This window comes from Somniosus microcephalus, chromosome 5, assembly GCF_052327205.1.
Source record: "Somniosus microcephalus isolate GS21.2 chromosome 5, FLI_Smic_1.0, whole genome shotgun sequence".
In the NCBI taxonomy this organism is placed as follows: domain Eukaryota; kingdom Metazoa; phylum Chordata; class Chondrichthyes; order Squaliformes; family Somniosidae; genus Somniosus; species Somniosus microcephalus.
Window position 1 is genome coordinate 212449967 of NC_140991.1, and position 144179 is coordinate 212594145.

General features: G+C 44.8%; 2 protein-coding genes across 20 annotated transcripts; one reads left to right on the plus strand and one right to left on the minus strand.

The window, feature by feature from the left end:
- Positions 1 to 31043: 31043 nt before the first annotated feature.
- Positions 31044 to 57208, minus strand: LOC147117567 (chromobox protein homolog 3-like). 9 transcript variants are annotated; one of them, XM_085988665.1, is made up of 7 exons: positions 57036 to 57208; positions 55537 to 55617; positions 55142 to 55174; positions 46796 to 46937; positions 45136 to 45301; positions 38251 to 38348; positions 31044 to 32267 (listed from the first exon to the last, which is right to left on the minus strand). In XM_085988665.1, the coding sequence occupies exons 2-7, from the start codon at positions 55586 to 55588 to the stop codon at positions 32138 to 32140; spliced, it is 621 nt and encodes a 206-aa protein (XP_085844791.1). In that variant the 5' UTR covers positions 55589 to 55617; positions 57036 to 57208; the 3' UTR covers positions 31044 to 32137. The 9 variants fall into 9 exon arrangements, with proteins under 9 accessions (XP_085844791.1, XP_085844790.1, XP_085844796.1 ...); XM_085988664.1 differs by having other exon boundaries at positions 56993 to 57208; XM_085988670.1 differs by having other exon boundaries at positions 55573 to 55617; positions 57036 to 57207.
- Positions 57209 to 57678: 470 nt separating this feature from the next.
- LOC147117568 (heterogeneous nuclear ribonucleoproteins A2/B1-like) lies at positions 57679 to 88746 on the plus strand. 11 transcript variants are annotated; one of them, XM_085988654.1, is made up of 14 exons: positions 59499 to 59656; positions 62388 to 62501; positions 63144 to 63290; positions 65066 to 65276; positions 65417 to 65518; positions 65805 to 65882; positions 65968 to 66030; positions 68831 to 68896; positions 70028 to 70147; positions 81615 to 81690; positions 82090 to 82914; positions 83281 to 83459; positions 85321 to 85501; positions 86349 to 88746. In XM_085988654.1, the coding sequence occupies exons 1-10, from the start codon at positions 59648 to 59650 to the stop codon at positions 81665 to 81667; spliced, it is 963 nt and encodes a 320-aa protein (XP_085844780.1). In that variant the 5' UTR covers positions 59499 to 59647; the 3' UTR covers positions 81668 to 81690; positions 82090 to 82914; positions 83281 to 83459; positions 85321 to 85501; positions 86349 to 88746. The 11 variants fall into 11 exon arrangements, with proteins under 11 accessions (XP_085844782.1, XP_085844789.1, XP_085844787.1 ...); XM_085988656.1 differs by lacking the exon at positions 59499 to 59656 and adding an exon at positions 57679 to 57833 and having other exon boundaries at positions 85321 to 88746; XM_085988652.1 differs by having other exon boundaries at positions 85321 to 88746.
- The last annotated feature ends 55433 nt before the right edge of the window (positions 88747 to 144179 follow it).

Consider the following 144179-nt stretch of genomic DNA (forward strand, 5'->3'; position numbering starts at 1 on the left):
AGGACCTGACAAAGAGCTGCTCAGGATGCCAGAAGGTCCAAAATGCACCACCACATGCCCCTCTACACCCATGGGAGTGGCCCTCATCTCCATGGCAATGGGTGCATATTGATTTTGCTGGTCCATTCATGGACTCAATGTTTTTGATAGCCATGGATGCGCACTCGAAATGGCCTGAGGTGATCAAAATGTCCTCCACCACCACGGAGAAAACTATTGCAGTCCTACGGACCATTTTTGCCAGGAACGGCTTGCCAGAGCAGATTTGCTCTGATAATGGACCACAGTTTGTGTCCGAAGAGTTTCGAAGATTTATGAAAAGGAATGGGGTAAGGCATTACACATCCGCCCCATATAATCCAGCCACAAATGGATTGGCTGAGAGGTTCGTACAAACCTTTAAAAAAGCAGTAAAGGCCATGTGCGATGACGACATTCCACTGCAGCATAAGGTGGACAATTTCCTGTTAGCCTACAGAAATGCGACACATGCAGTCACCAACCAGGCCCCGGCCATGATGTTCTTTAACCGAAGGTTGAGATCTCATCTGGATTTGCTCAGACCAAATGTACGAAGAGATGTTGAGAATAAGCAATTCCAGCACATCAATGAGAAGTCGACAAGGAGCTTCAATGTAAGGCAACCAGTCTTGGCCCGCGACTACCGAACAGAGAAATGGCAGCCAGGAACGATATGCACACGGCAGGGGCCACTAATGTACACAGTGGATGTTGGGGAGAACATTGTGAGACGCCATGCTGACCAGATCCTAGAGTCACAGGAACGAGTCAACCCCATGTCTCGGCCATACATACCTGGTGAGGAACCCGACGTACAGGTCGCATCTACCTCAGAAACAATAGCATTGGAAGCTGATGAATCAACTGACGACAGGGTGTTAGAATCACCTCCGCAGCAAGAGCGAGACACTCGGGAAAGGCATTATCCAGAAAGAATCAGGAAGCCTCCCCAAAGACTGAATTTATAAATAGACTATTTTCAGCTAATGTTGCATGTTAAAAGTGTTCATTGTAATTAATTTGATATTTAATTGTTAAATGAGTGTTATGGTACTGTTAATCTAAAAGGGGAGGAATTGTAGTGTATGTACCTTTAAGGGGGAGAACTACTTTTTACAGCTCCTGTATCCTGTAGTACCGGCAGTGACCACACCTGTATATAAACCCTGAGCAGTGCTCTGTACAGTCAGTTGCAGTTTGAACCTCATTCAGTAAACACCTGTTGATCGTTCCCTGCAGTCTTTGTCTGATTATTGAAGGACACAACATTAAGATACCCGGATCTAACTGCAGCCATCTTGACTAATGCTTTGTGGGTAGCCTAGTGCATCGTGGGTAGTGTAGTCTTAAACACATACAACTAAATATACAGCTCTATACAGCTCTACGGCTCCATCTAGTGTACCACTCCAGAATGACATGTTATTGATCATTACATCCCCCTTTCTTTGAGGTTAACAAAATCAATATCAATCAACTTTCAAGAAAAACGATAAAGATGATATCAGTAACACTTTTGTTAGTGCTCTATAAACATAAACATTTTCACAACAGTCAATACATTTTCAATATAGTTTTTCTTTGTACTCAAAGATTAAGTCTATCAGGCTTTTTTACTACACGTGTGGGTCTTCTCAGCACGGGTAAGTCTGATGTGTTTTCATGAGATTGTTCTGGTGATGAATGACAAGATTCAGTTGCGGCATTGTCATCAATCTGCTCTTGGATAGTTTGTTGTGTTTTCAGGAGGGAACGGCGGTTCCTCCTGAGAATCTGTCCTTCCTCAGTTCTAACAGTGTATGACCTTGGTCCTACTTCCTCAAGAACTGTAGCTTTCCTGTTCCATGCATCTGGATCCTCAATCCTGACAACATCATCCCTTGTCAATGGTTTTAGAGTTTTGGATGACTTGTCACAGTATGATTTCTGTTTCAGCTTTAACAGTTGAAGTCTCTGTCTCAGTTCCTTACTTTGCTGTTCTTTTGCACAGCAGGGTAGCATGGTGCGCAACTTGCGACCCATTAGTAGTTCAGCAGGTGAAGAACCACAGTCTAAAGGTAAGGCTCGGTAGCTCAACAGGGCGAGATAAGGATCAGACTTGCTTTCTGTCGCTTTCTTCAGTAGCTGCTTGAGAACTTGAACACCTTTCTCTGCCTTACCATTTGACTGAGCTTACAAAGGACTGGATGTGATGTGCTGAAAGTCATACTGTGCTGCAAACTGTTGCCACTCCTTGCAGTTGAAGCGCGGACCATTGTCGCTAACGGCAATCCTGGGAATTCCATGTCTGTCGAAAATGGATTTCACATGCATTATGACACTGCTTGCTGATGTGCTTGAGAGCAGCGCCATCTCAGGATAGTTAGAATAGTAGTCAATCACTATTAGATATTCTTTACCATTTCAATGAAAGAGGTCCATACCAACCTTTTGCCATGGTGCTGTTGGTAAGTCAGCTACTATCATTGGTTCCTTTGTTTGTTTGTTTTGGTGTTTCTGACATATCTCACATTTGCCTATCATGTTCTCAATGTCCTTATTTATGCCAGGCCAATAAACAGTGGCCTAGAAATTGGGTTTTGGCTTAGCCAGGGCTTTAGCGCCGGAAGTTAGTGCCGGCGCTAAGTCCCCCTGCGCGCGCCAAAAATTCAGCAGGGCCGCGCCCAAACGGCTGCCGGCGCTACTGAAGGGTCTTTGCGGCGGTAAATCGGCGCTAACTGCCGTTTCGCGCCGCAATTCCGGCGCTGCGGCACCCGATGCGGTGCGGCAGGCTCGGGAAGTGCAGGCCTCCTCCTTCCGTTAAGGAGGAGCTGCCTGCACCCGGCCGCGGCCCGCGCAAATCTGTCTAAAAATGAGCCCGGCACCTCGGACAAGTGCCGGGCTTGCATCTGTTCCGGGGGGTGGGGGGGAGAAGTCCGGGGAGGGAGCTGCGGGCAGGCGGCCGGCGGGAAAGCGGCCGGCCGCCGCGGGGCCTTTAATGCGCCGGCGCAAACTCATGCAAGACTCTGTTGCCAGAGTCTTAGTTGCGGCTGCCACGGGCGAGGCGGCCGCAACTGAATTTCGGCGCTAGGGCCCGTCGGCATGGCAACCGGGACGCTGCGCACACCGATGACGTCATCGGTGCCGGCGCAGCGCTACCGGTGCAACGCCGATTTAGGGCCCCAGGGAATTTTTAAACTGGCCATAACTCTGGCGCTAGTCCCTCTAGCGCCTCAAAAGCGGCGCTAAGGCAACTGAATTTCTAGGCCAGTGTCTCTTGCTCTCCTTTTGCATTTTTCAATTCCGAGGTGTCCCTCATGAATCCTTTTGAGCATGTCTTGACGTAAAGCCTGTGGAATGACTATTCTGTTCTGTTTTAGTAATAGTCCACTTGCGACACTCAATTCTGGCCTTATGTGAAAGTATTTTGGACAGGAACCTTTTGGCCAACCATGATGAATGTTCTCTATTACTGTTTGTAACACTGTGGCCTAGAAATTCAGTTAAGGCCCGCCAGCAGGCTAACGCCCAAAAGTTAGCGCTGCGCGCGGAGCCAGGTGCGCCCGTCAGATATTCGGCTTTTGCGCCCCAAGTCGGAACCGGGCGCTATTCCAGGGTGTGCCCGCCCCCGCTTGGGGCGCTGAAACTGAATTTCTGCGCTGTAGGCCCCGCTGCGCCACCCGCTGCGGAGCGGCAGGCTGCGGTACTGCAGGCCTCCTCCTTCTCTTAAGGGGGAGGTGCCTGCAACAGCGAGATCGCCGCTGGATTGTGCCGGCAAATGAGCCCGGCACCACGGAGAAGTGCCGGGCTCGCGGAAAGCAGCCGGCAATGCCGCGGGGGGGGGGGTGGAGGAGGCTGGGGAAGGAGGCGCGGGCAGGCGGCCGCTGAAAAAGCGGCCGGCCGCACCTCCACCTTAAAGCGCCCCAGTAGCGCAGCAGTACGGCCCCGTTTTTCAATCGCTGTTTGCGGCCGCTGCAGAAGAGGCGGCCGCAACTAAATATGGGGTTTGGGCCGGAAGCGGGGCGGAACCGGGGCACTGCGCACACCGATGACATCATTGGTGTCGGCGCAGCGCCACCGGCTACCGCCGCCATTACCGCAGCGCTGAATATCAGCGCACCCTCTTACACTGGCGCAGAAACCCTATTTGGGCGGTAACTGGGCGCAAAGCCCACTGAATTTCTCGCCCTGTATCTTTTACTGTTTCTTCTGCTATTTGCTTGGATTTTGTGTCTGACACGGGCAGCGCAGCAGTGACCATACTCACATGAACATCCACGTCTTCTTCAGTAGAGCTCACTTGACTCATTGTGGGTGCTCGGGATAGTGCATCTGCTAACACTATGTATTTGCTTGGTGTGTGGATCAGTTCAAAGTCATATCTTTGCAGCTTCATCATGAGTCGTTGAATCCTTGGAGACATCTCATTCAGATTTTTTTTTATGATGGCAACCAGTGGTCTGTCTCAACTGTGAAGGTGGGAAGTCCATATATGTAGCCATGAAACTTTTCTAATCCAACTACCAAGCCGAGACATTCCTTTTCAATCTGGGCATATCGACACTCAGATCAGTCATAGACCTGGAGGCATAGGCAACAGACGTCCAATCTTCACCCTCTGCTTGTAGCAAGACCACGCCGAGGCCATCTTTTGAGGCATCCGTTGACACTTTGATTCTCTTTGTTGGGTCAAAGAAAGTGAGTACAGGTGTGGTTGTCAGCACTGTTTTGAGGTTCATCCACTCTTGTTCATGTCTTTCTGTCCATGCGAACTCATTTGTTTTATGTAGCAGGTCTCGCAGACAGGCTGTCTTGGCTGACAAGTTAGGAATTAACTTTCCAATGAAGTTTATCATCCCCATGATGCGTAGCACTCCTTTTTTTCAGTGGGTCGGGGCATATTGAGTATGGCATTTACTTTTTCCATATCTGGCTCTATTCCTTTACCAGATAGATTATCTCCTAGGAAAGTGACTTCCTGGATGCCAAACTGACACTTGGCTTTGTTGAGCTTCAGTCCATTCCGGCATATGCTCTGTAGCACTTTAGTCAGTCGCTCATTGTGTTCTTTCAGTGTGGAGCCCCAGATGATGATGTCATCAACACAGACCCGGACTCCTTCCAGACCTTCAATTATGTGTTCCATCGCTCTATGAAAGATTTCAGATGCAGATATTATCCCGAAAGGCATTCTGAGGGAACAATACCTGCCAAATGGTGTGTTGAAGGTACAGTATTTGGTGCTCTCTTCATCCAGTTTTAGTTGCCAAAATCCTTGTGAGGCATCGAGCTTTGTAAAGTATCTGGCACCTGACATTTCATTGGTGATTTCTTCTCGCTTGGGAATCTGGTAGTGTTCACGTTTTATGTTTGCATTTAAGTCCTTTGGATCCATGCATATTCTTAGATCATTGTTCTTTTTCTTTACACATACCATGGAGTTAACCCAGTCTGTTGGCTCTTTGGCTTTCCTGATGACTCCTAGTGTGGTCATTCTGTCCAGTTCATTCTTGAGCCGGTCACGCAGGGGTGCTGGAACTCTTCGTGGAGCATGTACCACTGGCTGAGCATCCTCCTTTAGCTGGATCTTGTAAGTGAATGGTAGAACTCCAAATCCTTTGAACACATCCTGGAAATTATTTACTACAGAATCCACTGAGTCACCTGGTCTGTTTATGGCACAGTTTATACGGTATACTCTCTTGACCAGTTCTAAGTACTCACAAGCTTTGTCACCCAGTAGTGAATCAAGTCCTTCAGCCACAACAGAAAACATGAGATGATGCATTTTGTCTTTGACTGTCACTTTAAGTCTGCATACACCTAAGCTATCTATTTTCTGTCCATTATAGTCCTTCAGTAGTACTGACTTTTTCTTTATTTTGGGCTTTTCTTTCATATTTTTAATGTCACTCATACTGATTAAGTTTGCTTTTGCCCCAGTGTCTAGTTTCAATGTAACTAATGCTCCATTTACCTGCAGTGGGATCATCCATTTGTCCTCTTTTACTGCATTGACGTTATGTTCAGCATTGTCCATATCTGAGGGCTGCACATTTTCTGTATCATTTTTGACATTGTCACATGACATCATTCGTACAAAAAATGTCTCACTTAAATCAGTGTCCTCAATCATATTGACTTGTTGCCCTTTCTTTGTTGTTACTTTTGACAAGCATTGTTTGGCAAAGTGATTCTTTCCATGACATTTTGTGCATATTTTTCCAAACGCTGGGCATTGTTTTAACTGGTGTTTGTAACCACAGCGTTTACAATTAAAAATTCCTTCCTCCGATTGCTTTTCATTTCTGTTCTGCCCATGTTTCTTCCCTTTGTAGGACACAGCACTGACAGCAGCACTTACTACAATCGCATCATTATTGATTTCACTGAAAGTCTTTGCATGCTTTTGAGCTAGCTCGCTGGCTTGGCATATTGTCACAGCATTTTCCAATTTTAGTTCGGTTTCTCTCAACAGACGTTCCCTGACCTTTTTATCATGAATACCAAACACAATTTGGTCACGAATCATGGATGCTTTCAGCTCAGAGAAATTACATGTCTGTGCTTTCAGTTTCAGATCAGTCACAAAGCTATCAAAAGTCTCATTTTGCCGCTGTGTCCTTGAACGGAACACGTATCTTTCATAGGTCTCATTCTTTTTGGGAGAACAATGTGTATCAAATTTCTTTAGCACATCGTCTAAATGTTCTCTGTTCTCCTCTGGATTAAATACAAATGTATTAAATACCTCTATCGCCTGTGGGCCTGCAACCGTGAGCAGCAATGCTATTTTCCTTGCGTCTGGCTTCTTACCGAACCCGATGGCAGCAATGTAGAGTTCGAATTGTTGTTTGAAAGTCCGCCAATTGTAGTTGACATTTCCCATGAGATTCAAACCTCCTGGTGGCTTCAAAGACTCCATGTCGCGTTTCACAATGTTTAGCAGATTTTCACAACTCCTGGTACCATGTTATGTTCATTAATAACTAGACATTTGCATTATGAACAGCTAGCTTTTGCTAGTCACTTTATTGAGTACATGTTCTTTACTATACAGCATCTGTAGAGATTCAGCATGTGTACTTCTGTGTGCAGGCAGCCATCTTGACTACTGCCTTGTGGGTAGCCTAGTGCATCGTGGGTAGTGTAGTCTTAAACACATACAACTAAATATACAGCTCTATACAGCTCTACGGCTCCATCTAGTGTACCACTCCAGAATGACATGTTATTGATCATTACAGGTTAATTCTTAGTTTATTAAATAGAGGCATGGCAGGGCAGCTCAGTCCCATGGAGTGCACATCCTGTGCCATGTGGGAAGTCCTGGACGCTTCACGTAGCCTGGAAGACCACATGTGCGGGAAGTGTCACCAGCTACGGCAACTCGAGCTCCGGGTTTTGGAGCTTGAGCGGCAGCTGGAGTTACTGCAGTGCATCCGCAAGGCTGAGAGTTACATGGATAGCACGTTTCTAGAGGTGGTCACGCCGCAGCTTAAGAGTATGCAGGCAGAGAGGGAATGGGTGACCGCCAGACAGAAGAGGAGGACCAGACAGGTAGTGCAGGAGTCCCCGGAGTGCATCGCGCTCTCCAACCAGTATTCTGTTCTGAGCACTGGTGAGGTCGATGGTTCTTCTGGGAAGTGCAGCCAGAGTCAAGTCCATGGCACCACGGGTGGCTCAACTGCACGGGGGGGGGGGGGAGGAAAAAGAGTGGAAGAGCAATAGTGGTAGGGGATTCGATAGTTAGGGGAGCAGACAGGCGTTTCTGCGGCTGTAGATGTGACTCCAGGATGGTATGTTGCCTCCCTGGTGCCAGGGTCAAGGATGTCACTGAGCGGCTGGGCCCCAGGTCGTGCTGCGCTAGGCCCCTCCCCTTTAAGAAGGGGAGGAAAGGCCTGCAGTACCGTGGCACACTGCGGCACAAAGCAGCGCGATATTCCCTCGCAGCGCCCCAAGGGGGAGGCAGGGCACTTCCAGTCGCGCCCCGATGAATTTCGGCCCCGGCAAAGTTAGCGCCGCAAAGGGGGCGCGACTCATTTTTCCCCGATAGAGTGGTGATATTGGGGGACTTTAATTACCCAAATATCGATTGGGATAATGCTTGGGTAAAGGGAAAGGAAGGGGAGGAATTTCTGAAATGTGTTCAGGAGAATTTCCTTGACCAGTATGTTCTTGGCCCAACTAGGAAGGAGGCATTGCTGGATCTGGTGCTGGGGAATGAGGTGGGCCAGGTTGACCAAGTGTCTGTGAGAGAACACTTGGGTACGAGTGATCATCGTATCTTAAGATTTAGATTAGCAATGGAGAGGAGCAAGGAACAATCTAGAGTGGAACTTCTAAACTGGAATAGGGCTTACTTCAATGGGATGATAAAGGATCTAGCCAGGGTAAAATGGAACCAAAGACTGACAGAAAAAACTGTAATGGAACAATGGGAGATCGTTAAGGAAGAGATGTTCCAAGTACAGGCTAGGTACATTCCAACAAGAGGGAAGGGTAAGGGTACCAAAGCAAGGGCTCCTTGGATGACAAGGGAGATAGAGTAGATGATGAAACAAAAAGAGAGGGTGTATGATGCATATCAGGTGATTTCTTCAAGGGAGAACCAGACCAAATACAATAAGTTGAGAGGGGATGTGGAGATGAAAATAAGATTGGCAAAGAGAGAATGTGAGAGTAGAATGGCGGTTAACATAAAAGGGAACCCAAAAATCTTCTACCGGCATGTAAACAGTAAGCAGGTAGTAAGAGTTGGGGTGGGGCCTATTCGGAACAAAGAAGGTGATATATGCTTAGAGGCGCAGTGCAAGGCTAGAATACTCAATGAGTACTTTGTATCGGTGATTACTAAGGAGGTGGATGCTAACAAACTATTGGTAGAAGTGGAAAAGGTAGAAGCAATGGAAGGGGTGAAAATTGATAAGCCGGATGTACTAGAAAGACTGGGTATGCTTAGAGTGGATCAGTCGCCTGGTCCAGATGGCTTGCATCCCAGGTTGCTAAGGGAATTGGGGGAGGAGATAGCAGAAGGGCTTGCCATAATTTTTCAATCTTCCCGAGATGCGGGGGAAGTGTCTGAGGATTGGAAAGTGCCAAATGTGACACCATTGTTCAAGCAAGGTTGTAAGGGCAATTCTAATAACTACAGGCCGGTCAGTTTAACATCAGTGGTGGGAAAAGTTTTAGAAACAATAATCAAGGAAAAATTAACAGGCATTTGGAGAGGTTTAAGCTAATTAGGAGAGCCAACAAGGGTTTGTAAAAGGAAGATTTTGTTTGACTCATTTAATTTAATTTTTTGATGAAGTAACAGAGAGGATTGATGAAGGGAATGCAATGGATGTTGTCTACATGGATTTTCGGAAGGCGTTTGACAAAGTACCACATAGAAGGCTGGTTAACAAAATTGAGGTTCATGGAATAGATGGGTCAGTGGCAGCTTGGATAAGGAATTGGCTTAAGGACAGAAAGCAGCGAGTTGTGGTCATTGGCTGTTTTTCAAACTGGAGGATGGTAGACAGTGGTGTTCCCCAAGAGTCAGTGCTGGGGCCACTGCTTTGTTTGAAATATATAAATCACCTGGATATTGGAATACAGAGTAGAATTTCTAAATTTGCCAATGACACCAAATGTGGGGGGGGGGGGGTGGCAAACAGTGGTGATGATATCAATCGACTGCAACAGGACATAGAAAGACTAGCAGAATGGGCAGACAAGTGGCAGATGGAATTTAATACAGGGAAGTGTGAGGTGATGCATTTTGGCAGAAGGGACAGGGAGAGGCAATATACACTTAATGGCACAGTTTTAAAGAGTGCAGGGACAGAGGGACCTGGGAGTTAATGTGCATAGGTCCCTGAAGGTGGCAGGACATATTGAGTGAGTGGTTAACAAAGCATATGGGATCTTGGGCTTCATAAATAGAGGTATTGAGTACAAAAGTAGAGAAGTTATGCTGAACCTTTATAAAGCGCTAGTTAGGCCGCAACTGGAGTATTGCGTCCAGTTCTGGTCACCACACTTTAGGAAGGATGTGAAGGCCCTTGAGAGGGTGCAGAGGAGATTTACCAGAATGGTTCCGGGGATGGGGGATCTTAGCTACAAGGACAGGTTGGAGAAGCTGGATTTGTTTTCATTAGAGCAAAGGAGGTTAAGGGGTGATTTGATAGTGGTGTACAAGATTATGACGGGTTTGGATAGGCTAGACGTGGAAAGGCTGTTCCCACTAGTTGATGGTACAAGAACTAGGGGACACAGATTTAAGGTTTTGGGCAAGAGATACAGGGGAGATGTGAGGAAAAACTTTTTTACACAGCGAGTGGTGATGACCTGGAATTCACTGCCAATGGAAGTGGTGGAAGCGGAGACACTCAATGTTTTCAAGGGGAGACTGGATAGGCACTTGAGGGAAATAAACTTGCAGGGCTATGGGGATAGAGCGGGGGAATGGGACTGACTGGATTGCTCTAGAGAGAGACGGCTCCTTCAGTGCCATTGTGACTGTATGACTCTAGTTTTGGATTTAGCTAAGTCACTTTCAAACTCAGTATAAAACTCGTATTATGGTCACTCTTCCCTAAAGGCCCCTTTACTACAAGATTATTAATTAGCCCTTTTTCGTTGCACAATACTAGATCTAAAATAGCCTGTTCCCTAGTTGGTTCCTCAACATGCTGATCTAGAAAACTATCTTGCATACATTCCATGAATCCATCCTCCACACCATTACTGCAAATTTGGTTTCCCCAGTCTATATGTAGATTAAAGTCCCCCATGATTACTGTTTTACACTTGTTACATGCGCCTCTAATTTCCTGATTTATACTCTGCCCTACATTAGAACTACTGTTTGGGGGCCTATAAACAACTCCCACCAATGTTTTCTGCCCCTTGCTGTTTCCAAACTCCACCTAAACTGATTCTACTTCTTGATTTTCAGAGCTAAGATCCTTTCTCTCTACTGTCTTTATCCCATCCTTTATTATCAGGGCTACCCCTCCTCCTTTCCCATTTTGCCTATTCCTTCTAAAAGTTATGTATATTTAGTTCCCAACCTTGGCCACTTTGCAATCACATCTCTGTTATGGCTATTAGATCAAACCTGTTAATTTCTATCTGAGCTATTAATTCATCTATTTTGTTGCGAATGCTTTGCGCATTCAGATATAGTGCCTTTAGCTTTGACTTATTTCTCTTTTTCCCCGACGTCACCTTAGTCACTGATGCCTTATTACCTTTGTTACTCTCTCTGTCCCTTCCTGACCCACTCTGTTTATTTTACCCAAAACCCTACTCTGCTCTAGAGCCTTGACATTTCTCTTGCTGCTTTTAAATTTACTCTTTCCTGAATCCTCCAGCCACCCCTTCATTAGTTTAAAGCCCTGACTGGTGCCCTAGCTATTTGGTTCGCCAGGACACTGGTCCCAGCCCGGTTTAAGTGGAGCCCGCCCCAACACAACAGCTCCCTCTTTCCCCAAGGCATTAAGTACTAACCAGGCAAATGGAGAGTATTCCATCACACTCCTGACTTGTGCCTTGTAGCTGGTGGAAAGGCTTTGGGGAGTCAGGAGGTGAGACACTCACCACAGAATACCCAGCCTCTGACCTGCTCTTGTTGCCACAGTATTTATGTGGCTGGTCCAGTTAAGTTTCTGGTCAATGGTGACCCCCAGGATGTTGATGGTGGGGATTCGGCGATGGTAATACCATTGAATGTCAAGGGGCGGTGGTTAGAAGCTCGCTTGTTGGAGATAGTCATATGTGCCTGGCACTTGTGTGGTATGAATATTACCTGCCACTTATCAGCCCAAGCCTGAATGTTATCCAGGTCTTGCTGCATGGACTGCTTCATTATCTGAAGAGTTGCACTGAACACTGTGCAGTTATCAGCGAACATCCCCACTTCTGACCTTATGATGGAGGGAAGGTCATTGATGAAGCAGCTGAAGATGGTTGGGCCTAGGACACTGCCCTGAGGAACTCCTGCAGCGATGTCCTGGGGCTGCGATGATTGACCTCCAACCACTACAGCATCTTCCATATACATAAAAAATACTGTTTTACCTTTAAACTTTTGGGCCTAGAAATTCAGTTGGTTGCGCCAGCCGGTAGCGCCTTAGGAGTAGATGTCGGGCGCTAGGCGGCTAGCGGCCGGGCGCAGCGCGATCTGCGCCTCTCCCCAACTTCACTCACGATTTAGCGGTGGCGCAAAGTCTTTGCGCGCACTCAGCTGCGCACGCAGATCCTGACGTCATTTCCTCGTGCAACGCCCTTTGTGCGCCCCAAACCGGAAATTCAGTCGCGACGCCCTCTTGTGCGCCTGGCGCCCCTAGCGACTGGTAGAGTGGAACGGTGCTCAGTCGATGCAGGACGCGGGGGGCGCAAATTAAAGGGCACTCCTCCTGCACTAGAAAAGGCTGCCATTTCGCAGGACTCCTTCTTGAGAGACGGATCTTTGCAGAGAGACCAAGGTAGAGAGCTTTCTGCTTTGGCTCAACACTCGGACAGGTACTTGTGGCTTCAGGCCACAGCTTTCCACTTGTCTTTGCCTTCATTGACATATCATTGTTAGCTAACATATAATGGGGGCTGCAATGGGTGCAAACGCTGGCCTTCTCCATTGCATCCAAAGGGCTCACAGACGCCGTGAGAGAGTGGCAGTCCTGGCTAGACGGAGAGGGGGCAACAGGCGTCGGGAACGGAGGCCTTACCCACCCAGGGTATACCGCCAGCAGTTCTCCTATCTGAACATGTCTGACGAGCAGTGTGTTCGGAGGCTGCGATTCCGAAGGGAGGTGGTCACAGAGATCTGCCACCTGCTTGGCGGTGATCTGCAGCCATATCTGAGGAGCAGGACGTCTCTGTCGGTGGCAGTGACGGTGACGGTGGCTCTCAACTTCTATGCCACCGGCTCCTTCCAATCCGCTACTGGGGACATTTCCAACATCTCCCAGTTCGCCGTGCATTGCTGCATCCGCCAGGTGACCAATGCCCTTTTCAAAAGGAGACGTCAGTTCATCTCCTTCTCCATGGCCCTTGCCAAGCAGCAACAGCGTGCAATGGGCTTTGCAGCATTCGCGGGCTTCCCCATGGTGCAGGGCGCCATTGACTGCACGCATGTGGCTTTGCGGGCACCTCTGGAGAATTCCGAGGATTACCGCAACCAGAAGGGCTACCATTCGCTCAACGTCCAGCTGGTGTGTGACCACAGGCAGCCCATCCTAGCTGTCAATGCCCGCTTTCCAGGCAGCAGCCACGATGCCTTCATCCTGCACCAGGCTTCTGTGGCAGACATGTTCCAGGCCCAGCCTCACCCACGAGGATGGCTTCTCGGGGACAAAGGCTATCCTTTGTGTACCTGGCTGATGACCCCGCTCCGTGCGCCCAGCACCCCTGCTGAAGAGGGATACAACGACAGCCATCAAGCGACCAGGAACATCATTGAGCAAACAATCGGCGTCCTGAAGCAACGGTTCCGCTGTCTGGATTGTTCCGGTGGAGCCCTACAATATTCGCCGGAGCGAGTCTCCCATTTCGTGGTCGTGTGCTGCATGCTGCACAACCTGGCTATCCGCAGGACTCAGCCACTGCCACCAGAGATTGGAGGACCACCTGAGGAGGAGGAGGAGGAGGAGGAGGAGGACCAGCACAGGAGGGAGGCAGAAAGTGCAAGGGCCGCCCGTCGCCGGCTTATTGAACGTCGGTTCTAGGCCCCCTCTCAGGGAATGGCTTGTGCCAATGTCAGCAGATGAATGTAGCCGCTCCACAAGCCCTCAGCCGAGCAGGGCAACCAGGACTTGCCAAAAAAACCATGCACAGTGCGATTTAAGAACATTAATTTATTGCAAACCTCTGCCCTTCCCACATTACAACCTCATGTTGAGAAGCCCCCTCCAAAAACACAAAACTAACAGTCTCGGCCTTACAAAAACAAAGAAAGACACCAGTCTCGGCCTTACAAAAACAAAGAAAGACACCAGTCTCGGCCTTACAAAAACACAACTACACCAGTCTCGGCCTTTCAACGACCACAAAGCATTTGTGCAGACCTTCTACTTTTTGCCCTGCGAGGGCGATGCCTTTCGCATCCTTGCCTGGCCCCTGCCCGCCCTGCAGCTCCTCCTCAATGGGAGCCCAGTGGCTGCAGCAAGGCTGGGGGAAGGCTGCTGAGGGTCAGATGGCGAGACGGCAGATGCCCTTGGGGGTCGGCCTGCACCAGCTCTGGCCCTGGAGGGGCCGGCTGCTGACTGCTCCAACTCTGCTTGGGCGGCAGCAGTCTGTCCAGCGGCTCGTGGCAGCTGCAATGGCGGAGTGGCAGTGTCGGCTGCAGGAATGGTGCCAACCTGACAGATCGCAGGTGCTCCCTGGTCGCCTGATACATTGGCACTCGCACGGGCCAGCACTGCAGCATGCGCAGCAAACAGCTGAAGAACAGACTGCTGGGCTGCTGCTGCGCGGCGAGTGCCCTGGCGATGCCTGGCTGATCCAGCGAGGGTGGCAGCAGTTAGTGCCCGTGTGGCCCTGGTCTGTGTCCGCATGACAACAGCCAGTGAATGGACGGCACGACTGAGCACTTGGCTCGAAGCCGCCTGTGCTGCCACGAAGTCCTGTAGACTCCTGGCCTGTGCTGCTCCAAATTGCTGCACACTCCTTGACAAAGACTCAATGGAGTCAGGCATCCTTGCCACTGCAGCCATGAGCTCATTGTGCCTGCGCTCAGCCTGGACGGCCATTTCCTCCAGGAGCCGCACCTCCTCTGCGCTCACCGTCGCAGGACTGGAGGCCGCACTCACCCTCTGGGGAGAAGTCCGCCGAGCTTCCCCACCCCTCCCGCGTTGCTGCAGCCCGCTGGGCCCCGGAGCTTCACTCTCCTCCGACCCTTCCCCCCGGCTCGCCTCCAGGGAAGACGTGTCCCCTTCATCGCCATGGGCTGGCGCGGCTGAGGGTGGCACTGATGGGCCGGCTTCCTCTTCCTCCTCCTCGAATTCGGAATCGCTGACAGTGGCAGCTTGAGGGCCCGCCTCCTCACCTGGCGATTCACCATCTGAAAGCAGGAAGGCACAAGAGTAGCTTTAGAGTGAGGACAGGGCGGCAGCGAGGGAGGCATGAGTGCTGCCATGCACTGCATTGGTCGGACAGTGGCAAAGGATGCTGATCTGAGGCGCAAGTGGAAAGAGAGAGGTCAAAAAGGTGATGCCCTTACCATTGGTGCCCAGAACAGGGTCGGCATCTCCACTGGCGACGGGGCCAATCAGCCGGCCTGCCATAATGCGCTCCACATGCTGGTCGAGGTCGGAGAGCTCTTTGACGTCAGGATGGCCTCCCACGGTCTCACTTAGTTTCCGCCGGTTGTGCGCCACCTTGGCCTGCAAGAGAAAGGACGGCCTCTAAGTACAGTGTGAAGCCCTGATCTTGTCTGCAATGCCTCCCATGGTGGAATAGCTCGTACAGTGTGTAAAGTGCTGAATGTGCAAGTGATTTTCATGACAGTCCCATAGCTGCTGGATGAGGGCTGGCCATTAGGGCTTTCAGGTCCCTTTGCCCATAAACTGAGGTGCACATGCAGAGATGAGGAGGACACTGGAAAGGGTACTCACCCTGACAACCCGAGTGAGGTCGTTGAACTTTTTCCGGCATTGCACAGGAGTCCTGGCAACCACGCTGTTGGAAGACACCCTGTTTGAGACCTCCCTCCAGGCTTTCCGGTAGGCGCTGGGCAGCGGCCTCCTGCCACCTTCTGGGAACAGAACATGGCGCCTGCGCTCCACTCCGCCAACCAGCACCCTCAGGTCACCGTCGCTGAAGCGCTGCACTCTCTCCCTGGCCTTCTCCATAGCCCTGGGCGTTGTGCAGATGAAGCAGAAGTGGTCAGGCCTAGGTTGAGGGCTGCAGTGTGCAGGGCGTGGCAGGCAAACAAATCCACCCTCCCCCTTTAAGAGCTGACCGGCGCCAGAGTGTCTGCCGTCAATCAACAACTCGCCGCACCTGTGCTGCGCCCGGCCTCGGGGGTATCGCTCAGCACTGCCGGCTTAGCGCCTAAAGATAGTCGTGCATCGCCTGTTTTAGCGCAACAGCAACCTCTTGGGGCGATGCGACTGAATATCAGCGAAGGTGGCGCGACTTTGCGCCGGGCGCAAACTTTAGTGGCCGCCCGACTTTAGCGCCCCAAATGTGGCTATACTGAATTTCTAGGCCTTGGTGTCTGTTCATGCCTGTAGTAACGATGCAGTGTGAGTATTCTTCAATCTTCACTTGTAACATCTTTATGTTGCACTGCTACTTCAAGGAGGGGGAGTGGCATCTGTAATATAGTCCATGGTCAAATGACAAATACCTGCATGTGCATAAATGTTGAAAGTCATAGCTTGTTTCTGACAGCTGGACCTTCCACAATGGGTGCTTACAGCCCAATGAGCAGAAAGGCACTGCTGGTCTGTGTGCCCAGGAAAGATGGCAGCCTCCCCCTCCAGCAGCATTACTTATTTTTGGCTATCAGGGTGCTGCTGCCACCACTGGCAGCGGCTCTAATGAAAGCAATCTGTTTAGGTGAAGGTTGATGCTCCTGGAGAAAGTAGCACAACCTCATTTATTTTACAGGATTACCATCAAAGTTGAGGCTGCCATCAGCATCAGTAACAACTTGCATTTATATGGTGCCTTCAGACGCGAAAGCAGACAAAAATGAACGCTGAGCCAAAGGAGGAGATACTAAGAGGAGTGATTAAAAGCTTAGCCGAAGAGGTAGGTTTTAAGCAGGGTCTTAAAGGAGGTGGAGAAGAAAGAAGGGGTTAGGAAGGGAGTTCCAGAGCTAAAGGTGTAGCTGCTAATGGTTCAGAAGATGGTGTTTAGCACAGACCCGGAATTGGGGCAAATCCTTGCCCATCTTTGGTACCACTAGATCCTTTGGCCCCAGGATTTGCAGGGCTTCCTGATGTAAGGGTAGTGCACAAAGAGAGGCAGTGCAGAGAAGGTTCACTAGGTTGATTCCTGGGATGAAGGGGTTTTCTTATGAAGAAACATTGAGCAGGTTGGGCCTATACTCATTGGAGTTTAGAAGAGTGAGAGGTGATCTTATTGAAACATAAGATTCTGAGGGGGCTTGACAGGGTGAATGCTGAGAGGATGTTTCCCCTAGTGGGGGTATCTAGAACGAGGGGGCATTGTTTCAGAATAACGGGTCGCCCATTTAAAACGGAGATGAGGAGGAATTTCTTTTCTCAGAGGGTCGTGAATCTTTGGAATTCTCTACCCCAGAGAGCTGTGGAGGCGGAGTCACTGAATATATTCAAGGCGGAGATTGACAGACATTTGAACTACAAGGAGAGAGTGGGAAAGTGGTGTTGAGGCCAAGATTGGATCAGCCATGATCTTATTGAATGGTGGAGCAGGCTCGAGGGGCCGATTGGCCTACTCCTGCTCCTGTTTCTTATGTTCTTAAAGGGTGAGGTGTTCTCTTGTGCAGGCTGGCTTTTCCTTCAAGCAGAGTGTAAGTGAGAGCTTGCAGGTATCTTGATGATATACAAAGGTACAACCCACTGAGTTTAAGAACACATACATGCGTCATGCAAGTACATTTGATGCAACGATTTCTTTGACTTCAATGCGTGCAAGGATGCAAAAACACTTCCAGGCAAAGGCTGGTGGTGCTAACTGTACTCTGTACATAATGGGCACGGTAAACATGGAATTTAAGGCAGTGTGTGGAGCTAATTGTATCATTGGTGCTTAGTCTACTGAATTAATAAAAGAGCAACAGTATGTTCTCTTATCTTGGTTGGCCTGGTAAGATCAAATGTCTTCCTACATTGCCTCCAAATACATTGGTAGGTTGTTTATGGCATTGACATTGGCTGTCACCTCCTGTCATTCTTGTTGTGCAGCTTGCTGGAGGGAATCTGTGACACTCCATCCTGAGGGGAGCTCCGTCTTGTGCATTGCTTCGTCCATTGGAGAAATAAAGCGCGCTGAACTGCATGTAGACATGTTTACAAACATAGTGGCACTGTCTTATTCAGTTGGTAGCACTTTTGCCTCGTGTCTCAAAGTCTGTGGATTCAAGCCCCACTCCACAACGTGAGCACATAATCTAGGAGTGCTACATTGTCAGATATGTTGGAATTTGCATGATATATTACACATATGTAACATTCATGCCACACAAGTGCCAGGCAATGACCATCTCCAACAAGAGTCTAACTACCACCCCTTGACATTCAATAGTATTACCATTGCCTAATCCCCCACCATCAACATCCTGCCAATCACCATTGACCAGATCCTTAGAGTCAGAAATTTAAGGCACAGGAGAGCATTGTGTCTGTGCTGGCCAAAAAAGAGCTATCTGGCCTAATCCCACCTTCCAGCTCTTGGTCCGTAGCCCTGCAGGCCACGGCACTTCAAGTGCACATCCAAGTACTTTTTAAATGCAATCAGGGTTTCTGCCTCCACCACACTTTCAGGCAGCGAGTTCTCGACCTCCTTCTATTAATTACTTTAAATCTATACCCCCTGGTTATTGACCTCTCTGCTAGGGGAAATAGGTCCTTATTCTTGACGGTATCTATCATAATTTTATACACCTCAATCAAGTCTCCCCTCAGCCCCCTTTGTTCCAAAGAAATCAACCCCAGCCTATCGAATCTTTCCTCATAGCTAAAATTCTCCAGTCCTGGCAACACCCTTATAAATCTCCTCTGTACCCTCCCTAGTGCAATCACATCTTTCCTGTACAAAAGCAAAATACTGCGGATGCTGGAAATCTGAAATAAAAACAGAAAATGCTGGAAATACTCAGCAGGTCAGGCAGCATCTGTAGAGAGAAACAGAGTTAACGTTTCAGGTCAATGACCCTTTGTCAGAACTGGAAAAAGTTGGAGATGGAACAGGTTTTTAAGCAAGTGTAGGGGCAGGGAGAGGGGGGAGGGGAGGAAAGAACAAAAGGGAAGGTCTGTGATAGGGTGGAAGACAGGAGAGATTAAGAGACAAAAGGGATGATGGTGCAAGGCAAAAGGAGATGGTAATGGGACAGGTTAAGAAACAAAAGATGGCTCTAGATGAAGTGTAAATGGCGATGACAGAATGAAAGACAGCTGCCATGTGTGAGGGAGAAAAAAAATGGGAAAAAAAGATAGGGGCCGAGGTTATGGTCTGAAATTGTTGAACTCGATGTTGAGTCCAGAAGGCTGTAACGTGCCTAATCGAAAGATGAGGTGCTGTTCCTCGAGCTTACATTGAGCTTCATTGGAACAGTGCAAGAGGCCGAGGACGGAGAGGTCAGAGTGGGAGTGGAGCGGAGAAGTAAAGTCACAGGCGACCGGAAGCTCGGGGTCACCCTTACGGACTGAACGGAAGTGTTCCGCAAAGCGGTCACCCAATCTGCGTTTGGTCTCCCCAATGTAGAGGAGACCACATCGTGAGCAGCGAATACAGTATACTAGATTGCAAGAAGTACAAGTAAATCGCTGTTTCACCTGGAAGGAGTGTTTGGGGCCCTGGACAGTGGGAAGGGTGGAGGTAAAGGGGCAGGTGTTACATCTCCTGCGCTTGCACAGGAAGGTGCCAGGCGAATGGGAAGGGGTGTTGGGAGTGATAGATGAGTGGACACCTTCTCCTACCTCCGTACCTCTGCCTGGACCATGACCCTACTACCGAACATCAAGCCACCGTTTCCAAGACCGTCACTGACCTCATCTCCTCTGGAGATCTTCCCTCCACGGCTGCCAACCTCATAGTTCCCCAACCCCACACAGCCTGCTTCTACCTCCTTCCCAAGATCCACAAATAGGACTGCTTTGGTAGACCCATCATCTCAACATCGAGTTCAACAATTTCAGACCATACCTTTGCCCCTATCTTGTTTTTTCTCACACATGGCAGCTGTCTTTCATTCTGCCATTGCCATTTACACTTCATCTAGAACCATCTTTTGTTTAACTTGTCCCATTACCATCTCCTTTTGCCTTGCACCATCATCCCTTTTGTCTCTTAATCTCTCCTGCCTTCTATCCTATCACAGACCTTCCCTTTTGTTCTTTCCTCCCCTCCCCCTTCTCCCTGCCCCTACACTTGCTTAAAAACCTGTTCCATCTCCAGCTTTTTCCAGTTCTGACGAAGGGTCATCGACCTGAAACGTTAACTCTGTTTCTCTCGCCATAGACGCTGCCTGACCTGCTGAGTATTTCCAGCATTTTCTGTTTTTATTTCACATCTTTCCTATAATGTGGTGACCAGAACTGCACGCAGTACTCTAGCTGTGGCCTAACTAGTGGTTTATACAATTCAAGCATAACCTCCCTGCTCTTATATTCTATGCCTTGGCTAATAAAGGAAAGTATCCTGTATGCCTTCTTAACCAGCTTATCTACCTGCTCTGCTACCTTCAGCTATCTGTGGACATGCACTCCAAGGTCTTGCTGTTCCTCTACACTTCTCAGTGTCCTACCATTTAATGTGTATTCCCTTTCCTTGTTGGCCCTCCCCAAATGCATTACCTCACACTTCTCCAGACTTAATTCCATTTACCACTTTTCTGCCCACCTGACCAGTCCATTGATATCTTCCTGCAGTCTATAGCTTTCTTCCTCAACATCAACCACACGGCCAATTTTTGTATCATCTGCAAACTTCTTAATCATGCCCCCTACATTGAAGTCTAAATCATTAATATATACCACAAAAAGGGACCTAGTACTGAGCCCCACGGTACCCCACTGGAAAGAGCCTTTCAGTCACAAAAACACCCATCGACCATTACCTATTGCTTCCTGTCAGAGCCAATTTTGGACCCAACTTGACACTTTCCTTTGGATCCCATGGACTTTTACTTTTCTGACCAGTCGGCCATGTGGGACCTTGCTAAAATTCATGTAAACGACATCAAATGCGCTACCCTCATTGACCCTCATTACGTTCTCAAAAAATTCAATCAAGTTAGTCAAATAGGACCTTCCCTTAACAAATCCATGCTGACTGCCCTTAATTAATCCGCGCCTTTCTAAATGACGATTAATGCTGACCCTTAGAATTTTTTCCAATAATTTGCCCATCACTGAGGTTAGGCTGACTAGCCTGTAATTACTCGGTCTGTCCCTTTCTCCCTTTTTAAACAATGGTACAATGTTAGCAGTCCTCCGCCACCACACCTGTAGCCAGAGAGGATTGTAAAATGATGGTCAGTCTCCATATTTCCTCCCTTGCTTCTCTTAACAGCCTGGGATACATTTCATGTATCTGGTGATTTATCTACTTTCAAAGATGCTAAACCCCTTAATACTTCCTCTCTCACTATGTTTATCTCATCTAATATTTCACACTCCTCAACAGCAATGTCTGCATCATCCCTTTTGTGAAGACAGACGCAAAATATTCATTAAGGACCATACCCACGCCTTCCGCCTCCACACACAGGTTACCTTATTGGTCTCTAATAGGCCCTACTCTTACCTTAGTTATCCTCTTGCTCTTTATGTATTTATAAAACATCTTTGGGTTTTCCATGATGTTACTTGCCAATATTTTTTCATGCCCTCTTATACTTTCCTAATTTCCTCTTTTAATTTCACCCCTGCACTTTCTATACTCTAGGCTTTCTGCAGTATTTAGCTCAGTATCTGACGTAAGCTTCCCTTTTTAGCCTTATCTTACCCTGTATGCCCATCAACGTCCAGAGGGTTTTAGATTTGGGAGTCCCACCCTTTTTCTTTGTGGGAACATATTTCCTTGGAACCCTCACAATTTCCCTCCTTGAATGCCCCCACCTGCTCTGACATTGATTTACCTTCAAGTAGCTGTTTCCAGTCCACTTTTGCTAAATCACATCTCAGCTGAGTGAAATTGGCCTTTCCCCAATTGACAACTCCTGGTCTATCATTGTCCTTTTCCATAACTGGGCCAGCCACATAAATACTGTGGCTACAAGAGCAGGTCAGAGGCTGGGTATTCTGGGGCAAGTAACTCACGTCCCACCTCCCCAAAAACTTTCCACCATCTAAAAAGCACAAGTCAGGAGTGTGATGGGATACTCTCCACTTGCCTGGAACGTGTGTTCAACACCATCCAGGACAAAGCAACCCGCTTGATTGGTACCCCATCTGCTATCTTAAGCATTCACTCCCTCCACTACTGGCACACCATGGATGCAGTGTGTACAATCTACAAGATGCACTGCAGCAACTCGCCAAGGCTTCTTCGACAGCGACTCTCAAAACTGCGATCTACCACCTAGAAGGACAAGGGCAGCAGGCTCATGGGAACACCATCACCACTAAGTGACACACGATCCCGACAATGTTCCTTCTAATTTTCTGTGGTGCGCTGTCCCTTTAACGGGCTGTGCGGCCCAATCAAATTCCCACGCATGCGTGGTTTATCCATTTAAAAGCCGGCTGCGCGGGACGTCTAGACCGCTGCATGGCTTGAGAACATTGCATCCTGACTTGGAAATATAGCGCCGTTCTTTCATATCGTCGCTGGGACAAAATCCTGGAACTCCCCACCTAACAGCACTGTGGGAGTACCTTCACCACACGGACTGCAGTGGCTCAAGGCGGTGGCTCACCACCACCTTCTCAAGGGCAATTAGGGATGGGCAATAAATGACATCCACATTCCATGAATGAATAAAAAAAATCTGCCTGTTTAGGTGGATTTGGTTAAATACTGCAGTGCCATGGGGAATGAGCAGGGGCGTGGGACGAATTAGATAGCTCTTTCAAAAAGCTGGCACAGGCACGATAGCCCGAATGACCTCCTTCTGTGCTGTATGAATCTATGTAAAAGATCCTATTTAAAGAACATGAAAGATACTATATAAATGCAAGCATTTTTTCTTTCCGATTCCTGCCCTTTTAACTTGCTGCACGCCTTTAAACCCGCAACAGCACAGAATTTCCCACCCAGCATCAGCAAACTCCTAAATACAGGCTTTTCTGGCACCAATTTAATTATGACCCTAAAAATACGCAAGGCCAGTGCACTAAGTGGGTGCTTTCTCACACCAGCTACCTCCAGTTGAGCTTATGCACGATTGGAAAGTAAAAAGCATCACATGTGGAATTTGAGGAAAGTTCAGGACCAGAAAAGCATGCAGTTCATCTATAGGTCCCAAAAACTAATAGTCCTTAATTGCCCACTTCCTCAAATAGCAAATGACATTCAATTTTTTCTTACTATTTCCATAAGCAGATGGTGTTATATATATTAACTATCTGCTTAGTTAAATCTAAACTCTGTGTACATCTTCCCCCTTTCTAAGTTTAATCCACCTAATCCACCTTCATAGGCAGAAAGAGGGATGAGGTCCTGCACGCAGACCATAGGGAGCTAGGAGAGAGATTTAAAAAGCAGGACCTCAAAGGTAGTAATCTCCGGATTACTCCCGGTGCCAAGTGCTAGTGAGTACAGGAATAGGAGGATAGAAGAGATGAATGTGAGGCTGGAGAGATGGTGCAGGAGGGAGGGCTATAGATTCCTGAGGCATTGGGACCATTTCTGGGGAAGGTGGAACCTGTAAAAGCCGGATGGGTTACACCTCAACAGAGCCGGGACCAATATTCTCAAGGGGAGGTTTGCTAGTGCTGTTGGGGAGGGTATAAACTAGTTTGGCAGGGGGATGGGAACCAGCATATCGGAGTAGAAAAGAGGAATAAGGTGCATAAAAGAGTGAGTGTGTTGGATAGTACTAGAGAAGAAAGTAGTACTAGAAGTGGAAGTAGTACCATATTAGATAGGAGCAGACTAAGAAAGACTATGAAAAATTCAAAAATGGGTTTAGAATGCATGTACGTAAATGCTCAAAGTGTGGTGAATAAGGTTGGTGAGCTACAAGCATAATTAGCCATGTGGCAATATGATGTTGTGGCAATAACGGAAACGTGGCTTAAAAACGGTAAGGACTAGGCACTTAATATTCAAGGGGTTCAGAAAAGATAGGGAAGGAAAAAAGGGAGATGGGGTGGTAGTGCTGATTAAGGAAGACATTGTAGTGTTGGAAAGGGAGGATGTTCTTGAGGGGACAAGGACAGAATCCATTTGGTTAGAGTTGAGGAGCAAAAAGGGTATCATCACGCTATTGGGGGTATTCTACAAGCCTCCAAATAGTGAGAGGGAGGTAGAGGAGCAAATCTGCAGGGAAATCGCAGAGATATGCAAGAGTTATAAAGTGGTGATATTGGGGGACTTTAATTACCCAAATATTGATTGGGATAACACAAGGGTAAAGGGAAAGGAGGGGGAGGAATTTCTGAAATGTGTTCAAAAGAATTTCCTTGGCCCAACTAGGAAGGAGGCATTGCTGGATCTGGTGCTGGGGAATGAGGTGGGCCAGGTCGACCAAGTGTCTGTGGGAGAACACTTGGGTACGAGTGATCATCGTATCATAAGATTTAGATTAGCAATGGAGAGGAGCAAGGAACAATCTAGAGTGGAACTTCTAAACTGGAATAAGACTAACTTCAATGGGATGCGAAAGGATCTAGTCAGGGTAAAATGGAACCAAAGACTGACAGAAAAAACTGTAATGAAACAATGGGAGATCTTTAAGGAGATGATGTTCCAAGTACAGGCTAGGTACATTCCAACAAGAGGGAAAGGTAAGGGAAACAAAGCAAGAGCTCCTTGGATGACGAGCGAGATAGAGAAGGTGACAAAACAAAAAGAGAGGGTGTATAATGAATGTCAGGTGAATTCTTCAAGGGAGAACCAGACCAAATACAATAAGTTGAGAGGGGAAGTGAAGATGAAAATAAGATTGGCATAGAGAATGTGAGAGTAGAATGGCGGTTAACATAAAAGGGAACCCAAAAATCTTCTAATGGCATGTAAACAGTAAGCGGGTAGTAAGAGGCGAGGTGGGGCCTATTCGGGACAAAGGTAGTGTAAGATTCGCGAAATTTTCATTAAATAATCACGCAGGAATTTAGGGTTAATAAAACAGCTTTATTGACCAAAAGAAGCTTGTACAGAGAAACCATTGATAAAAGGGCACACAAAATGGCCACCAGACCTCGTGACCAGCTTCTGGGACCATTTGAATTTCTGTTACTGCAAGCCAGACAGGCTTGTGGATTGAGGACATTAAAAGCCCGCGGAAACCAGTTTCGGGAAGCCGAAACTCATGGAACTGAGTATACATATTGATTAGATTATAAGTACAGGACAGATTTGGGTAGCAGGATGAGACCCATCAAGAAATGGGTGGACAATTGAACGAACACTTTAACCCATTTACTGTACAAAGAAAAGCCATTTAACAGCCATCAAGGGCAATCTCCAGACCGATCAATATACAAACCGAGTTACGGTGACAAAGCAAAGGCATTATCGGCCCAGGAAGGCCAGTTAAGCTATCACCGACTCCCGTTATGAAGACAAAACACCCCTGCAGAGAGTTCTGCCCGCCAAAATTATTACAAAGACAGGACTATGATTTGGCGGGAGATAAGAATGTTCCAAAAAGGTATAACTGTGGATTGAAAAAGTCCATCAGTAGCTTCCCTTCTTGAACGCTTCAGAAACGCTTCGGAGTAGCTTCGGAACTTCTACGGTACTTCTTCAACTTCTTCGGTGAAACGCTTCGGGACCATCAGAGACCTTCACACAGCACTTCGGTTTGGAACGTGTTCGGTGCTCGGGCAGGCAAGGCCCGACCACGACGAGAAGATTTCGGCTTGGAAGCCAGCTCGGCCAGGCAAGGCCCGGCCACGACGGGAAGACGAAGGACGAGGGTGGCCCGGGTACTTTTGTCGGGAGATCATCGACGACCCAGGCCGAAGAAGAAGACACCCTGTACCCCAGCTCTGCTTCAAATCAGAAGGACAATTATGACTGTATAAAGAAAGCTTTTTGGGACCAGCGTCCCGCCCCGGGGAAGACCATCGGGAGATCGACGACCCAGGCCGGAGAAGAAGACACTCAGGGCCCAGCACTCCAGCGTCTCAACATCACATCGGCGAGCGCTCATCGCAGGAGAACCAAGAGGAAAACAAGCTGCGCCAGAACCTTCCAAACCCACGTGACGACGGAAAGCTGTGTCGAAAGGCTGCAAACCCCTTTTCGCAATTCTTAAAAGTGGTGAGCATGATCCCGAGTTCCTAAAATCGAAACTTAGTTAGGTCTAGGGGAGGGGGTTAAGGGTAGTTGTAATGTGTTACCCCTTTTACGATGTGCCGTGTGTTCCCCATTTCCATAGAGTTAAGTTTATAAATGTGTGCATGCTTGTAGTTGCTTTAATCTGTGCATATGACATGTATTTTATAATGCTGCAAACTGTTCAATAAAGGCATCCATTTCGTGCTATTCGACCTGGTCTATTGAGTTTTTCTGCACTACAGCTCCCTGCACCTAAGTCCAAGGTCGAGAATCGTAGGGGCGAGTGGGTCGAACCACTCACGGGTAATTATTGCAAGAAGCCTGGCAGGAGACCAGAGCAAGCAAGAGAAACCCCCTACAGTAGTGATATATGCTTAGAGGCGCAGGGCAAGGCTAGAATACTCAATGAGTACTTTGTATCAGTGTTTACTAAGGAGGTGGATGCTGACAAAATATCAGAAGTGGAAAAGGTAGAAGCAATGGAAGGGGTGAAAATTGACAGGATGTACTAGAAAGGCTGGGTATGCTTATAGTAGTGGATAAGTCACCTGGTCCAGATGGCTTGCATCCCAGGTTGCTAGGGAATTGGGGAGGAGATAGCAGAAGGGCTTGCCATAATTTTCCAATCTTCCCTAGATGTGGGAGAGGTGCCTGAGAATTGGAAAGTGGCAAATGTGAGACCATTGTTCAAGAAAGGGTGTAAGAACAATCCTAGTAACTACAAACCGGTCAGTTTAACATCAGTGGTGGGTAAAGTTTTAGAAACAATAATCAAGGAAAAAATTAACGGGCACTTGGAGAGGTTTAAGCTAATTAAGGCGAGCTAACACAGATTTGTAAAAGGAAGATTGTTTGACTAATCTAATTGAATTTTTTGATGAAGTAACAGAGAGGATTGATGAAGGGAATGCAATGGATGTTGTCTACATGGATTTTCGGAAGGCGTTTGACAAAGTACCACAGAGGGCTGGTTAACAAAATTGAGGCTCATCGAATAGGTGGGTCAGTGGCAGTTTGGATAAGGACTTGGCTTAAGGACAGAAAACAGCAAGTTGTGGTAAATGGCTGTTTTTCAGACTGGAAGATGGTAAACAGTGGTGTTCCCCAAGGGTCAGTGCTGGGGCCACTGCTTTTTTTGATTATATATAAATGGCCTGGATATTGGAATTCAGAGTAGAATTTCTAAATTTACCAATGACACCAAACTTGGGGGTGTGACAGTGAGGATGATACCAATTGACTGCAACAAGATATAGAAAGGCTAGCAGAATGGACAGATGGAATTTAATAGAAAAGTGTGAGGTGATGCATTTTGGCAGAAGGAACAGGGAGAGGCAATATACACTTAATAGCAGTTTTAAAAGAGCGTGCAGGGACAGAGGGACCTGGGAGTTAAGGTGCATAGGTCCCTGAAGGTGGCAGGATGTATTGAGAGTGGTTAGCAAAGCATGTGGGATCTTGGGCTTCATAGAGGTATTGAGTACAAAAGTAGAGAAGTTATGTTAAACCTTTATAAAGCGCTGGTTAGTCCACACTTTAGGAAGGATGTGAAGGCACTTGAGAGGGTGCAGAGATTTACCAGAATGGTTGTGGAGATGGGGGATCTTAGCTACAAGGACAGGTTGGAGAAGCTGGATTTGTTTTCATTAGAGCAAAGGAGGTTGCAGGGTGATTTGATAGAGGTGTACAAGATTATGACGGGTTTGAATAGGCTAGTCAGGGAAAGGCTGTTCCCACTAGTTGTTGATACAAGGACTAGGGGACACAGATTTAAGGTTTTGGGCAAGAGATACAGGGGGGTTTTTGAGGAAAACATTTTTTTTTTTTTTTTACACCGAGTGGTGATGACCTGGAACTCGCTGCCGACGGAGATGGTGGAAGCAGACACTCAATGTTTTCAAGGGGAGACTGGATAGACACTTGAGGGAAATAAACTGGCAGGGCTACAGGGATAGAGCGGGGGAATAGGACTGACTGGATTGCTCGAGAGAGCCGGCACTGACTCGATGGGCTAAATGGCCTCCTTCTGTGCCCTTATGACTAAGTGTCACCTGGTTTGAACCTCTTATTGGGGTTCAATTTATCTAATCTCAAGGTTCTTGAATGATATTGCCTCCAAGCTTCTCGTCCAGGGTAGACAACTTCTGGAATGTCTTCCAGAAACAACTTCTCTCCACATACATTGTGAAGCATGACCACGTCTTCAATTTAGCATGGCACCAATCAAGCAAATTGATGCAAATCTTGAAGCACACTGGGAAATGTACAGAACTCAGCCAGCTGGCAATCTGACACACAATAAGCCCCAATTGCCTATTTTCACTGAGCTATGAATCAAACGTAAAATCCCCATGTATAAATGTCTCTATAGACTTGTCACACCACTACCTCTAACTCTCTGGCTTTCTATCTCCCTCCACTTCATTAGTGACAGAACCTTCAGCTTTTTGACCCGAAACCGAGAGCGGTCATCACTTCTCAGCTTTTAAAAATCTGCTTAAAGCCCATCTCTTCAACAAAGCTTTTGGTTACAATTCCCTTTCCCTGAAAGAAACTGAGGCCGAGCCTTTCTTTTTGCATTTGCTTTGGAACACCTATTAAAAAGGCGCAATATAAATGCAAGTAGTTGTTCATGTTCTACTGTAAACATTTACATTTCAGAGTCCTGAATTCTACTTTCTACCATTCAAATTCAGCTGACAGGGATCATTTATTCAAGAGGACTTTAAAAACTGGGTCTCCAATGTACAGTATAATCAATGGATGCCGATCACCTGTGAAATTAGCTGCAATCAGATTGCCAAAATGCACCATTACACATTGTAGGTGCACAATTTAATCAATCAACCATCTTGGTGCCAGTGCAGGTACAAATGCCCGTTTAGAATGCCCAACATAGAAGATAGGAGCAGGTGGTCATTCTGCCCCTCGAGCCTGTTCTGCCATTTAATGAGATCATGGCTCATCATCCAAATTCAGTACCCTGTCCCTGCTTTCTCCCCATATCCCTTTAGCCGTAAGAAATATATCTAACTCCTTCTTGAATATATTTAATGAATTGGCCTCAACTGCCTTTTGTGGTAGAGAATTCCACAGGTTCACCACTCTCTGGGTGAAGAAATTCCTCAACTCTGTCCCAAATGGCTTACCCCTTATCTTTAGACTGTGACCCCTGGTTCTGGACTCCCCCACCACTGGGAACATCCTTCCTGCATCTAGTCTGTCTAGTCCTGTCAGAATGTTATAAGTTTCAATGAGATCCCCTCTCATTCTTCTAAACTCTAGCGAATAGAAGCCCAATCTCTCCTCATACATCATTCCTGCCACCCCAGGTATCAGTCTGGTGAATCTTCACTGCACTCCCTCCATGGCAAGAACAGCCCTCAGATAAGGCGACCAAAACGGCACACAATACTCAAGGTGTGGGCTTACCAAGGCCCTATACAACTGCAGCAAGATATCCTTGCTCCTGTACTCGAATCCTCTCGCTATGAAGGCCAACATACCATTTGCCTTTTTAACCACCTGCATGCTTACCTTCAGTGACTGGTGCGACACCCAGGTCTCGTTGTACTTTCCCTTCTCCCAATCTATTGCCATTCAGATAATCTTCCTGTTTTTGCCACCATGCATAACCTTGCATTTATCCACATTATACTGCATCTGCCATATCACCCAACCTGTCCAAATCATAGTGGAGCTTCTCAGCATCCTCCTCACAGCACACACGCCCACAAAGCTTTGTGTCGTCTGCAAACTTGGAGATATTACATCTAGTTCCCTCCTCTAGATTAATATATATTGCGAATAGCTGGGGTCCTTGCAACGATCCCTGCGGTACCCCACTAGTCACTGCCTGCCATGCGATCTTTAAATGTTTGCCATTTACTATCCAGTCAACCCTTTAAGTAACGTTCCCCCAATGCATCCTAGCCAACTCGCGCCTCATACCATCGTAGTTTCCTTTATTTAAATTCAGGACCCTAGTCTCCAAGTCAACTACTTCACTGTCCATCTTAAATGAAGAATTTGATCATATGATCGCTCCTCCCAAAGGGGCCTCGCACAAGATTGCTAATCAATCCTTTCTCATTACATAATACCCAGTCTAAGATGCCTGATCTCTAGCTGGTTCCTCGACATATCAGTCCAGGAAACCATCCCGTATACACTCTAGGAATTCCTCCTCCACAGTATTGTTACTAATTTGGTTAGCCCAATCTATATGTAGATTAAAGTCACCCATGATAACTGCCATGCCCTTTGCTGCACACGTCTCTAATTTGCTGTTTAATGCCATCCCCAACCTCAGCATTACTGTTTGGGGGTCTGTATACAACTCCCACTAACGTTTTCTGCCCCATGGTATTTCTCAGCTCTACCCATACGGATTCCACATCATTAGCTAATATCCTTCCTTACTATTGTGTTAATCACCTCTTTAACCAACAATGCTACCCTACCTCCTTTTCCTTTTTGCCTATCCTTCCTGAATATTGAATACCCCTGGATGTTGAATTCCCAGCCTTGGTCACCCTATTCCATGTCTCCGTAATCCCAATTATATCATATCCGTTTACATCTATTTGTACAGCTAATTCAGCCACCTTTTTACGAATGCTCCTCCCATTAAGACAAAGCCTTCAGGCTTGTTTTTTTAACACTCTTAGTCCTTTTAGAATTATTTACTGTGGCCATGTTTGATTTACACACTTGATTTCTCTGCCTTCCACTTTTGCTTTTCTCCTTCCCATCTTTTGCTTCTATCCTTGCTTCCCTTTCCTGTCTCCCTGCACAGGTTCCCAACCCCCAGCCATTTTAGTTTAAACCCTCCCCAAGTTGAGTAGCTCCATTAATCTACCCGTCTACTTTTTCTACTCTGTTTAGTCATCTTCAGCTTGAGACACTTCTTGAATCTGTGCCATGAGATAGAGATTAAATTTGTATTCAAAAAAGACAAAAATAGTTTTATTAAACATTTTTCCTCAGCAGTTAACAAGAAACTGAAATCAACATCACTGAAGAAACTGGGCAATACTACATACAAGTACTCAACAAAAAACATTGTTCATTAAGTCTAACTTTATAAATAAAAATAGCTCAGCTTTCAAAACCAACTCATGTACTGCAAAACTGGTCACAATTCCTTAATTTGAGAACAAACTGCTGCACCAGCTCAACATCAGAGCAGAATTTTATTGGAGTTGATTAGTTACTTCATGATCATACATGTGTTATAGGGTTAAACTGAGGGCCAACTTAGAATAGTTACAGCCTGTAATATACAAGTATTGTCAAATGGCATCTAGCAACCTAATCAAGTACTCAAGTTTCAATTCAGTAGCTGCAATACAACAGCAGACTTCTTGAATTTGAAGTGCCTGATCAGTTTCTTGGTTGTTTCAACCATTCCAAAAGATCGAGTGAACTACAACTCTATAGAAATAGTATGTGGCAAATTATATTTTGAAACCACACATTTACAAACTAGCAATGAAACTTTACAACAGTGACTTTAGAAACTGGATATGGTTAAAATAATTAAAATAGCCAGTTGCTGAGCCAAACATACTGCAAGTTGGAACGCAATTAGTCTTAACGCATTATTTTTCCACTTGCAGTTTAGTTATAAGAAATTGACAATGAAAACAAACAGGTTCACACAAAAAAAGCCATTTAAAATCAGGGTGACTGCAGTCTAACCTCACAGATCCTCATGGCAGATCTAATACAACAAGCTCTGTTGACATGCACAAACAATTTTTTCTGGCAAACAGCCAAGATGACTGTATTACTGTCAATAAAAAGGACCAAAAGTACATTTGATATTTATGCATTTAATCAATGTATCCTAAGTAACATAAATGTTCCAGTCTCAATGCACAAATCATTCAGTTGAATTCACCTTGCAGTCAATGGGCATTAAACAAATGGTGAACTTTATATTTCAAGCGCAGGTTTTTAAACTTGACAATAACAGTACTTCTGAACATGAATACACTCAAAATTTCTCCACAACATCCTTTACTTTTACTGCATGCTGCAGTTAATTTTCCTCATCATCTGTGGAATAGGAATGCCATGTCAGTCTCTCTTCATAAAATGCAATCACAACCTGCGGACACTTAACATTGGCTTCCTTGGATGGAACCAGATCTGCATCATCGGAATCCTTCCTAAAAAGGGTGCAAATAAAAAGAAAAATGTTTACAAGATGTTTGACTACATAAAAAAAAACAGCACTCAAGTCCACATTCATTCAGTCAAATCTGATTTCAAAACCACTCATGCAGCAAAAGTAAATCTCAAAACTGTTGAATATCTGACACCTCCTCCAGAAGCCCTTCCTCCTCACGCAAGACTGAATTCACAACCTTAAATTCTATCCTGGGTACATGAATAACCCAGACTCTGACAGACCTCGTGTCCCAAGAGTTCTAGGCATAAATCAGGAGTAGTACTGGCACAATTTACCCAAGTTATATCAATACTGCATTTATGGTTAGTTCCATTCACAAAGCATTCAAAGATGCTCTTTACAGAACTCTATCAAAAGTCCGGATTACAGAGAGGTATAGTAAAAGGTACGAGAGCCCCGTACACAGCAACATATCCAGGCTTCCCTGTTGCTTAGCAACAGGTGCAGGAACCCCGGCCAGAAGATCCAGGCGTCCCTGTTGCTTAGCAACAGGTGCAGGAACCCCGGTTACACAGCCACAGATTCAGGAACAGCCACTAATATGAAGTAAAACGTTCCTGAACCTACTCCTGAATTTTGCCGGTTAACAGAGATTTCCAGTTATTTAGGTGCCAGTAAATCGAGAGTTTCCAACACGATAACCAGCCCTTCTACTTCACAATTTTTAATAGTTTAGCCTCAAAATCATGTCCCCATTAGAAGCTAGCTACTAGAGCACAATCAGTATTACAGTGGATTATATATATATATGGGACAAGTCTTTTTTCTCTAAGTTTACTTGAAATTTGGGCAGGCTCAATGCAGCTCCAAGCAGGCATAGGACCTGCAATGCAAAATTGCCTGTTTAGTAATAAATATCAATCAAACTCAAACACACATGGATGACTAGTGTGGGAATGCCATAATCAGTAAAGTCACACTTCTGGAGGTCCAAATTAAGGCACAGTACAGGTTGCTGCTGGTTATGGGAATGCTTAATGCAGACACAGAATACTTGAAATGGGAAAGTATTCTATGCTCCATAACTAAAATCCCACAACTCGAGTACAAGAAAGAAAATCTGCATTATAAAACTAGGTGCACATTAGAAAGTAGTTCTTGCTCCAGTTTTCAACAATTTGACCAGAAATGACTGCTAATTTAAAGAACCAAATTTAAAAATTGCTACAAGCTATGATTGCGTCAAGTTTATCATGAATATGGCTATTTAAGCTCTAGTTTTAGTTCATTCAATAGAAAGATTGCATTTGTCATTTATAGCTTTATAAATGTAATTTCCTTCCCACTGATACATATCTGGGTTTTTTCTTTAGTACTGACAAACCTCTTATCTACATACCTTATTAAAAAAATCTGACATCTACACAACTTCTCGACTAAGCTTCTCCCAAAAGTCTGGGCTTGGAGTTGATAATTTTTGCCCAGAGCTGTGATGCAGTGAGCCGAATTTAAATTGCAGATGCTCAGACTGCAGTGTACCCAATTTCCCCAGGATGCATCAGTAGTACGAGGTAGCTGTACTCCACCTCAACTCACATTGTTGTCTTCTCTAATTTCACAGTCCTCCCTTAGCTTATTCCTCTGTATAAACTCTCCAGCCCAAATTCAGAGCCACCCCCTCAACAAGCCATTTCACATACCTCTCTGCTCCCATCACAGAAGAGGCCATCTCCGACCACTTTTGTGTATTCCTCGTCACCTACATCATCCTATCCACTTCCTTCTGCTCAATCACTCCCTTGACACCCATGTCCCTATAAAACTCTTGCTCTCTTCCACCCTGATCTTCCCCCCTCAGTATCGTCCTCAGCTTTGCTCAAGTCTAAGGGGGTCAGATTTGAGCATATTTGACACACCCAGTTTAGCTATTCATTCCCATATCTTGCTGAACCAAAGCACCATCAGGCCTTGCTCTCCTTTGTCAAAACCCTTCACTACCCCAGAACACCCTGAAAGACAGCCCCCAACTTCTTTTCTCCACTACAAACTATCTCAAACTCTGCTCACCTGCCCCCTCTACTCTCACCAACAAATGCAAAGAGCTTATGGACCTCTGTCATGAAGACCAAGACCATTCGGTCAGTTCCCTCTGCCACATCCTTCCTTTTCCTTGCCCACCAAGCTAAAATGTCCCCAAGGGTCTCCTCCTCCACCCCACCCCCCCCCCCGCCCCCCCAATCCACATTTGTGTCCGATTTCATTTCCGTGAAGCACCTTGGGATATTTTCCAATGTTAAAGGCACTTTATAACTGCAAGTTGTTATAATCCCCCCAACTTCTCCCATGAAGGCTCCTATAACAATTGTGTTCGAACCACAACACTTCCTTTAAATATCAAGTTTTAGATCTAATGTATCAGGGCCCAGTGCCCTTAAACTCTAAATTAGTTTCTTCCACAATATAGTTTGTTAAAATTTGCAAATGATAAGGGTAGAAAACAGGTACTGAGTAAGGTGCCCGAGAGCTCAGTTGTGGGACCACTACAGTTAATTTACATTAATGATGCATTTTTTCTTTCATCTTTAGGATATGGGTGTCATTGGCCAGGTCAGCATTCATGGTCCATCCCTAGTTACCCTGACAAGGTGGTGGTGTGCCTTCTTAAGCCGCTTGTAGCTAGGCACTTCAGAGGGCAGTTAAGAGTTAACAATGTTGGTGTGATTGGAGTGACGTAGGCCAGACCGGGTAAAGGGGGCAAGTTTTCTCCCTAAAGAACATTCTGAACCAATTAGGTTTTTATAATAATCTGACAGCTTCGTGGTCCCTTTTACTGAAATTCAAATTCTCAAACTGGCATCTTGGGATTGGAACATGTGTTTGCTGGATTTTTAAGATTTTAACTTAAAAAAAAAACCCACTGGGCTTTATGTGCAACATGAAGAGTACCAGCCACTAATTATGCAAACAAAAGTTGGTACCGTTGTAGAGAGTTCAAAGTTATGTCCCAGACACAATCGTAGGCCTAAGTCTACAAAAAAAGCTAAAATTCAAATCTCACTAATTCAGCACAAACATGCCACAAAATACTAAACAATAGTCTAGCAATTACAGTGCTTCCGACAGAATTCAGATTGGCCCGGCTAGTTCCAGGAGAGTTTGGCGCACCGACCTCTACCTAGCGGAAGCTGAATGGCAACTCTCCGACACCTCCTCCTACCTCCACTTGGACCATGACCCCACTACGGAACATCAAACCACCGTTTCCAAGACTGTCGCTGACCTCATCGCGTCTGGAGATCTCCCCGTACCCCGTGGCTACCAACCCCATAGTTCCCAACCCCGCACAGCCCACTTTTACCTCCTTCCCAAGATCCACAAACAGGACTGCCCTGGTAGATCCATCGTTTCAGCCTGTTCTTGCCCCACGGAACTTCTCTCTTCCTATCTCGACTATTTTTTCTCCCCTTGTCCAGTCTCTTCCCACCTACATCCGCGACTCTTCTGACACCCTCCGCCACTTTAACAGTTTCCAGTTTCCTGGCCCCAACCGCCTCCTTTTCACCATGGATGTACAATCCCTCTACACCTCCATCCCCCACCAGGATGGCCTGAGGGCGCTCCGTTTCTTCCTTGAACAGAGGCCTGACCAGTCCCCATCCACCACCACCCTCCTCCGCCTGGCTGAGCTTGTTCCCACATTGAACAACTTCTCCTTTGACTCCACTCACTTCCTCCAAATCAAAGGTGCTGCTATGGGTCCCCGCATGGGTCCTAGCTATGCCTACCTTTTCGTGGGATATGTGGAACACTCTGTTCCAGTCCTACTTGGTCCCCTCCCTCACCTCTTTTTCCAGTACATTGATGATTGTATCGGTGCCATTTCCTGCTCTCGCCTTGAACTAGACAATTTCATTCACTTTGCCTCCAATTTCCACCCTTCCCTCACTTTCACATGGTCCATCTCCGACTCTTCCCTTCCCTTCCTCGACTTCTCCGTCTCCATCTCCATCTCTGGGGATAGGTTATTGACCAACATTCACTATAAGCCCAGACTCCCACAGCTACCTGGACTACACTTCCTCCCACCTCGCCTCCTGTAAGGACTCTATTCCATTCTCCCAGTTTCTCCGTCTCACCCGCATCTGCTCCGACGATGTCACCTTCCACACCAGTGCTTCTGACATGTCTTCCTTTTTCCTCAACCGAGGATTCCCCTTTACCGTGGTTGACACGGCCCTCGGCCGTGTCCGTTCTATCTCCCGCACTTCTGCCCTCACCCCTGCCCCTCCCAGAACCACGATAGGGTTCCCCTTGTCCTCACCTTTCACCCCACCAGCCTCCACATTCAACGGCTCATCCTCCGCCATCTCCAACGTGATCCCACCACCAAATGCATCTTCCCCTCCCCTCCCAGCATTCCGTAGGGACTGCTCCCTCCGAGACAGCCTATTCCACTCCTCTATCACCCCTTCCCCTTGCAAGCGCAGGAGATGCAACACCTGTCCTTATACCTCCCCCCTTCCCACTGTCCAGGGCCCCAAACACCCCTTCCAGGTGAAACAGCGATTTACTTGTACTTCTTGCAATCTAGTATACTGTATTCGCTGCTCACGACGTGGTCTCCTCTACATTGGGTGACCGCTTTGCGGAACACCTCCGTTCAGTCCGTAAGGATGACCCCGAGCTTCCGGTCGCCTGTCATTTTAATTCACCGCCCCATTCCCACTCAAACCTCACTGTACTCTGGCTCTTGCATTGTTCCACAGAAGCTCGAGGAATGGCACCTCATCTTCCAATTAGGCACTTTACAGCCTTCCAGACTCAATATATAGAGTTCAACAATTTCAGATCATAACCTCGGCCCCCATTACATTTTTACTTAATTTTTTATCCACACCTTTGTTTTGGCCTCCCCCCCCCTTTTTTCTCTCCCACATGGCAGCTGTCTCCCATTCTGCCAGCGCATTTCACACCTAATCTAGAACCGTCTTTTGTCTCCACTAGTCCTATCACCATCTCGTCTCGTTTTGAATACCTCTTAATGTCTCTTCTCTTTTGTTCTCTCCCAGCCTGGCCTTTTAATCTATTTCATTTCCTGTGCTTTTAGTCTTGACAAAGGGTTTGACCCGAAACGTTGACTATTTTCTCTCCACGGATGTTGCTTGGCCTGCTGAGTTTTTCCAACATTTTCTGTTATTTCCCATATATTTAAAATTAGTTTAGGTAAATTTTGGCCTGTTTTAAAACACTTATTTATTTTTTTAAATAAATTTTAATTTTAAATGCTTAATAAAAGGGTCTTTTAATTCATTTTGAACATGTGATCATTTATTCTTATTTATAAATGGTGTGAAATTTTAATTAGGTGATTTTTATTATGCTTATGGGGATTCCATACGTAAATGGAATCCCCATAAGCATCATAGGAATCCCCCCTTTTGATTGGTTGGCCCGGCCCACGTGATCGAAGGGACACTTACAAACTGCATGCGTACACCTGCAGGCCCAGGACTGGTAGAATCTGAAGCTCCGGAGACACCAGGCAAATTCGTATTTCCCCCCCCCACCGGTTCAGAGGCAAGCCTCCGATCACAATTTCAAGGCCATCAGATTAAAACTGCTAGTTCTGCAGTTTCAGATGCATGTAGCCCTTCTCTTGCTTAATAACCATGTAATGTGCAGTGTACCTAATTTCAACAATGACTACACCTAAAAAAAAAAAGTACTTAATTGGCTGTAAAGCACTTTGGGCCACGAAAGGTGCTATATAAATACAAGTCTTTATTTCCTTAACGCCCCGGCACTAAGCTTCTTTTGTAGGTTTAGTGTTCTAGCCAGGTAGATTCATCATCCAAGAGACTTCAGAAATACTAAATGCAGCATACTACTAATAAATCAAATTAGATAAAAAAAGGACCATGTTTTTAAAAAAAAAAAGAAATTTACTTCACAGTATAAAAATGGAGAACTGTATTAACCCACATCCTAGCTCTAGCATACTTTAGAATGGAAATCCTTACCATTTCATTAGAAACATCAATTCACCGCTTGAGTCAGTTGCGCCAATTATGCGTTCTGGTTCTAACCCCCTTGCAAAACCTCTTGGTTGGTTGTCGTTCTTTTAAAGAAAAGAAGTTATTTACACATTTGCATCCTAAGTCAATCTAAGTTATAGAAAACATGAATGCATACACAAGCAAACTATAGAAACAAAACATTCTACAAAAACATACACAATATATAAATGGGTCTGAAACCAAGTGAATTTTGCCAGTGTGAGAAACCAGTAGGACAGTTGCCATGGGCTTAGATAACTTCACACTAGTAGGGGATGCTCTGGAGACTGGATGTGAATGAGTGAGTGCAGCAAGAGAGATGGATTCACTGCCTTTAGGCCATGCTACACTGACCCCGGGGCTTTAGCAATCAACAATGGCTGGCTAAAGTAGATGCATTTCATTCCCTCTATTGACATCCCCAATTTTGAAAAGGGGAAAATTGCCAAAATGTTTACAGAATCGAAGTTTAAATTACTGGAGGCACGAACCATATACAGGAAAAGTTCTGATATCCGGCACCGACGGGACCGGCGTGATGCTGATCTATCAAAAGTTCCGGAGTGGTGAGTGGATTATCTACCCAGGCTGTTTTTAACTAAGAAAAATTTAAAAATCAAGAAATGTGCAATATACAGTAATTGGGTACTCACCTACAGAATGTTGTGTTAAATGGATGGTGAAAGATGCTTGATTAAGTACAGTACTGCCAGTTGATGGTAATCCATAACTCTTGAATAACTCTTTAATAACTTAACAGTAAAACAAAACTTATAAACGACTGTGCAGTGCACCAAAACTTAAACGACTGTACAGTACAGTATAAAGTTCTGTACGGTGGTTGACTGTACACTTATTCTAAGCCAACTGGTTCATCAGGATCATGCACTTCAACAGATTCTTCAGGCACTTCCAGTGCTCCAACTCTTTTGGAAGCTTTCTTAAACATGTCCCGATGTCTGCTTGCTTAGTGGACTCTTGCCTTATTTGCAGAAAGGTAGACTGCAGAATATGGAGCTGCATAACTTCTTGGGCAGAATAGCAAGAACGGCTTTCAGCAAATTTGATGAATGAAGCAAGATCTGCTGCAGCTTTAGCCCAAGAAATCTTGTTCACTTCAGAAATCTCAGTCTTCATTTTCCATCTCACTTTCCTTTTCTTTCCTTGGATTCAAAACATTCTCCATTATTTCATCATCACTTAGCAAATGCACAACAGCAACTTCTCTATCGGCATCAACCCACTGCTCAATATCACTTTCACTGAGGTGATGTAGAGGGTTTGCTGGGCCTACATCTTTCACCATGTCAGCCATTTCCATTACTGCAGTCTTCCGCGGATGAACATTGAACCCACGAAATTCCTCCTCTGAAGAACCTTCAGCAAACATTACAGAAGGCCACAATTTGCACCAGGCTTGTCTCAAAGTGTGACCTTTCACCAATTTCCAGGAACATGCAACATTAAAGATGGCATCTTTAAGATTGTATTCCTTCTGAAATGCCTGAATACCTGTATTGTCATCTTGGCTTATCAGTCTACGTAGGAAGTCTTTCTTGTAATGACACTTGAGATTTTGGATAACGCCCTGGTCCATGGGTTGTGAGAGAAGTTACATTTGGTGGCAAATAAATGGTGAAAATATTTCCAGAAACCAACTCGGATTCATGCGGATGGGCTCTACAATTATCCAGCAATAAAATGCATTTGCTATCTTCAGGTTTCCTTATTCTACGGAAATGTTCCCTCACAGATGGAGCAAAAGTATGATGGAACCAATTTGAAAAGATTTCCTTATCCATCCAAGCATTTGCTTGAGCTTTGTACTCAACAGGTAAGTGCCTCACATTTTTAAATGCACGGGGATTTTTATACTTCCCAATGACGAGAAGTTTAACCCGGTGTGATCCAGTAGCGTTTGCACATGTTAGCATGGTTACACGATCTTTATTTTTCTTGTAACCTGAAGCATTAGCCTCACTAGCCCCAGCAAGTGTTGATTCTGGCAAACACCTCCAAAATAAGCCCGTTTCATCGGCATTGTATAGCTGTGCTGGCGACAAATCATGTTGCTGCACAATCCGATTGAAATAATCGCAGTATTCCTCTGCGGCGTCGTGATCAGCTGATTTCTTCTCCCCGCAAACATCGAGTCGTCGTATCCCATGCCGTGCCTTGAAGCGCGATAGCCATCCATCAGAGAAAGCACAATTGTCAGTGAGCTCCATATTTGCATAAAAATCCTTCACTTTTGATATTAGCATGGGTCCGGAAATCGGAACACCCTCTGAACGCTTCAGAGTAAACCACTCAAAGCACGGTATCCAGCTCTTCAAGCTTAGGCTTACGAAGCGTGCGCCGTTTCTCTACACTCTTAGATGTCTCCGAGCTTGCATAAAACTTGAGCAGCTTATCCTTCTGCGCTTTGATGTCCTACATTGTTGACTAACCGATTTTGAATTCTTTCATAATGTGCATATGCTTCGCTCCCATTTCTAGTCGTTTGCATATATCAATTTTCTGCTTTAAAGTTAACACCACTCTCTTCCTTTTGGTTGGATCAACTTTTGGGATTTCCATAATGCAGTCCAATGAGTTGCAACAGCGTTGGAGACACACAGTACTGTACTGGAACCCCCAAAAATGGCGGATCAGAAGAGGCTACCGGCAGCGTGGGAGGGTGAGACTCCTGATGCAGGGTTTCTGAGGTGTTCCGAGTTCCGCTGGCGCCAAGAGGCCGAGTAGTGGCAGTTTGTAGAACTACCCCCACTGACGAACTCGGCAACCGTTGGAGACTCGGACCCGGCAACATTGCCGGTTACTCAGGCGCTGTTTTCGGGGGGTGAATTCTGCCGGTAGAGCGAGTTTTCCGGACATACAACCTCTGGTTAAACCAAAGTTTCCTGTACTGATTTTTTCCTTTTCAGTCATTTCCAGACCCTGCTCTGCACTCATCTCATCCAACCATGCACCCTTTTAACTTCCCCTTTTCCAGCACTATGCACCATCTCACCCTCCCGTCACTTGCTCCAGTACTTGAGCATCGCGCCCCTAGAGAATCCACAACCTCCCTTGCTATTTGTTGCCATGCCCTTCATAGCATCAGTCACTGGCTCTTGGGAGCTGCAACCCCATCAATCTCACCCTCCACTCCTGGCAATAGGTTTGCTCTCATTAACTTCAACACCCTCCCCATCCCTTTACACTATCCCCCATCTGGCCACACTAAGGACAAAACTATAGGAGGTTTTACAGAAGAGTTAGCTGCCATTTGGCACATTGCATCTGTGCCAGCTCTTTTGCAAATGCAATCCAAACTAATCAGACTGTCCTCCCTCTTAGCAGTCCTGTATCTTCCTCTGCTTCAAATATCAAATTTTCGTTGAAAAGATGCAACGATCTCCACTTCCACCACCCTCTGGCAAAGCATTCCATGCTCCAACAACCAACTGTGATAAAATCTCTCTCCTTAGGTGACAAATTTGAAATCAATGACCCCTTTGCAGACATCCTGGCACTAAACAGAAACTTGGGTTTACAAGCAGTGACTCCTTCCCCAATGAACTCCCCACCTGGCTACACATTCCATCACTTGTCCTGCTTAAATCCACCCCCTGCAGGCCTCTGCTACCTTCCATTCATGCGCCTCACTCTTTTCCATCTCTCCCCTCTCACTCAACATTCTTACACTGCATCAACTCCAAGGTCCATGCCAACTTCCTCACCAAAATCTCCATTAGCCTTCTTACCAAGTGACGACTCATTCTGATTTCAATCTACACATGCTCCGTTTAACCCCCTTCCGATTTCTCGGTCCTTCTATTCTCGCTTAATCTCGGCGATCACAAATTCTCCCAGACACCCAACCCTTGACCTTGCCATCTCATGGCTTTTCCACTTCCAAGGTCTCCGTCAGATCAAAGCCATCTCTGACCATTTCCCGGTCTCCCTGATCACCCACATCCCCATTGTCACCGTGAATTCTTTGGGGGGGGGGGGGGAAGAGAAAGAGAGAAATAGCTTTCCCAGCTCTCTCTCCAATTCACTCAAATTTCTAACTCCATCTCCTCTGTCCCATCCTGACACTTCAGCTGCTGTTCATCTGTTGTCTTATCTCTGCCTTTGAAGGTCATCTCCAAACCATTGCGCTCCCCAGTGTTCCATCTTTTCTCCCTTAAGTCTGAGGGCATCAAACGCAAACACACAACTGATCTAGTCTTTCATTACCAGATCTGCCTTCACCATGTTAAGCACTGGTGTCACTGTTGTCCTCAGTAAAATCCTCCTAGTACTTCAGGATCATCGTGAAGGGGCAAGCGTATTTTCTTAATTGACCTCCTCAAACCCTTTATTGTCCCCTCCAACCTCACCTTCAAGTACAAAGAGCTCATGAATTGTCTCATCTCTGGAGACCAACCCTGCAGCAATTTCCACCTCTCACCAAGTCTTTGCACCCACTTACTTCTAATCCCTTTACTGCAGTTTCTTTCCCATCACCAGGCTTTCGCTTCCACCAGACCCATCATCACCTTCCTTAATCCCTCACAACTCAGCAGCCCTTCCTGACCCCTGTAGTCACCAACACTGTGGATGTAAAAGATCCCACGGCATCTTTAAAGAGCACGGGAGTATTCCTGGTGCCATGGCAAACAGTAATCCCTCAACCAACATCAGCATAACATATTAGATTGTCCCCCCCCCCAAAGCATGACATTTCCCCATCTCATTTCCCTCACCTCTGTAGTGTTGGGTGCAGTCAGCCACGCTATTTGCTTCCACTGCGCAGTTCCGTGGGACTGTCCTCTTATGGTTCACTTCCTATCTAAATGAAGGTAGCACCTATGCAACAGTTTCTCTGATCTCCACAATCACTACTGGAGCCTCACAATAATCTATCCTTAAACCTCCCTCCTTTTCCTCAATTACAAATATCTATATAGCACTTTTAACAAAGATAAACATCGCAAGACACTTCACTGAAACATAAAGGGGGGTGGGGATTAGAAAGGAAGAATTGGCCATTAAGCCAAAAGGAGGATATATTAAGAGGGGTAACCAACAGCTTGATCAAAGAGGTAGGTATTAAAAAAGAGGGAGGCAGAGGGATTTAGAAAGGAAATTTGCCAGCTGAAGGCACAGCAATCATTGGTAGGGTGACAGTAGGTAGGGTGCACAAGAGACACGTCCTCTCGGCATCATCCACAGGCATGGCTTATAACTGTATTCGAATGATGCCCAGCTCTACCATCATCAATTCCATAATCACCCATGTCTGTCGACATCAAGTTGTGGAGGAGTCAAAATTTCTTCCTACTGAACATCAGAAAAACTGAAGTTGTAATTTTGCCTTTCACCATAAAACACCAAACTCTTTCCCTGACTATAACCCCATCTCGGGTACTTGATCAGACTCATGCAAAACCTTGGCGTCTATGACCCACAGCTTAGCTACAAACCACATATCGTATCAGTCACCAAGAATGCTTACTTCCACGTCTGCAACAATGGCCACCTCATTGCCACTGAAACTAGGGGGCATAATCTTAGAATAAGGGGCTGCTCTTTCAAAACTGAGATGAGGAGAAACTTCTTCACTCAGAGGGTAGTAAATCTATGGAATTTGCTACCTCAGAGTTGTGGAAGCTGCGACATTAAATAAATTTAAAACGGAGATAGACAGTTTCCTAGCTGATAAGGGAATAAGGGGTTACGGGGAGAGGGTAGGGAAGTGGACGTGAGTCTAAGTTTGGATCAGCCATGATCCTATTGAATGGCGGAGCAGGCCCGAGGGGCCGTATGGCCTACTCCTGCTTCTTAATGTTATGAAACCAATACCCACGCCAACACTTTTCTAACATCGTCTTTGCCAGCTTCTCATCAACTCATTCATAACTCATCTACCTCTATCACTTGATCATTCCTATCCTCACTGGCACCCTGCCCGGTCTCTCCCACCCTCTCCAAACACGGAATTGAAAATTGTTGCCCTTGTCTAAAAAACACAACTCCATAACCTCAGCACCCTCCACCCCACTTCACTAGTGGCATTGTATTCCTTTCCAGCCTAAACTCCTACACCTTTTAAAACCTTCTCAAAACCCATCTTCCTCAGCCAGGTTTAGAACACCCGTCCTAACTCTCTGCATCCATTTCTTGTATTTATTTTATCAACACAACAACTCTGTAGAGTGCTTTGGGATAAACCAACATGTTAAAAGTTGCTCTATAAATGCATCTTTTAACATTCTAATTGCTGTTAAATTCACCTTTGGCATAAATGAGAAGCTGAACAAAGCAATACAATTTTATAAAGCATCACGGGGATACACAACTCAAACACTTCACATTAAGTTCAGAATGTCAAATCACATTGAATCTCAAATGCCAAAGTGTTGGCAGTCCCTCAAAAAAAACCGCCACTTACCACTACAAGTCGATTTCCAAGTTTCAAATTGCAAATGGAATAAATCAAATTCATCTTTGGGTTAAGGTGTTATGCAGGTGGCAATCTTATATAAATTGGCAGCAGATGCCTAACCTAAATTTGTACCACCTGCTACATTCTTCCCAATTGACTCAATTTCTCATTGCTGGGGTGGAATGGGAATAACCAAACGCCTAGGGCTCCAAGTGCATCAATACAAGCTACTCTTACACACCCAGCAACTAGACACAGAAGATAATTAGTCGCAGCCAGGGAACACAGTACTTGTTTGCACTCTTGGGCGAGAAATAGTGCAGCATACAACAGAAATTATCTTTGGTTTCTGTCATCAGATTATTTTGCACAGCCTTGCTGCAAAATAAAGAATCAGTTCTGGAAATATCAATCTAAAGATGGTCACTTACTGGATCCTTTTTCTTTTTTGGCTTGTTTTCCTCACTCTCATTTTCAGAGACAGATTTTCTTTTGAATCCATCAGTACGCTCCTTGGTGGCCTTTTGGGAATCCAGAAACTCCTGGATCAACTCCGGGCAATCCAAATTGTCTTCTGGCTCCCATGTATTGTCAGCACTGAAACAGGTTCATATCAAAATCAAATTAACTAAGTGTTTACGCTGAATACTCCATTTAACTTATTTAGCAGGGATCCCATTAAATTGTTTTAATGAAAGCTTGTGAAAGAAAGCACAAAATGCAGATCCTACCCTTGTTCTCTTGGCATGAGACAACCTACACACGAGCAATTGTTCCATTGGTGCCCCACATCAGTTCTTCCCAAGAAACAGTAATACAAATGTAAAGAACAGTGGCTACAAAACAGACTAGAAGCAAATCCCATTTCACTGTACCAAGTCTCAGTGAATATCACAAGTTTATATTACATGCATTGTATACCTAACCACCAATACAGCCCTTACACTCAGTAACCTTGGCAGAAACAATTAAACTCCCTAGTGAATAACACTCCACAAGGAGCTGGCTAAATGTTTAGTACCTTTAAAAAAAAAGCATTTTGGAGTTGGCATCATAACTTGTGTCACTCTTCAAATGGAATAATTAACTTATTAGGCGATGACAGTACAAGAACAGTTCAATTATGATTCTATAATGGAAGCCCATGTAACAGTATATACATACCCATTTCTGGGATAAATTTGTAACCATCCATCTCTGCTCAGATTTAGAATGTATGCTCAGGTACAGCCCAAAGCAGGCATTATGCTACTAGGTAGCTGTGGATTACAGTACCCTCCAAGCTATGCTGCAATTAGCATAAGAGGTTTACCAAAAAGCATGAATCGTAATACACAGTGGAACACCAGGGCCCAATGTTCAGTGCTGCAGAGTTGAGGGACATAGGTTGGAGGAGTAGGCTTTTTAATAGAATAAAAGTGATAATATGGCCCCATGTTTGCAGATGCTGATGAGGAATGTTTTGACAGCAGTGCCGTTAACGTAAAACTGCTAACAATCACCTCAAGGGATGGCTTTACCCAACGCCTCCAATGGGAACAGTGCCAAATATGGCAAATAAATGTTGCAACTGGACCGAGTGCACAATATACATATAGACTCAATTATGCTATTTTGTCTCCATTGTATTTTTTTTAAGCAGCAGATGGGACTAAAAAATGTCATGACCTGCAACTTTTTCAATGTTATGAGCAGTTGCTTGTTTGTTGCCCTCAGTGCTGTGGAATCTGTCTCAATACAAAAAGCAGTGGATTTCACAGCACTGCTTCCACTGGATAGTCCTGCAACATGAAGGGAACACGAGGTGAACGTCAATGCACAGTGAATATTATGCTAATTGATTCAGATAGGCAAGACAGAAGCCATCAAGTGATTTAGAAGCAATTTCACATTTATTGGTGCCAGAGAGGTACCTTCAACATTATAGCAGTTACCAAACACCAAATTTGATTTTATTTCCAAGTCCAAGTAGATTCTGCAGACTGCTAAATTAACAGAAAAAGCATGCCCATTTCACCATCCAACATTCAAACAGAAATTTAGAGTAAAGAAAAGTTACTAAATAGGTTGCCTGCCAGTAAAACTCCTTACTCTGTAAAACCTTTCCATTTCAAAAGGTATTCAACCCTTCCTTGTACAACTCGTCTGTCTAACACTCGTTCGACAATATATTCTTCAGGCTGAACATCTTCAGACTTTTTCGTCTTGCTACCTTGTTTCTTTCCCATTTTGGCTGCAAAAAAAGGACAAGATGATAACGCACAAAGCATATGCCAATATCCAATCTATTTTTAGATATACTTAATTTACATTAAAGTTTAGAAATAAATGGTAAATCAAAACAGGCAATGTTTCTTTACTCCCAGTTTCCCATGCTCACCTTGTATCTTACAATCAAGTCCGAGCTAAGGCTGGCATTTGGGTTTCAAAAGCATTTCCCCATTATCAGCTGTTCCACTGAGTGGAGCCCGTCTCTATCATGATGGCTACCGACACCAAGCAGTGGGCCAACTGAAGCTTTCTCGAGGTTTTCCACTCAGTGGCCTGGCCATGGACTGCACAGCTTTGATGTAGGGTTGTACCAAACTGACCACCAGCAGCACCTGAATTCACGTACTTAGTTGGTTAGTCCTGTAGGAAAGTGCTTATACACAAGTGGATGCAAGTACAGGCTTGCCGGAGTATTGGAGTTTGTGTATCTCCAAGAATGTGGGCAGGTTGCACATCAATTAAAGATGCCATACCAGGTAGCTTAGCAACTAGCAAAAAAAACAAGCACAAAAGCTTATTTATCTGACATAACATTTGACTTTCATCCAAGTCATCTCTAAATGTTTTGACCTTTACTTTTGCGATGTTATTTCAGATTTTACATTCATCTTTTCCAAGATCAACTGTAGATTTTATTACGATAGCAAAATACTGCGGATGCTGGCAATCCAAAACAGAAAATGCTGGAAAAACTCAGCAGGCCAGGCAACATCCGTGGAGAGAAATGTTGACTATTTCTCTCTCCACGGATGTTGCCTGGCCTGCTGAGTTTTTCCAGCATTTTCTGTTATTGTAGATTTTATTATATGGTTTATATACTGCTACACAAATTAAAAACTGTATGCTCATAACATGTCTGCACATACAGGTTTCTTGAGGGACAACAATATCTTTACAAAAATGCTGTTCTGCTTTCTCTCTCCAAGTATTGAACACAATCTCATGAGGGTAGAGCAGGTGACCTACTTCTTATACTTTGTTACCCTTGAAAGTTACACTATTCGAAGATATGCACAGGCACATCCATCCCAGGGCTCAAGTACGACAAGCAGCAGCATGTCGGTACAAAGTAAGTCAGTGCTTCCCCCCCCACCCAACTGAGATTAAAGCAATCACAATGTACCTGAGCAACTATTTAAAAATGTTAGCAATGCCATATAGGCAGGTAAAACAATTAATTATATGGAGCATTTTAATTTGAGAGGCTGTCAATAAAAGTTAAAGCTACAGGAACTGATTAGAAAGACCAATTGCAAATCTTTAATCAGTGCAGAATTCCTCCCAGTTTTGGTTGGGCATTAAGAGAGTTTTATGGATATACACCATTTTTTTTGCTTGGGTTACTGGTGATATATTTTTTTTTTTTTTTTATATATAAATACCTTGGGGTGCAATGACACTGGCAGGGCATTATTTCCCTACTCAACCTGAGGGCATGAAGTGTCAACCATATGTACTTCAGACTAGGTGGGAATGGTGGGTCCATTCCCTGAAGGATATTAAATGAACCAGTTGGAGTTCAACAAATTGATTTCAGCCCACAACCAGATTTATTGAATTCAATTCCCCTACTTATTATGGTGGGATTTGAACTCCCGACTTCTGGGTCACTAGTCCAGTACCTTAACCACAAGGCCACACTACTGCCAAATCTTCTCCCTCCCTCCACTCATCAACAAATGATTTACAGATTGAAGCAGAAGGCAGAGAAAGGGATGAGCAACAATTTGCATCTACCTGTTGTAACTTGATTTTCTAAATAGTTGCTTCCCATGCCATCAGGGCAGCAAGGAGTACTGATACGAAGAGAGAATATCTGGGAGAATACTTGCACTCAAGACTCACTTTCAGCTCAGTCAATTCAAGATTAGTCAATTTTGAATCGACTTTGTAGAAGCATTTCAATTTTTAAATGTGACTCGTGGGAGGTCATAAACATGCATCCAAAGCTCCAGAAAATAGAATGCAGGGCTCAGTGAGGGAAAAGAAACAGAAACACCATAAAGCAGCAGAAATATGATTTATGGTCCGGTTGTGCTTAAAATTGAGCCAGTTCAGATTTGCCATAAATGCAGCAAACTCGCGCTCTGATTTTTTCTATGGGGTGGAGCTATGTTAATGAGCAACAGAGGGTTCCAGCAGAGGTTTGGTTGAATCGGCACAAGGGATTGAGGAAACTCAGTAAATTTCCTCGACCTTCTGCGCTGAAAATTGGCACTCCATTCTTAAGTCATTATTTCAGCACAACATAGCGATTTTGAATCCAAAGCACTGGATGAGATGTGGAATTGAAGGAAAAAGTTTGAAAACCGCCCAACAGCAGGGCAGAATGCAATCTGTAGCAGATATAACAGTTAACAGTGATTTGTATGAAGAGTGTGGAAAATGCTCACCCCTCACATGGACCATGTTTTGTTGGCTAGCCTGGATTATAAAACTAGAAGAATGGTCTGGATTATAAAACTAGAATGGTCCTCCCGAGGATTTTAGTGGTCTGTAAATGCATGCTGCGGCTCAGGAAAGAAGCTGAAGTTAATCTGAACAGATACTGTCAAGAGATTTTAAAGAACTGATTTATAAGATAAAGGAAAATTTGTGCGCTCCTGTTTATAGAGGAAAATTAGGAGTCAGTCCAGGTAAGGATAGTGGGGATGTGCTCTTTGGGAGATTGCGGATTTTAATAATTTAAAATGGAGTACTTTTGTTCTTTTACAGATTTTTGTTGGTTCTAGATTTATTTGTTAAAATAACTGTATAATAAATACAGCACTAAAAATAGCAAGGGAGGACAGGGGAGAAAATCATTGGTCTACAATTTTAGTGTGACATTGCCAATTAATGCCAAATTGGTTGAAGGCTTGTGCCAACTAGGAACTGCGCCTAGACTACCCACAATTACATAGAAACAGAGAAGATAGGAGCAGGAGTAGGTCATTCAGCCCCTCGAGCCTGCTCCGCCATTCAATGAGATCATGGCTGATCATCCAAATTCAGTACCCTGTCCCTGCCTTCTCCCCATATCCCTTGATCCCTTTAGCCGTAAGAAATATATCTAACTCCTTCTTGAATATATTTAATGAATTGGCCTCAACTGCCTTCTGTGGTAGAGAATGCCACAGGTTCACCACACTCTGGGTGAAGAAATTCCTCCTCATCTCTGTCCTAAATGGCTTACTCCTTATCCTTAGACTGTGACCCCTGGTTCTGGACACCCCCGCCATCGGGAACATCTTTCCTGCATCTAGTCTGTCTAGTCCTGTTAGAATTTTATAAGTTTCAATGAGATCCCCTCTCATTCTTCTAAACTCCAGCAAGTATAAGCCCAATCGACCCAATCTCTCCTCATACATCATTCCTGCCATCCCAGGTATCAGTCTGGTGAATCTTCGCTGCACTCCCTCCATGCCAAGAACATCCTTCCTCAGATAAGGCGACCAAAACTGCGCACAATACTCAAGGCGTGGTCTCACCAAGGCCCTGTACAGCTGCAGCAAGACATCCTTGTTCCTGTACTCGAATCCTCTCGCTATGAAGGCCAACATACCATTTGCCTTCCTAACCACCTGCTGCTCATCAGGACCCCTTTATCCCATCAGACTGGCCTAGATTTAACCTAAGTGCTGTTGGGGAGGGTTTAAACTAATTTGGCAGGAGGATGGGCACAGGATGCAACATTAGAAAGGGGAAATAAAGTGCTCAAAGGATTGGGAGAGGCAGAGAGCACTAAAGAAAGAAAAGGTATTAGGTGGGGTCAAACTAAGAATACAGGATGGTCTAAGATGGGTTTACAGTGTATGTATGTGAGCGCACGAAGCGCAGTAAACAAGTTAAGTGAACTGCAGGCACAAATAGCACATGGGAATATGATGTTGTGCCAATAACTGAGACCTGGCTCCAAAAAAAGGCAGGATTGGGTATTGAATATTCCTGGTTATAAAGTATTCACGAAAGCGAGGGAAGGAAAGATGGGAGGTGGTGTGGCAGTATTGGTTAAGCAGAATGTTACAGTGCTGGAGAGGGAGGATGTCCTGGAGGGGGTCAAGGACAGAATCTATATGGTTAGAGTTTAGAAATAATAGAGGTGCCATTACACTATTAGGTGTATTCTATAGACCACCAAATAGTGGGAAAGATATGGAGGAGCAAATTTACAGAGAAATTACAGCGAGGTGCAAGAACTATATAGTAATAATGGGAGACTTCAACTATCCTAATATAGACTGGGATCATAATAGTGTAAAGGACAGAGAAGGGGAAGAATTTCTGGTGTGTTCAGGAGAACTTTCGCGATCAGTATGTTTCCGGCCCAAAGAGGGAGGAGGCATTGATAGATCTGGTTCTGGGGAATGAGGTAGGTCAAGTGGAGCAAGTGTCAGTAGGGGAACATTTAGGGAACAGTGATCATAGTATCATAAGGTTTAGATTAGCTATGGAAAAGGACAGGGAGCAATCTAGAGTAAAAATGTTTAACTGGGGGAAGGCCAGTTTCAGTGGGATGAAACTGGAATCAAAGATTGGCAGGCAAAACTATAATGGAACAATGAGCTGCATTTAAAGAGGAAATAGTTCAGGTACATTCCCACTAGGGGGAAAGGCAGGGCAACTAAAGTCAGGGCTCCCTAGATGACAAAAGAGGTATAGAGAATATGAAGAAGCAGAAAAAGAGCATGTAGGACAGATGTCAGGTGCAAATACATCCGAGAGTCAGGCTACATATAGAAAGGTCAGAGGAGAAGTGAAAAACAAAATAAGAGGGGCAAAGAGAGGGTATGAGAATAGAATGGCAGCCAACATAAAAGGTAATCCAAAAGTCTTCTATAGGCATATAAATAGTAAAAGGGTAGTAAGAGGAGGGGTGGGGCTGACGAGGGACCAAAAAGCAGACCTTTACATGGAGGCAGACGGTATGGCAGAGGTACTAAACGAGTACTTTACATCTGTCTTCACCAAGGAAGAGGATGCTGCCAACGTCATAGTGAAGGAGGAGGTAGTGGAGACACTTGATAGGATAAAAATTGATAGAGGTATTAGAAAGACTAGTTGTACTTAAAGTAGATAAATCACCAGGAGCGGATGGGATGCATCCTAAATTGCTGAAGGAATTGAGGGCAGAACTCGCGGAGGTACTGGCCATAATATTCCAATCCTCCATAGATACGGGGGTGGTGCCAGAGGACTGGAGAATTGCAAAGGTTACACCATTGTTCAAAAAGGGTGTAAAGATAAACCCAGCAACTACAGGCCAGTTAGTTAAACCTCGGTAGTGGGTAAGCTTTTAGAAACAGTAATCAGGGACAAAGTTAACAGTCACTTGGGCAAGTGTGGATTAATTAAGGAAAAAGTCAGCACGGATTTGTTAAAGGCAAATTGTGTTTAACCAACTTGATTGTGTTTTTTGATGAGGTAACAGAGAGGGTTGATGAGGGTAATGCGGTTGACGTAGTGTACATGGATTTCCCAAAGGCGTTCGACAAAATGCCACACAATAGGCTTGCCAACAAAGTTGAAGCCCATGGAATAAAAGGGGCAGTGAATTTGACAGAAAACAGAGAGTGGTGAAAGGTTTTTTTCAGACTAGAGAAAGGTATACAGTGGTGTTCCCCAGGGGTCGGCTCTAGGACTACTGCCTTTCTTGATATATATTAATGACTTGGACGTGGGTGTATAAGGCACAATTTCAAAATTTGCAGATGACACAAAACTTGTAAGTATAGTGAACAGGCTTCAGGAAGACAGACAGGCTGGTGAAATGGGTGGGCACGTGGCAAATGAAATTTAACACAGAAAAGTGTGAAGTGATCCCATTCTTTCTACCAGAATGTGAGAAGACATATAAACTAAATGGTACAATCCTGAAGGGGGCATGTGTGCACAAATCGTTGAAGGTGGCAGGGCAGGTTGAGAAAGCATATAAAAAGGCTTAAGGGATCCTGTGCTTCATAAATAGAGGTATGGAGTACAAAAGTGTGGAAATTATGATGAACCTGTATAAAACACTGGTTTAGCCCCAAATAGAGTACTGTGCCCAATTCTGGGCACTACAAGCAGAACGTGACGGCCTTAAAAGGTGCAGAAAAGATTTACGAGAATGATTCCAAGAATGAGGGACTTCAATTACATTGATAGAAGACTGGAGAAGCTGGGGTTGTTCTCCTTGGAGCAGAAAAGATTGAGGAGATTTGATAGAAATGTTCAAAATCATGAGGGGTCTGGACAGAGTAGATAGAGAGAAACTGTTCTCATTGGCAGAAGGGTCGAGAACCAGAGGACACAGGTTTAAGGTGATTGGCAAAAGAACCAAAGGCGACGAAAGAAAAAACTTTTTTTTAACGCAGCAAGTGGTTAAGATCTGGAATACATTTCCTGAAAGGGTGGTGGAGGCAGGCTCAATCTTATCTTTCAAAATGGAGTTGGATAAGTATGTGAAGGAAAATAATTTGCAGGGCTATGGTGAATGGGACTAGCCGAGAGTCGGCACGGGCTCAACGGGCGGAATGGCCTTCTTCCGTGTTGTAACCATTCTATGAAATCTCAAAAGGCAAAGGAGACTGTCTAACTCACTACATTACCAAAGTTCCTGCTACATCGTATTTTTTTTAAATAATAAAACAACCACAATAGCACACTTGCTTGGCTAAGTGTTGCACAACCAGAACAAAAAATGCAAAGTCAATCTCTTGTTGGTGCTTAGCATCACAAGCAGTGCCCCTGGGCTAGGGAGGAAAAACTGGTCATGCTGCCAAATACTGATGGTAAATGCCTGCATGCACATACTTTCACAAAGGACTGAACGGAAATCAGTTTTGATGTTTCTTTTCTCTCTTTCTCTTCCACAAAGTCAATGGGCAAAACACTTGTATACACCATAACTCTGCTTAAGTACTACACATACATGCAATAGTGGAAGTGAGAAAACAACTTTAGGGAACTGTATAATTTTTTGAAAACAGTTAGCAGCTTTCCCTCACCGGCTCAGTAAGTTTATGCAGTGAATAGCTGAGCCATACAAACCAAGAAAGTCTTCTATTTGAATCCTGGGCACTCAGATGACTAAGCTTAACTGGGACAAGAAGATACACAACTGGCCTTGGTGCCTCTGGGTTAGAGAGGGGGAAACGAACACAAGGTTTCAGCTCCCAACAGCGTTCCAGCGATCCCGAAGTGCAATCAATGTTAGGCGAGGACAGGAATCGGTTTGGCTACGATGCCCTTTCCCTAGTCTGTGGACACTAAACGACAAGGACCATATACGAACGGTCACTTGTGCTCCAGCAAGGCAAACATCTTCAAGAGGGGAGTGGGGGGAAGGAAACTGATGTAAAAATTCCTCAGAATTTAAGCCCTGTAGAATATTCTGAAATCAAAATCTTACTACCCAATCATGAGAATAAACCTTCAACTGTGACTAAACCAGACAAAAAAACTTTCTGCAATTTGAACTATTCAGAGGATTGAGACAACAATGCTGGGCCCTTCATAACTAAGATGTTTTAAAATGAAGATAAATCTAATTTATCTTCCACCTTTTTAGTGGACAGGCAGTAAGAAAATGGAAAAACGCATTAAGTGATGGCGTGTCAGCAGTTGACTGTATGTACATATACAAGAGATCCCAAAGTCAGGGTGTGAGAACGCTACAGATATTCCCATTTTACATAATATAAAATATGCAAAATACTTGTTTTGACTGTTGGCCATTGTTGTTGGGGGTGGGGGACAACAACTTTCACTGTCTTGTAAAACAAAAAATAAGCACTCCATTGTATAGAATACACAGATTGAGATTTCAGGATCTTTATTTATAAACCATTGTGTACTGTACTAGATCCAATTAACAGTCTAGGAAAAGCAGGCAAATAAGGCAGGGCAAGACGGAAAGAGTTTCACATCTGGATTTATCAGAATTGGGTAAAAGCTAATCTGTTTAGAACAGGTTTAAACCAAGTACATTTCAGAATTTGGTTTGTCATGGAGATAGACGAGCGAGGAGAGCACATATGCAGAGTTTGCAGCTTCAGACAATTGTTCAACAAGATCGTTTTGTTAAAGACATATCGTTACAAGAAACCACACCAAACATATTTAAGCTCCAGTAACAAATCTAAAAATATATTAATGATGAGTATAGTTTCCTAGCTCTACTGAACATACATATTTCCCACTTACTAGCTCTGTGCAGGATCTTGAATGAACAGCTGACTATTAAAAAAAAAAATTAAATCTTCAAATTCTAAGCAGATCCTTAAGTCACAAATATATAAATCTGCCATTTTGCAAGTCTTTTACCAACTCCATCATCAATAGTGGCACAATAGCTGCATCTTCAGAATACAGTATCAACTGCATGTTGAAAAGTCATGGTGTCCCAAGACAAGTTGTCAACCTCATTCTGTACTCAAAATGGCAGACCTGGCAACACAACAGGAGCTCAGGTTTTCATTGCTTAGGGCCTGGGAGTTTATGAACAAATTTTACTCAATATTCTACATATGGTCACACTGTAAATGGGATATAACATGATGCATTAGCTTTTTATTATTTGTAAACATGAATTAACTTACTAGTAGAAACAAGGCTAATAGGAGAAAAAAAGGAACCTTCAACCGTGGTCATCTTCTACTTTGTATCCGCCTACTCAAGCCCTAGGAAAAAATAATCAACAATTGCTCACATAAATAAAAGTTAGCATTTCAAACATTTACATTTTGGTATGAACAAGGCAGTAACTATTTTAAAACTTGTTTAAATTAACTTAGATATATGTTTAATTAAAAAGGGATACATAGTGCAAGATGGCAAAGGTTATAACAACCCAATGTAGATCAGTTTAATCCAGGTAAACATATTCCTAAAGCACACAGAACAGATCAAAACACTGAATTCCAATTTATCACTCACTCAGCATTTGAGATTCAAGCATGGGTGTGTATCTAATCAATGAAGTTTTTGAAAAGCTCAAACTACTGCCAAATTTTAAACCAGACTAATGATCATCATAATGATAAATACACGAGAGAACATTAAACCCATTTTATTTATCCTTCCATTAAAACTTATCAACCTGATCACACCATTTAACTGCCCACTGAAAATTCTCTTTTTTTTGTCTCCACTCCCCAGTCAAGCATTTATCAAAGTGTTCCTGAATTTGCTTTTTATCAGTATGTACCTCTGCCCCTTATCCTACTGTTGTGGCTTATTGTTCTGAATCTTTGCATTCCACTTATCTTGCGTATCTCTTCAAGTCACCCTCATCACCATTTTCCGGTTTTTCTAGTTTTCCTCACACCTCAATAACCCGAGATCAGTTATTAGCCTATTACTTTCCTCCAGTACGATTTTAGTTAAATTACACTAAATAAAAATGTTGTAGGCAGCAACAACGAATCGACTTTTCAATAGAAAATAAAGAATGCACAATTCAAAGAATTCCAAGCCTTAACCTCCAAATTTCCATATATGCCTTTATCAGGATTCAGCTGCATCACAAAAGTGCCAGTTACCCATCAGCCTCTTAGTTTTACATATCAAATTAGTGTAGCGAGAAAAAGGGCACTAAACAGCAATGAGATAGCCAAAGTAAAATCCAATACTGTTTTGAGCGAACAAAAACTGACGTGATTTCCACAGGCTCGTTAATCAAGGCAAATGAAAAATTTCACGTCTCGGCGTTAAAAAACCGTCATCAGCACCACCCCTCCCCCACCCCAGCAGAACAAGAGGAAAATTAAAACAAAGTACTGAAACCGTCGCTCAGCCAAAGAATAAACCGCAGACTCGGCTAATTTTAATGGAGAAGCTTCCCACTTCCCTAAGCTCCCGCTGTACAGGCACTAATCTACTGTGAGTTCGGGGCCTACACAATATTGGCTCACTCGATTTAAATTGAAGTTTTGTCGGTTAGGCGACTAATCTCAAGCTGCTGAGCCGCTACTGCACGGTTTCAGGGCGTTACAGTAGAGTAGTAGTCAGTGAGGCCTTGATCCGGCTGGCTAGCAAGCTAGCTGCCTGCCCTACCTGTTCAGTTCAGTTCAATCCAGCTCCGCTCCGCACTACTTACAGCCGCTCGTCTCCGGGATTCACTCGCAGTCCCGCCAAAAACACGCGCTGAGACGGCGCGCATGCGTATGCATATGTTCCGGACACGTTTACAATTTAACTCAACATTAGCGATTTATTAACACAGAACTACAAGTCGAAGAGAAAAATCTGCCCCTTTTTAGTTGAAAAGAAAGACGCAACAGAAAAACGATTTATTTTTTAAGAGCACGTGACCGTCACATGATCCAGTTTATATTTTAGAGAATTATTTTTGCATATTGCATGAATGTATTCAACTGCTTTTTGATAGAAAAAATATAATTTCTTACAAAAATAATTTACTATAAGATATTAAAAAGGGTTACTTTAAATCACGTCATGCCGAAGCCGCTTCGGCTTTTTCCGCCAAAAACCGCCATGGCTTAATTATTGCAATGTTCATTGAATATATACAGTAAATGTAAAAAAAATCATTTTGTTAAATATTTATTTTTCAGAACTATGATATTAAATTATTCTGTAGTATTTTTTTGTATTTTCCAACATCTTTTTGAAATGCTGGCAGGCTTTGTTTTCCCATTTTCCGTTGGCGAATCGGCGTCACGTGATGGCCGGGCGGCCATTTTGTGGGGTTGAGAGAAGGTTCTGGAATAAGAGTTGAGTGGCGGCAGGGAGGAGGCTGCGGCCGAGAGTTCGGCTCTTTAATTGTGTTTTTTTTTAGCTAGAACGCGAACTTTTATCAAAATATAACTTTATTTTCGAAGCGCTTGAGTTGAAGTTTAGCTTTTTTTTGATTTTTTTTTCGAGCAGGATGGAGGTAAGGGATAGAAAGAAATGAGAGTTTGGGGTGGTGTATTTTTAATGTAAAATTTTGAACTCCGCTGATGAAAAAACGGGTATGTTGAGCTGATAACGGTAGTGAATTGAATACCGAGTCCGTTCGTGGGCTGAGCCGTTTCCCACTGGGCGAGCGAGTGTACGAAGAGATTTAAATAAAAGTCTCGAACGCCTACGCAAACACATTTGGTTAAATTAAATCCATCGACAACCTCCCGACCCCACAGCGTTTCTCAAGTTTTTCTAGTTATTTTAGCTCCCCTTTGTTGTGAGTTTGCCCGCGATGTCCAGAGATGGTCTTCCCCAGCTTTTTGAGAAGCTCGAGCGCTCACCATATTTCAGAATTGGTCCTAATCTTTTAGTAAACAGTCACAAATTTAATCCCAAACATTCCATATTTACGGTGAGTTTTATTATATGATTCAGAAGGTTTGAATCTCCTCACCACCAAAAGTTGCAACACAATCCTCTGAGCACAAAACTCAGTGGAAGGCAAGTACAGAGTGAACACTTGTGGTTCAATGTACTTTTGCAGAAATGTGTCAGTATATATTAAAGTTTCCCTCGAGACTTTCTCTTTTCAAGGCTGGGGGTGGGAAGAAAAAAAGTCAATAGCTCTGTTGCAGGTAGGGTGACTTCAAATTGGCTTAAGTGGCAACTTGGGATGGGTAGAAATGAAAAGAAAGACTTGCATTTATATAGCACCTTTCACAACCAGCGGACGTCTCAAAGCACTTTACAGCCAATGAAGTACTTTGAGTGTAGTCACTGTTGTAATGGAAACATGAAAAACTACCAAAACATGGAAAAACTACCAAAGCAGAACAGACTACAAGAGCCTGAGAGAAGAAGGGTTCCTACATCAAGCATTGTCCTACCATTGTTATCCCCTCCCCGATTCCTGGGAAATGCTGAAACATTCACCCCACATGACCAGCAATTCCTACTGAAGTTGTTAAAATCAATATTGTGGGCAGGACTGTGAAGTGCCTAATGGAAGTTACAATGCTGTTCATAGAGCTTGCGTTGTTAAGCTTCATTGGAACAGCGTAGAAGGCCAAAAAACAGAGGTGGGAGTATACATTTGTTCTGAGTTGCGCTTACAGACAGATGCAAAGTGCTTAATCTATTTTATTTCCTGTGCTTCTTTAGTCTTGACAAAGGGTTTTCACCCGAAACGTTGACTATTTTCTCTCCACGGATGTTGCCTGGCCTGCTGAGTTTTTCCAGCATTTTCTGCTGTTATTTCGGATTTCCAGCATCTGCAGTATTTTGCTATCGTGCAAAGTGCTTGTCTACTTTACATCTGGTCTCCATAATGTAGAACAAAAAAGGAGAAAGACTTGCGTTTATATAGCGCCTTTCATGACCCCCGAACGTCCCAAAGCACTTTACAGCCAATGAAGCAGACTGCATGATGAGCAGTAAATGGGGTATGCTGGGTTGGGGAAACAACAACAACTTATATATTTATATATATATATATATAGCACCTTTAACGTAGTAAAAGGTCTCAAGGCACTTCACAGAAGCGTTATAAAACAAAATTTGACACAGCCACATGAGATATTAGGACAGGTGACCAAAAGCTTGTTGAAAGAGTGCACATAAATTGCTGTCTCACCTGGAAGATGTGTCTGGGTCCCTTGCAGTGGCATAGGAGATGTGTTGCAGCTCCTGCATCTGTATGGGAAGTGACGGGTGATGGAAGAGTGAACCAGGATGTGATGGAGGGAACAGTCCCTTCAGAAAGTAGGAAGGAGGTGGTGGGACCATATTGGAAAGATCCGTCTCATGTGGAAGGTAAAGACTAGGATTGTATCAGGTGGGGTGTGTGCATAATCCTGGGAAGGGAGACATGGACCATGTAAAGGTATGCGGGAGTGTAATTTGTGAAATTTGCTACATCGAGGTGGTGCCCAACTTCCTCCCTGCTGCAGACTCTGTTCCAGCAGTGCTGCATCTTTGAACTGGGGCAGAAATGTGGCTCTTGTAGAGAGTGTGCTCAGATTTGTGGAGTCCATATGACCTGACCGGGAAGAGGGGGTGACGGCACAATATTCTTGGTGCCCGAGCCCCTAAGAATGCTTATTCCAGCTCTGACTTGCACTTTGTGGCGTAAAATTGACATACAACTTAAACACTACCACTTTAGCAGAAAAATGCATTGTACATTATATGGTTAAATGCTTGTTTTACAAAGAGCATTTTATCGGATTTACTGAGCATTGGCACAGGAGATCTGCTAATGTGTTAATATATTAAAAACATTGTCTTCAATGTACAAATACCACTGTTGTATCCACCAATAATCTGCAAATCCTGGTGCTTCTGATCTGAGTAATATGCTTACTTAACAGTTGGAAGTGGCATTAAAGGTACATAGCAGTCTGAAACTGCTGAGTGAATTCAAATCTGCAAATTTCCCTCACTAAACAATTACAATCTAATTGGCCTATGTTTTAATTACTTTAGGGCCTTGTGGGATACAGGTCTACTGTAGCATTGTTGCATGGTATAATGCCCCTCACTATTACATATCTCATCTGACTTACTGTGAGCAATGAGACAACCGATCTGATTTTACTTATTGTGTGCATTACCTTTACATACGTCTGTAACAAAGGAATCACGCTTTTCTGATTGTTTTTGAGCGTATGTGCCAAAATTCTTTCTAAATCCCAGGTTGTCTTTAATATATTAACTTATATTGAATTCACATCATGTCATGCAATTTACCTTAGCCAATGTTGCAGTACTCCATTTGATTTTAAAAACTAACACTTCATTTTTAAAAAAGTCTTGACAAAGATTTTATTAATCTTTCCTGCTGTGAGAATAGTATAAAAAATATAATACAAATTAATCTGTTTGGTTACTGTCTCAAATTCAAATCTCGCATTCCGCCTTGGTTTTAGTAATTTCCGTATAAAGGTCTGTGACTTTAGTAGGAGTTGCCTCACGCTATCCTATATCTACTTTGAACGATGATGTAACAGCAGCACCCCCTTGTGATCTGGACTCGCTTAATTTAATCCACACACCCTATATGTAATTATATAAAATAAAGAACATGCCATGCTAACAACAGCAACAGATTGGATTTATATAGCGCATTTAATGTAGTAAAATGTCTGAACACTTCACAGGAGCATAATCAGACTAAAACTGACACCTCGCCAAAGATATTCGGACAGGTAACCAAAAGCTTGATCAAAGAGAGAGGTTTTCAGGCGCATCTGAAAGGAGACGAGAAAGGTTTAGATGGGGATTCCAGAGCTTAGGGCTTGGATGGCTGAAGGCACGGCTGCCAACGGTGGGGCGAAGGGAGTGGGGGATGCACAAGAGGCCAGAGTTGGAGCAGCACAGATTTCTTGCAGGGTTGTAGGAGATTAGAAGTATGGAGCGGCGAGGCCTTGGGAAGATTTTAAACATGATGAGATTTGAGGCGTTGGTGGACTGGGCACCAATGTAGGTCAAGTGAGCACAGCGATGATGGATGACTGGGATTTGGTGCGGTATAAGACACGGGCAGCAGAGTTTTGGATGGGATCAAGTTTATGGTGGGTGGGAGATGAAGGCTGGCCAAGAGCATTGGAATAGTCTAGCCTGGAGATAAAAACATGGATGGGAGTTTCAGCAACAGATAAGCTGACGCAGGGTTGGAGATGGCGATGTTATGGAGGTGGAAGTAGGCGGTCTTGGTGATTGAGAGGATATAGGGATGGAAGTTCAGTTTGGCGAGGGAATGGAGTTTGTGGCAGGGGCTGAAAACAATGGCTTTGGTCTTCCCAATTTTTAATTGGAGGAAATTGCGGCTCATCCAGGACTGGATGTCGGACAAGCAGGATGATAACAGGCAGTGGAGTGGTCAAGAGAGGTAGGTGAGGTAGAGTTGGGTGTTGTCAGCGTAGATGTGGGTCCTGACTTAAACAAGATAGCTTCTAACTATCCTCCAGCAATTCTAACTTAGTTGCAGCAAAATCCCTCACATGGTTCATGCTTTAAAAAGCCTATCAGTCTATGTATCTTGCTTATTTTAAATAGTACAGGATTTTTACACTACTGTGGAAATCTTTTTAAGAAATGCAGACTTTGCCCCCAACTGTAAGGCCAGTTTGGGTTCCAGTTACTGCAGGAAGGAGGGGATTTGTTGAAAGGGTTTACCCTGCAAGAAAAGGTCTTCCCCACCTCCACCAGCTCGGGGTCAGATCAAGACCCTGATACAAGGTGGTTTGTTGAAAGGATTTCTCCGGCAACGTGCGTGTATTTTATAAAATAAATATTCAGCTACAGGTCTCACCAAGTTAGTGATTTAAGAAATCAACCCTGCCAAGTACCTGTGCCTTTGCCTTCACTGCCGAGAAAATAGTTGTGCTTTTTTTGGTAGTATCCTGTAACCCTTTTGCCCCAGAACTACTGTCCTCCTTCCAGTGCTGCAATACCCTCTCCATTTACGTACTGGATTTGCAGGTATACTAGCTATTAAAGGAAATATAAGTACCGCATCTAATTAAAAATCTCTTTCCTCCAGAACAGAGATAAGGAGCAGTATCGCAAGCTGTTCATAGGTGGTCTCAGCTTTAATACTACAGAAGAAAATTTGAGGCGCCACTTTGAGCAATGGGGAAAGCTTACAGACTGTGTGGTAAGTTTTGCAAATGTGTATATATAAAGATTGCACAGATCAGCTTTTGAGTTAGAGCAATTTATAGTCTGATGGTGATCAATGTCCTTTGTAAGAGTAATGGAAAAATGACCAATTGTAGAGCTTGTTAATGTAAATGATGAATAATAGCACTTAGTTCCCAAACTCAATTGTGTCTTCACTCTGATTTTGGGAGGCAGGGGCAGATTGCCTACTGTAACAAATACAAAATGGTATGAGAATATGACTTCAGACTGTTTATATTTTTGTTACACTTTATATAAAATGCCCAACAAGTCACAACTGAACAACCATATATTTTTTTTAATATTCAGAAAAGGGAAAGCCAGTTACATCCTGCTGGTTTTTCTGACCTTCAGGTAACTTGGCCTTTTTCCAAGCAGTTGCCAATGGTGGGAAAAGTTCAAACAGGAAATAGTCTGAAATTGCCCTTGGTGTGTCTATTTAGGCCACATGTCTACAAGGGAGTACTTGAACTGTGGCCTTCAAGAGCTAGGCTATCAACTAAACCCAGCCTGTCTGTGAACACTTCTAATGTATTAATGTTAAGACAGATATTAGTTTGTTATACTTGTATTCAAAAGTGTTATGGCATGAAATTACAAGCCACCATCTTTGCAGGTCATGAGGGATCCTCAGACCAAGCGATCAAGAGGATTTGGATTCGTGACATTCTCTTCTGCTGAAGAAGTTGATGATGCAATGGCTGCTAGACCTCATAAAATTGATGGTCGTGTAGTGGAGCCTAAACGAGCAGTCGCAAGAGAAGTACGTTTTTTAATGAGGGGAAAACATTGGCGAAAGAATGTGTAAAATAATAAAACTTCCTTTTGAAAAGCAGCCCATGGCATTGTGTGCATTTCCCTGTGTGTTGTGCATCAGCAGATTCCCACAAGTCATCCTGTTAATTGTAACTTTGGCTTTTGGAATTAGTAAACCCTCCTTGGGGTTGACCCACCTTCATCCAGAGTATAAGAAATGCAGTTTGTATGAGTTTTATTAATTTTAGATTACAGCCAGAATAATTTGCTAACTCATAAATCTTCAATTGAAAGGAATATAGAATTAAATACTTCTCATTCTACTTGATTGTTTCCTGAAAAATCTGGTGTTGACTGGTCAGGGATGACTAAGGAAAGTTGCTGGTCATGAGAGATCTACTTGTGTTGCGGCCTTGTATCAGTGAGAGGTCTGCAAAGTACTTTCTGTGGGGCAGTTGCCTTCAACAGTTTTATATGCTGGAGCATTATCTTGAGCTAATAGGCCAGGATGATTACACAGCTTTCAAATGTAGATTCACTTATTTAGACCCCAGGAATCCCACCTGCACAGTTTGCACCATATTTGTATATTCCAAGGGGGCGATTTTGCCAATGGAGGCGGGACTGCTGCTTGTCGGGTCGTTGTCCTGCCTCCATCTTGTGGCCAACCCACGCTATTTTCCCTTGATTGACCTTGTTAAGCCAACCCAGTGGGCTTAGCAGGCCAATTAAGGGAAGCCAGTTACAGAGAACGTCAGCGTATGACGTTTCATCTCTGAAGCTGTCAAACACTGACATTTTATGTTGTTTGATGAGTCCTTGTATTCAAGACTCATCAAACCTCTTTCTTTAGCAGAAATTAGATGGTTGTTGCATCGGAGAATGCAGCAGCCAACTGTTATCTCTGCCGGTGAGATGCGAGACCCTCTGCACCCCCACCTGTTGAAGCCTGCAGGAAGAAACAAAGCTAAGTAAACATTTTCTATCACTTTCCACTCACCTCACATACTTACCTCTCCACACTTGTACCCATCAGTTACCTTCACAGCGCACTTTTGGACCCCGCAGACCCTCACAGGCAGTTAAGTGGCTGTAATCCCCATCCCGCCTTCAGGAGATGGGACCCGGCGCGGGTCGGCTACCCGCCTCCTAGCAAAATGGCACGGAGGCGGGATGGGCACCCGCCCCCAGATTCTGCCATTTTCCCAGCAGTCCCGCCTCCCCAGGGCTGGCAAAATCGCACCCCTATTATTTGAATTGGATTATTGATTAAGAGGAATGTTTGATTATCTAATGTAGATGTGATCTTCCTCATTAATTAGTTCAATTTCATGTATGAAACCCCTAGCTTTCCTGCTCCTTCATTCTTTTTTTAGACCTTGTACTGTTTACACCTTTTAATTGAAATCTTACATGCTTTCATTTAGCCAAGAACTGACAATGGGGTCCACATATCAAGGCCATATGTGTAGCGGTGATGAAATACATCCAATGATGCAAAGCTTGTAGCGATGGTGCTCCCTTTTTCTTTTTAAGGTGACTGCAATTTTTTTGGTGACTTCCTTTCCCCTTCTCTTAAAAGAATTGGCTCAGATCCATCACAGCAGAAGCAAATCCTGTTTTCACTCAATGGTCGTGTGCACTTTCCAATAATGATTGGAAAAAGCAAGAATCCTGGCCTTTCAGTAAAACAGTGCAGTGGTATGGTTTGTTTTAATTCAGTTTGCACGTAGGTGATATCTGAATTTTGTAAATAAAATTGACCATTTTCACAATTTTTAGGAATCTGGGAAACCAGGTGCTCACCTGACTGTGAAGAAACTATTTGTTGGTGGAATAAAAGATGATACTAATGAACATCAGCTCAGAGCGTACTTTAAGAACTATGGAAAAATTGAAACCATTGACGTAATAATAGACCGACAAAGTGGAAAAAAGAGGGGGTTTGCATTTGTATCTTTTGATGACCATGATCCGGTGGACAAAGTAGTCCGTAAGTAACTTTTATAGCAGTGACACTAATGATTTACATTGTTTTCACACACGCACACACTTTATTGGTAGGTCATACTTATAGCTTATAATTTCTCCGTAGCTTCAATGCATTACCCTTGTTATAAACTTTTCTTCCAGTTCAAAAGTATCATTATATTAATGGACACAATGCAGAAGTAAGAAAAGCTCTGCCTCGTCAAGAAGTGCTGGACGCGCAAAGTAACCGAATGGGGCGAGGAGGTATGTAATCCGAACAAGTGGAGACAGTTTGGACAATTTTTTTAACCTGTTTTTACTATTCTGTACTAAACTTACAGAAAACCGTTTTCCTAAAACATTTATTTAAAATTGCAAAAGGAACATTAAAATTACAGAAGACACTCATTTGTGGTTGTGATCAAGGCTTGTGTGCAATATTGAGTTATAATTTAGAATGTTCTGATGAAATATAACCTGTTCCGATTTTATGAAGACTCCTTGGTAGCATTCCTTCAAAATGAAAGTAACACAGTATCGTTAATGACAGGTGGTGGATTTAAAGGAGACTCCCGTGGAAGTGGCAATTTTCATGTGGGACGTGGAGGAAACTTTGGAGGCGGCTCTAGTAAGCTTCGAAGATGCATTTGCTTGTTAAATTAAATTAAAGTTTTTATTTTTTAAGATGTTTTAACAATCTTTTCCTGTCACAGATGGATTTGGGGGTGGTCGTGGTTTTGGCGATGGTCCTAGTTTCAATGGTTATAGTGGAGGCGGTACGTTTTTTTAAAACTGTCTTTTCTCACCCATTTTTTCTCTCCCAATTATCTCTCTCCCGCCTCTGGTGTTGAATTATAATTGGAATATGGTTCCATGGATTCCTCCTGGTACTTCACCCAAGTGCCATTCATGAGTTGAGTTGTGTTGGCGGGCTATTTGATGCAGCAGAACCTGGTCCTGTCTTCCGCTATGCCCACCAGGCACACTTGCACCATGTGTCATTGGATGGCTATCGGGGGGCAAGAACTTGGCTGAGAAATAGCAGCAATAATAGAGAGCAGCGTGTGAGAGAGAGAAATGGCAGAAATAGAGGATAGCATGAGGTTACATAGGATATACGGCACAGAAACAGGCTATTCGGCCCAACCAGTCCATGCCGGCTAAGAGATGATGAGTTAAGGGAAGGACAATTGACAGGGAAACACTCACTAAATAGGACTTCAGGGAGACCGTATAAAATATTTTCACTTTTTGCAAATGATGGAAGTGAGAATGGAGGTGTACTAGAGGAAGATGTGGAACAATTGTTAGAAATAACTAGGAAAGGAATTTGTAAAGAAGGAACAGGTCTCAAGTTTGACGTTACCAGGCCCTGATGGTATGCACCCTAAGCTGTGAAGCAAATCAGAGGGGATGACAGGCTATGACCACAATTTTTCAATTCTCTAGCTATACAAATTTGGACATGGAACTGGAAGGAAGGAAACAATGTAACACTTTTATTCAAGAAGGGAGCGAAGGATTAACTGGGTAACTATAGACCAGTTTATCAGTTGTGAGTAAATACTTGGGATCTATAATTTGAGATAAAATTAGTGAGCATTTATAGTTTCTTTTGAAGATGTGACCAGTTGGATAAATAATTGGAATGCAGTAGATGTAGTTTATATGGATTTTCAGAAGGTGTTCAATAAGGTGCTTCACAAGGTAGTTTGTTAGAAAAATCCAAACATGTATAAGGAAATGTGGTAACATGGATAGCAAGTTGGTTGAACAGGGAAAAAAGGGTTAGAGTAAAAGGGTGTTGCTTGGATTGGAGTAGGGTTGCAAGTGGTGTATCTCAGGTGTCAATGTTGGGATTACTTGTGCTCTTCATATTTATAATTAATTTGGGATTTGGCAAACTGCAAGGAGGACTGTAAGTAACTTCAGGAAGACAGGCGGGTTAGCCAAATGGGCAGGCAGGCGGCAGATGCAACCTAATGTGGAGATGTGTGAGGTAATGCATTTTGGGAGGAAAAATGAGAAATGTGAGTTTACACTTGAGTGGAAAGATACTGAAGTGAATGAACAGAGACCTAGGGGTTCAAATACACAATTCCCTGAAAGTGCAAATAGAAAAAAGCCAATAATGGCCAATAGAATTTGGGGTTTTGTAAAAGAGGAATAGAGTAAAGAATTACTAAGTTTATACAAAGCTTTGGTTAGGGCACAATTGAAGTACCATGTGCAGTTTTGAGCACCCTGTTTAAGACATTAATCTTACAGATTCACCAGGAGGATATGGATGGGAAACTAAGAGGACAGTTGGACAAGGCAAGACAATTTACTCTGGGGAGTCGGTGATAAGGGAGTTACCTGTCACTGAGAGTGGAGAGATATTGGAAGAAGCTTCTTTACTCATAAAAGGTTGTTGGAACATGGAATGCTTTGCCACAGGTAGTGGGCAAAGCTGAGGACGTTGCACCTTTTAAGGGAGAATTGGATAAATATTGGAGAGAGGAAGCAGAGTATTGAGGTGATTAATGATTGTTGTAGCAAAAAACCTAATGCAGATATGATGGGCCAAATGGCTGCCTCCTGTGCTGTAAACTTGTACGGTTCTATTCTTTTCCATTATCTCCCCACATTCCCTCCAAAAAAGGCTTGCTTCCAGGCACCAATTGTAGCACCTCAACCACTGTCAACTCAAATTGGATAGTGTGGCATAGACTGGATTCCTTTTTGTTCTGTAAGGCCGATACTCGGTGGATAAACGTACTTGACCCATCAAGGAGTTACTCATTTTTAATTGTGTTGGCCAGAAGTGAAGAACAGTCAATCTCTACAAGTAGCTAATATGCATAAATGAGCAAAAACTGGGAGAAAAGACAATTTTAACCATTGAGATATAAAATCGTTAATTGAGTTGCTTAAGGATTATTTGCGCTTGGTTAGGAAATTTGAATAGTAGAGATTTCTCTGCAAATAAGTGGTGGAATAGAATCTCGTAATCTTCAGCATTCTGATCAGATTGAACTGTACTATAGTATATTGCACGTAACTGAAAAGTTTCCAAATATCCTTTGTATATGTATCTTGAGGCTCTGTGACCCCAAAGTTTTTGTAATTTTGAAATACATCCCATAATTACCTGAATTTGGAAAAAAGTTTCCAGTTGAGCAATAGTGATAGCATTTTTCTGTTATTCATCTAGGTGTGACCTGATCTGTAGGCTGTCAGACTGGAAGACCAGTGCTTAGTTCAAGTCCATGTTTGTGACCTACACAAACCATTTTCCTCTTACTTCTACTTGAGCACCAAGCCAAATTCTTCTCGGCTTAGTTAAATTTGCAACTTCATTATAAAGTTTTCAAACCTATTTAACTGCTAAATGATTGTGTGTTTGTGCCTTTCTTGTCTTTATTTCCTGCTTCCAAACACAAACTTCTCCATTTACTTAAGTACCTTCAGGATTTGTTTTTATTGAACAGATTTAGCTCTGAGGCTGTTGTATCTTGCCTTATGATCCCACATCATCTTTAGATAATTGGTTGAATTGGACGAGCTATTCAATCTGTGTTTTCTATTTTTAAGGTGGTAACTTTGGAGGTCCTGGATTTGGTGGTGGATTTGGCAACCAGGGTGGTGGAAATTATGGTGGTGAGTACTTTGCTGCTGCTGAGAAATCTGAAAAACCTTTATGCGGTCACTGGAGTATGTGAAATAACGTGGCTGGCATTACGGCAGATACTGCTGCATTCAGGCGCATTATGGTGGTGGTGCAGCACCTTTTGTACAGAATTGAAATGATGGGCAGTATTTCCAATTTGTGTTTGAATAAAATTGCTGATTAGTTAATGTGGCTTCCTAAATTATTTGTTGCTGAAACTGCAGCATCAGAGAGGGTGGGGAGATAGTGTAGAAAGAAAAGAACCATCCCATAGCAGGAAAGATTCAGAGTAAAATAATTATCCCTGGATCACCCTTGTCCTCCTGGAAGCCAATTAAGAGGTGAATAAGAAAGGGCCTTGGAGTGAAGTTAACTAAAGCAAAGAAAATTATATTCTCGAACAAAAATTGAAGAATCCTAACATCTAAACACCAAGTGTGCTGCTCCAATAAGAACCCTATAAAACATGAATGTCAAAATTTGGATCTTGTTATTGCTACAAGTTATAATAGTCTTCCAATGTACATTTTCATATTGCTTAAACAAGCACAAGACTGGTTAAAAATAGATCTGTGTTTACTACTTAAATGGATTTACTGCAAGGCAGACAAAATGTGACTGGCAGTTTTTCTGTAGAAATTTAAGCAGGAGAGTGATCCGGGCAGTTCTTTCGCTCCCATTTTTTCTTGCTATGGGGTGGCACTTCTCAGTGATGTAATTCATTCTGAATGTTGGGGGTGGGGTGGAGGAGGAAGAGAACAATTGTATCTGCAACCACCACTCTAGCACTGCCAGTTTTGTCAAGAGTTTTCCAGGATCAAGTAAATTTATACATCTGAAAGTTTGCCAAATAAATCATTAATAACTGTCCTACAATAGCAGCTTACATTCTGGATTTGCTTCTTAGTGTATGTAATTGATCTTATCTGCCATGATGGTAAAAATATTTCAGTAGGATATCGAAAAAATATGGGGAGAAGAGTCATGGTTGTAATATTTGAATAAGGATAATAAAATCTTCAATCACCTTCCCTACACCAACAGAAAAGGGCTCCTATGGAGGTATAAAATATGTAGGAATAAAATAACTCACCTAGTGATCTGCATATTTTGTATCCTAGGAAATTTTGGAGGAGGTGGTAACTACAATGATTTTGGAAACTACCATCCACATAACTCTAATTTTGGACCAATGAAAGGTGGTACCTTTGGAGGCAGAAATCTGGGTGGACCATATGGAGGTATGTTTTCTGTTACTGTATGGCAGAAAGCAGTGTAGCTAGAGGTTAAAAGAAATCCTAACTTAAAGGAACGTGATTAGTTTACTTATTTTAAATTTTTCTGCTTGATTGGGGTGAAAGGTGTTAGTGCTGGGAAATTAGAACCTCCCTGACCACTTTTGGCTTTAAGTATCTAGGTTGCGTGCTCCCAGGCAGACACGGAATAAAACTTCCTATTCTACCACAGCAACATGCTTTAACCTTCATTTCAGGAATCACTTGTGAATTTTGCCTTGATTCAAATGTGAACCTATTAAAACAGCCTCCACTTACTGGGTTTGAGGAATTTACCCTTTGCCTCCTTTGTGGACTGTTAACAGTTTTACATAGGCAAGATTCTCTCTGCTCAGCTCTACTATGCTCTCACAAGCTGCATTTTTAAAATTTAATTTGTTGGAGATTCATCTTTTTTTTGTAGGGTTTTTTCCACACCTCTCCATTTTCCTGTCTTCTAAAGGTACTGGTGGTTTCATTGGGGGCTGGCCAAGTTTTTACTCATGAGCATAGGCAATAATTGGCAGCAGACAATTGAACCGCTGAGGACATCACAGCTGAGACGATCCTACCCTCGTCCATTGTTCACTGTCCAGTCGGAGTCACTGGATAGCCATCAGGCATGGAAACCCCTGTTGATATTTTCTTCTCTTCTCTCCACCACCCCATCTCCTGCAAACTAGCCCAGGAACATCTTGGCCATAATCATCTAATTTGGTGCAGATTTTCTGATCTCCAAGTACAACACCAGCTTATGGCTTTACTCATGAGGCATGCATGTACTTTTTCTCCTCATGCAATGTAGAGGAAAATGCCCTACCCAGGGTAACATGATCCACAGATGTGAGTTCAAATCCCACCATGGCAGCTGGGAAATTTAAATTCAGTTAATTAAATAAATCTGGAATAAAAAGCTAGTGTCAGTAATGGTAACCATGAAACTGTCGGATTGTCGTGAAAACCCATCTGGTTCACTAATGTCCTTTAGGGAAGGAAACCTGCCGTCCGTACCTGGTCTGGCCTAATTGTGACTCCAGACCCACAGCAATGTGGTTGACTCTTAACTGCCCTCTGAAATGGCCTAGCAAGCCACTCCGTTGTAACAAACCGCTACGAAACACAAGAAGAATGAAACCGGACAGACCACCCGGCATTGACCTCGGCACTGGCTATGGACACGGCAACGGTACACCCAGCCCAGTCAACCCTGCAAAGTCCTCCTCACCAACATCTGGGGACTTATGCCAAAATTGGGAGAACTGTCCCACAGACCAGTCAAGCAACAGCCTGACATAGTCATACTCAAAGAATCATACCTTTCAGCCAATGTCCCAAACTCCTCCATCAGCATCCCTGGGTATGTCCTGTCCCAACAGCAGAACAGACCCACCAGGGGTGGCAGCACAGTGGTATACAGTCGGGAAGGAGTGGCCCTGGGAGTCCTCAACATTGACTCCGGACCCCATGAAGTATGGCTTCAGGTCAAGCATGGGCAAGGAAACCTCCAGCTGATTACCACCTGCTAAAAAGCAGAAGTAGCATGCGAAAGACAGGGCTAAGCGATCCCACAATAAACGGATCAGACCAAAGCTCTGCAGCCCTGCCACATCCAGTCATGAATGGTGGTGGACCATTAAACAACTAACAGGGGGCGGGATGAGGCCCCATAAATATCCCCATCCTCAATGATGATGGAGCCCTGAGGTCCCCACCATCACAGAAGCCAGTCTTCAGCCAATTCGATTCACTCCACTTGATATTAAGAAACGGTTGAGCGCACTGGATATAGCAAAGGCAATGGGCCCCTGAAGACTTGTGTTCCAGAACTAGCCGCGCCTCTAGCCAAGCTGTTCCAGTACAGCTACAACACTGGCATCTATCCGACAATGTGGAAAACTGCCCAGGTATGTCCTGTCCACAAAAAGCAGGACAAATCCAATCCGGCCAATTACCGCCCCATAAGTCTATTCTCAATCATCAGCAAGTTAATGGAAGATGTCATCAACAGTGCTATCAAGCGGCACTTACCAATAGCCTACTCACTGATGCCCAGTTTGGATTCCGCCAAGACCACTCGGGTTCCGACCTCATTACAGCCTTGGTCCAAACATTGACAAAGGAGCTGAATTCCAGAGGTGAGGTGAGAAGTCATACCTAGCACAAAGGAAGATGGTTGTGGTGGTTAGAGGTCAATCATCATAACCCCAGGACATCGCCGCAGGAGTTCCTCAGAGCAGTGTCCTAAGTCCAACCATCTTCAGCTGCTTCATCAATGACCTTTCCTCCAACATAAGGTCATAAATGGGGATGTTTGTTGATGACTGCATAGTGTTCAGTGCCATTCGCAACTCCTCAGATAATGAAGCAGTCCATGCCAGCATGCAACAAGACCTGGACGACATTCAGGCTTGGGCTGATAAGTGGCAAGTAACATTCGCGCCACACAAGTGCCAGGCAATGACTATCTCCAACAAGCAAGAGTCTAACCACTGCCCCTTGACATTCAGTGGCATTACCATCGACGAATTCCCCACCATCAACATCCTGGGGGTCACCATTGACCAAAAACTTAACTGGACCAGCCACATAAATACTTTGGCAACAAGAGGAGGTCAGAGACTAGGTATTCTGCGGCGAGTGTCTCATCTACTGACTCCCAAAGCCTTTCCACCATCTACAAGGCACAAGTCAGGAGTGTGATGGGATACTTTTCACTTGCCTGGATGAGTGCAGCTCCAACAACACTAAAGAAGCTAGACACCATCCAGGACAAAGCAGCCCGCTTGATTGGCACCCCATTCACCACCTTAAAAAGTCACTCCCTCCACCACCGGCGTACCATGGCTGCAGTGTGTACCATCTATAAGATGCACTGCAGCAACTCACTAAGGCTTCTTCGGCAGCACCTCCCAAACCCTTGACCTCTTCCACCTAGAAGGACAAGGGCAGCAGGTACATGGGAACACTACCCCCTCCAAGTCACACACCATCCTGACATAGAATTATATCGGCGATCCTTCATCGTCGTTGGGTCAAAATCCTGGAACGCCCTACCTAACTTCACCACACCTTCTCAAGGGCAATTAGGGATGGGGAATAAATGCTGGCCTTGCCAGCGACGCCCATATCCCATAAACGATTTTTAAAAAACCTAGAGTCAAATTGATAGTTGGGTTAAATGATATGTTGAATTTGCTTATTGTGATCTACGCTTGTACTAGTCATATAGGCCCGGAATTTGCAGTCAGCGGTGAAGAAAGCTGCCCACAAAGATCTTGCGATCTATGTGGTGAAAACTTTAGCTCTCTCAACCTTAATTTGATTGTAGCACTGTCATTAGGAGAGTTGGGTAAAGGCAGAGTTGGCTTAAGTTGACTGGGAAAATAGATTAAAGGGTAAGACGGCAGATCAGCAGTGGCAGACATTTAAGGAGATATTTCATAACTCAGCAAAGATATGTTCCCGTTGGAAGGAAAGACTAAGAGAAGGATGAGCCATCCGTGGCTAACTAAGGAAGTAAAGGATGGTATCAAATTGAAAACAAAGGCATATAATGCTGCGAAGATTAGTGGTAGGCCAGACGATTGGGAAATTTTTAGAAACCAGCAAAGGATGACTAAAAAAATAATAAAGAGAGAGAAGATAGATTATGAGAGTAAACTAGCAAGAAATATAAGAACAGACAGTAAGAGCTTCTACAGGTGTATATAAAAAGGAAGAGAGTAGCTAAAGTAAACGTTGGTCCCTTAGAGGATGAGACTTGGGAATTAATAATGGGAAACGGAAATGGCAGAGACTTTGAACAGATATTTTGTATCGGTCTTCACGGTAGAAGACACTAAAAGCATCCCAATAATAGATAATCAAGGGGCTATAGGGAGGGGGGAACTTAAAACGATCACTATCACTAGAGAAAAATTACTCGGTAAAATAATGGGACTAAAAGTGGACAAGTCCCCTGGACCTGATGGCCTGCATTGGAGGGTCTTAAAAGAAGTGGCTGCAGAGATAGTGGATGCATTGGTTGCATTCTTCCAAAATTCCCTAGATTCTGGAGAGGTTCCAGCAGATTGGAAAATCGCAAATGTAACGCCCCTATTTAAGAAAGGAGGGAGACTATAGACCAGTTAGCCTAACATCTGTCTTTGGGAAAATGCTGGAGTCCATTATTAAGGAAGTAGTAGCAGGACATTTAGAAAATCATAATATAGGCAAGCAGAGTCAGCATGGTTTTATGAAAGAGAAATCGTGTTTGACAAATTTGCTGGAGTTCTTTGAGGATGTAACGAGCAGGGTGGATAAAGGGGAACCAGTAGATGTGTATTTGGATTTCCAGAAGGCATTCGATAAGGTGCCACATAAAAGGTTACTGCACAAGATAAGAGCTCACGGGGTTGGGGGTAATATATTAGCATGGATAGAGGATTGGCTAACTAACAGAAAACAGAGAGTCGGGATAAATGGGTCATTTTCCGGTTGGCAAACTATAACTAGTGAGGTGCCACAGGGATCAGTGCTGGGGCCTCAACTATTTACAATCTATATTAATGACTTAGGTGAAGGGACCAAGTGTAATGTAGCCAAATTTGCTGCTGATACAAAGATAGGTGGAAAAGCAAGTTGTGAAGAAGACACTAAGAATCTGCAAAGGGATATAGATAGGCTAAGTGAGTGGGCAAAAAATTGGCAGATGGAGTATAATGTGCAAAAATGTGAGCTTATCTACTTTGGTAGGAAAAATAAAAAAGCAAATTATTATTTAAATGGAGAGAGATTACAAAATGCTGCAGTACAGAGGGATCTGGGGATCCTTGTACATGAAACATAAAAAGTTAGCATGCAGGTACAGCAAGTAATTAGGAAGGCAAATGGAATGTTGGCCTTTATTGCAAGGGGGGTGGAGTATAAAAGTAGGGAAGTCCTGCTACAACTGTACAGATGTAAGAAGTCACATAACACCAGGTTATAGTCCAACAGTTTTATTTGAAATCACAAGCTTTCGGAGCGCTGCTCCTTCGTCATGTGAAGTCTCCGAAAGCTTGTGATTTCAAATAAAACTGTTGAACTATAACCTGGTGTTGTGTGACTTCTTACATTTGTCCGCCCCAGTCTAACACCGGCATCTCCACACCATGACAACTGTACAGGGTATTGGTGAGACCACACCTGGAGTACTGCATACAGCTTTGGTCTCCTTATTTAAGGAGGGATATACTTGCATTGGAGGCAGTTCAGAGAAGGTTTACTAGGTTAATTCCTGAGATGAAAGGGTTTTCTTATGAAGAAAGGTTGAGCAGGTTGGGCCTATAATTGGAGTTTAGAAGAATGAGAGGTGATCGTATTGAAACATAAAAGATGCTGAGGGGGCTTGACAAGGTAGATGCAGAGAGGATGTTTCCCCTCGTGGGGGAATCTGGAACGAGAGGCATAGTTTCAGAATAAGGGGTCGCCCATTTAAAACGGACTTGAGGAATTTCTTCTCTGAGGGTCGTGAATCTTTGGAATTCTCTACCCCAGAGAGCTGTGGAGGCTGGGTCATTAAATATATTTAAGGTGGAGATAGATTTTTGAACGATAAGGGAGTCAAGGGTTATGGGGATCAGGCAGGGAAGTCGAGTTGAGGCCAAGATCAGATCAGCCATGATCTTATTGAATGGCGGAGCAGCTCGAGGGGCCAAATGGCCTACTCCTGCTCCTATTTCTTATGTTCAGTGTAAGCAGCAGTGATGTCATCAAGCTGTCTAAACAGTAAATCACATTGATGAATTCTCACAGACAGCAAACCAGGAAGTAAAAAGCACTGATTACCATTCACTTTCTAAAAGTTTTACAGAGAGCAAGATAAAGATTGGGACATACACAAGGGGTTAAGGTAAAAGCTGAAATATCATAAACTTCAAAAAAAATTTAAAACTATATTTATTTTTAAAAATCTGGTAATTTTTATCATCATGTGGGCATCTAGTGCTAAATCCTGAAGTTACGGTCAGTTTCAGAGGGGTAATGACGGTGACGCCGACAGGTTCGCTGTCATTACCACCGCAAAACCCGGGCCATTATATTCAATTTTTTAATACCAAAATCATATTGCATTGAACATTGTGCTTTTTAAACAGCTGGTAGTGATTATTACAGGTCACTTGTACTGATCACTCTCAAGGGCACTGTGGCTGCAGTGTGTACCATCTACAAGATAGTGTAGGAAGTCGTCAAGACTTCTTCGGCAGCACCTCCCAAACCCGCGACCTCTACCACCTAGAAGGACAAGGGCAGCAGGAGTATGGGAAAACCATCACCTGCAAGTTTCCCTCCAAGTCACACACCATCCTGACTTGGAAATATATCGCCATTCCTTCATTGTCACCGGGTCAAAATCCTGGAACTCCCTACCTAACAGCATTATGGGAGTACCTTCACCGCACAGACGGCAGCGGTTCAAGAAGGCGGCTCACCACCACCTTCTCCAGGGCAATTAGGGATGGGTAATAAATGCTGGCCTTGCCAGCGACACCTACACCCCATGAACAAATAATAAAAAAACTGAGGAAAACTACGCCAAACACACACAACATTTATTTCCCCCAAACCAAGTACACAGAAGTAGGCATTTCTATGATTTGACATGCCTGTCTGTAAAACTGATATGTTAAAGAACATCTTTTGAACATTGACCCAACAGCATGGTTTAACAAAGGGATGAGCACTCTTCACTGCTTTCAAATAAAGTCTTAACAGCAACTCTACATTGGTCATAGCCAGTATATAAACTTTTGCTTTAGCTGGTCAGGAACTAAGTAACTTAAAATTTCATGAACCATTTCTCAAGAATATACAGTTAGATGGGATTAGCTCAAGCTTTACTAAATTGGTAATTGGCCAGATTGGATTTTTCCTGCTTTTGTGGACACGACATAACTGGGCATTTTTCCACATTGTTGGGTAGATGCTAGTGTTGTAGCTGTGTTGGAACAGCTTGACTTGCGACGCAGCTAGTTTTGGAGCACAAGCCTGCAGCATGACAGCCGGGATGTTGTTGGGGCCCATAGCCTTTGCTGCATCCAGTACGCTCAAATGTTTTATGATATCACGAGGAGTGAATCGAATAGGCTGAAGACTGGCTTCTGTGGTGGTGGGGACCTCAGAAGGAGGCCGAGATGGAGCATACGCTCTGCACTTCGGGCTGAAGGTGTTTGCGAACGCTTCAGCCTTGTCTTTTGCACTCGCATGCTGGGCTCCGCCATCATTGAGGATGGAGATGTTCATGGAACCTCCTCCTCCCATTAGTTGTTTAACTGGCCCATACCATTCACGACTGGATGTGGCAGGACTGCATAGCTTTGATCTGATCCGTTGGTTGTGGGATTGCTTAGCTCTGTCTATAGGATGTTGTTTCCGTTGCTTAGCATGTATGTAGTCTTGTGTTGTAGCTTCACCAGGTTTACACCTCATTTTTAGGTACGCCTGGTGCTGCTCCTGGCATGCTGTTCTACATGCCTCATTGAACCAGGCTTGGTCCGCTGGCTTGATGGTAATGCTGGAGTGAGGGATATGCCGGGCCATGAGGTTACAAATTGTGGTGGAATATAATTCTGCTGCTGCTGACGGCTCAGAGCGCCTCATGGATGCCCATTTTTCAGCTGCTAGATCTGTTCTGAATCTATCCCATTTAGCACGGTGGTAGTGCCACACAACACGATGAAGGGTGTCCTCTGTGAAGACGGGACTTGGTCTCCACAAGGACTGTGCAGTGTTCATTCCTACCAGTACTGTCGGGGACCAGATACATCTGCGACAGGTAGATTGGTGAGGACGAGGTCAAGTAGGTTTTTCCCCTCGTGTTGGTTCTCTCACTGCATGCCGCAGACAGCTATGTCCTCAGGACTCGGCCAGCTTGGTCAGTAGTGGTGTTACCGAGCCACTCTTGGTGATGGACATTGAAGTTCCCCATCCAGTGTACATTCTGTGCTGTTGCTACCTTCAGTGCTTCTCCCAGGTGGTAATTTTGAAATTTGTCCTCCTTGTACTTCCTTCCTCTTGGGGAGGGATTAAACTAAAATGGCAGGGGGTTGGGAACCTGTGCAGGGAGACAGAGGAAAGGGAAGCAAGGATAGAAACAAAAGACAGGAAAGAGAAAAGCAAAAGTGGAAAGCAGAGAAATCAAAGGTGTAAATCAAACAGGGCTACAGTAAATAATAATTCTAAAAGGACTAAGAGTGTTAAAAAAAACAAGCCTGAAGGCTTTGTGTCTTAATGCGAAGAACATTCGTAATAAGGTGGATGAATTAGCGTCACAAATAGATGTAAACGGATGTGATATAATTGGGATTACGGAGACATGGCTCCAGGGTGACCAAGGCTCGGAATTCAAAATCCAGGGGTATTCAATACAGGAAACTTTAGATTTACCGGCCCCTAAATAACCGGAAATTTCGGTTAACCGGCAAAATTCAGGAGTAGGTTCAGGTAAGTTTTATTACTTGCCTTCCTCGATCTGTTGCTGTGCAAGGGTGTGGCTGCAGTTGTTGCTAAGCTACAGAGACGCTTGGAACTTGTGGCCATTGTTCTGAACCTGTTGCTAAGCAACAGGGTTTGTTGCTTTATACGGAGCTCTCAGCTCTGTATCTTTTACTATAGCTTTCGGTTATCTGGAATTTTTGATGAATCGGCGTCCCGTCGGTGCCGGATAAAAAAAAGTTTCCTGTATTCAGGAAGGACAGAGATAAGGAGGTGGGGTAGCATTGCTGGTTAAAGAGGAGATTAACACAATAGTAAGGAAGGATATTAGCTCTGATGATGTGGAATCTTATGGGTAGAGCTGAGAAATACCAGGGGCAGAAAACGTTAGTGGGAGTTGTATACAGACCCCCAAACAGTAATGCTGAGGTTGGGGATGGCATTAAACGGGAAATTAGAGACGCAGGCAATAAGGGCACAGCAGTTATCATGGGTGACTTTAATCTACATCTAGATTGGGCTAACCAAATTAGTAACAATACTGTGGAGGAGGAATTCCTAGGATGGTTTCCTGGACCAATATGATGGTATGAGGCGCAAGTTGGCTAGGATGGATTGGGGAGCGTTACTTAAAGGGTTGACAGTGGATAGGCAATGGCAAACATTTAAAGATCACATGGATGAACTACAGAATTTGTTCATCCCTGTTTTGCATAAAAAATTAAAAAGGTGACACAACCGTGGCTAACAAGGGAAATTAGGGATAGCATACGATCCAAGGAGAGGACATATAAATTGGCCAGAAAAGGCAGCAAACCTGAGGATTGGGAGCAGTTTAAGATTCAGCAAAGGAGGACAAAGGGATTAATTAAGAGGGGGACAATAGAATATGAGAGTAAGCTTTCAGGGAACATAAAAACTGATTGTAAATGCTTCTATAGATATGTGAAGAGAAAAAGATTGGTGAAGTCAAGCGTAGGTCCCTTGCAGTCAGAATCAGGGGAATTTATAATGGGGAACCAAGAAATGGCAGACCAATTAAATACATACTTTGGTTTTGTCTTCACAAAGGAGGACTCAAATAACCTCCCAGAGATGCCGGGGAACATAGGGTCTAATGAGAGGGAGGAATTGAATGAAATCAGTATTTGTAGGGAAATGTTATTAGGGAAATTGATGGGATTGAAGGCCGATAAATCCCCAGGGCCTGATAATCTACATCCTAGGGTACTTAAGGAAGTGGCCCTAGAAATAGTAGATGCATTGCTGGTCATCTTCCAAAATTCTATAGACTGGAGCAGTTCCCATGGATTGGAGGGTAGCTAATGTAACCCCACTATTTAAAAAAGGTGGTAGAGAGAAAATGGGGAATTATAGACTGGTAAGCCTGACATCGGTAGTGGGGAAAATGCTAGAGTCCATTATAAAAGATGTAATAGCAGGGCACTTGGAAAACAGTGACAGGATCGGACAAAGTCAACATGGATTTACAAAAGATAAATCCTGCTTGACTAATCTACTGGAATTTTTTGAGGATGTAACTGGTAGAATAGATAAGGGAGAACCAGTGGATGTGGTGTATTTGGACTTTCAGAAGGCTTTCGATAAGGTCCCGCATAAGAGATTAGTGTGCAAAGTTAAAGCACATGGGATTGGGGGCAAGGTACTGACTTGGATAGAGAACTGGTTGGCAGACAGGAAGCAAAGAGTTGGAATAAATGGGTCTTTTTCCGAGTGGCAGGCAGTGACTAGTGGGGTACCGCAGGGATCGGTGCTAGGACCCCAGCTATTCACAATATATATTAATGATCTAGACGAGGGAACTAGATGTAATATCTCCAAGTTTGCAGTCGACACAAAGCTGGGTGGGCGTGTGTGCTGTGAGGAGGATGCCGAGAAACTCCAGTATGATTTGGACAGGTTGGGTGATTGGGCAGATGCATGGCAGATGCAGTATAATGTGGATAAATGCGAGGTTATCCACTTTGGTGGCAAAAACAGGAAGACAGATTATTATCTGAACGGCAATAGATTGGGAAAAGGGGAAGTGCAACGAGACCTGGGTGTCCTTGTGCACCAGTCGCTGAAGGTAAGCATGCAGGTGCAGCAGGCGGTTAAGAAGGCAAATGGTATGCTGGCCTTCATAGCGAGAGGATTCGAGTACAGGAACAAGGATGTCTTGCTGCAGCTGTACAGGGCCTTGGTGAGACCACACCTTGAGTATTGTGTGCAGTTTTGGTCGCCTTATCTGAGGAAGGATGTTCTTGGCATGGAGGGAGTGCAGCGAAGATTCACCAGACTGATACCTGAGATGGCAGGAATGATGTATGAGGAGAGATTGGGTCGATTGGGCTTATACTTGCTGGAGTTTAGAAGAATGAGAGGGGATCTCATTGAAACCTATAAAATTCTAACAGGACTAGACAGACTAGATGCAGGAAGGATGTTCCCGATGGCGGGGGAGTCAAGAACCAGGGGTCACAGTCTAAGGATAAGGGGTAAGCCATTTAGGACAGAAATGAGGAGGAATTTCTTCACCCAGAGAGTGGTGAACCTGTGGAATTCTCTATCACAAAAGGCAGTAGAGGCCAATTCATTAAATATATTCAAGAAGGAGTTGGATATATTTCTCAAGGCTAAAGGGATCAAGGGGTATGGGGAGAAAGCAGGGACCGGGTACTGAATTTGGATGATCAGCCATGATCGCATTGAATGGCGGAGCAGGCTCGAGGGGCCGAATGGCCTACTCCTGCCCCTATCTTCTATGTTTCCTATCACATGGCTTTTATGAAGCCACAGTGATCCAATTCCCAATGGATTTTCTCCATTGGATGATGAAGCTGAATTCTGGTGTATGATGGAATAAATCCAAAGAAAAAATGCATGAGGAATATGGTACCAAAATTAAGCAATTTTAATGTTTTGTATATGAACTAAAATGGAATTGTATTAATGCAATTTTATATAATCTTGACTGTAGGAAACTACGGTGGTGGGGGCAGTCGTGGATTTGGTGGCCGTAACAGATACTAATACAGTAACAACCCATTCCAAGGGTAAGTGTATGATACATTCCTATTATTGCTGAATGTATTACTGTTTATAGTACGAATAATAAAGATTTAAAGTTACTTCTAATGTTGTGTTGAATGTTTGAATCCTTAGAACCTCAGAAGGTTTCAAGTAATAATGGGTTTCACATCTTTTAAAGATGCATTTCCTTTGTATTCTTGCCCCAGTTAGATATGCACAACTATTCATAATTGTAGCAAGTTGTCTGAGGAGGAATAATGTAGCCACAATTTATTTTAACTAACTTTGTTCTGGAAAACATATGGTTCATTCGACATACCACTTCTTGAGGGCTTTGTACCATTTCAGTGTTAAATGGATACTAACATTGGATTTTTATGATTAACTGCTGCTTACTGTTTACCTCTATTTTATTGTAACAGGCATCACTATATAAATAGGGGAGGATGAGAGCCCAGAGTTTACATGACAGCTGCAGGTTATTCTCTCAGCAAAATTTTAAGGAAAAAATTTATCTCAGCGGAACATAAAAAGGCAGTGAGATGACGGAAGACTCCAGAGCACAGGCAGAGAAAACCATTTTGTCAATTCTTGGGATTGTTTAATTGAGCGGACTCTTGATGTGGAGAAAGGACTGTAAAGATGCCTTGGAGACAGATTTCTAGCTTTTTAAATTTTCTTTGCTGTAGTATCTTTGTAGTGTTCTACATAAGTTCCAATGTGGAATTGTTATGAGTTTGAGGGGATTTTTTGACATTTAAATATTCCTAGATGCACTGAGAATTTTATGAGAGCTATGAACCAGGATCATGGAGTTATAATATTCAGCCTTTCTATGTTAAATATCTGCAGTGTGTAGAGTTTGGAAAATGTTGTATGTCCACAGTAACTTTAATAAAATCCCAAAAAAAAGAAAAGGGGGTGTGTAATTGTTTTCTTAGGTAGATTTGTTGTGGGTGGGTAAAATGTTCAGTCTTTGACACAGCCAGGGAAATGCAAGGACTGCTAATCAGACGAAAGGTGCAGAGATGAATCTTCAAGTCCTCAGAATTAAAAACTGCTAGAACTGAGAATGGTTTCTGCAAGAAGGAGAGATCCTTAGATCTTGTAGATACAGCGGCTACTTCATCGGCCAGGAAAGGCATGATCCGGCGTTAAACAGCAAGTGGTTTACACTTCCAAGAAAACAGGTCTAGCACAAGAAGTCTGGACAAAGAAGCCTAATTTCAGCCAGCACTCTTATAACAGTGAGTGGTATTCATGCAACAAAAGCTTTAACTGCAGTAAATTTAAAGAGGAGGCCAACGAAAACAGATGTGTCTTATAGAGCAGAATAGAGCTAAGCATCAGTTAAACTTCACCATGTAGGTAAGATATTATTTAATTGTCTTTTATTTTGCAGAAGTGAAGAGGTGGTCAATACAATAATAGCTCATAGCAAACTAGCAGATAATGTTTGTTTTATATTTTCAATTCGTTCCATAGTTCCACATATTTCATTTGTAGGAATTTATATCTAGGCCAAGACCTTTTTGTGCAGAGTTAAATTTGTGCAAAATTAATAACTTATGGTTTCTTTGTGCCTAACTAATACCTTTTCTGTGCTATTTAAGGTTATAGTATCTGAAGGTGGGTGTTGATTGTCCACTGGATCTTAAACTGAGAGCTGCCAGACTTCATTCCACATGTGATCAGAGCCATCCTCAGCCAGCATCTGACCTCTATCAACTGGTCTGAGCTGCACTGAAACTGAAATCACAGTGGTGAGGGCAGTGATCTTGGCTATAAGTAGGTAAGTGTACAGAACACAGTAATATACTTCTTTGAATAATTAAATTGCACTGAAGGGATTTGGAATGTCAGAATTGAAAGCATCTATTTAATGCTTGCTAATCTTGAAGCCAAGTTATGTTGGAGGATCACTAACCTTGCCTTAAAAATACTATTTTTTTTAGCATATGGACAGAACTTTGTATAATGAAAATGTAACTCTTGTTTTAAAACTTGACTCTTAGTATAGTGAAGCTTACTAAAGCACATTTTGGTTATTGGTAATTTTTCAGAATCCTGGTTTTCTTAACTTTGGTAAACACACAGATTGTTGCTCCATCAGCCCAGTTTCTCAAACAGACACAATATTTCACATAATTGATAATAAAATAGCTGAGCATGAACATCTAGCTGTCTTTCAATAGTAGATTCCCTCCTAGAATCTGGCTGGAGCTAGTTCTATTCTTTGCAGAGTGTGCCTTTAACAATGTGCTCCTGTTTAAAATTCATTTTAAATGCTTAATGTACTTGTGATTTAATAAAATGCAAACTTTTCAGAAAATAAGGGAGATGAGTTGTGAAGAAACAGGGACGGTATCCTAACTCGGTCAAAAGAAACATGCAGATCAGATAAACGTACTGCCAAGTTTACTATTTTTGCTGGCAAAAGTGCTATATCTTTTAATTAAGGTTCGCAATTGTATTTTTTTTAAGTTCCACTTAACACCGGGTCCTGGAAACATTTCTTCAAGCAAAGGTCAAGTAATCAGAACTGATCTTGTCTAATTTTTTTTTGGGGTGGGGGGGCGGTTGTCTATTTTTTTGTTTCCTTCCGGCTATTCCTGTTAGGAAGTGCCAGGCTTCTATGTTCCCTGTAAGTGCCGAGCAGATGGTTGCCCAAAAATGAGATTTTGGGGGGCATTATATGATGATGTATTTATAATCAGTAGATTCATTTAATTTTACTGGAAGGATGCTAAGTTTAACAACTTATCAAATATAGCATGCATTTAAAAATAAAAAATATATGGGGGCAACCTGAATTGGCAAATGGATTCTCTTGTGGCAAATAGCTTATAAGAACATAAGACGTAGGAGCAGGAGTAGGTCATTTGGCCCCTCGAGCCTGCTCCACCATTCAATAAGATCATGGCTGACCTGATCTTGGCCTCAACTCCACTTCCCTGCCCACTCTCCATAACCCTTGACACCTTTACCTTTCAAAAATCTGTCTACACCTTAAATATATTCAATGACCCTGCCTCCACAGCTCTTTGGGGAAGAGAATGCCAAAGATTCACGACCCTCTGAGAGAAGAAATTCCTCCTCATTTCTGATTTAAAAGGGTGCCCCCTTATTCTGAAATTATGCCCCCTAGTTCTAGATTCCCCCACAAGGGGAAACATCCTCTCTGCATCTACCCTGTCAAGCCCCTTCAGAATCTTATGTTTCAGTAAGATCCCCTCTCATTCTTCTAAACTCCAATGAGTATAGGCCCAACCTGCTCAACCTCCCCTCATAAGACAACCCCTTCATCTCCGGAATCAACCTCGTGAGCCTTCTCTGAACTGCCTCCAATGCAAGTATATCCTTCCTTAAATAAGGAGACCAAAACTGTACGCAGTACTCCAGGTATGGTCTCACCAACGCCCTGTACAGTTGTAACAGGACTTCCCTACTTTTATACTCCATTCCCTTTGCAATAAAAGCCAACATTCCATTTGCCTTCCTAATTACTTGCTGTACCTGCATGCTAACTTATAGGATGGGTATTTGTAGGCAGCTGGAACTTCCTAGCAAAATTATGGTGGATGAAGGGGGCAATAAATAGCTATGAAACTTTGTATTGACCCCTTGACTGAAATTATTCCTGTTTAATATAGGTTCCATTCCTTAAGGTGTGCTGCACAGCCATGTGGAGCAAAAGTGTCCAGGCATGATCTTTAAGCATTCAGTTTGATAATCTCATCTTGAGCATTGGTGGGTGGTTTCAGGAACAGCGACTTATATTTATATATTGGAATTGGCATTGGAGTCGAGCTGTATAATGTGCATGTATGGATGGTGGGTATGAATAGTATCGGACAAAGATGTAATAGTGCTCTTTTCTGCCTATCTTTTTCTCTTCCTCCTCGCCCCCTCCCCGCCCTTACCCCTAGTAGTCAGAACCTGCTATTACTCGCTGTTAGGTTGAAATATGAAGAGCGGTAACTTAAAATAAGGTACTGGAGGGTAGTTGATAGCCATGGAAATGTTCTCTGACACATATTCATTTCAGGGAATGGGGAGAAAATTAGCCAAAATATGATCAACACTAACTTTTTCGAAAAATAGTAATATTCAGATGTTAAACTTCAGTTCTGTAACAAAGTTAATGCTGTTTTGGTAATTTCTGTGGAATTAATCTAAGGGGGTTTAAATGCAATTGAAAAGTGTCTAGAAAAGCATCTCCAGATTGTATGAATTTACTAAAGTTTTCCCAAAGCTTCCTATACACTATGATGGAATGCTGAGCCATATGGGCCAAAGAGATCTTGGTTAAGACTATTTTTTGCTGATCACAGCTGGCGTAGTGAAAGTGGTGGTCCAACAGTTGGTCTAAGCATCCCTCGGCTGAGGTTCTTGTTCCCTTATTGCTAACCAATGGTCCCTGTTGGAAATGTTCTAATAGCGAATGTTGGATTAGGAGAGGATCAGGCCTGATTGGGTCTCTGGTCAAATACCCCATGAGTGCCTGCTATCATGAAGAATGATCACTTGAAGAGGGCTTCTTTTATTTGTGGATCTGCACTGTAGAAATGTTCATTATAATCTATTGATAATTTGAAATTGCTTATTCTCTTCACTATTCATTTCTGTGAAATGTGGAACTTACATTTGGATTGTGATGCTTTTTTTCCTCCCTTTCCAGGAGCTGATATGGAATTCAATGGATCGTGGATGTTTTTGACAAGGATGCCAAGCTCTATAAATTGATAGCTTTTCATTCAGTGACAGGTTTTAAAGGTAGTTTTGATTAGAAGCTCCAATTTACTTAATTTAGTGGTGAGACATGCGGGATGTGGCAATTCACTCATCACACTGCTGTCATTGTAGTTTCTCATCTGTTAGCAGTCATCTATGGAAGTCCTGTGTATGGATGGAAATGGCAAACAGGAATGATAAATTACATGGAGAAAGTTACTGCGGAAAATTACTTGTTGCAAGAGTACAATAAGGGGCCACAGATTCAAAAGGCAAATTTAGAACTAAGATCAGGAAGTTCTTCACACATTAGGTAATCGATATATGGCAGTGTTTCTCAAACTGGTGGTCTGTAGTCTTTCCAGGGGGTCTGTGGCCGGAGGTAATTTCAGGCCCACTCCTCTATAAAACTGACACTGATTCAGTTCTTGTGAATTATTCTCAATGGCTCCTCACAGGGGCCTACAGCTCTCACTCACTTTGCAACAAGCGCTCTGTGCCGGTCGAGCCAATTCCTCTCCCTGGTGCCACAACCCTGTGCCATCCTCCCGACACATGAGCAGAGTGCCTGCGGGGCCCTTCAAACACATATAATCCCACAGTGCAGCTGTTACAGAGCATGCCAGTGGGACAGAATGGCAGTGAGTCATGCTTCCAGCAGCATGTGCATGGGTGCTCGTGCCCTTATTCACTTTGGTCAACCTGCTGACTGCTTTAAAAATTGTCCAGCACTAAGTGGCTAATAGTGGCCATCGGTTGCTGCGGAGTGCCTAGAATTGATGTGAGAAGCAGACACACCCATCTCACTGATATCTGTGTAAATACCTGTTTCCTTAAAAGCATTATTAAAACACTGTTTACATGCAGCACTTCAATATTATGAGTATTATATAGTGTTATAATTTAGATTGGGGTTTAGTGATTACTAATTGATTTGAAAAGGGGTCCTTCAAGCAAAAGAGTTTGAGAACCACTGATATATGGAATGGACTTCTGGATGGAGTAGTAGAGACAAAAACCTTGGAATCATTTAAGAACTAATTGGATGCTATTGGTCTGCAATTCATGCACAACGTACTATGTAGAGTATACAGTCATAGTTCTTCCAAACCTCTCTATACTTCTGTTCCTTTTCAAAAGTGGGATGTGCTGGATATGAACACGGGTAGAACTTCAATTAATTGAGGGGTGGAAAGAAACCTTTCTTTTTGTAAATTGAACTTTAAATTCTACCACTGCAATCTTTCTCAAATGTGTAATCTCAGTAACTGAAAGTCTCAAGTTGGATGTGGAAATCGTGAGAACTATCTAAGGAATATTAAGTAAATGATGGCAATACGGTATTGCTGAAGTGCTCAAAGGACAATAGTGGTTTATGTACGCTGACGACACCCAGCTCTACCTCACTACCACGTCTCTCGACCCCTCCAGTGTCTCTAAATTGTCAGACTGCTTCTCCGACATCCAGTTCTGGATGAGCAGAAATTTTCTCCAATTAAATATTGGGAAGACCGAAGCCATTGTTTTCGATCCCCGCCACAAATTCCGTTCCCTAGCCACTGACTCCATCCCTCTCCCTAACATCTGTCTGAACCACACTGTTCGCAACCTTGGTGTCATATTTGACCCTGAAATGAGCTTCCGACCACATTCCGCAGCATAATTAAGACCGCTTATTTCCACCTCCGTAACATCACCAGTCTCCGCCCTTGCCTCAGCTGCTGAAACCCTCGTCCATGCCTTTGTTACCTCTAGACTTGACTATTCCAACGTACTCCACAACCCCCTGAGATATCTGCGCTCCTCTAATTCTGCCCTCTTGAGCATCCCTAATTATAATCGCTCAACCATTGATGGATGTACCTTCAGCTGCCTAGGCCCTAAGCTCTGGAATTCCCTGCCTAAACCTCTCCGCCTCGCTACCTCTCTTTCCTCCTTTAAGATGCTCCTTAAAATCTACCTCTTTCATCAAGCTTTAGGTCACCTGCCCTAATTTCTTCCTTATGTGGCTCGGTGTCAAATTTTTTGTCTTTTAATACCCCTGTGAATCACTGTGGGACGTTTTACTACGTTAAAGGCGCTATATAAATACAAGCTGTTGTTTATATAGACCACTTTTAATTCTACACATATATTCAGAGATTGGTATGACAAACCACCTGTTGCAGATTATTTTGTTGTTAGTTTATGTTGGATCACTTCCCTTGGTGTACATATTTCCATAATTAAGTTGACTGTCCAACTTTTCCCTTGGTACTATGAACATTTGGCTTTCTTTGTTCTTTGCTTTATGAAGCTAACATTTTTATGATTCAGCACAATACACCAATAAATTTGTAGTTTTCTTTATTTGTCATTACACCTTATTTGGAAATTTTAATTGAAGTATCTACTATCTGGGTTTATTGCTGCAGGCGTAATAATGAATAAATCGCCTCTCTTATGGTGTTAGAGGAAAAGAAACCCATCTGAGAAATTAAGCAAGATGAACTATATGCATTCTATTGGAGTTGCACCTGGTAATTATGCTTTTTATGAGGAGTTGTTCTCAGTGAAACTATTGAGGCTCACATGGGTGGACAGGTTCGAGGTGGCAATTACAGGGTATGATGCGAAAGGATGGCAATGGTGCAGCTCATATAGGTTTGAGTGATAACAGGCTTACGGTGAGAGCTAAGGCGAGCTTGTTGCTTCCATTACCTCCGGAATACAGTTGTAGACACCCTGGCTGATGGAGGGGAATCCACTGTTGGAACAGGAGCTTCACATCCCATGCATTCCATCACAGCTGAAGTTTTTTTTAATGCCATGCTATTTCTGTGAGTTGGAGGAATAAAGAGAGAAAGCTATGTGGGCCAGATAACCACTATTTATACCTGATTGGAATTGCTCTTATGACAAAAAAAAGTTTTAAAACTTTTTTTTCCTCTAAGCTAGTACAGTGATTAAGAGCAGGAAACTAACCTACTTTATCAAATTAACTAGATAAATAATTAATACAACAATAAATAATCAAAAAGATTTTAACTAATTAAATAAACAAGGTTAGACTAAGATATGGCGGAGCCGGTTGTGTGTCTGGACTACAGTATGGGAGTTTGTGGACAGCGATACTGTCCCGAGCGAACACATCTGCAGTAGATGTCTCTGTCTCGAATCTCTCTGGCTCAGGGTCATTGAGCTGGAGTGCGAGTTGGAGACACTCCGACACAAGAGAAAGGGAAGAGTATCTGGATAGTTGGCTCCAGACTTCGGTCACACCTCGTAGAGAGGTGCAGGTTCTGAACGGGGTTGGTGTGACCGATAATGTGCAGAGTAAGGGGAGCCCAGGTAAGAAAGGGAATGAGGATCCACAGAAACTGATCCTATCCAACAGGTACTTGCTACATGTGAGGATAAGGATAAACACTGTTGGAAGGGCAGCCAGAATGCGGACCATGGCACTTTGGAGCAGGAGGCTGTCCTAAGTGGGGAGGAGGAGAGGAAGCGTAATGAGGTAATTGTTGGGGATTCTATAATTAGGGAGACAGATAGCATCCTTTGTAAGCAAGATCGAGAGTCCCACATGGTATGGTGCCAGGTTGAGGGACATCTCAAACCGGCTTGAAAGGATATTGGAGAGGAAGGGGAAGGATCCAGTCATAGTGGTCCATGTTGGGACCAACAACATAGGGAAGAGTAGGCATGAGGTCTTGTTTGGGGAGTACTAGGAGCTAAATTGAAGAACAGGACCTCAAGGGTTATAATCTCTGGATTATTACCTGAGCCATGTGCAAATTGGTGTAGGGATAAGTTGATTAGGGAAGTGAACACGTAGCTAAAGGAGTGGTTTGGGAAAGAGGGGTTGCATTTCATGGGGCACTGACACCAGTATTGGGACAGGAAGGAACTGTACCATTGGAACGAGCACCACCGGAACCAATCTGACATGAGGGTCCTAGCGGAAAGGATAAATAGGGCGGTCACAAGGACTTTAAACTAGTAAATGGGGTTGAGGGCTCGGGTGGAAATTGGAGTGCAAATAGTAGTTCAAAAACAAACAAAAGGGAAGAGAGTAAAGTAACAGTCAGAATTTGTGCTTTAGGCACTACAGGTAAAGGGAAGATTAAAAGATGTAAAGCGATTAAACCAGGAGAGAGAAATAAACGTGAGTAAAACATTAGAGCTGAAGGACAGGCTAGGGTGTGTGGCCCAAATAAGCGTTCTTTATACAAACGCACAGAGTATAGAAGGAATAAATACAATGAACTGCAGGTGTGAATTCAAATTGGAGGGTATGACGTAGCCATTACTGAGACATCGCTGCAAGACGGTCAGGACTGGGAACTAAATATGCCAGGTTATAAGGTCTACAGGAAAGATGGGGGAAATGGCAGAGGGGGAGGAGTAGCCTTAGTGATTAAGGATGAAATCACTTCAATGATAGAATATAAAAAGAGGTAAGCAGGCAGTGGAGACTTGATGAGTAGAAATAGGAAAGGATTTAAGACTAGTGAGAGTTGTGTATAGGCACCTTGGTAGCTGCTGTGAAGTGCTAGATTGTATAGATGCAGAGCTTGGACAAATGTGTAGCAAAGACAGAGTGGTTTTAATGGGGGATTTTAACTTTCATATAGATTGTGATAAGCAGGCTAGCACCTGTCAGAAAGGTAGTGAATTTCTTGAGAGTGTCCGGGATAGTTTTCTGTAACAATATGTCCTGGAGGCAACAAGGGGGCAAGCCATATTACATTTAGTAATGAGCCAGATTTAGTTAACAGCCTAACTGAGTATTTATCCAATAGCGATCATAACTTGATCGAGTTCAACGTAGCATTTTGAAAGGGAGAAATGCGCAACAGCTGCTAAGATTCTAGATGTAGGTAAGGCCGACTTCATTGGGATGAGGCAGAGACTTGTCCACAGTAAACTGGGCAAATCTGTTAATGGGTAAAATGACAGAAGATCAGTGGGAGATGTTTAAAGAAGAATTTAACGTGATACAGAACCAGTTTATACCCCTGAGGGGCAAGAGCTCTACTTGCCAAAAAAAAAGCCATGGATGACTAAAGAGGTAAGGGAAAGCATAAAACTAAAAGAAAAAGCAAACAAAAATAACACAGATCCTCGTGAACGGAAAAGATACAAAGAACAGCAAAAGTCACAAAACAGTAAGTGCTACAAAAAGGGAATATGAAAAGAAACTTTCAAGGGATATCAAAATCAGTATGAAGAATTTTTACAATTACATTAGGAAAAAGAGGGTAGTCAGGAGCAATGTTGGCCCCTTAAATACTGAAAGTGGTGATACTGTCAATGATAAGGAAATGATGGACATGCTGAATAATTACTTTGCGTCAGTATTTACAGTAGAAGATAGCATGCTGGAATTCCCAAAGAAGTTAATATTGAATCGGGGACATGGACTCAATAAATTTAACATAAGTAAAATAATAGTAATGAAAATAATCGCACTAAAGAGTGACAAATCCCCAGGATCAGATGGTTTCTAACCCAGGGTTTTAAAGGAAGTAGGTGAGCACATTGTAGATGCCCTAACTGCAGTCTTCCAAAGTTCTCTAGATTCAGGAACCGTTCCTTTAGATTGGAAAATTGTGCATGTCACTCTGCTATTTAAGAATGGGGAGAGAGAAACCAGGGAATTATAGACCAGTTAGCCTAACGTCTGTTGTTGGGAAATTGCTAGGGTCTATAATTAAGGATAGGGTGACTGAACACCTCAAATTTTCAGTTGATCAGAGAGAGCCAGCATGGATTTGTGAAAGGTAGGTTATGCCTGACAAATCTGATTGAATTTTTTGAAGAGTTGACTAAAGTAGTGGACAGGGGAATGTTTATGGATGTTATTTATATGGACTTCCAGAAGGCATTTGATAAAGCCACACATAAGTAGAAGCCCACAAAATGGAGGGCAAATTATTGACCTGGTTAGGAAATTGGCTGAGTGGCAGGAGACAGAGTAGGGATAATGGGTAGGTACTCAAATTGGCAGGATGTGACTAGTAGTGTCCCGCAGGGATCTGTGTTGGGGCCTCAACTATTCACAATATTTATTAACGACTTAGATGATGGCATAGAAAGTCATATATCCAAATTTGCCGATGACACACAGGTGGCATTGTAGGCCGTGTAGATGAAAACATAAAATTACAAAGGGATATTGTTAAGATTAAGTGAATGGGCAAAAATGCAGCAAATGGATTTCAATGTAAGCAAATGTGAGGTCATCCACTTCGGACCTAAAAAAGATAGAACAGGGTACTTTCTAAATGGTGAAAGGCTAAAAACAGTGGAGGTTCAAAGAGGCTTGGGGGTCCAGGTGCATAGATCATTAAAATGCCATGAACAGGCACAGAAAATAATCAAAAAGGCTAATGGGATGCTGGCCTTTAAATGTAGACTAGAATATAAGGGGGTAGAAGTTCTGCTGCAGCTATACAAAACCCTGGTTGGACCACACCTGGTGTACTGTGAGCAGTTCTGGGCACCACACCGCAGGAAGGATTATATTGGCCTTGGAGGGAGTGCTGCGTAGGTTTACCAGAATGATACCCGGACTTCAAGGGTTGTTACGAGGAGAGATTACACAAATTAGGGTTGTATTCCCTAGAATTTAGAAGGTTAAGGGGTGATCTGATTGAAGTTTTCAAGATATTAAGGGGAACAGATAGGGAGAAACAATTTCTGCTGGTTGGGGATTCTAGGACTCGGGGCATAGTCTAAAAATTAGAGCCAGACCTTTCAGGAGTGAAATTAGGAAACCATTCTACATACAAAGGGTGGTAGAAGTTTAGACCTCTTCCACAAATGGCAATTGATGCTAGATCAATTGTTAATTTTAAATCTGAGATTGATAACTTTTGGTTAACCAAAGGTGTTAAGGGATATGGGCCAAAGATACGGAGTTAGGTCGCAGATCAGACATGATCTCATTGATTGGCAAATCAGGCTCGAGGGGCTGAATGGCCTACTCATTGTTCCTATGACAAGAATGTAGGGGAAAAGGTTACATTACCCTGCAACCACTACTCAAGTTGAGCACAACTTCTTAAATAATAGCTTTAGTACAATAATTTGGCCATTAACCTACCCTGAATAAGAACTCATGCACGCTGCAGTAGTACTGAAAGGGATAAAGGGCTAAAAATTCATGTCTTCAGTGCCACGAGATGGTGCTAAAACACCGGCTACAGCCAGCTGGTGGCGGTTCCAGCGACGGGCAACGTTTGAGTTGCTGGTATCGATGCCAGTAAACTCGATCACTGGGGACATTTAAATTAGAGATCATGACATCAGTGAGTGCGCAGCGCTCACTTAACGACCAATTTCCTAATTTGGTTTTGGCCATTGCAGTTACCGCGTGGAGAAAGCAACAGGTAGAGCTGGCGTGCAGCAGCAGAAAGCTGGCTCTAGCGACGATATTTAAAGGGATCATCACCTGACAGGGTTTTGCAGTTTGAGTGGCTGTGTGCTACGTCCTGCAACTGCAAGAATATTCTTCAGTTATTTCAAGGTTATTTGGTATCGGAGTGTTCTGGCAAGTACAAAACTTACTCATTTTTGAAATGCTTTAAACTACAATATTTGCTAAAAGTCATGGGGGATGTACTGGCAGTCAGCCTCACCCTCCAGGGTCTACGGCAGAGGCAGCGAGAAAGACGAATATGTGCACAGAGGGAGGAGGAGGGCCATCAGGGTTCTCAACAGGAGGCCTTACCCACCTAGGATCTTCCAACAGCACTTCTCCTACCTCCAATTAAGCGAGGAGCTGTGTATTAGGAGGCTCTGCTTCACCAAGGAGGAGGCCACAGAACTCTGCCACCTCCTGCAACCAGACCTCCCGCCTCAGACCAGGGCGACCTCAGCTCTCCCAGTGGCAGTGAAGGTCACCATGGCCCTCAATTTCTTCGCCAGTGGATCCTTCCAGTCTGCAGCAGAAGACCTATCTAACATCTCACAGTTCGCAATCCATTGCTGCATCTGGGAGGTCACTGAGGCTCTCTACACCAGGAGAAGGGGCTATGTTGGCTTCCCTCTCACCAGAGAAGCAGGACAAGCGTGCATGTAGCTTTGCCAGGATAGCAGGCTTCCCCATGGTGCAGGGTGCCATCGACTGCACCCACGTGGCTTTGCGGGCCCCGCATGACAATCCTGAGATCTTCCCTAACTGCAAAGGCTACCGCTCACTTAAATGTGCAGTTGTGTGACCACGCACAGCGAATGCTCAATGTCAATGCCAGCTATCCTGGCAGCAGCCACGATGCCTTCATCCTGCGCCAGTCTGGTATACCAGCACTCTTCCAGCCACCACGTCAAGCTAGAGGGTGGCTGCTTGGGGACCAAGGCTATCTCTGGATGATAGCATTCCTCGTCCCACTCTGCCATTGTCCTTGTCGCTGCCAGCCAGCCCAGACTGCTGCCGACATGCCGAGGTGGTGCAGTCTACAGCCGGGTCTTCTACGTTCACAGCTGGTCGAAGTCGCCTTGCAAGGCCATCTAAAGTCTCCTATATGGAAACTCAGCAGCTTTCGATGAATGCTGAGGCTCTGCCCCAGGAGAGTGTCAGTGGAGAGGACCTGCTGTCCTCAGAATGACAGCATTCCTAACAATCTGTTGGAGCACAGACTACTGGCCTGCTGCGACACCCTGCAAGCTCCGGTCAACGGTGGTAAACCCAGCCACGGTGGCAGCAGTTAGAGCTTGGGTGGCTTCAAGCTGACATTGCATGAGAGCAGTCCGAGCTTGGAAGGCTTCACGCTGAAACTGCATGACAGTGGTCTGAGCTTGGGTGGCATCATGCGGAGACTCCATGAGAGCAGTCAAAGCTTGGATGGCACCAAGCAAAGACTGCATGAGAGCAGGCTGAGCTGCTGCTGCAGCACTAAGATGTTGGGTCGCTTCTGCCTGTGCTGCAATGGAAGCTGCAACATCGCCCATTATGCACGCCATCACATTTGCCACGCTCTCTGGGAGTGTACCATAATTTCCAGACTGGAAAGCCTGGGCTCCATGCCCTGCGCAGAGTCCCGTGCAATGTTGGAGGTGGACTCCTACACACCCCTTGACATTGCCGAGAGGCTCTCTGGCAGGCTTGCCATTTGCACCTATCATTTCTGTGTGCATGCCCATCACCCTTCTTCTAAACGCCTCCCCATCGGGATCCTCATCTGAGTCCTGTGCAGCAGAACTTGAGCGTGAACTCACCCTCCGGGGAGCTGTCCCCCGAGCTACCCTTTGTCCCTGGCCTTGCTGCAGCCCACTCGCACCCGGTGCCTCACCCTGTGCAGATCCCGCGACTACACTAGCCTCTAAAATATGCATACAGCCAGTATCTGAGCTGGTGTCTGTGAGTGAGAGATGCAGTGATGCGCTGTCTTGTTCCTCCTCTTCTCCCCCCTCACTCTCTGCGGTGCCGTCGGGGACGGTCTGCTCGGGTGCTTGCTGATTATCTGAAAGCAGAAAGGCACAAGAGTCGGGTTATGGTGAGGGACGGGGACAGGGGGTGGAAGAGAGAAATACATACATATAGCCCGATTAGCTTGAAAGTGAGAAAACATTGTGGGCTGAGGGTGAAGTAGGGTGTGAGAAGGAGGATTAGGAATGAACATACCGTTGTTGTCCCCAAGGGGTTATCGTCACCCATGGCCACGGCATCGATGACATGACGCCCAATTATGTCTAGCACTTGAGTCTCCAGCTGGCTCAGCTCTTCAATGTCCGCCTAGCCACTCCTGCTCGTGGCAATTCTGTGCCAGTTTGGCCTGCAAGAGAAAGAAGTATTGAGTGAATGTGTTTGGGTGATGTGCCTGCCATAGTTGAATAGCTGGCATTGTGTGCAAGGTATGAGATGTGGGTGTGAGTGTTGATAGGTAGAGATTGTTAGTAGGTGAGTGCTGGGGGTGTGGTTCATTGAGCAATGTGTGAAACCTGTGGTACAATGTGGCATTTGCTGAAACCTTTACTCACCCTGACCACCCATGTGAGGTCGGTAAACTTCTTCCTGCACTAGGTGTGGGTCCTGCGGAACACAGTGCGGCCCGTGACCTAGTCCGCAATCTCCTTCCACAGTCCGGGATATTTGCAGCGAAGGCCTCCTGCCGGTTTGTGGTATAGGGCCGCCCCCATCCTCTCCACTGCGAACACCAATGCCTCAAGAGCTTCATTTGAGAACCTCTGGGCTCTCTCTTTCCGTTTCTGGTCTGCCATGGCTGCACTTGATCTCTTAATGTTGGTTGCTTTGCTGTTGGGGCATTAGGATAATTGAAGTCCCCCATTATCACTGCTCTATGGTGCTTGCAGCTCTCTGTAATTTCCCTGCAAATTTGCTCCTCTATATCCTTCCCACTAGTTGGCAACCTATAGAATACACCTAAATAAACTAAATAGATTTTCTGTCCTTGACCCCTCCAGGACATCCTCTCTCTCCAGCACTAATATTCTCCTAATCAATACTGCGCCCCCACCTGCTTTCTTTCTTTCCCTATCTTTCCTGAACACCTTATATCCAGGAATATTTAGTACCCAATCCTGCCCTTTTTTGAGCCAGGTCTCTTATCATCACAGCATCATATTCCCATGTGGCTATTTGCACCTGCAGCTCACCAACCTTATTTACCTCGCTTCGTGTGTTTACACACGTGCATGTAAACCTATCTTAGACCTCCTTGTATTCTCTCTTAATCTGACCCCACCTAATACCGTACTGTTTCTTACTCTAGTGCTATCTGTCTCTCCCAATCCTTTGTGCACCTTGTTTCTCCTTTCTAATGCTTCATCCTGGTGCCCATCCTTCTGCCAAATTAGTTTAAACCCTTCCCAACAGCACTAGCAAATTCTCGCTGCAAGGATATTGGTCCCGGCTCGGTTGAGGTGCAACTCGTCTGGTCTGTACAGGTCCCACCTCCCCCAGAACCGGTTCAAATGCCCCAGGAATGTAAAACTTTCCTGTACCATCTCTCCAACCATGCATTCATCTGCTCTATCCACCTATTTCTATACTCACTAGCTCGTGGCACCGGGAGTAATCTGGAAAATACTACTTTTGAGGTCCTGCTTTTCAATCTCTTTCCTAGCTCCCTAAAATCTGCCCGCAGGACCTCATCCTCTTTCTACCCATGTCATTGATACCGATATGGACCACAACCTCTGGCTGTACTCCCCAGAGGAACCATCGCCCTCACCAGTATTCAGAATACCGGTTAGAGAGTGAGAAGCACTCAGGGGGCTTGTGCACTATTTGCTTGGTCCTCCTTGTCTGTCTGGTGGTCACCCATTCCCTCTCTGCCTGTACACTCTTACGCTGCGGGTGACCACGCTTGAAATATGCTATCCAAGTAGCTCTCAGCCTCACGATGCATCGCAGCGACGCCAACTGCTGCTCAAGCTCTGAAACCCGCCACTTGAGCTCCTCCAGCTGATGACACTTCCTGTACACATGGTTGTCCAGGACACTGGAAGCGTCCTGGAGTTCCAAAATGGCACAAGATGTGCATCCCACGGGACTGAGGTGCCCTGCCATGCCTCTATTTAATAGACTATTAACTAACTTAATGGAAATAAACTCAAAACTTTAAAAACAATCACCAGCTACTCACTAATCAGCTCCCTTGGTGTGGGGTGGTGCCAACTTGGCACATCATGTGGCAGCCAGGGTGTACAGCATCAAGTGAAGCAAATCTGGCTATTGTGAGGCCACCCCATGCCTCCCGGCCAGCAATGTGGTCGGGTGCTGATGCCCTATGTCCTGTGCAGCATCAGTTGATTGCGGAGAAGGTTGGTGTTGGTGCTGCTGGTGTTGGGGCTGATCGGGGTGGGATTCTTATGACCAAGGTGAGATAGTTTCAAGGGCACCGATGCTGATGGAATAGATGGCAGGTGAAGTTGAGATGACAAGCAATCTGTCAATGGTAGAGAGGTTGTTCCAATGAGTTGACACTGGATACAGAGTTTGATCCAAACACTTGCAAGCTGCCTAAAGCTCAATCTGTCTTCCAGATGCAGTAAGCAACAGCTTCTGACCTTGGAAAGTGAATGGATATGAAATGGGAGCTTTTATAGACCATTTGCAGCTGTCAAGTTAAGAAATTATCCCATGGTGACACAAATCCTGACCTGCTTACCTGGCGTGACCCCCATGCAGCGGGGAACCCATGGGTGAACTCTTAAAATTTAAAGGTGAGCTTAAAATAGGTTTTAAGTGCCTGTTAACAAGCTCTTAATCATCTAAATTGCCTCCCCCGCTGCTTGGTGTCAGGTCTGTTCAGCGATGACAGACCCGACATCTGGGAAACTAGCGTGGTGGCGGGTTCCATACCCACTGTCAAAAAATATTTTTTCCCACCCGACCTGTCACCAAACACGTCTGCTGACCCCCGGAAAAATTAGCCTTCACTGCCTGAAAGAGTGGTAGAGGCAGAAACACTCATCACATTTAAAAAGTACTTGGATATGCACTTGAAGTGCCATAACCTACAAGGCTACGGACCAAGAGCTGGAAGGTGGGATTAGGCTGGATAGCTCTTTTTCGGCCGGCACAGACACATTGGGTCGAATGGCCGCCTCCTGTGCTGTAAATTTCTATGATTCTGAATTTTTTTTTGTTAGCTAGCTTAAAATGGCTCATTAGAGACACATCTTATGCAGGGTGTTTTTTTTGTTGTTGCATCAAATCCAGTTTTAGTACTACTTTATGTAGCACCCTGTTCTTACAATAGGACCTCTTGAAGTGTTTTATTGAGATGTTAATATCTCGGTCACCACTGTATATATAAATAACTTCAAGTTGAGCCACTTTTATTTGAAGGTATAAGTATACATTGAGTAGCTTTTTATTTGAGTCCTAGTTTACAAGATTCCTCCATAGGCCTTGCGTAGAACCACTTTTCCACAGTATTGAGTGTATTGGACATGCTGTAATGAAAATGAGTGAAAGTACTTGCAACTTACCTGCACTGAAACACTAATGGAGTGGGAATCTCTTTAAATATCACTGCTTCAGCCTGTTTTCTTAGTGTTCACGCCATGTTTTTCTGGCTGGCTTAATAATGATCGAATTAAATGCTCCTAGGAACGAATCCCCAAATGGACATCAATAGAAGTGCAGGAGTCCTATTTCAATATTTAATGAGCCCTGTGTTCATTTCAGGCAGCTGCCAGAGACGCTGAAGGAGTGCCTTAACCAATATGGCGATCGCCGCATTTCATGTGCACTTCTGGCGCAGGATGTCCCATCAACAGCAACAACTTGTATTTATATAGCACCTTTAACGTAATAAAACGCCCCAAGGTGCTTCGCAGGAGTTTTATAAAACAAAATTTGACACCAAGGCACATAAAGAGAAATTAGGGCAAAGAGGTAGGTTTTAAGGAGTATTTACAGGAGGAAAGAGAGGTAGAGAGGCGAAGAGATTTAGGGAGGGAATTCCAGAGCTTAGGGCCTTGGCAGCTGAAGGCACAGCCACCAATGGTTGTGCGATTAAAATCAGGGATGCTCAAGAGGGCAGAATTAGAGAAGCGTAGATATCTCGGGGGGGGGGGGGGGTGGCTGGGGCTGCTGGTTGTGGGGCTGAAGGAAATTACAGAGGCCGGGACAGGCGAAGCCAGGGATTTGAAAACGAGGATGAGAATTTTAAAATCGGGGCATTGCTCAACCGGGAGCCAATGTAGGTCAGCGAGCACAGGGGTGATGGGTGAACGGGACTTGGTGCAAAAAATTGATATGTGGAATGCCAATTTAACACCCGAAAACTGAGCGAAACGCAATCAGATTTGTACCGCTTAATATATTAACAGCAAATGTGTTCACGGCAAGTGGGAGTGGATCTCCTGTGCTGTTGCTCATAATGAGTTGGTGGTTTTCCAAGAATTGAAGTATTATACCAAGTAATATTACCAGGGACACTGACTTACCAGTGTTACAGTTTCCAAACTGATATTTTTGGAATGTGGTTGCCTCCACAGTTTTGGGCCTAAATGGCTGAAGACACGGCTGTCAATGGTGGGGTGAAGGGCAGATAACGCAGAGTTCTTGGAGGATTGTGCAGCTGGCGGGGGTTACAGAGATCGGGAGGGCCGAGGCTATATAGCAATTTAAACATAAGGATGAGAATCTTAGATTTGAGATGTTGGGGGGACTGGGAGCCAATGTAGGCTAGCGAACATGGGGTGACGGGTGAGTGAAACATCGTGCAGGATAGGATACGGGCAGCAGAGTTTTGGATGAACTGAAGTTACAAAGGGTGGAGTATGGGAGGCCATCCAGGAGAGCATTGGAATAGTCGAGGCTGGAGATTACAAAAAATTGATTAGGGTTTCAGCAGCAAATGGGCTGAGGCAAGGGTGATGTTAGAGGGAGTAGGCAGTCTTAGTGATGGGGAAGATATGAAGTTGGAAGTTCAGCGCAAGGTTACATCGAACACCACGCTGTGAACAGTCTGGTTTAATCTGAGACAGCAGTTGCGGGTGGAGGGGACGGCGGGAAATAGAAGCTGTGACGAGGTTACGGTGTTTGTGGCAAGGGCCGAAGACAATGGCTTTGGTCTTTCCAATGTTTAATTGCGGCTTATCCAAAACTGGATATCAGATATCGGACAAGCTGACAACAGAGAGGCAGTGGAGGGGTCGAGAGAGGTGGTGGAGATGTAGAGTTGGGTGTTGTCTGCGTACATGTGGAACCTGACCACATGCCTTTGAATGATGTTGCCAAGGGGCAGCATGTAGATGAGGAAGAGGAGGAAGCCAAGGATAGATCCTTGAGGGACTCCAGAGGTAACGGTGCGGGCTGAGAAAATAAGCAATTGCTGGGGATGCTCTGGCTATGATAAAATAGGAGAGTGTGGAAAAAAATTGAGGGCAGTCCCACTCCGCTGGGCAATGGAGGAGATGCGTTGGAGGAGAATGGTGTGATCAACTGTGTCAAAGGCTGGAGACACATTTGAGAAGGATGAGGAGGGATAGGGTGCACCAAATTCAGAGGGAGAGAGCAGGTGGAGCCTTTGGGTAAATTTGGCTCTGTTGGCAAAGGGAAGGGAGGGATGCAGCAGACACAGCTAAATGGATGGTGTCAATCTTAGTGACGAAGATGTCCATATGGTTTTGTACCTGTTGGAGATGTGGAGGGGGCAGGGGAGGAGGATGTAAGGATACAGGTTGTCATGGAGAAAAGAAGCTGGGGGTTAAGTTTGCTCCCTAGGCTGATCCTGGACTAATGAGCAGTTTTAGTAGAGGAGAATGGTGGAGCCTTTATTTCATTTTGATTTATCAATATTGGCCCAGCTATTCCGATCCCTACGGGTGGGTACGCACTGTGTACCCACCCGTAGGGACATCGGAAATGCCGGTTTTAGGCATGCACAGCGCATGCGCTGAAAACTGGCATTTCCGATCTGTCAAGAATGCTCTTGACAGATGCTCCGCCTGCCCTGGAGAAGGGCCTCTGCGGGCGGATAGTTCCGCTTTTTGGAGACCCTCCGTCTGCAGAAAACCTTTACTATTCTTACGCCTGGTAAAAGCAGGCGTAAGGCCTGCTTTTACCAGGATAAGAGTTGAAAAAAAAAAATTCACTGATTTACCATTTAAAAATACTTTTTTAAAAAAAAGGTAAGTTTATTTTTAGCCCCGTAAAAAACTTTAATTATTTTTTTCAAAAATTTAAATTTTTGTTTAAAATATTTAATTTATTGTAATTTCAAGTCATTTAAAAAATGTGATGTTTTTAAAATTTATTTAAAGTTTTACTATGTTTTTGGGGTAATTTCCATTCATATATTTGACAGGTCTTCCTGTGAAGTGTATGAAGGGAGATTCCCTTCTTTGATTGGCTCCCCATGGCCCACGTGATCCCAGGGACGCTGCGAACTGCCTGCGCCTCTGGGATACGTGGGCCCTGCGTGTTTGGAGAGGCCCGGGATCAGAAGTGTGTGCGTCCCGGGAGCCCTCAGGTAAGGGTGTAGATTTTTCCAGAGGCCTGCGATCGGAAAATACGTGCCATTGGATTTTAGTAGCATGGCCACTGTTTGGGAGCCTTTTCATTTACATATGTGCTATGTTTGTTGCTTTTAATGCCTCACTGAGACTGTTGAATATGAAGTTTCGAACTGCTATATGGCAATCGGTGCCAATCAGTCCAACTGATTGGTACCACAGCCACCACACAGTGGATGTTACTAAGGGGGAAGATTTTGATGCCACATGCTCAGCGGAAACAGGCCAGTAGCCCCCTGAAAATGGTGGGGAATGACTTGTTGCCCAGTTCCCACCGTTGCCTGAACCTGAAAGTATTTTCGGACCTGTTGCGCTGGGTGGGCGGTGTGGGCTGATATCGTGCCTGCTCGCAGCCAAACCAAAATTCTCTTTGCTCTGTGCACATTCCATTAGTGAGTTGTACTTGCTCTAATCAGCTCATCTCATTTATTGTATAGCTGTAAATAATAAGGTATTGTTAAATTCTGCCACTTAGTTTGTTTTCTACGCTTTCTGGTCTACAGCATGGGCGGAACTTTCTACTTCAGTGGGCACGTAAAATGGATAGTAGCTGATTGGCTGCCCGTTAGACACCCTGTCCAATTTTCCTTTCCATTAACTTCAATTGGTAGCAGTGACCACTGCACAGTCCTTGTGGAGGAAGTACCGTCTTCACATTAAGGACACACTCCATCGTGTTGTGTGGTACTACTGCCGTGTTAAATGGGATAGATTCAGAACAGATCTAGCAGCTCAAAACTGGGCCTCCATGAGGTGCTGTGGGGCAGCAGCAGAATTGTATTCCACCACAATCTGTAACCTCATGGCCCGGCATATCCCTCACTCTACCATTACCATGAAGCCATGGGACCAACCCTGGTTCAATGAGTGCAGAAGAGCATGCCAGGAGCAGCACCAGGCGTACCTAAAAATGAGGTTCCAACCTGGGGAAGCTGCAATACAGGACTACATGCATGCTGAAAAGCGGAAGCAGCATGCTATAGACAGAGCTAAGCGATCTCTCAATCAACGGATCAGATCAAAGCACTGCAGTCCTGCCACATCCAGTCGTGAATGGTGGTGGACAGTTAAGCAACTAATGGGAGGACGAGGCTCCATGAGTATCCCCATCCTCAATGATGGCGGAGCCCAGTGCATGAGTGCAACCATCTTCAGCCAGAAGTGCCGAGTGGATGATTCATATCAGCCTCCTCCCGAGGTCCCCACCATCACGTGATATGAAGAAATGGCTGCGTGCACTGGATACAGCAAAGGCTATGGACCGACAACATCCCAGCTATCATACTGAAGACTTGTGCTCCTGAACTAGCCGCACCTCTAGCTAAGCTGTTCCAGTGCAGCTACAACACTGGCATCTACCCGACAATGTGGAAAACTGCTCAAGTATGTCCTGTTGACAAAAAGCAGGACAAATCTAATCTGGCCAATTACCGCCCCATCAGTCTACTCTCAATCATCAGCAAAGTGAAGGAAGGTGTTGTTGATAATGCTATCAAGCGGCATTTACTCACCAATAACCTCACCGATGCTTAGTTTGGGTTCCGCCAGGATCACTCGGCTCCAGACCACAGGATAAATCTAAATGAAGAATGTCTTTCAGGCCATTTGATTTCATCCTTCCAGAATACTAACCTGACTGTCTTTCCATTACAGCAATTTAGCTTTTCTCAAAAACATCCAGTATCCTGGCCTTAACCACTGTTCCTGGAAACCCAGCCAAACTATTCATCACCCTCTGTTTAAAGAAATACTTCCAGGCATCTTTCCTAAACTTTACTTTCACCATCTTAAAGCTGCGCCTTTTTGTCTTACCACCTGACAAACCAAAAGGTACATTTTGTGGGCTGCTCAATCCTGTTAAGTATCATGTACTTCTATAGAGTCCCTTTGAGATGTCTTTTTTTAAGGGTGAAGAATTACAGAGGGCTGAATTTTTACTTTGCCATCGGGAACCCAGATGTTGAAGCCACTGCAATTGAATCAGACTTCCAGGTATCCCGACCAATTAACTGGAGCAGGTCCGATGGGAGGAAGAGGCCAGCTGCTGAGACCAAGAAGCCATGGCTGGAGATCTCGGAAGAAGTGAGCAGCAGGTACCCAGGCTGTGGATACAGTGCAGGAAGCGCTTTAATGACCTTATGAGGACAGGAAAGGTGAGTACAATGCCACATTCAATTTCATCTTGATATGCGTGTCACCCCAACCCCATCACTCTGCCTTCCCAAGCCTACTCCTGCACGTCAATCCTCACACCAACCCACCTTGCAGGTGCACCCATCCCTCACTGTCTATGCACATACTCACAACCCCACCTGACAAACCACCACTGACTCTCACCCTCATCTTAAGGCAATCATAGAATCATAGAAATTAACGCCACAGAAGGAGGCCATTTGGCAATGTTATGCCGCTCCCTCATAGTCACCCTTTACAGATGTTGCCCATCCATCCCTTACTCTCACTCAAAGGTCTCTTGTTTCCCTCCTTGCAGAAGAAGAGAGCACAGAACACCAGGGAGAGGCAGAGAATCGGAGGTGGCCCTTCAGTAATGACACCACTGACTACAGCAGAGGAGGAAGCGCTGGAGATCAGCGGAGTTGCGGAGCTGCTGGCGGTGGCAGATGGAAAGAAGGGGACCTCCCAACTACCTGGTGATAGAATTAAATATACAACCACAAGGCATACAACAGTCACTCATGGTGACTTGATGTCAGCAGCCAGTGAAATATGATCATGTGCATGATGGAAACTTAAAACAATCTTATCTTAACAGTTCTAATTCATGTCTTTACTCTCCCAGAGGCCCATCAAGTGCCCACCCTCACTGTCCAGCCAGAGGAGGAAGACGACTCCTCAGAGGAAGCTGCAGTCTCTGAGGGTGCACCATCACATGACCCATGCACAATCGGCACCAGTGCAGATACACACACATCAGTGGGCCCAGTAAGAGAGAGAGTAGTGTTGTCACCTGGTCTCAGATGACGTGAGCAAGAGCAGAGGGTGGAAACAGGGACAGCAGTGGAAGGCACAGGACGATCCAAGCAATGCTCAGGTGGACACAGGTGCTGAACCTCGGGGTCCATCAACAAAGACGATGATTCTTGAGCATCAAAAATTGTAGAAGGCTCTCTCAGCTTTTCCAGCCGCAATGTGCGCGATTCTAGGGAGAATGAAGGAGTCCATCTCCAACACGAGCAGCACGATGTCGCAGGCGATGGCTACGATGTGCTCTTCCATGGAAAGGATGGCCACCTGCATGGAGCAGCAAATGTGGCAGTCGAACGAGTGTATGCTTGCTGTGAACAACAGCTTGCGGACTCTGCAACCATATCTAGGATGGATACAAACCGAGAGTTGGTCCTTAATTGCCCCACTGATGTGCAGCAAGGCGCTCTCCAGCTCCTTGCTAGTAGGGAAGTGCGGGTAGGCTATGAGAAGGATGATGGTGAGGGGGGACATGGAAGTGGGGGCTCTGATTAAAGCGCTCTCACTTCTCCCCCGTTGCCCCCTCCTCCCCCGCAAGTCAGAACCCCACATGTTGCCTCGGATCCTAATGGCTGAGTCTGTCCCTGCACAGGTGCAGGAGGAGCAGTCTTTGGCGGGGCCCTCACAGGCTCCAAAACCCAGATGACATCTGCCAAAAGTGTCTAAGCAGTCAGAGCAGGGAAGTGAGTAGCCTGCCTCTCTGCTGAAGCCACAGGGGTTGCACGTTGTAGAAATAAGAAAAAAAGACAATTTTAGATGCACAAGAGGATGCGCTTGGGTGTGTTATAAAATGCTAGAGGGTTAAGTTTCTGTTGAAGTTATGAGCCACATAAATTTATTTCTTTGCACCACTTACCCGTTTTGTCAATTTTTGCCTGCTACCTGGAAAGTGGCTTTGTCAGTTGGAGTGAATGTTAAGACATTTTTAACTTCGAGCAATGAGTGTGTGTGACAGGAATGGTTTGGTCATTTTAGGACTACTTTGGAGTTGGTTCAGCATCTGGGCACCATATGGGTGCACTGGTGCAACTTAACTAAATCCTGCCATTATGAGGCCATCCAGGGCAACAATATGCGCCGCTGCTGGTGACATGTCCACCTCAGGTTCCTTCATTTCCTCCTCGTGCTCCTCCTTCTCATCCTCTGAAGAGACTCTGCGCTCTGCCCTTGCTCCTCCTGCAGCGCCAATCCTCGCTGCTGTGCTATGTTGTGCAGAGCGCAACATGTGACGATCATTCTGGAGACCCTGGCTGGTGCATATTGAAAGGCTCCTCCAGATCTGTCCAGTCATCTGAAACGCATCTTCAGCATCCCAATTGCTTGCTCAATTACGCAACTCATCGTCATTTGGCTTTGATTGTAACGCTCTTCGGCCTCATTGCTTGGCCTCCTTAAGGGTGCCATCAGCCACGTCTCCAAGCAGCCAGCCAGTAAGTCTGGTTGGAGGTGTGAAGAGGGAGGGTGGACTGGCGCAGGATGAATAAGTCATGACAGCTCCCTGGGAATCTGGCGCACACATGAACGATGATCTTTTCATGGTTGCAGATGAGCTGCACATTGAGGGAGTGGAAGCCCTTGCGGTTCACAAACACTCCTGGGTGATCTGAGAGGGCCTTGAAGAGCATATGTGTGCAGTTGATGATGCCCTGCATCTGTGGCAAGCCAGCCAGAGCCTCAAAGTTGAGCGCCCGCTCAGTCTGACTGCCATCATCAGTGGCAAAGTGTACTAAAGTGCCTGACTTGTCAAACATGGCATTGGTCACCTGGGTGATGCATTTGTGGGCGACCGACTGCGAGATCTCACAAATGTCTGCTGCAGATCCCTGGAAGGAGCCTGAGGTGAAGAAGTTGAGGGCAGTGGTGACTTTGACAGCCACTGGTAACACGTGTCCACCAGGTCCACTTGGTAACAGGTCTTATTCCAGCAAGCTACAAATGTCTGCTACGACCTGACATGATAGCCTGAGATTCCTGAGGTACTGGTGTTCAGTCATATGCAGGAAGCTGATCCTTTGCCGATATGCCCTGTGTTGGGGGTATCGCCTCCTGTGAGGTGCACCCCTGTGTTCATCCCCTCTCCTGTGGAGCGGCAGGCCGGTGAGGAGAAGGCTGCTGGTGCTCATCTTGGACCTCATGTGAGGTCCAAGGTGAAATAGCATAATTGGAATCCATGCTGATCTGATAGATGCCATGTAAAGTGGAGATCAGAGGCACAATCCTCCAATGCAGTGAGAGTGACTTTGCAGTGAAAGCAAACTCTCAGCACAAATGGTGTCAGCAAGAGCCTTTCCCTTAGGCAATGTAGCAAGTGTGAGCATTTATGTGATTTTTTTTAACTATCAATTGTTCAACTCCCACAATGGCTGCTGTGCTCTTGTCTTGCTTTCATTGGCGAGGTTCAGCAAGCCCGTGAATCCCGTGGGCAGCCAGTAAAAGCTGCAACATCAGGTTAAAAAGGCTGGTAATAGCCTCTTAACGAGCTCTCAACTACTTTAATTAGCTAATCTGTCTCTCCCGAGCGGGTCTCTGGCGCACTGACTAACTTCCCGGCATGCTGTCAATTTCAGCGCTTTTAACTGCCCACCCACTTGCAAACCCGCATTCTCTTCAAAGTAAAAATTCTGGCCAGCGTATCTAGTTGTTCCTCACAGCTCATTCTCTAACACTGGGGATCAGCCTTTCTGTGTCTTCTGCAGTATCTCTAGGGCTTAGATCATCCTTATGTTGCAGTGGCTCGAGCTCTATGCAGCACAACAGCTGCAGTTAACCAGAACACTGTATAGCTTCAGCATGATTTCAGCAAATTTAAAGTTAACTCATTTGGCAACGTAACCCAGTATCCTGTTCACTTTATTTATTGAACATTTTGACCAACCAACACCATTATGGTCTTTTTCTCTTGCCATTTCTTTATGACCACAGAGTACACAGGACTTCCAATACCTCTGGGGAATGCAGCCAGAGTCAAGTTCACGGCACCATGGGTGGTTCAGCTGCACAGGGGGGAGAGGAAAAAAGAGTGGAAGAGCAATGGTGGTAGGGGATTGGATAGTTAGGGGAGCAGACAGGCGTTTCTCTGACCGCAGATGTGACTCCAGGATGGTATGTTGCCTCCCTGGTGCCAGGGTCAAGGATGTCACTGAGCGTCTGCAGGACACTCTGAGGGGGGAGGGTGAACAGCCAGAGGTTGCTGTCCATATCGGTACCAACGACATAGGCAGAAAGAGGGCAGGACCTCAAAGGTAGTAATCTCCAGATTACTCACGGTGCCATGTGCTAGTGAGTACAGGAATAGGAGGATAGAACAGATGAATGCGTGGCTGGAGAGATGGTGCAGGAGGGAGGGCTTTAGATTTATGAGGCATTGGGACCGTTTCTGGGGAAGGTGCAACCCGTACAAGCCGGATGGGTTACACCTCAACAGAGCTGGGACCAATATTCTCGCGGGGAGGATTGTTAGTGCTGTTGGAGAAGGCTTAAACTAGTTTGGCAGGGGAATGGGCACCAGCATATAGGAGTAGAAAAGAGGAATAAGATGCATAAAAGAGTGAGTGTGTTGGATAGTACAAGAGAAGAAAGTAGTACTAGAGGCGGAAGTAGTACCATATTAGATAGGAGCAGACTAAGAAAGCCTATGAAAAATTAAAAAATGGGTTTAGAATGCATGTACATAAACGCACAAAGTGTGGTGAATAAGGTTGGTGAGTTCCAAGCACAATTAGCCGTGTGGCAATATGATGTGGCAATAACGGAAACGTGGCTTAAAAACTGAGAACTGGGCACTTAATATTCAAGGTTACAAGGTGTTCAGAAAAGATAGGGAACAAAAAAAGGGAGATGGGGTGGCAGTGCTGATTAAGGAAGACATTGTAGTGTTCTTGAGGGGACAAGGACAGAATCCATTTGGTTAGTGTTGAGGAGCAAAAAAGGTATGATTACGCTATTGGGGGTATTCTATAGGCCTCCAAATAGTGAGAGGGAGGTAGAGGAACAAATCTGCAGGGAAATCGCAGAGATATGCAAGAGCTTATAGAGTGGTGATATTGGGGAACTCAGCATGGTTTCATGAAGGGGAAGTCATGTTTGACAAATTTGCTTGAGTTCTTTGCGGAAGTAACATACAGGGTGGATAAAGGAGAACCAGTGGACATAGTGTATTTAGACTTCCAAAAGGCATTTGACAAGGTGCCACACAAAAGATTATTGCTCAAGATAAAAAATCACAGGATTGGGGGTAATATTCTGGCGTGGGTGGAGAATTGGCTCTCTAACAGAAAGCAGAGAGTTGGGATAAATGGTTCATTCTCAGACTGGCAATCAGTAACTAGTGGTGTTCCGCACGGGTCAGTGCTGGGTCCCCAACTCTTTACAATCTATATTAACGATTTGGAGGAGGGGACCGAGTGTAACATATCAAAGTTTGCAGATGATACAAAGATGGGAGGGAAAGTAGTGAGTGAGGAGGACACAAAAAACCTGCAAAGTGACATAAACAGGCTAAGTAAGTGGGCAGAGATTTGGCAGATGGAATACAATACTGGAAAGTGTGAGGTTATGCACTTTGGCAGGAAAAATCATAGAGCAAGTTTCTTGAGCAGTATGTAACTGAACCGACCAGGGGGCAAGCAACCTTAGATCTGGTCCTGTGTAACGAGACAGGATTAATTAAAAATATCCTAGTAAAGGATCCCCTTGGAATGAGTGACCATAACATGGTTGAATTCCATATTCAATTAGAGGGTGAGAAGGTTGGATCTCAAACAAGCGTGCTAAGCTTGAATAAAGGAGACTGAAGGTATGAGAGCGGAATTGAGTAGAGTGGATTGGGAAAATAGGTTAAAGGGTAAGACGATACATGATCAGTGGTGTACATTTAAGGAGTTATTTTACAACTTCCAAAAAATATATATTCCACTGAGAAGAAAAGGGTGTAAAAGAAAAGACAGCCATCCGTGGCTAAGTAAAGAAATTAAGGATAGTATTCGACTAAAAACAAGGGCATATAAGGTAGCCAAATCTAGTGGGAGGATAGAGGATTGGGAAAACTTTAAAAGACAGCAAAAAATAACAAAAAGATTGATTAAGAAAGGGAAGATAGATTATGAAAGTAAATTAGCAAAAAATATAAAAACAGACAGTAAGAGTTTTTATAGTTATATAAAAAGAAAAAGGGCTACCGTGGTGGACACTGCCCTCGACCGTGCTAGTTCTATCTCCCGCACCTCTGCCCTCACCCCTGCCCCTCCCTCCCGGAACCACGATAGGGTTCCCCTTGTCCTCACCTTTCACCCCACCAGCCTCCACATTCAACGGATCATCCTCCGGCATTTCCGCTACCTCCAAAGTGATCCCACCACCAAACGTATCTTCCCCTCCCCTCCCCTTTCAGCATTCCGCAGGGACCGCTCTCTCCGAGACACCCTAGTCCACTCCTCTATCACCCCAAACAGCCCTTCCCCTTCGCCTGGCACCTTCCCGTGCAAGCGGAGGAGGTGTAACACCTGCCCCTATACCTCCCCCCTCCCCACTGTCCAGGGCCCCAAACACCCCTTCCAGGTGAAACAGCGATTTACTTGTACTTCTCGCAATCTAGTATACTGTATTCGCTGCTCACGATGCGGTCTCCTCTACATTGGGGAGACCAAACGCAGATTGGGTGACCGCTTTGCGGAACACCTCCGTTCAGTCCGTAAGGGTGACCCCGAGCTTCCGGTCGCCTGTCATTTCAATTCACCGCTCCATTCCCACTCGGACCTCACCGTCCTTGGCCTCTTGTACTGTTCCACGGAAGCTCAACGTAAACTCGAGGAACAGCACCTCATCTTCCGATTAGGCACTCTGCAGCCTTCCGGTCTCAATATCGAGTTCAACAATTTCAGATCATAACCTCGGCCCCTATTTCATTTTTACTTATATTTTTCCACTCCTTTCCTCCCCCCCCCTTTCCTTTTGTTTCTCTCTCACACCTGGCAGCTATCTTTTGCCCTGCCAGTACACTTTACACCTAATCCCAGCCTATTACCATCTCGTCTAGCTTCTAATCTCTTTTACTTCTTTTGGTTCTTTTATTCTTTTGTCCGATCGCAGCCCTGCCTTCGATCTAGTTCCTTTTCTCTCCAGTTTTGAAGAAGGGTCAAACCCGAAACGTCAACTCAAATTTCTCTCCACGGATGTTGCCTGACCTGCTGAGTTTTTCCAGCATTTTCTGTTGTTATTTTGGCTAAAGTAAATGTTGGTCCCTTAGAGGATGAGACTGGGAAATTAATGGTGGGAAATATGGAGATGGCAAAAACACTGAATGAATATTTTATATCAGTCTTTACAGTAGAGGACACTAAGAATATCCCAACACTGGACAAACAGGGGGCTATGGGGGGGAGGAGCTAAACACGATCAAAATCACTAAGGAAGTGGTACTCGGTAAAATAATGGGACTCAAGGCGGATAAATCACCTGGACCTGATGGCTTACATCCTAGGGTCTTGAGGGAAGTGGCGGTAGGGATTGTGGATGCATTGGTAATAATTTTCCAAAACTTCCCTGGACTCAGCAAAGGTCCCGGCCGACTGGAAAACTGCTAATGTAACACCCTTATTTAAAAAGGGCAGTAGACAGAAGGCTGGAAACTATAGACCGGTTAGCCTAACATCTGTGGTAGGTAAAATTTTGGAGTCCATTATTAAGGAGACAGTAACAGGACATTTGGATAATCATAATTTAATAGGACAAAGTCAGCATGGTTTTATGAAGGGGTAGTCATGTTTGACAAATTTGCTGGAGTTCTTTGAGGAAGTAACATATAGGGTGGATAAAGGGGAACCAGTGGACGTAGTGTATTTAGACTTCCAAAAGGCATTTGACAAGGTGCCACACAAAAGATTATTGTTTAAGATAAAAAATCATGGGATTGGGGGTAATATTCTGGCATGGATAGAGGATTGGCTATCTAACAGAAGGCAGAGAGTTGGGATAAATGGTTCATTCTCAGACTGGCAATCAGTAACTAGTGGTGTTCCGCAGGGGTCAGTGCTGGGTCCCCAACTCTTTACAATCTATATTAACGATTTGGAGGAGGGGACCGAGTGTAACATATCAAAGTTTGCAGATGATACTAAGATGGGAGGGAAAGTAGTGAGTGAGGAGGACATAAAAAACCTGCAAGGGGACATAGACAGGCTAAGTAAGTGGGCAGAGATTTGGCAGATGGAATACAATACTGGAAAGTGTGAGGTTATGCACTTTGGCAGGAAAAATCGTAGAGCAAGTTATTATCTTAATGGCAAGAAACTGGAAAGTACTGAAGTACAAAGGGATCTGGGGGTCCTGGTGCACGAAACTCAAAAGGTTAGTATTCAGGTGCAGCAAGTGATTAAGAAGGCCAATGGAATGTTGGCTTTCATTGCTAGGGGGATAGAATATAAAAATAAGGAGGTATTGCTTCAGTTGTACAAGGTATTGGTGAGACCGCACCTGGAATACTGCATACAGTTTTGGTGTCCATACTTAAGAAAAGACATACTTGCTCTCGAGTCAGTACAAAGAAGGTTCACTCGGTTAAATCCGGGGATGAGGGGATGGACATATGAGGAGAGGTTGAGTAGATTGGGACTCTACTCATTGGAGTTCAGAAGAATGAGAGGCGATCTTATTGATACATATAAGATTGTGAAGGGGCTTGATCGGGTGGATGCAGTGAGGATGTTCCCAATGATGGGTGAAACTAGAACTAGGGGGCATAATCTTAAAATAAGGGGCTGCTCTTTCAAAACTGAGATGAGGAGAAACTTCTTCACTCAGAGGGTGGTAGGTTTGTGGAATTTGCTGCCCCAGAAAGCGGTGGAAGCTACATCATTAAATAAATTTAAAACAGAAATAGATAGTTTCCTAGAAGTAAAGGGAATTAAGGGTTATGGGGAGCGGGCAGGAAATTGGACATGAGTCTAGGTTCGGAATGGTCATGGCCCTGTGGGTAGTGGAGCGGGCCCAGGGGCCGTGTAGCCTGGTTCTGTTCCTACTTCTTGTGTTCTAATTCTGTGTTAGATTTCAGGAGATGGTTTTATTCCTGTTCCTGGCTGGGGTGGAGATCACCTTTACAGAAGGTAAGTACTGTAGAAAATATAGGGACAGAGTGATCTCCTGGAAGAGTTTCGATCGCCTAGATGGGTCGGAGAGGAATTTCCCAGATTTTTTCTCCCAAATTGGCCATTGGGTTTTTTATCTGGTTTTTCGCCTCTCCCGGGAGATCACATGGGTTCGGGTGGGATGGAGAGTGATAGAAGATTTGAGGTTAGGATCAGATCAGCCATGATCTTACTGAATGGTGGAGCAGGCTCGAGGGGCCGATTGGCCTACTCCTGCTCCTATTTCTTATGTTCTTATGCCTTATTAATTCCCAAATATCGATTGGGATAATGCTAGGGTAAAGGGAAAGGAAGGGGAGGAATTTCTGAAATGTGTTCAGGAGAATTTCCTTGAACAATATGTTCTTGGCCCAACTAGGAAGGAGGCATTGCTGGATCTGGTGCTGGGGAATGAGATGGGCCAGGTCGACCAAGTGTCTGTGGGAGAACACTTGGGTACGAGTGATCATCGTATCATAAGATTTAGATTAGCAATGGAGAGGAGCGTGGAACTTCTAACCTGGAATAGGACTTACTTCAATGGGATGTGAAAGGATCTAGTCAGGGTAAAATGGAACCAAAGACTGACAGGAAAAACTGTAACGGAACAATGGGTGATCTTTAAGGAGGAGATGTTCCAAGTACAGGCTAGGTACATTCCAACAAGAGGGAAGGGTAAGGGAACCAAAGCAAGGACTCCTTGGATAATGAGGGAGATAGAGAAGATGATGAAACAAAAAGAGAGGGTGTATGATGCATGTCAGGTGAATTCTTCAAGGGAGAACCAGACCAAATACAATAAGTTGAGGGGATGTGAAGATGAAAATAAGATTGGCAGAGATTTGATAGAGGTGTACAGCATTATGATGGGTTTGGATAGGCTAGACGGGGAAAGGCTGTTCCCACTAGTTGATAGTACAAGGACTAGGGGACACCAATTTAAGGGTTTGGGCAAGAGAGGGGGGTGTGAGGAAAAACTTTTTTACACAGCGCGTGTTGATGACCTGGAATTCGCTGCCGACGGAAGTGGTGGAAGCGGAGACACTCACTTTTTAAGGGGAGACTGAATAGGCACTTGAGGGAAATAAACTTGCAGGGCTACGAGTATAGAGCGGAGGAATAGGACTGTCTGGATTGCCCTACAGAGAGCTGGCATGGACTCGATGGGCCAAATGGCCTCTTTCTGTGCTGTTATGACTCTATGTCTATGACTCCAAGACATGCAAACTGTGCATTGTGGGATCTCTGTGCATGCTTTTGTTCATAGCCTGGTCTCTTTTCTAGCTCAGAATGAGACAATGCAAGGCATCATGACCATGCACTGGTACACAGACTGCCCACAACAACGTCATGGGGAAGGGCTAGTTGTTAGAAAAATATAGAGCTGCTCTGATGGCTCAGTTGGCAAAGGAGCACATAACTGAGCCGTATGGACCAGAAGATGCTTACTTTAGCAAGCTCCCTTTTAAGATCTTGGCTGTCTTCTCTGAATTCACAGTTCCTACCCTGCTTGATGTCCTTTGCAAATTTAGTTAGTTGGTATTGGGACTGTAAATACAGATCATTTATGTATACCATGAACCGGAGGGACCTAGAGTGGACTCTTGGGCACCTCAATCAATCCCTCTCCCTATTTGAACTTAATTCTCACTATAACTTTCCTCTGCATCTATCACTGTAGTCAGTTATTAATGCACATCCATTAATCTTCATACCCACTGACCTTAGTTTGTAAAGGAGCCTCTTATGTGGTACTTTATCAAAGGCTTTTTGGACGTCAAGTTACAGTGGGCCATATGGCTGGCCCTTGTAATTTGATACGGCACCTTCACAATCAAATTCATGAGGGTTGGTCAAGCAGTTTTATCCCTTCTGAAGTTATATTGGCTGTCATATATTACCTTATTTTCATACAGATGCTCTTCCATTCATCTTCTGATTACTAATTTTATTGGATTTTCACATCTATATAAGTGGGGTCTAGTACTCGCCTGTCAAACCTTAAGGCGTAACATTTGAAGTGGATTTCAATCTTACACCTGAAATTGAAATCAATGGAAATGAAAATTGGGCAGGTTCTGTAACAGGCTGGCGTTCTGCTCTGCCAGTTTACCACCCAAGCGGTGAAGTTGAGCATTACTGCTATGGTTTTTAAGTGTATTTAACAGGAACGGTACCATAGTAGTTGTTTTACTGGACTAGTAATCCAGAGGCCTGGACTAATGATCCAGAGACGTGAGTTCATATCCCACCGCGGCAGCTGGAGAATTTAAATTCAGTAAATTAATTAAATCTGGAATAAAAAGCTAGTATCAGTAATGGTAACCATGAAACTGTCGGATTGTCATAAATACCCATCTGGTTCACTAATGTCCTTTAGGGAAGGAAATCTGCCGTCCATACCTGGTCTGGCCTATATGTGACTCCAGACCCACAGCAATGTGATTGATTCTTAACTGTGTACTCAGTAACAAACCGCTACGAAAAACAATAATAATAAGAATAAAACCAGATGGACCACCCGGTAACGACTTCGATACCGGCTACAGACATGACAACAGCACACCCAGCCCAGTCGACCCTGCAAAGTCGTCCTCCACCAACATCTGGGGGCTTGTGCCAAAATTGGGAGAGCTGTCCCACAGACTAGTCAAGCCTGACATAGTCATACTCACAGAATCATACATTTCAGCCAATGTCCCTCCATCACCATCCCTGGGTATGCCCTGTCCCACGGGCAGGACAGACCCACCAGTTAGGAAGGAGTGGCCTGGGAGTCCTTAACATTAACTCCAGACTCCATGAAGTCTCATGGTTTCAGGTCAAGCATAGGCAAGGAAACCTCCTGCTGATTACCACCTACCGTCCTCCCTCAGCTGATGAATCAATACTCCTCCATGTTGAACACAACTTGGAAGAAACAGTGAGAGTAGCAAGGGCACAGAATGTACTCTTGGTGGGGGACTTCAATGTCCATCACCAAGAGTGGTTCGGTAGCACCACTACTGGCCGAGTGATGAAGGATATAACTGCCAGTCTGAGCCTGCGACAGGTGGTGAGAGAACCAACACGAGGGAAAAACCTACTTGACCTTGTCCTCACCAATCTACCTGTCGCAGATGCACCTGTCCATGACAGCATTGGTAGCAGTAACTACCGCACAGTCATTGTGGAGACGAAGTCCCGTCTTCACAGTGAGGACACCATCGTGTTGTGTGGCACTACCACAGTACTAAATGGGATAGATTCAGAACAGATCTAGCAGCTCAAAACTGGGCATCCATAAAGCGCTGTGGGCCATCAGCAGCAGCAGAATTGTATTCCACCACAATCTGTAACCTCATGGCCCGGCATATCCCTCACTCTACCATTACCATCAAGCCAAGGGACCAACCTTGGTTCAATAAGGAGTGTAGAAGAGCATGCCAGGAACAGCACCAGGCGTACCTAAAAATGAGGTGCCAACCTGGGGAAGCTGCAACACAGGACTATATGCATGCTAAAAAGCGGAAGCAGAATGCTATAGACAGGGCTAAGCGATTCCACAATCAACGGATCAGATCAAAGCTCTGCAGTCCTGCCACAGCCAGTCATGAATGGTGGTGGACCATTAAACAACTAACGGGAGGAGGAGGCTCCATGAAAATCCCATTCTCAATGATGGTGGAACCCAGCAAGTGAGTGCAAAAGACAAGGCTGAGGCATTTGCAACCATCTTCAGCCAGAAGTGCTGAGTGGATGATCCACATCGGCCTCCTCCTGATGTCCCCACCATCACAGAAGCCAGTCTTCAGCCAATTCGATTCACTCCACGTGATATAACAGCTGAGCGCACTACATACAGCAAAGGCTATGGGCCCCGACAACATCCCGGCTCTCATGCTGAAGACTTGTGCTCCAGAACTCGCCGTGCCCCTAGCCATGCTGTTCCAGTACGGGGACAATGTGGAAAACTGCCCAGGTATATCCTGTCCACAAAAAGCAGGACAAATCCAATCCGGCCAATTACCACCCCATCAGTCTACTCTCAATCATCAGCAAAGTGATGGAAGTTGTCGTCGACAGTGCTATCAAGCAGCACTTACTCACCAATAACCTGCTCACTGATGCCCAGTTTGAGTTCCGCCAGGACCACTCAGTTCCCGACCTCATTACAGCCTTGGTCCAAACATGGACAAAGAAGCTGAATTCCCGAGGTGAGGTGAGAGTGACTGCCCTTAACATCAAGGCAGCATTTGACCGAGTGTGGCATCAAGGAGCCCTAGTAAAACTGAAGTCAATGGGAATTGGGGGGGGGGGGGGGATCTCTCCACCGGCTGAAGTCATACCTAGCACAAAGAAAGATAGTTGTGGTGGTTGGAGGTCAATCATCACGACCCCAGGACATTGCTGCAGGAGTTCCTCCGGGCAGTGCCCTAGGCCCAACCATCTTCAGCTGCTTCAACAATGACCTTCCCTCCAACATAAGGTCAGAAATGGGGATGTTCGCTGATGACTGTATAGTGTTCAGTGCCATTCACAACTCCTCAGATAATGGAGCAGTCCGTGCCTGCATGCAACAAGACCTGGACGACATTCAGGCTTGGGCTGATAAGCGGCAGGTAACATGCGTGCCACACAAATGCCAGGCAATGACTTTCTCCAACAAGCGAGAGTCTAACCACCGTCCATTGACATTCAACAGCATTACCATCACCGAATCCCCTACCAACAACATCCTGGGGGTCACCATTGAACAGAAACTTAACTGGAACAGCCACATAAATACAGTGGCAACAAGAGCAGGTCAGAAGCTAGGTATTTTGCACGAGTGTCTCCTGACTCCCCAAAGCCTTTCCACCATCTACAAGGCACAAGTAAGGATCGTGATGGAATACTCCCCACTTGCCTGGATGAGTGCAGCTCCATCAAAACTCAAGAAGGTCGACACCATCCAGGACAAAGCAGTCCGCTTGATTGGCACCCCATCCATGACCTTAAACATTCATTCCCTCCACCACCGGTGTACCGTGGCTGCAGTGTGCACCATCTACAAGATGCACTGCAGCAACTCGCCAAGGCTTCTTCGGCAGCACCTCCCAAACTCACAACCTCTTCCACCTAGAAGGACAAGGGCAGCAAGCACATGGGAACACCACCACCCCCAACTCCCCCTCCAAGTCACACACCATCCTGACTTGGAAGTATATCGCTGTTGCTTCATCGTCGCTGGGTCAAAATCCTGGAACTCCCTCCCTGTCAGCGCTGTGGGAGTACCTTCACCACACAGACTGCAGCGGTTCAAGAAGGCGGCTCACCACCACCTTCTCAAGGGCAATTAGGGATGGGCAATAAATGCTGGCCTTGTCAGCGATGCCCACATCCCGTGAAGAAATAATTTTTTTGCCATATTGCATACAAGTAAAAATGTACACAGAATCTATGGCTAAGCCAATGCTATAAGGAAGTGGTTTAATGAGTCATAATGCAACACATCATAAATTGAACATTTTCTCATAGTAACTTCAAAGGACTTGTCTGTTGATACCATTGATGCCCTGATGAAGCCTGTCAGTTGAGGAGGGTGGGCTCTGGTCGACAGTCTGGACCTGGGGGTGTTGGGAGAGCTGATCCCAGGAAAAGCAGTCAGTTGAAAGTGGGCCAGAGCATTTTTGTGGGGCCAAGATGGAAGATTCTCCTGGCCCCACAAAAATAAAAGGCATTGGGGGAAGATTAAATTGAAAGGATCTGAGTGGACAACTCCAGTGTGGAATCCAACTTATCAAGAAAGGGCAATTTTGTATTTGAATTAATTCTCCGCTGCACTCCCACTCAAACCTCACCGTCCTCGGCCTCTTACACTGTTCCAATGAAGCTCAACGTAAGCTCGAGGAGCAGCACCTCATCTTTCGATCTAGAGCCATCTTTTTTTTCTTAACTTGTCCCATTACCATCTCCTTTTGCCTTGCACCATCATCCCTTTTGTCTCTTAACCTCTCCTGCCTTTCACCCTATCACAGACCTTCCCTTTTGTTCTTTCCTCCCCTCCCCCCTCTCCCTGCCCCTACACTTGCTTAAAAACCTGTTCCATCTCCAGCTTTTTCCAGTTCTGACGGAAGGTCACCAACCTGAAACGTTAACTCTGTTTCTCTCTCCACAGATGCTGCCTGACGTGCTGAGTAGTTCCAGCATTTTCTATTTTTATTTCAGATTTCCAGCATCCGCAGTATTTTGCTTTTGTCCCTTTAAGGAAACCGGCTCAAGACGTGTCATGAATGACGTCACCAGACCCGCTTCCTCTAATTGGCCCGGGAAACGCACTGGGCAGGCTTAACAAGCCCCATTGAGGTAAGTTCATTTTAGGCAGCAGCATGGGGCCGCGACCCGCCACCGACACCGGCCGCACCGGACCCGCCGAGGTGAGCAAAATCTCAGCCAATGTGGGACCAGGAGGTTTAATGGTTAAATCACAGATCTGCACTTGAAGAATCAGCACTACAATATAAAACCTATCTCTGACCTGTGGTTTTTGTTGTGTCTGTGTGTTGATAGAGACACTGAAGACAGGAGTTGGTTTCATAGGTGTTTACTAAACAAAGTCTGGAGGGGAACTAACTGATACAACACAATATACAGGCTTATATAGCCCGAGTGGCCATTACCGGCATTACAGTACACATGGGGCTCTTAAAGGCACATACACTACAATTCCTCCCCTTTTAGCCAACCAGTACATAATATTTTAAGTAATTATTAATTACGTTACAAGAAAAATATTATGTACTGGTTGGCTAAAAGGGGAGGAATTGTAGTGTATGTGCCTTTAAGAGCCCCATGTGTACTGTAATGCCGGTAATGGCCACTCGGGCTATATAAGCCTGTATATTGTGTTGTATCAGTTAGTTCCCCTCCAGATAGTGAGGCGAAAATATCTTCTATCCTCGGAAGAGGATACTGTACCGTGTGAAGGACTGGGTTTACAGTCACCTTGAAGTCTCCACAGATGCGAACTTTTCTCTGTTCTTCAGATTTATCATTATTCAATGCTTTCTTCATGACTGGAACGATGGGTGTTGCCCACTCGCTCCAATCTATTTTGGATAATACGCCTGCCTTTTCCAAATTCTCCAGCTCTGCCTCGACTGCTGGACGAATTGCGTATGGCACCGGTCTTGCCTTAAAAAACTTGGGAATTGCTGCATCTTCCACTTTTATTGAGGCGGTGATGCCTTTCAAGGTTCCTAGTTTCTCTTGAAACACTTCTTTGGCGTTGGCCAAGATGTCTTTTAATCGTTCAGGTATGATGTCATCATCGTTTTTTTTCTTACTGGTCACCGTCAGTGCCTGAATGGAGTGCCAGTCTAAACGTATTTTCCTGATCCATTCACGTCCCAACAGCGGTGGACCACCATCTTGTAGAATGTATAAATACAACTTTTGTATTTCCTTGCCGTTGTATACAAGAGGCACCCTTATTTTTCCTTTGGGGTATACTTTCTGCCCCGTATATGTTTTCAAGATAATGGATGTGTCTTTTAAAGGTATATGCGGAAATAGCCGCTCGTAATCCCGTCGATTTATGACGGTGAGAGCTGATCCTGTATCTAGCTCCATTTTAACTGGGGACCCTGCTATCGTGAGGGTAACCCAAATGGTCTGGTAATCATCTTTGGCAATTACATTATGTAATTTGAGACAGCTTAGTCTCTTGTTTTCGGAGTCGTTATCGCTCTTCTGGTCTTCGGAGCTACTGTCCGTCATCATTTGTACCTTTTTGTACTTTTCTTTATTGATTTTTTTTTTCCTGTCTGGATTTTTTTTGTCCAGATCGGCATACCCGTGCAATGTGTCCAATCTTTCCGCATTGCCTGCATGCTTTGTCCTTGAACCAGCAGTCCCTCTGGTCATGGGTGGATCTGCCGCAGCGATAACATCTCTCGAAACCCTGTGTCATTTCATGGGTGCCGAAGTCCTGTGTCTTTTGTTGTATCTCTGCAGCTCCTCTTGCGGCTGCTTCGTATGATACAGCCATACTGAAAGCCTTGTCCAGTGTTAAATCTTTTTCAGAAAGCAGCCTTTTCTGTGTTCCTTCACTTAAGAGACCGCAGACGAATTTGTCTCGAAGATAATCTGCTAGTCCTGCCCCGAATTGGCAGTGTTTTGATAGCTTTCTTAATTCGGTGAGGTAATCAGCGTTACTTTCATTCTTGTGTTGATTTCTCTTGAAGAATTTGAATCGTTCCGCTATCAGCAGCGGTGTTGGGTTTAAGTGCTCCTGTAGGGTATCAACAATTTCTTTAAAATTCTTGTCCTTTGGTTTGGCTGGAGTGATTAAATTTCGTAACAGCCCGTATGTCTTTGCGCCCATTAGATTTAGCAGTACTGAAGCTTTTTTTTCATCTATTCCATTTGCGGTGCAATATACCTCCACTCTTTCCACATGTGGTCCAATCCTCTTTCTCGTTATCAAAAGCATCAATATTGCCAGACTTAGGCATCCTAGAAATAAAATGGCGCTTCCCGCGCTTTTCTTCTCTGCAGAAAAGATATGGCGCTTCCCCGCCGCTGCTGCCGATGACAACGCTGTTTCCCGCGGTTTCCGTTCTTTTTATTTATTTACAGTTGGAGACTCGTTCCCGCCGGACTCTCTCTCTAGGTCTGAACGCCGACCTGCTTGCAGCGCCGGCCATCTCCCGAGTGCTCCCTCCCCGTCTGTTACTGCTTGCCTCCACTTTCGCTGCTTGGCCCAGCTGTAGAGCCAGCTGCTGGAGCCCCAGCCCGACGCCCAGGAAGGATTATTGTAGTACCTGCCACCAGCTTGGCTAGCTGGTGAAACCACAGCTTTTTCTTTTTCTTGATTTTTCTTCAACTTTGGACGCCAGAGGAATCGATGTCCTTGAGGTGCTGCCGAATTGCAGGTAAGTCCATTTCCAATTCGTCGCCACTGTTGTGTCTGTGTGTTGATAGAGACACTGAAGACAGGAGTTGGTTTCATAGGTGTTTACTAAACAAAGTCTGGAGGGGAACTAACTGATACAACACAATATACAGGCTTATATAGCCCGAGTGGCCATTACCGGCATTACAGTATACATGGGGCTCTTAAAGGCACATACACTACAGTTTTAAGCACAACTATCAAGTAGAAGCGCAAAAATCAATAAAATTACCTTTTACTTTATTGGACAGTATTAGTACTTAGTTCATTTTTTATCTTGAATCTATTGTATTTGTTATTTACCTAGCCACCTCCATAACTGATCCCGACCAATTCACATTTAACAACAATTAAGGCAATGACTTACTTTTATTTAGCACCTTTAACACAGCAAAGCCTTTACTGTTGTGGTCAGACCTGAACAGAAATAGGAGGGAAATGAATGGAGGTGGCCAAAGGCACGATAAGTTTTAACAAGACTTTTGATGGTGGAGACACATGTAGCAATGTGAAAGGATTTAGGGTAAGAATTTCTATGGCACAGTACCTCAGAGCTGGAAGAGTGGAGATGCAAGCAGGGACATAGGGCTAGAGCAGGTTGCAGAAGTGAGGAGAAATTAGGCCATAGAGGGATTTGTAGATGAAAATGAGGAATTTGAAGTCAGTACACTGAGGGACCGAGAACCAGTGAAGGTCAACAAGGACAAGGGATAGGCGATTGAAACATTGTGAAGGACAGAGTGCAAGCAATGGAGTTCTGGAGCAGTTAGAATTTCTGTATGATGGCGCTTGAGAGGCCAGTGTGGACATTGAAAAGTGGAGTCTAAAGGTAACAAAGGCATAGGTGAAGGTTTCAACAATGAGGTAGGTTATGGAGATAGATTTGAAGAAAGAATAAACTTACATTTATATAGCACCTTTCACAGCCTCAGGATGTCCCAAGGTACTTCACAATCAATGAAATACTTTTGATGTGTAGTCACAGTTGTCATGTAGGGAAACATGACAATCAATTTTCACAGAACAAGATCCCACAAACGGTAATGAGATAAATGACTAGATAATCTGCTTTAATGATGTTGGTTGAAGGATAACTGTTGGCCAGGACACCAGGAGAACAGGTACATCACCTTCCCCAAGGACAACAGAGAGCAACAGGTCAGAGCCCTGTTTTGTTTTTTGAATGGTAGGATTCCTAAAAATTCAGGTTGTCCTTAATGGCACTGATATGTGCTCCTTGACACACAAGTGCCCCATAGATGAACTGTAATTTGTATGTAACCATCTGAACCAGAAACTGCAGATGAATGCCAGATTCCCCAAAGCAGTCAGGAAGCATTCATCGTAAGTCAGTCCACCATGTCATCATTATTTGCAGATATCCAGCAAGTCTAGGGTTGGATCTTGGATGACCGAGGTTACCTGTTGCTGCCTTGACTTATGACCCCTCTACAGCAACCCCACACACCAATGGAGCACAGATAAAATGAGTTGCATGCCTCCACTAGATCCATTATCAAGCACACGATAGGTATGCTGAAGCAATGCTAGGAGTGTCCTTCAGTATAACACAGGCAGTTTCCTGGATCATCTCGGTATGCTTCATTTTCCATAGCAGTGCTATTCAAAGAACCATTCACATGGGGCAGCTGGAACAGACACCCTTTGAAGCGTAGTTGGAGAATATCACTGAGGGACTAAAGGAGGTATCTAAACAAGCGCCTTTCACAGCTGCGAGCCATTGAGCAGATCATTATACAGGACACTTTGTCCTATTGTCTCCATGGAGCCTTCCCATTAACAAACCAGCCTGTATCTTCCTCATTCTCTGCAATAAATCAAAACTGCTCATTTCCAGTGCCACCTACCTATCTGCCAGGCAGGCCGCTTTAAAGAGGACAACCTAGAAAAAGACCTTCAGAACAGGATCCTCAAAAGGAGCAGTCCTGGTCCTGGTTCTCTTTACTTCCATCCTCGACTACTAGCAGCAGGATTTCAAATTTGTCAATGTGCAGCTTTACTTTAACTGTGGTTGGATACCCAGCTTAGGTACCCAACATGCTCCTTGCACGTCAGCCAATTTGCACAGAGAATAAATACATGGTAATCAAAACACTCAACCTTGGGAATTCACACAAGGTCAGTTCGCTACACTACTTACATTTCTGGTGAGCAATGCATTATGGTCCTGCTGGCACTGTGATAAGACTGCATAATCAGCCCTATAATTTTAAATTTAGAATTATAGGAATATTTAGGACTTCGTAAATAATAGTTGACACTTATTTGGGCTTGGTGCATTGAAGTTAATGAACAATATCCCATTAAACCAATTAATTTAGTTGTAATTAACAGAATCTGCAAAATTAAGAATGATGATAATGAATCTGCTGTTTATTTTGTGTTTTGGACTGAAAAGCTAAACAGCAAAATGAAAATTGCCCTTTTTTGCACTTCAATAACTGAGAGATCATATGCCTTTGACAGAGAAGCTGCAATATAAATGAGAATCAGTCTATACTCCCTTTATAAGCTTTATATATAATAGTTGCAAAAAGATCCTGATACTTTATAAACTACTTTTCTTGAGAGATGCAAAATTTTATGGTTGTTAATCTCCAAAAATGGCCTCTTTGAAGCCTAATAGAAATTTAAATTCTGTGATTTAAATGCACTGTGCAAAAGATGAAATCCGATTTAAATTCTGTGATTTAAATACACTGCAAAAGATGAAATCCAATCAGCAGCTGGCTCAGAATATTAGAACATCATCGCTGTTTCAGAAAAAATCAGCTCAAAACTCAAAAATTAGACAAGGGAACCAGATGTAATATCTCCAAATTTGCAGACGACACAAAGCTGGGTGGGCGTGTGCTGTGAGCAGGATGCCGAGAAACTCCAGGATGATTTGGACAGGTTGGGTGATTGGGCAGAAGCATGGCAGATGCAATATAACGTGGATAAATGTGAGGTTATCCACTTTGGTGGCAAAAACAGGATGGCAGATTATTATCTGAATGGCAATAGATTGGGAGAAGGGGAAGTGCAACGAGACTTGGGTGTCCTTGTGCACCAGTCGCTGAAGGTAAGCATGCAGGTGCAGCAGGCGGTTAAGAAGGCAAATGGTATGTTGGCCTTCGTAGCGAGAGGGTTTGAGTACAGGAGCAAGGATGTCTTGCTGCAGTTGTACAGGACCTTGGTGAGACCGCACCTTGAGTATTGTGTGCAGTTTTGGTCGCCTTATCTGAGGAAGGATGTTCTTGCCATGGAAGGAGTTCAGCGAAGATTCACCAGGCTGATACCTGGGATGGCAGGAATGACGTATGAGGAGAGATTGGGTCGATTGGGCTTGTACTCGCTGGAGTTTAGAAGAATGAGAGGGGATCTCATTGAAACTTATCAAATTCTGACAGGACTGGACAGACTAGATGCAGGAAGGATGTTCCCGATGGTCGGGGAGTCCAGAACCAGGGGTCACAGTCTAAGGATAAGGGGTAGGCCATTTAGGACTGAAATGAGGAGGAATTTCTTCACCCAGAGAGTGGTGAACCTGTGGAATTCTCTACCACAGAAGGTAGTAGAGGCCAATTCATTAAATATATTCAAGAAGGAGTTGGATATATTTCTCAAGGCTAAAGGGATCAAGGGGTATGGGGAGAAAGCAGGGACCGGGTACTGAATTTGGATGATCAGCCATGATCACATTGAATGGCGGAGCAGGCTCGAGGGGCTGAATGGCCTACTCCTCCTATCTTCTATGTTTCTATATGTAACTGCTAGAAAGTCAACTCACTTGAACTGAATAGCAGCTGCTGGAAAAACCACACTGAAAAACAGGACTTCAGAGCTGAACAATAACCCTTGAAAGATAATTGCTAACCTCTGGGATCAATTATCTTTGGCCCTTCACTTCTTTAGCGCCTGCAGGAGATCTGGAAAAGAATCCATGCCTGCTCTCAGCATGGGATCAACTGTGCCTAAAGGACGAATTGGGTGGAATTCCTGGGTAGCCCAGGAGCATACCAGACACCTCCCCAAATGGCTGCCACTGAAGGCAACCTGTACAAATTGGGCTAAGTGAATCTGATCATAACTGTTTTTCTGTATATTCACTCACTGAAATAAAGCAGTCCAATGATTCATATCTGGCCTTGTCTCACAATGATTTGCTTGGTCTGCCTTCAAAGAGATTGAAGAAGCACCTGTATGAAAGATATTAATATAGAGTTCATATCACAAAGGGCTACTATTGTTACACTATTGTATAGTTAGATATTGGACAGTATGGGTACATCTCTAAACTTGAGATGCTCAGAGCATTATGGGAGTGACTAGCAACCCTGTACCGGAGAGAATATCTAAAACAAGCCCTTAAGTTTGTCAGAGCCTCTCTCTGTTTCTCTGTGTCTGAATGCTTACATTTTCTAACTATCGGCAAAACCCAGGTGATGATCAGAAATTAGAATCTTTCTACTTTAAAAATTCAATTTATTTGTTTTTTTAATTTTGAGGAAAAGCATGAGGAAAAATACTATGGCTGGTGTTTACTACTTCTGCACTCACTGGCCCACAATTTTCTGCTCGTTAAAATGAATGCGTAGAAAATTGTGGGTTGTTGAGAACAGGAGTGGAAAACTCCGTTTTTCTCTCTCACTCCTCTCAGCAGCAGGATTTCAAATTTGTCAATGTGCAGCTTTACTTTAACTGTGGTTGGATACCCCAGCTTATGTACCCAACATGCTCCTTGCACATCAGCCAATTTGCACAGAGAATAAATACATGGTAATCAAAACACTCAACCTTGGGAATTCACACAAGGTCAGTTCGCTACACTACTTACATGTCTGGCGTGCAATGGAAGTCGAGGATGGAAGCAGAGAACCAGGACCCGGACCCGGACTGCTCCTTTTGAGGATCCTGTTCTGAAGGTCTTTTTCTAGGTTGTCCTCCTTTCTGACACTCTGTTTCTCCCTAACTCCCACTTTTTCTAAGTCCCCCTCTCTGTGTCTCACAGGTATCATTAATTAAAATATTTACATTTTTCTAACTGTCAACATAACACAGTAAATAAACAGCTGATAATTAGAGACTACAACAATACAAAAGCAAAATACTGTGGATGCTGGAAACATTCAGCAGGTCAAGCAGCATCTGTAGAGCGAGAAACAGCCAATGCTTCAGGTTGATGACCCTTTGCCAGAATGGGACATCGACCTGAAGCGTTGACTCTGTTTCTCTCTACAGATGCTGCCTGACCTGCTGAGTGTTTCCAACATTTTCTGATAATTAGAGACTGTTTGCTTCAAAATTATATTCACTAATTATCTTTTGAAAAATTAACTCAAACTAGGATGAGAAAAGGCACTCTGTTATCTTCAGCTCAGTGCAATTTCTGAAGTTGATAGAACACAAAACAAAAGCTACCACAGGTGAGTAATCAATACTGTATATTTTTCTCACTCTCATATACATACCCAAATCCCTGTTTAAAAAAGCACTCAGTATAAACTTTACCTGTATAAAGTTTTTGAAATTTGCCTTCTAGCTTTTCTGCAAATAATTTTGAAAATAATTGAATAGAAACGCTAGAATCTCAAAACAAATGTTCCATCAGTTCAGCTGAATGAACAGTACGGCTGTATCCTGAGAAACTGGCTATACTGCACATGCTATGTCTGCACAATTCCAATTCTGGGCAAAATGATCAAGTCCTACAGCCCTAAGAAGCAGTAAAATACAAAAAATCATTAAATAGACAAAAATTTAATCATGTCACTGTGAAGCACACATTTTTTGATTTTATTTAAACCCTTACTTTGCATATCATAAATTTACTAGGCAAAAATGGTAAATATTTTTCAGAAGGTTTGTGCTATTTGAATTTTGTGGACCTGGAGGATTACATAGGGCTGTTCTTAGCACTGTTGTCTATTTGGTGCATTTGGGGAATCTAGATAAGTACATGAGGGAGAAAAGAATTGAAGGATACGCTGATAGGGTTAGATGAAGTAAGGTGGGAAGAGGCACATGTGGAGCGTAAACAATGGCACAAACCAGTTGGGCTGAATGGCCTGTTTCTGTGCTGTAAATTATATGTTATATAAGCTTCCGACCACATATCCGCACCATAACTAAGACCGCCTATTTCCACCTCCATAACATTTCCTGTCTCCGCCCCTATCTCAGCTCATCTGCTGCTGAAACCCTCATCCATGCCTTTGTTACCTCTAGACTTGACTATTCCAAAGCACTTCTGACTGGTCTCCCACGTTCTACCCTACTAAATTTGAGGTCATCCAAAACTCAGCTGCCTGTGTCCTTTTTAAAAATTCTTTTCTGGGATGTGGGCATTACTGGCAAAGCCAGCATTTATTACCCATCCCTAGTTGCCCTTGAGAAGGTAGTGGTGAGCTGCCTTCTTGAACTGCTGCAATCCGTGAGGTGAAAGTACTCCCATAGTGCTGTTAGGGAGGGAGTTCCAGGATTTTGACCCAGCGACGATGAAGGAACGACGATATATTTCCAAGTCAGGATGGTGTGTAACTTGGAGGGGAACTTACAGGTGATGGTGTTCCCATGTGCCTGCTGCCCTTGTCCTTCTAGGTGGTAGAGGTCGTGGGTTTGGGAGGTGCTTTGGCGAGTTGCTGCAATGCATCTTGTAGATGGTACACATTGCAGCCACGGTGTGCCAGTGGTGGAGGGAGTGAATGTTTAAGGTGGTGGATGGGGTGTCAATTAAATGGGCTGCTTTGTCCTGGATGGTGTTGAGCTTTTTGAGTGTTGTTGAAAGTGCACTGATCCAAGCAAGTGGAGAGTATTCCATCACACTCATGACTTATGCCTTGTAGATGGTGGTAAGGCTTTAGGGAGTCAGGAGGTGAGACACTTGCCGCAGAATACTAGACTCTGACCCGCTCTTGTTGCCACAGTATTTATGTGGCTGGTCCAGGTAAGTTCCTGGTCAATGGTGACCTCCCAGGATGTTGATGGTAATGCCGTTGAATTGTCAAGGGATGGTGGCTAGACTCTCGCTTGTTGGAGATGGTCATTGCCTGGCACTTGTGTGGCACGAATGTTATTTGCCACTTATCAGCCCAAGCCTGAATGTCATCCAGGTCTTGCTGCATGCGGGCATGGACTGCTTCATTACCTGAGGAGTTGCGAATGGAACTGAACACTGTGCAACCATCAGCGAACATCCCCACTTCTGACCTTATGATGAAAAGAAGGTCATTGATGAAGCAGCTAAAGATGGTTGGGTCTAGGACACTGACCTGAGGAACTCCTGCAGCAATGACCTGGTGCTGAGATGAGTCCTAACTTGTACCAAGTCCCATTCACCCATCACCCCTGTGCTCGGTGACCTACACTGGCTCCCGGTTAAGCAATGCCTTGACTTTAAAATTCTCATCCTTGTTTTCAAACCCCTCCAGCCCCCCTCCCCTGAGATATCTGCACTTCTCTAATTCTGGCCTCTTGAGCACCCCGATTTTAATCGCTCAACCAGTGGTGGCTGTGCCTTCAATTGCCTAGGCCCTAAGCTCTGGAATTCCCTCCCTAAACCTCTCCACCTCTACCTCTCTTTCCTCCTTTAAGATGCTCCTTAAAACCTACCTCTTTTGGTCATCTGCCCTAATTTCCCCTTATGTGGCTCGATGTCAAATTGTTTGTCTTTTAACAGTCCTGTGAAGCGCCTTGGGTTATTTTACTACGTAAAGGCGCTATATAAATACAAGTTGTTGTTTAAAAAAAAGCATTTTGAGTGATTTGTGGGGAAAAGATAATGCAGTGCCATCTAGTGGCCGGAGCTTCTAATTGCACAGCGATAGAAGTTAGTTGATATAGGACCTTTCCCTTTTAAATGTGAACATAGAAATTTATAATGGAAAATGTTGACTCAAATGTGTGGCAAAAATGTAGCAAGAAATAAGGTTTTGTAGACAGGAAGTGTGTACAGATGAAAGATTTTTAAGATAAAGATAGATGTAGCTACATGCTTTAAAATCCATTAAAAAAATCCAGTCAAATGCAAAACTTCATGACTAATTCACAGATAGATTTCATCCAAAATTCTGATACAAAAACTTGCTTTTAACGTAGCAAAATGTCCCAAGGTGCTTCACAGGAGCATTATCAGACAAAATTTGATACCGAGCCACATGAGAGGAAACAGATACAGTTATAGAACACAATATAAAATGATGGTTAAAAATAAAGTGAGAGAAATGGTTAATATAAACAAATTAAATTGCCTGTACGGCAACATGCACAGCATCTGAAACAAACTGGAGGAACTGGAGGCAATAATTCATCGTGAGCAGCCAGCTGTAGTAGGGATAACTGAAACATGGCTACATAAATAAAAGGACTGGCTGTTAAATATTGCAGAATATAATGTATTTAGAAAGGATAGGAAAGGAAGAAGGGGAGGTGGGGTATCTGTACTAATTAGAGATAACAATTGTAGGAAAAAGGGATATAACTAACTAACATAGAAACATAATTAAATGGATTGAGATAAAGGATAAGAAGGGATCGATCATGCTAATAGGGATATTCTACCGACCAGGAAGAAATATGTAAGCAAATTTTTGGAATGAGTAAAAGACATAGGGGGAAAAATTCAGTATTGCCGCGTTTGGGGCGCCATTATCGGCTGTGCTGCTCCGTACTCAAAACTCCTTCACACAGCGTTGAATCTCTCCAGAAGTCTCTCTCTCAGAATGCGTGGTGCAAAAATGTCACCGACAAAAAAAGGCAGGAAGCGGTCGCCTTTAAATAGCGCTCCCCCAGGCCCTTTCTGACTGCAAGACGCTCCCCTCAACCTGTCGTTGCTAGCGGCAGGTGGTAAGGCAGGGGGCGCCAATCAATATCCGGTCCGGGGCATTGTGCACTCGACTGACGTCATGATCTGCCGGCGCAGGAGATCGTGGCGGTAGTGTTTAGTGCTGCCGCAAAATGCCTAGTTAATTTTGTGAGCGGCACAAACATCGCCGCGCCCGGGCACTAGTGGCTTTGTGCCCCATTAGCACCCTCTTAAGGTGCTAACGGGAGGCACAAACAACTGAATTTTTCCTCCATAGAATAGTAATCATGGGAAATTTCAGCTACCCTCAGATAAATTGGCAATACGAGGTAGAGAAAGGGGAAAAGGGAATGAAGTTTTTAATGTGTGTACAGTACATAAGAAACCCAATAAGAGAGGAACCACTGCTAGATCTAGTAATGAGAAATGAACCAGTGCAGATAAGAGAGGCAATAGCGATCACAACATAATAAAGTTTCAAATAATGATTGAGAAATACATAAGCAAAACAAAGACCAAAGTAATAGATTGGAAAAAAGCTAATTTTGTGGGAATGAGAATGGAACTAGGGAAGATAAACTGGAAAAAATACTGAAAGAGATAGAACAGCAATAGAGTTCAGGAGAAATATATTCCACTAAAAATCAAACTAAACAATAATGAAACACCATCGGGGAATGAAGAGATAAGGGCAAAAATGAAACTAAAGAAAAAGGCATACACTAAGTATATAGACATAAAAGGAAATGACAAAAGGTAATATGAAGAGGTGAGGAAATAAGTAAAAAACATTAGGAAAGCAAAGAGGAACAATGAAATTAAATTATCAAGGAATGTGAAAAGAAATAGTAAAGTATTCTACACACATAAATAACAAAATCAGAATAGGGATAGGGCCATTAAGGACGGCACAAGGTAAACTCACAACTTGTATTTATATAGTGCCTTTAACGTAGTAAAACGACCCAAGGCACTTCACGGGAGTGTTATAAAACAAAAATTTGACACCGAGCCACATAAGAAATATGGGCAGATGATCTAGTGTGTCACCATCCCGAAGTTTTTAACACCGTGTTCTGCACTGCACATTTTACTCAATTATATCAATTGAAACAGTCATGCAAGTTTCCCGGCCCAATTAAATGGAGCGGGTCTGATGACATCATCAATGACTCGTTTTCAGCTCAGATATTTAAAGGAGCCTTGCACACATCCCAGCTGAAGATTGTTGGAGGAGGCGTAGAGGTGGTTGGGAGAGGAGGCTTTTGGTGTATATCGCAGAGATTTGTGTTGGTGCAAGCAAAGATGAAGTCACAGTGACAGAAGGCTGCGCCCAGGTTCTCATATGCCTCCCTGGAAGTCCTGCTCCAGGGAGTCAGAGCACACAGGGAGGTCCTATTCCCTGGCAGCGGCAGGAAAAAATCAGCCAGAGAAACCAAGAGGGCATGGCTGGAGATCGCCCAAGAAGTGAGCAGTAGGGGCATTGTCAGCTGCTCCTGGATTCAATTCCAGAAGAGATTTAATGATCTCATGAGGTCAGGAAAGGTGAGTGCAATGCCACATTCAACTACATCCTGATGTGTGTGTCACCCCAACCCCATCATTCTGCCTTCCCAAGCCTACTCCTGAACGTCACTCCTCACACCAACTTACCTTGCAGGTGCGCCCATCCCTCACTGTCTATGCACCTACTGATATCCCCATCTCACTATCCACCACTCACCCTCATCCTCATGCAATACCCTACAAAGTAACACCACAGAAGGAGGCCATTTGGCAATGTCACGCCACACCTTCATAGTCACCCTCTACACGTAGCCCATACATCCCTTACACTTCTATCACTCTCACTCAAAGTTCTCTTCTTTCCCTCCTTGCAGGAGAAGAAAGCCCAGAACAGGAGAGAAAGAGAGAACTGGAGGTGGCCCTCCAATATATACAAATTTGACGGCTGCTGTTGAGGAGGCTCTCAAAATAAGTGGAGTGACAGAGCTGCTGGTGGTGGGAGACAGAAAGAGGAGGACCTCACAGCAACCTGGTGACAGAATTCAATATCCCACAAGGCATACAACAATCCCTTATGGTGACTGATATCAGCAGCCAGAGAAATATCACCATGTGCAGAATGGTAACATTACATATTCTTGTCATAAGAGGTTTAATTCATGTCTTTACTCTCCCACAGGTCCATCAAGTGCCCCCCCCCCCACCCCACTGTCCAGCTGGAGGAGGAAGACGACTCCTCAAAGGAAGCTCCATTCTCTGAAGGTGCACCATCACCAGACCCATGCGCACCCAGCACCAGTGCAAATATGTGCACGTCAGTGGGTCCAGTGAGACATAGAGTAGTGTTGTCACCTGGTGTCTCACACATCACAAGTGAGCAAGACCAGATGGTAGAGACAGGGGAAGAGCCCTTCCATGCGGCCACGCTACGTGGCCCAGTGCGAAGCGCTGTAGAACGTACCGCTCCGATTGAGTCCAGTAGAGGAAGCATTATGATTTATGTTGTTTTTGCATGCCATCAAAACCCTTACATTCCATTACAGTCTATTATATAATAAAAGTGGTCCCAGAACAAAGTGATACCATAACTTGTAAGGACAAAAAATTACCAATTTTCCTTAGTAACAGAATGCCTACTACTATAATCTTTTCAACTATTTAACACGATACTTCCATAATAATATTGCAGCCATTTATAGGGTTGTGTACAAACATATAAAAAGACCAAAAAAAGACCATTTGGCCCATCATCCTCATCCCAACCTGGTAGGCAGGCTGTGTCCCTATGGGGGTAGTATATGCAGTCTATCAGGCAAACAGATACTCTATCTGTGTGGATTTTCTCAGTAGTTTGGTTTGGAGAGTCATAAAATGTTGGCATTCTGCACATATCAGACTCTGGTTGATTGGTAAAACGATCTCCTTCCTGTAGTTTAACTGTGAACATTAGGGGCGATGAGGGTAGTACATTTGATATATTCTATATGGATTTTAGCAAAGCTTTTGATAAGGTCCCACATGGCAGACTGGTCACGAAAGTAAAAACCCATGGGATCCAAGGCAAAGTGGCAAATTGGATCCAAAATTGGCTCAGAAGCAGGAAACAAAGGGTAATGGTCGAAGGGTGTTTCTGTGACTGGAAGGCTGTTTCCAGTGGGGTTTCCGCAGGGCTCAGTACTGGGTCCTTTGCTTTTTTTGGTATATATCAATGATTTGGACTTGAATGTAGGGGATATGGTTAAGACGTTTGCAGATGTTACAAAAATTGGCCGTGTGCAGACTGCAGGAAGATATCAATGGACTGGTCAGGTGGGCAGAACAGTGACAAATGGAATTCAATCTGGAGAAGTGTGAGGTAATGCATTTGGGAGGGCTAACAAGGCAAAGGAATACACTATAAATGGTAGGACACTGAGAAGTGCAGAAGATCAGCGGGACCTTGGAGTGCATGTCCACAGATCCCTGAAGGTAGCAGGACAGGTAGATAAGGTGGTTAAGAAGGCATACGGGATACATGCCTTTATTAGCCAAGGCATAGAATATAAGAGCAGAGAGATTATGCTTGAACTGTATAAAACACTAGTTAGGCTGCAGCTAGAATACTGCGTGCAGTTTTGGTCACCACATTACAGGAAGGATGTGATTACACTGGTGGGGTTTATGAGGATGTTGCCTGGACTGGGGAATTTTAGCTATGAGGAAAGTTTGGATAGGCTGGGGTTGTTTTCTTTGGAACAGAGGAGGCTGAGGGGAGACCTAATTGAGGTGTAAAAATTATGAGGGGCCCAGATAAAGTGGATGGGAAGGACTTATTTTCCTTAGCAGAAGGGTCAATAACCAGGGGGCATAGATTTAAAGTAATTGGCCAGAGGTTTAGAGGGGATTTGAGGAAAAATGTTTTCACACAGAGGGTGTTGGGGGTCGGGAACTCACTGTGTGAAAGGGTGGTAGAGGCAGAGACCCTCATCACATTTAAAACGTACTTGGATATGCTTTTGAAGTGCCATAACCTACAAGGTTACGGACCAAATGCTGGAAAGTGGGATTAGGCTGGATAGTTCTTTGTCGGCCAGCACAGACAAGATGGGCCGAATGGCTTCCTTCTATGCTGTAAATTTCTATGATTAGGTTAGAGTTCAATTTAAATAATCTAGCTCACAGCTTTTACATGGCAGAATTTTGAATGGCTTCCCTCTGTGTTACTATCTGATATTTTATATTTTTCTCAATTAATTAAATCATGGAGCTCAAATGCAAACCACCATTGCAGCATCATCTATAGATGCACTGTTATTTAACAAAGTATGACTGATCGAGTTTGAGTCCAGCATTGTGATGATTTTCCATTTTTTTCCTGCTATCCATAAATAACCAAATTTAAATCTTACCATAAATACAAAAGCAAAATACTGCGGATGCTGGAAATCTGAAATAAAAACAGAAAATGCTGGAAATACACAACAGGTCAGGCAGCATCTGTGGAGTGAGAAACATTTCAGATTGATGACCTTTTCATCAGAACTGGAAGTAGTCAGAGATGTAACAGGTTTCAAGCAGGTACAGAGGCAGATAAAGGGGGGGAGGGGAGGAAAAAACAAAAGGGAAGGTCAATGATAAGGTGGAAGCCCAGGAGTGATTAAATAACAAAAGGGATGATGGTACAAGGCAAAAGGGGATGGTAGTGGGACAAGTAAAGAAACAAAAGGTGGGTCTAGAGGGGGTGGAAATGACAAAAGCAGAATCATTACCAACAGCTGCTGTCTGAAAAAATGGGTGCAGTGGTTATGATCTGAAATTGTTGAACTCAATGTTGAGTCCATAAGGTTGTAAAGTGCTTAAACGAAAGATGAGGTGCTGTTCATCGAGCTTCCATTGAGCTTCATTAGAACAGTATAGGAGGCTGAAGACAGAGCGGTCAGAGCGGGAGTGGAGCGGAGAATTAAAATGACAAGCAACTGGAAGCTCAGGATCATGCTTGCGGTCTGCATGGAGGTGTTCAGCAAAGTGATCACCCAATCTGTGTTTGGTCTCCCCAATGTAGAGGAAACCACATTGTGAGCATTGGCCCGGAATTTGCGGTGGGTAATAACAGTGAATGATCAGTGTTCGCTGTTATTACCCCTTTGAAACTGACCGCAACTACAGGATTTAGTGCATGTGCATCCTAACACAAATCCTGAAGTTGCGGTCAGTCGTTCACTGCTCTGACAATGGCTGCGCTGTGGGCATTGTAGTGTATGTACCTTTAAGAGAGAACTACTTCTACAGCTCCTGTATACTGTAGTACCGGCAGTGACCACACCTGTATATAAGCCCTGAGCAGGCATCTGTACTGTTAGTTTTTAGACTACCCTCATCCAGTAAACACCTGTTGATTGTTGATCTGCAGTCTCCGTCTATTTATTGAAGAACACCATACCTTAAGATTCACGGATTTAATAGTGGCGACGAGGTCGATTCGAACCTACCTGCAACTCTGCATTTCCTCCCAAGGATTCGCTCCTGGAGGACAGTGGAAGAAGTCGAGGCCAGAAGCACGGACGTCGACCACGAGCAACCGCCCAGTCATCCAGCAGAGAGTGAGCATCGCAGGGGAGGCTGTTGAGAGCTGGGCTTGGTTCTCCAGCCACGACGATCCAGCAACAGGCTGGCAACAGGTACAGCGCAGACCCTTCCCGGACAGCGGCGGCTGGAGCCGGCCGATGGCACAGAAAAGGCCGAGCAGCATCGACGGGGTAAGAGAGAGGGTAAAGCGCACAGGGCGCAGCCGGGGGTTGAAGACCGAGTGGCGTCGACAGAAAACAAAAAGAGAGAGAGGGTAAAGCACAGCTGGGGTTCAGGACCGAGCGGCGGCAACGAGAGAGGCGCACAGGAAAACGCGCAGAGCGCAGCCAGGGCTCAAGGGCTGAGCAGCGAGCGCGGGAGACGCCATTTTTGAAGCCGCAGCGGAGAAGAAGGGCGAGCGCGGGAAGAAAGGGAGAGCGCGGGAGACACCATTTTAGCCAGTCTAACCACACCCAGGGATGCTGAAGAGTGGCAGTGTCACAGCGTTCGACAATGAAGTCGAAGATTGGGCGACATATGTGGAACGCATTGAGGTGTACTGCAAGGCGAATGAAGTGCCAGATGCCAGGAAAGCACTGGCATCTGGCACTTCGTATGGCTTACTGCGAAACCTAATAACCCCAGAGAAGCCAGTGGATAAGGATTTCGAAAGCATAGTGGAAATCCTACAGGACCACTTAAACCCCACACCGCTGCTGATAGCAGAAAGATTTAAGTTTCACAAAAGGAACCAGCATAAAGACGAAAGTAATGCTGAGTATTTAACGGAACTGTGCAAGCTATCGAAACACTGCCAGTTTGGAATGGGACTAGCAGATACGTTAAGGGACAAGTTTGTGTGTGGGCTTCAAAGTGAAGGAACCCAGAAACGGCTTCTATCAGAAAAGGATCTTACGCTGGACAAGGCTTTCAGCATGGCAGTATCACATGAAGCAGCTGCACGGGGCGCTGCAGAGATACAACGGAGACCGCAAGAATATGGCACCAATGAAATGTCATATGGAGCAGGGAAGTGTTATCGCTGCGGCAGAACAACACACGACCAGAAAGATTGTTGGTTCAAGGACCAAGTGTGCAGACAGTGTGGAAAAGCAGGACACATAGCAAGAGTTTGCAGGTCGGGGAAGAAAACCAGCAGCAAGAAATCTCCACAGGAGAAGTACAAAAAGGTACATAAGGTGACGGAGAGTAGTTCAGACGAACAGAAAAGTGAAACCGACTCCGGAAGCAAGGAGCTGGGTTGCTTAAAACTACATAATGTAATCAAAATGGAGGATCACCAAACTATCTGGGTCACGCTCAAGATAGACGGAGTCCAAGTGAAAATGGAATTGGACACAGGATCAGCCCTAACAGTCATAAACCGAAGGGACTACAAGTGGCTATTCTCACATATACCCTTGAGAGATACAGAGATTGTCTTGAAGACGTACACGGGGCAAAAAGTCTACCCCAAAGGAAAAATAAGGGTGAACATGACATACAAAGGCAAGGAAACACCAAAAATGGACATATATGTATTGCCAGATGGAGGACCACCACTACTAGGACGTGAATGGATCCGGAAGATACAGTTAGATTGGCATTCCATACAAGCACTGACGGTAGATGCCAAAAAGGATGATGATGTCACACCTGGCCGACTGTCAAAAATGTAAGATTCGCAATTTTCAGCAAAAATCACGCAAGAAAACTGGATAAAATAAGACTGTTTATTGACCAAAGTAAGCTTGCACAGAAAAACCTTTGATAAAAGGGCATACAAAATGGCCGCCAGGCCCCGTGATCAGTTTCTGAACCATTTTATTTCTGTTACTGCAAGCCAGACAGGCTTGTGGATTGAAGACAGTGAGCCCGCGAAAGCCAGTATCTGGGAACCGAAACTCAGAGGAACAGCATACATATTCAATGGATTACAAGTACAGGATGGGGCCCATCAAGATATGGGCGGACAATGCAAAATCACTCATACCCATTTATTGTACAAAGGAAAAACCGTTTAGCAGCCATCAAGGAAAATCTCCGGACCGATCAATATGCGAACCGAGCCGCGGTGACAATGCAAAAGACATTAAAAGACATTATCGGCCAGGAAGGCCAGTTTAAGTTATCACCGGCTCCGTTACAAGACAAAGCGCCCCTGCAGAGATTTCTGCCCGCCAAAATTAATACAAAGACAGGACTATGATTTGGCGGGAGATAAGACTGTCCCAAAAGAGTATAACTATGGATTGAAAGTCCATCTAAGTTACTTCGGACTTCGGGTTACTTGAACAACTTCACTTGACTGGACGGCGGCTGCTTCTTCTTGGGCGACTTCAACTTCTTCGGACGGGGCCAGGATCGGCGCCTCTTCCACTTCGGCAGATGCAGAATCGATGAAAACGTTTTCGTCTTTTTAAAGACGGACGGTTTCGGTAAAAGGACAACGTGGTCGGTGTTCAGCCAAACAAGGCTTGGCCACGACGAGAAGACGACGAGGGTGGCCCGGGTACTGGGGTCGGGAGATCATCGACGACCCAGGCCGACGGAGAAGAAACCCTCTGGAGGACTGGCGATCTAGGCCACAAGATTCTCCCATGTGCATAGCCTGCATCTGGGTCTGCTCCATGAACCCAAATCGACTTAGTGGATCTCAACCTTAACGAGCGCTCATCGAGGCTGTGCCTACCCCACCGCTTCGAGAGAGAGAGAATATCGACTGCGCCAGAAGTTTCCAAATCCACGTGACGACGGAAAGCGGTGCCAAAAAGGCTGCGAAACCCCTTTCTCGCGATTTCGAGAGTGGTGAGCATGATCCCAGGTTCCCCAGGTCGAAACTTAGTTTAGGTATAGGGGAGGGAGTTAAGGGAAATCCTAATGTGTTTCCCCTTTTACGACGTGCCGTGTGTTCCCCATTTCCATAGAGTCAAGTTCATAAATTTGTGCATGATTGTAGTTACTTTAATCTGTGCCTATGACATGTATTTTGTAATGCTTCAAACTGTTTAAAAATAAAAGCATCCATTTCGTGCTATTCAGCCTGGTCTATTGAGTTCTTTTCTCTGCACTACTGTTCTCTGCATCTAAGTCCAAGGTCTAGAACCGTAGGGGGAGTGGGTCGAACCACTCAAGGGTAATTCTTGCACGAAGCCTGGCAGGAGGCCAGAACGGGCAAGAGAGCAGGAAAAAAAAACCTACAGAAATGGCGACCGCGGCAGGACCTTGGCAGCAGGAAAGTAGTGTGTTAGATCAAGATCTGAATAAACGAAATGTGATGGATGAAAGAATAGCAGATTATGTTTTCGGAAAAGTCAACCTCACAAAACAATGGATATCTGATCTATTAAGGGATAGGCGCCCGCTAGACGCAGCCTTCAAGTGGACAGCGGGTAGAGAGCATAAGAAATCTGTAGAAAAGGCGGTCTGGCTGATGTGCTACAAGAAGCAAGTCCAGCTTTTGGACCAGGTAGTTGCAGCACAGACAGTCCAGATCAACGGCTTGCTTAAAGAAGTAGAGGAAAAGGTTGCGGGAGGTCAAAAACTGATTGAATTGCTTGACGCGCTGAATCAGGAACGCCGCTCCGTAATTCGCTGCCACGAAACTCGGGTAGAATATTTAAAATGTCAGGTCGTTGAGGCCAAGGCCAGTGAAGGTAGAATGAGAGAGAGGTGTTTCCGTCTAGCCAAACAAGTAGATGCCCAAGAGGAAAAGCTCCTGGGAGCCAGGGCAGCATATAAGATGGCCATGGAGGATAGATCTGAGAACACCGACCACAGCGCTTGCCGCCGGGAGCTAGAGGACCTGAGAAAGGCCCTAGCGAAGGCAAACGGGTTGGTGTGTCTCATAAATCCACCAGCGAGTCAGCTGTTGCTAGCCAAGGAATCCAAAAGACCGATTCCACAAGAGGCAGTTGGGGTACCAACCCCCGAACCCTCTGCGCCTCCTGCCTATGAGGAGTCTTGGACTCCGGGACAGGAGACGGAGGCGGTAGAGGAAGAGAGCCCTGAGGTAGAGCAACCCCAGACAGCAGAGTCGGGGCCAGCGCCGTTGTGTCCAACGAGGCACCGGAAGCTCGGTCCAAATGAAGAAAATGGCGATGACGGACCCCTTGAGAGTCAGATCATAATGCCTCATAGCGCACGACAGCTAAGAGAGATGATAAGTCACATCCCAAAACTCTCTGAGTCAGGAGATCCCTCCGTGCATTTCAGGGACGTGGAGCAGACCGCAGCAGTCAATGACTGCGACGGGGTTGAACAGTCTAAAATGCTGCTGTTCTCCCTGGACAGTTCGCTCCTCCAGTGTCTCCCTGACGAGAGCAAGAGAGGGCACAGGGACTATGAGTTGCTACGGGATGAGATTCTGGAGATCATGGGAGAGGGGGACGGAACTCCGTTCCTCCGTTTAGAAAAGACAGTGCAGCTAGAGGGAGAACCCCCACGGGTTTTCGCCGACAGGTTGTGGCCAGTGTATCGGCGCAGCTGCCCGGGCGGGCCGGCCCGGGCCGGGCTGGATGGCGAACAAAGGGCTCACTGGCTTCGGTGCCTGGTAGCAGGTTGCCTGCCAGTAGTGAAGGAACAGGCCAAAGCCTGGTTTGACCCCACCAACGCCCGCTCCATGGAGGATCTAGTGCTAGATCAGCTCACGATCAGTTATAGGAATAACAAGGGCAAGAAAACGCCTGTTGTAAAAGGAAAGGTGCATGAGGTGAGGCCCGCAGCCTCTGCTAAAAGGGAATGGCGTCAGGAGGGAAATCGCCCTCCTCAAGCCAATAGCAGTTGTTACGGGTGTGGGAAGGAGGGTCATTGGCGCAAGGACTGTAGGAATCCTTGGAAGGATAAGAGGGAGAGAGCGTTCGCCGCAGCCCAAGATCAAGCCCAAGCCCGAGTCGCCAACGGCCCGAGAGTTTACCCAACACCAGCACAACCACAAGTGCAGGCCGCTGCCCCAACACCAGTCCGGAACCCAACCGTAGCCTCTGCCCCGAATAAAGGGGGTGGTGCGGTTGTGGACCCCGCTGCGATCGAGTCAGTCTTGGAGACTATGCGGTCTCTGATGACCTGGCAGGGGAAGGTAGCGGTTGCTAACAGCCCTATCGCCCCCGAGACCCCAGCCGAAACACCTAAATGACTGACGCCCGCGCAGCCCGTCTACTTGTGTCCGCTCCGCTATGACGCTTGGAGAAGACCTGTGGTGGAGATTGAGGTGGAGAAACAAAGGGGTAGTTACCTGTTGGATACGGGAGCTTCGTGTACCGTGATCCACACGGACAAACCTTTTGCCTCACCTCTGTCCGCCCAGGCTCCATATTTAGTAGCGGGTTTCACAGGTAGAGAACAGGCTGGCGCGTACTCCCTCCCGCTCTCCATTCAGTTGGGAGCACTCCACACCACATGGACGTGCATCCTATTGAAGTGGAAAGAGGGGGGGGGAAAGGGCATCCTCGGGGCTGATTTCTTGGTGGAACACGGGATCCTCGTGGACCTGAGAAATCACTGTCTCTGGGGAGCCGAGGGCGGTTTAGGTAAGGTAGTCGTAATCCCGGGGAAGGAAGAAAAGGGGACCCTGTGCACTATGAAGCCGTCAGGAGGTTACGATCTCAAGCTCATGATAACAAACGTCCCAACGGACTTGCAGGCGTGTGTGTCAGAAAATCTGACCGCGTTCGCCACCCACAAGCACGACTGCGGGAGAGTCACTGGGTTTGAAGTCAGCGTAGACGGGGACCCCATGATCCGACCCCAAAAGCAGTATAATTTCCCCAAGGAGGCAGAACCCGACATGGAGACAGCAATATCTTCATTGGTACAGCAGGGCGTGTTAAGGACGATAGCCACCCACGTAAACTCCCCATTATGGCCGGTAAAGAAACCGGACAATTCGTGGAGAGCCACGGTGGACTACAGAGTCCTCAATAGTAATATCCCGGCCTGCGCGCCCACGGTAGCAGCAGTTGCAGACTTAATAGGGAGTATTCCAGCATCGGAGACCACATTCACGGTGCTGGACATCTCGAACGGTTTTTGGTCCATTCCGCTGCGGCGGGAGGACCAGTACAAGTTTGCCTTTACATTCAAAGGGCAACAGTACACTTGGAACTGCTTACCACAGGGTTTTCACAACAGCCCCAGCATTTTCCATCAGTGCATGGCGGGGAGTTTGAAAGAGTTCAGCCAGCCCAACCAGATAGTGCAGTATGTGGACGACTTACTCCTGTTCACAGATACAAGGGAGCAGCACGGCCCACTGTTAGCCGAATTGTTGGAACTGTTAGAAAGGAAGGGTTTCAAAGTAAACCCAAAGAAAGCCCAGATCGGCCAGCAGGAAGTCAAATTCCTGGGTCTGGCCATCCGCGGGGGAGAAAGAGCCATAGATAAGGCCAGGCGGGAATCTATACAAGATCTGCCGATTCCCAACACAGTAACGGGTGTAAGGTCCTTTTTGGGATTGACCGGGTACTGCAGAGATTTCATCGAGGACTATGCTGCCACAGCGGCCCCGCTACTTCGACTCTTACACAAGGGAGTCGAGTGGTCTTGGGACAAGGGGTGCCAGGCAGCGTTCGAGAAGTTGAAAAGAGATCTGCAGACCGCGCCAGCCCTAGGGGCCATAGATGGGGGAGAGGAGTTCTTTCTGGAGGTAGCCGCTAGTGGGGACAGCCTGAGCGCAGTGCTGCTCCAAGAGCGGCACGGCAAGCTAAGACCAGTAGTTTATTCCTCCAGGGTGCTCACGGATGTGGAGAGGAGTTTCTCCAATTGCGAACGGCATCTCCTGGCCACGCATTGGGCTGTGAACAGATCAGTGATCTCCACAGGGACCTCTCCCATTACACTCCTCACCCATCACACCCCCACGAAGATGCTTCTGGATGGGAGGATTAAGGACGGGACCGTAAGCAGCGCTCGGATTGCGCGCTGGACCCTCCTCCTTTCCCAGATGGATCTCAAAGTTAAAGGCCTCTGCGCGCCAAGGCTCGCAGCCAATATGGCATATCCCGGGACAGCCCATCAATGTTCCGTAGAAGGGGTATGGGAAGTTAACAGGTTTACGGGCCGGGATACATCCCACAGGCCGCGAGATCTACGTAGACGGTTCTAGCACTGTAGCTGACGGCAAGCGACTCACAGGGTGTGGAGTTTATGACCCTGCGGCAAACATTGCCCTGGCAATTAAGCTCCCCAGCACTATGAGCGCGCAGCAGGCTGAACTGTCCGCGGTGGCGTACGTGGTTACCCACCCCGAGATTTTCCCAACCCCATACACGATTTGCTCAGACAGCATGTTCACGTGCAATTCGTGTACAGAGTACCTCGCCATCTGGTCCCGACGCGGGTACACCTCCGCGGACGGGCGGCCTTTAACAGTTAAGCCCTTGCTGGAGAAGATCCTAGCAGCTGTGGGGGAGAAAGGAGAGG

Coding starts and splice junctions, on each gene's coding strand:
- LOC147117567 (XM_085988665.1), bottom strand. CDS start 55,588: ATGACCACGGTTGAAGGTTCCTTTTTTTCTCCTATTAGCCTTGTTTCT. Junction 46,938..55,141: donor CAAGATCCTGCACAGAGCTA/GTAAGTGGGAAA, acceptor CTTTTTTTGCAG/CCAAAATGGGAAAGAAACAA. Junction 38,349..45,135: donor CAAAAAAGAAAAAGGATCCA/GTAAGTGACCAT, acceptor TTTCTTTAAAAG/AACGACAACCAACCAAGAGG.
- LOC147117568 (XM_085988655.1), top strand. Junction 65,883..65,967: donor AAACTTTGGAGGCGGCTCTA/GTAAGCTTCGAA, acceptor TTCCTGTCACAG/ATGGATTTGGGGGTGGTCGT. Junction 66,031..68,830: donor CAATGGTTATAGTGGAGGCG/GTACGTTTTTTT, acceptor TCTATTTTTAAG/GTGGTAACTTTGGAGGTCCT.